The sequence below is a fragment of the Canis lupus genome, chromosome 9 (genome assembly GCF_048164855.1).
Source record: "Canis lupus baileyi chromosome 9, mCanLup2.hap1, whole genome shotgun sequence".
Lineage (NCBI taxonomy): Eukaryota > Metazoa > Chordata > Mammalia > Carnivora > Canidae > Canis > Canis lupus.
The window spans coordinates 8134406-8278584 of record NC_132846.1 but is presented as its reverse complement, the minus strand read 5'-3'; the positions used below and the strand labels follow the sequence as shown (position 1 = coordinate 8278584).

At 35.0% G+C, this 144179-nt stretch overlaps 2 long non-coding RNA genes across 4 annotated transcripts; one reads left to right on the top strand and one right to left on the bottom strand.

Annotated features, from left to right (window-relative positions):
- Positions 1-46090: 46090 nt before the first annotated feature.
- LOC140639352 (uncharacterized) lies at positions 46091-130336 on the bottom strand. Of its 3 annotated transcripts, XR_012036092.1 has the most exons (6): positions 130192-130336; positions 125434-125652; positions 117778-117837; positions 80177-80226; positions 75218-75271; positions 46091-46171 (listed from the first exon to the last, which is right to left on the bottom strand). It is a non-coding gene; the product is annotated as an uncharacterized lncRNA (long non-coding RNA). The 3 variants fall into 3 exon arrangements; XR_012036091.1 differs by lacking the exon at positions 117778-117837; XR_012036090.1 differs by lacking the exons at positions 46091-46171; positions 75218-75271; positions 80177-80226; positions 117778-117837; positions 125434-125652 and adding an exon at positions 126631-126793.
- LOC140639351 (uncharacterized) lies at positions 101624-108736 on the top strand. Its single transcript, XR_012036089.1, has 3 exons — positions 101624-101738; positions 107866-107943; positions 108607-108736. It is a non-coding gene; the product is annotated as an uncharacterized lncRNA (long non-coding RNA).
- Positions 130337-144179: the final 13843 nt, after the last annotated feature.

Below are 144179 nucleotides of genomic sequence, written 5' to 3'. Positions count from 1 at the left end.
ATAATAGAATTGAGAGCAAGAAAACTGCTGTGGTAATAGCATACTAATATGAGTCAATAGGTGTTTATATTTTATTTTGGGAAGAGACAGTAATATAACTATGTTATTTAGAGATATTAATGAAGAGAATTAAAAAGGGAAATGGTTAACCCTGAGAAAGTATCATAGGGTGAGTTTTACACTTGCCTCAGTCATGACTGATTTTTTAAAGTGTGCATGTGTGTGTGTGTCTTTTAATAAAAATGAACTATGTAGTGTTTGCATTTTTGAACATGCTTATAGGAATTGTATTAAGATGACAGATGGTATACATTAAATTGATCTCATTTAATGATGTGAGTTTAGTAATATTTATATAATCCTTCGAATGCCGTCAAAGTTGATTTCTGGATGTGTTAGGCCCCAAATCACAATTATTTATGGGTCTTGTACATAAAGCAAACAGACAATTTGAGCAACATTCTTTATACACCCACATCCTCATCTTACTGTTTTGTCAGTTTATCCTGCATTCTTCTTTGCAGTCTGCAAAGTCATCCATAAGGGCACTTGGGGAACACTAAAGTTCTAATAAAGTAATTAATCCAGTAAAAGATGTGTGTCTCATAGACTTTGTACATGACATAAAATTCTCAATAAAGAGAAAACATGAATTCCAGTATACAGGGCATAGATCTCAAGAGCAGGCTGGTAAGACAAGCTCCTATTTGAAAGTATAGCATACATCTTGGTCCAAATTTTTAAGTATAATTTTTTTCATTAAACTCTCAGGAAACGCTACCAAATATTATTCTGGCACTGATGAATAAGTTCTTATCCTTTCTAAATATAATACTATTTTCTCATGGAAAAGATGATTTCCATTATGAAGTATTACTAAATAACATACCACTGTCATGACAAATGCTTAGAAACCTGCCTAAATTTTCCTTAGTATTTATTTTGCACATTTCAACCTTATTCAAAACCAACTTTCTGTCAATTATTATGTTTGGAAACCAAGGATTACCTATTGATTCTTAAAAGACAGCTCTGACTACTAAAACAGGCAAAAGTACAAAAGAATAAAAGAAAAAAAGAGAACAGGCAAAAAATGATAAGACCTACTAAGCTGAAATTATTAACTTCTTTCATGAAAGTTCCAATTTTATTTTGGAGAAGTTTTCGTTTTGTGTTTTTTGATATGGATTTTCTACATTTAGGACAGTTCCTGTATATACTTTCTGAATTCAATTAATTTCCTGATAAGGAGGAGGATCCCAAGTGTGGCATTAAACAAACAAAACACTTATTGAGAAATAATACACAGTCCCTTTTATCCTATTTCTTATGGTATGAGGCATGCTGATTCATATATCAGTATTCTGAACCTGTCTTTTTATTTGAACAACACTGCAATAATAACCAGAGGTGGAAAGCTGATCGAGGGAGGAGGAGGAATTACATTCTGACAAAGAAATAGATTTCATTTTAAGTACCCAGGGGGAGTTATTTTATAAGAAAGTATAAAATTTTTAAAAAATACGGCTTGGCAGTGGCCTTTATGTCTAGAATATTGCTTTCTCAATATAACCCCCATTGAGGCAAAAGTAATTCTTAGTGTTTTAATAAACATAGTTATAACATGCCAAGTAAATTAAACTCCTTAATCTTTTCCCCCTATTTTACTCTAACACTGCATTGCTGTACTTGGAAAATGATCATTCCACAAAGTCACTAATCATCCAAGACTGATTAAAAAGAAAAAAAAGTTTTCTTGATTCTTTGTGACCTCTAAGCTGAAGTCTTTGAATAGGAGATTAAAGCTTAATTATTTTGATGTACCAGTCCAGTGTTATCAATCTGGCCTCTTCACCACTTCGAAAGTGTAAATTGCTTGAGTAAAATAGGTGAACGTTCTGTCCTTTCCCTTTTTAAAGAACTCACATTTTCAATTTCTAGATGAAAAATAATACCTTAACTAAATGCTAATCATACTTTCTGTTGACAAAGATAGAATAAACCAGGAGATTATCTAGAATACTAAGGGGATAGCAGTATGCATAAATCAATACTGTCCCTACCTATATTACTAATCTTCTTTGGGACATAAAACACAAAGTTTTTTGAAAAAATGTAGACCACTTTGAGATAAGGTTTAACGTGCTCTCTCAATCTTAAGAACACTTTTCTTTTCTTACTTATTTTAAATATGAAAAAGAATCTGAGAACAGTCTGGTGCCCCCTACTCCATCACTATTATCTAGTCAGCACTGCTCCATCCAGGTAACCACATCAATTTCATGTAGGGATTTTGAAAAATATTCTATGCTACATAAATATATTTTTTTAAGATTTTATTTATTTATTCATGAGAGACACACAGAGAGAGGCAGAGACACAGGCAGAGGGAGAAGCAGGCTCCAGGCAGGGAGCCTGACATGGGACTCGATCCCAGGTCTCCAGGATCACACCCTGAGCTGAAGGTGGCGCTAGACTGCTAAGCCACCCGAGCTGTCCTATGCTACATAAATATTGCTTTATAGAAATTTCACCATAAAATTGAAACTTGTTTTTTTTTCTTGAAATCGTAGTTTATGTATTGATCCAAACACATATGTATAAGAGTTGATATGTTATTCTACTATGTGTCAGTGTTCCATAATTTATTTAAATTGTTATTTATGTATCCTGAAACAGTCATGTCCTGATGTTGATCCCAGTCCCTTTCTGTTCTCTCTTATGGAGAATTTCCTTTCAAGACTTTTTTGAGTACATCCCTGCTAGCCATGCACAAGACAAAGAGATCTCATGTAAGTTTGCTTGAACTCAAATTTTGGCTCCATCATTTTTTACCATATGAACTTTAGGTATATTACTGAACTTATCTAAGTGTCAGATTATACCTCTGTAAAAATATATAATAATTTCTTATAAGTTTTTAAAAGCATAAATTCATGATACATACTTAGCACAGTCCCTGGTATATTCTAAGTGCTTTATGAACAGTATAGGTAGGTATTGATACCCAGAAGCCCTCTGGGACAGGAGGTAAAATTATCACCTCAGATGAAGTTTTAAATATATCCTCCAAAAGCTATAGTACTGGTCCTGACATTTGTCAATCTATAGAGTGGCAGAAATTTCCTAATACGTACATAACTATAACGAGTACATGGGTCTTATCACAATTGGGGTACTGCTCTAAAGTGGTTAGAGCCTTCCCTTTTAGAAGCAGTAAGTTGCCAATAACTTTTATTTTTTAAACATTTTTTTTCAAAGATCGTATTTATTTATTAGAGATACACAGAGAGAGAGAGGGGGGTGGGCACAGACACAGGCAGAGGGAGAAGCAGGCTCCATGCAGGAGCCCAACGTGGGACTCGATCCTGGGTCTCCAGGATCACGCCCTGGGCCGAAGGCAGCGCTAAACTGCTGCGCCACCAGGGCTGCCCTGCCAATAACTTTTAAATTGTAAACTCAAACTCTAAGACCCCACATGCCTTCTAATAATCCCTACGCAAAAATTAATTTACATATATCAAGCAGTTCAACTGTCTGGCTTACATTCAGATAAACTGTGTGTGTGATCATTAACCCTCTCGTCTCTTCCTGCACCGTGGATTCAGCTGTGTCCAATAAAGAGATATATCACTCCCTTATCCTCAAAACCAAGCCGCAAATCGTGCTTGCATTTAAGTGCTCTGTAAATAAATGAGGGTGGGAAGTTGAAACTGGGTCTACCATTCTCTTCTGTATACATGTAACTTGGAGCCAAAATAAAACGGAAACTCATTCTCTTATTCTCTAAGTAGTCTTCATTCCTGTGCAGCACTCTTTGAGTACCTCATATTATCTCATTTATTTCCACAATAAGCATGTATCAGGTGGCTATTAGTATCCCCATACTACAGTAAAAAAGATCAGAAGCTTTAAAAGAATAGATAACTTCTTCGGAGTTTCAAAATCATTGCGACAGAACTAGTACTCAAATGTAGGTTTTTCCACCATATTACATTGTCTCTCATGAATAAGTAAAGAGATTTTGCATGAAACTGACTAAATTCTTAACTAACCCAAACTCTTTTCTTCTTTTCTACAAGATAAAAACTCTATGTTCAGGGAATCTAATGTTATACTATGTTGAACACTATGTTAACATGTAAAATACAGTAGCTGTTGACACATTTTCAAAGGTATCAGTCAGGAAGATGACCAAGCAGTAGTGGAATGGCAAACACTTGAGAATGAGCAGATACGATAACTCAAGAAAATGTACATAAAATAATGTAGGTGATCAAATTAACACATTCAAGCCAAGAAGGCTCAATGCTTTCAGATCTCTAATTAAAACACTGCTCAAAATGGTTGTACATTTGGCTGATCAAACAATGCATTTTTAAATGATCCCCACTGCTCTGTAATCTAGAAAGAATATACAAACACTGGCTAGTCTCCAGTAAGGAACATCCTTCTGAGCCACTGAACTAAACTTTTCCATAAAGGAATTAAATGTATAAACTTATCCTCATTAGAATTGTGCTTCAAATCAGTGCTTCCAAGTTATAGTCTAATTTTAACAATAGTGATTTATAATGTTTCACATTTCATTTATTCATTTGGGCTTCACTATAACCCTTTCCTGTTGACAAGGCGAATATACCATTTTTTGAGATAATACACTGAAGCTGAAGTTAATACATCTGCCCTAGGATTCTTCTTTCTATTATTGAGGAAGGACACAATCTCCTTACCCTTAGCCAAATGTTCTTCTAGTGATGATGGCAGTGGTGATGAAATAAGAACATCTACAATAACACAGTAGCAATATTAATAGCTCTGTGTTCCCAAGCATGTATGCAAAAATCCCTACAGCATAGGCTTAATGATGACATATTGCCTCATTTGATCCTTATAACTATGCTATGAAATAAATGTTATCTTAAGAAAATCAGGAAACTGAGGCAGGGAGAGGTTTAAAAAACTTTCCTACATCACTTGGCTCATAAGTACCACAGTAAAAAATTAGATGCGTCTCAAGGTAACACTGCTTATCAGGGTTACAGTTCAAAAATAGCCCATGTACAGGTCTCCTCTAATTTTACTGTTCAAACTAGGATAAAGTCTATGTTGTATTTAGGACACAAATTATTATCTCAACATTTTCTAATTTAAAATTGATATAGTTGTTCTTTAGATATCATATAAAAAGTGTTTACTTTTATTAGGATAAAAGTTTTGGGGTGCTTTGTTAGAGCTGCTTTGGAGTATCTCCTCCTCTGATCATACTAACAAATGAATTAAAAAATATATTTTTTAAGGCAGAAGAAACATTTTCTTCTCTGGCTACACAAGTTTTATCCTCTGTATTTCTTTAAACATCTTGCCTTCTTTCTCTTTTCCCATGACCTCTCAGTCCAGATCACTGATATACTGAATTTCAAAGACTCATTTCCATTTCAGTTAATTCAACAAATGTTAAGAACTTAAAATACTGGAATACTTCATTAAGTGCTGTGATTATAGCAACCAGTGAAAGAAACATGGCATCTCCCACTACAGATAATAGCACTCATATAAAGACTTTGAGCTTAAGCAAATGCATTAATAATTGAATAATGGTCCAAAAGCAGTATAGGAAAAAGTAGGATTCATGATGATATGTGAACTTTAATAAGAGACTTTCATGTAACCAGTAAACTCAAGAAAGATCGCCCCGATGAAGTAATTTTTAGGTGAAATTTGACATGTGAGTAGGAATTATGCATATGAAGAGGGTAGAGAACTTGTCCAAAGGCCCTGAGGCAGGAAGGAACTGAATAAAAATACTAGAGCTAAAGTTTACTGAAGAAGGATTAAAGTCCACTAGGCTACTGAGGTAAAGTAAAAGTCATGTATGCCTTATTTATGATATTCATTTTCTTTTATAATTGAAAGAAGCAATTAAGGATTTTAAGCAGAAAGGGTTTTCTGTTTAAAAATACATACTAGTAAATGGGGAAAGAATTGATTGGAGGCCCCAAGACTATCTTTGAGGAGATCAATTTACAAAGTTACAAAATCCTAGGTAAGAAATACTGGTAGTTAAAATTAGAGCTGCATCAGTGAGTGTGGAGAAATAGCATACATGTTCAGGAGTCTACACATTTGGTCATTTATTGGAGGAGTAAAAAAGCTAGAAAAGACAAGTATAGGGCGCCAGGGAGGCTCAGTCTGTTAAGTGTCTGCCTTCTGCTCAGGTCATAATTGCAGAGTCTTAGGATCTTGTAGGGCTCTCTGCTCAGTGAGGATTCCACTTCTCCCTCTCCCTCTGTCCCCTCCCCACTGCTCATGATCTGTCTCTGCCTCTCAAATAAATAGAGTCTTTAAAAAAAAAAAGTCAAGAAAAAATTCAAATATTTTAGTATAAGAAACTGGATACGAGTTTTTGAAATTTCTGAAATATTAGAAATCAAGTTTAAAATATGTTCACTTTAAGATACCAAGGAGGAATGGGGAAGTTGAGAGGAAAAAAAGCTATATTAAACAGAAAAGAAGCATGGAAAATCAAATTGTTGTGTATTTAAACTACTCAATAGTTAAAAGGAACAAACATTTAGTGCATGTAAAAACATGGATTAGTCTTCAAAATGTACTAAGCAAAAGTAGCAAGACACAAGTCACAATATTATGATTTTGTCGATGTGACTACTACTGACAAAAATTAGATAAATGGTTATCTATTGCAGAAGGGAATGGGGAAAGGATGTCAGAGAGAGAGACTTAAAGTGACAAGTTGAAGTTTTGGGGGATGGTGGAAATTACCTAGATATTGATGTGATTAAATCATATATATGTATATATCATATATCATAAATATATATATCAACATTTATTGAGCTATATAGTTAAAATAGGTACATTTCATTATATACAAAGTATAGCAATAGATTGCTTTTTATTTATACCAATAGATTGCTATTTATTTATCCTCCATAACAGGATCCCAGGAACACTACTTGAGCCGAAGGCAGATGCTCAACCACTGAGCCACCTAGGTGCCCCAATAATTTGCCTTTTAAAAGATAAATACATGATATTGACCAATATTATGCTTTTTACCTATTTCCAGAAATTACAAAAAGAACCAGTTAATTTCATAAGACTAAAAATAGTGTTCAAGGAATTGAGGATTCACTCCTCACAATAATACTCTCAAACAACACATAGAGAAAAGGTAAAAAAAAAATTTATTAAATTGTATTGAACTGTTGCATTTGAACCTTCCTTATGCTTTTACTTAAGATTGAGGTTTATCAATAAAATTAAAATTTTCTAATCTGTGAAAGATGCTGTCAAGAATATCAAAATACAAGCTACACACTAGGGGCAAGTATTTTCAAAGACACATTTAAATAAAGACTATTATCCAAAATATACAAAGAATTCTTAAAACTCAACAAGAAAACAAAATAATTGATTAAAAAATGAGACAAAGACCTTAACAGACACTTCGCCAAAGGGCACATAGAGATGGCAAATAAGCATATGAAAAGATTCTCCACATCATATGCCATTAGGGAAATGCAAATTAAAACAACAATGACGTATCACTACACACTTACTAGAATGGCCAAAATCCAGAACATGGACAATAGCAAATGCTGGTGTGGATGTGGAACAACAGAAACTCTCTTTCATTTCCGACAGGAGCGCAAAGAAGGAACAGCCACTTTGAAACACTGGCTGGTTTTCATGGAACTCAACATAGTCTTTTTGTTTGTTTGTTTGTTTTCTCAACATAGTCTTTCCATGCAGTCCAGCAATTATGCTCCTTGGTATTTACCCAAAGGAACTGAAAATTTGTGTCCATATAAAAACCCGCACAAGGATTTTTATAGCAACTATATTATTTAGCCTTCATCCAAAACCTGGATAAACTAGGTGTCTTTCAATAGGCGAATGGATACTAACGTTATATCCAGACAACGGATATTATTCAGTGCTAAAGAAGGAGTTTTCAGGCCGTGAAAAGACATAGAAGAATATTAAATGCATATTACTGAGTGAAAAAAGCCAACTTGAAAGGCTACATACCGCATGATTCCAAGCATATGACATTCTGGAAGAGGCAAAACTGTGAATACCGTTAAACATCAGCAGTTACCAGGGGAGAAAAAGAAGGGTGAACAAGGCAGAGCACAGAGGATTTTTAGAGCAGATTCCGTATGCTATTACGAGGGAAACATGTCAGTATACATTTGTTGAAACTCATAGAATATGCAACATCAAGAATGAATAAAAAGCCTATTACAAAATAAAGTATATTAGAAAGAAAAAAATTGAGGCTGGTGATCATATTTCAGCTCATTGGATATAATGGAAGAATGTTGCTATTAAGACTACAGTAAATGATGTTTACTAAATATTTTTAAAAGTTGTATTTTATATGTGATTTGTCACTGAAATCATCTGCTTACTACAATGTGTCTTTACATTACATATATTACAAAGATACAATGTATCTTTACAACTATTTCAAATTAAGGTCAGATTATTAATCTCCCCTGTGTATCCAGTGGTATTAGGTATTTCACTGCCCCATTGGAGGCCTGCTCTGATGTTCAATACAGATATCACAGCCCATAATTTTATGAACTTTTAACCAAATTTAAACTTACTTCAGCTGTGATTAATACCTAAAAGGAAAGAACATCAATTATAATATTCAAATGGTAGTATTTAAAGCATTTTGGTGAGTTCAAGCTGGATAATACATTTGGAATAATTCATAGCACTTTGAACAGGTTTATATAGAATCAAATGGTTTGAATCCATTTAAACAGTTGAATTGTGCTTCTACTCTAGGTAGAAATTATAATTTTATAACCCAACACTGGCAATTTTTTAGTGGCTCCTATGAAGAATACATAATTTGCTGAAAACATACATACACAGTTTAGTTATCTGTCAAAACACAGAGTCATCAAAGTTGAAAAGGCAGAGAGAAAATTTGTAACACACCTGACATATAGCAGGCTGCTAGTAGGAGGAAGCAAACTGCCAAAGTTCAATGTTTAATTAGAGCACAAGATCAATAGGATTTGTCTGACTTTAATTTTTAGACTTTAGGTATATTTAGTCCATGTTTACCAGTATGAGTATTCATGAAATAAAACAATGGAATCATGCCCAGAAAAGAAAATTAAAAGTCCAACTTTAATTATTAACACAATTTAACATGGAAAATGAAAAACAATGGCAGCTGGAAAATGAAAGGAACAGAAAGGGAGAATAAAGATGTCTGTTATCATTAAAAACATGTTTTGTGAAAAATGAGAAAAGTGAAAATTGCCAATGTTACTTTAAATGCACTTACTTCTGACTATAAAAACCAAATTCAGAAGAATAAATACATTGAATTGTAACTGCTATGAAAATCAACAATAATAAAAACTTAAATAACACCAGATAATTTTATGATTACAAGATTGTTCGGACTTCAAGACAACTTTAAGAAAATCAAAGGCACATCCTATCAGTTTCTAAATAAAATGATGATTAGCTCATAAAAAAATGATGACAATTTACATCCACAGAAGAAAAATGGTACAGTTGAGGACAGGATAATCAGTGTAATCAGAAATCTGACAAAATAGCAGAAAAAGAAATCCTTCACACAATTTTCCTTCGTTAGTACAAATAACATCTCCCATTTCTATTCACCTTGATGTATAGATACCTAGTACAATTCAATGAGAAAAGAGAGAGTGATTACACTTCTGTTTCAGTGGGTGAAAGTACCTCATCATGAGTGAGTTCTCTGTCTACCAGGCTGTCTAACCCTGCAAAAGTTCAGTGAATCTAACACAGACATAATGAAAACAAAACAAAACAAAACAACAAAACTATTTTATTGTTCTGCAGTGTGGATAGAAACAAAAAGACTGGTTGGAAGGGCATGCTTTCTTGGAGGATGGAATATGAGTAGCTATATATAGATAGATTACGGTTTCCACAACCTGCAGCCTCAAGGACAGTCTGAAAGACATACATATGGGCAGCAGGAGGTACACTTGGAAAAGACCATAGGTTTCCTGGCCTGGAGAAACTTGAAAAAACAGGCCAGGAAGCCAGGAATTACAAATATAGTAGTGGAATCATAAACGACAAAGAGTCTTTACAGAAAGGGGAGTCTTCAAACTTTCTACCCTTGACTGTGACTGATCTCTCAACTATCCACATGCAAAATACACTCAAGAAGAATTAACTTCTGAACCAAGACCAGATTTGTTCCCCAAGAACCAAACTGTAAAGTTAAATACAGCCAAGAAAAATATTTACTAAAAGAAAGGAAACAATAGTCATAGAGGATAATAACATAATCAATAATCCATGTAATATAATATTCTTGTCTAAGATATAAACCAAAAGGTCATAATATACCAAGAAACAAGGAAATGGAACACAGTATTAGAGAGAAGAAAATCAACTAAATCCTAAACTAAGAGAAACCAGATATTAGCAGAGAAGAATTTAGAAGTGGCTAACTACATCCTTAGTGAAATAAAAGAACATGTGTTCAGTGAAAGAAAATTTAGTCAAGAAATAGAAAATCTCAGCAGAGAAATAGAAACAGAAAAAGAACCAAATGAAAATTTCAGAAGTAACAAATAAAATATATGGAGGGAAACATAGAAGAAATTCTTTTTGATATATGGTAGGACAATATTTCGAAGAGTACCTGAAGCACAAATCATAAGAAAAAAAATGATAATTTGGGATTGATTTTTAAAATATGCTTCAAATGCAACATTAAAATAATGAAAATGGGGGCACATGGGTGGCTCAGTTGGTTAAGCTTCTGCACTTGGCTCACGTCATGACCTCTGGGCCTGAATAGAGCCCCACATTGGGCTTCCTGCTCAGCAGGGAGCCTGCTGCTTCTCCCTCTCCCTCTGCTGCTCCCCCTGCTTGTGCTCTCTCTCTGTTGAATAAATAAATAAAATCTTTTTAAAAATAATGAAAATGTAAGACAACCACAAGGAGGAAATATCTATAATACAAATGCCTGATAAAGAACATTTCAACTAAATAATGAGACAAACAACCCAATGTGACAACTGTGACATTTAAACAAATAATTTATAAAATAAAAAATATGGATAGTCAAGAGTAGATGTTAAAATGCTTGATATTCCTAGATATCAAAGAAATCTAAATCAAAATCATAATGAAATACTTTTATACACTCAGTAAAATATCTAGATTGTAACAATTGACATGATTACTAGTGCAGATGTAAAACAATCAAAATTTTCATATATTGCTGGTGGAAATATTGAATGGTGACCATTTTAAAAAACAGCTTGATGGTTTATTATACATTTTCATATCTACTTGATATAAAAACACATACAAAAAAAAAAACAAAACAAAACAAAAAAAAAAAAAACCACATACAACCCAGACAATCTACTCCTAGATATTTCTCTAAGAAAAATAAAAATATATAGTCATGCAAAAATTTGTACAGCAATGTACATCAGTTAAATAATTATTGCCCCCACACAAAAACAACACAAATGTCTATTTATAGCAAAACGATAAATTATGGTGTATCCATACAATAAAATGATACTCAGCAAGAAAGAGAAATGAACTATAGATAACCAAAAAAGCATTTAGTAGTCTCAAAACATTGTGTGAGTGAAAGAAACAAGACACAAAAGAATATAATTGCATGATTCCAACTTACATAAGTTTTTAGGACAGACAAGTGAAATGAATTTGTAGTAACAGCAATGACCTCAAATACTGCACTGGGCCAGGTCTGGCTATGAAGAGATAACTGCAATGAGTTATGAAGGAACTTTTGGGGGATATATTCTAAAATGATTGGCTTGTAATTACAAGGAATATATTGGACTATATTTGAAAAATTCACTGAACTGTTAAAGTGAGTGCATATTATCATATGTAAATAAAGTTCCAATAAAGTTGATTAGAATGCAACTTTGATTTCATATAAAAACTTAATATAATTCATTATATGAATGGAACAAAAGGAAAATCACATCATGACCTCAATAGACACAGAAGAACCATTTAACGAAGTCCAACACATTCTTTCCTGATAAAACAAAATAAAAGTAGAAGTGAATTTCTTCAACATGATAAAAGGCATCCACAAAAAAATCTTGAGCTAAAATCATTCTTAATGGCGAAACACCAATTCTTTTTTCCTCTAAAATTGGGAACAATATAGTGTGTGTGGAGGGATGTGGGGTGGGGACAAAGATAAGAAAGGAAATGAAAAATTTCAGGATAATTACCTTCTGTACACTTGGGGGAGGTGGTGGAAAGGGAGGGAAAGGAAAGAAAGTGGTCAAAAGGTACAAACTTTCATTTGTAAGCTAAATACATTCTGGGTATGTAATGTACTACATGGTTATTAAGGTTAACAATATCATATTGTATATTATGAAGTTCTGAGAGCACATCTTAAAAGATCTTAACACAAGAAAATAAACTCATGTAAGGTGATGAATGTTAGCTAAATTTATTGTAGTAACCATTTTTCATGACATACATGTATCAAATCATCTTGTACACCTTTAATACAAAGTTATCTGCCAATTGTATCTCAATAAAACTGGAAAAAAATATTCCAGGTTAACCAATTGGGAAAAAACAAATTTCTTCAGTCTAGGAAGGCAAGCAGGCAACTTTGAACTAACTAGAAACTAGATGTTCCCTTTTCAAAAATGCACAGCATGATTGCTGAGTAGAGTACAACTGGATTTCAGCAACCATTTGCAAACTTAGCTGGACAATTCCGTGCACTAAAAAATGCACAGTCATATATTATCCTTATTGCATATTTTATTCCCTTCTTGGCGATTTATAATGCACAACAGCATACAAACAAGATTTAAAAGTTTTAATCAACAGAATAATTTTATTGTTTTTAACCAATCATTTCCCAAACCTCAGTTTGTAAATATATTCTCAATATATTTATTAAATAACTAATATGAAATAAACTTTTATTGTTATAAAACCAATTAACATACCATGCAAATGGCATTCTACACAGCTTCCTTTAGCTCTCCATACCTACACTAAATGGTCTTGTCCTCATAGAAAGGCTTTTCACACACATTTCAAGATGGAAGTTATACTTTGAATGAACAAAGTGATCAGCGGCTTAGCTTCCAGAGAAGTAGCACAATTTCTAAAAGCAATGACATTGTATGGTGATTGGTATATTTTTATCTCTTGTCCTTTATTCTTATTAGAGAACTGCAAATACTCAACGCCCATTTATAACAGCAGAAGAACTAAGAATACAAAGAATTTGCACTTTTATATAGGATTATCAAAATTTTCATTGTTTTCTCCTCACCAACTAAAGTCAGGAGATTTTTAAAATAATGTCACAGGACATGGAAATGCATTTTAGTAAAACTTGATTCTAGTTAGTAACATTTTATTATCTTAACAAGAGAAGAAAGCCTCTTTGATCGCTACCCTCTACTTTTTTGTATAGTCTTAAATTTGCAGCATCTTCATGACGGTTTGATATTAAGGCTCCACTGACGTCATAAAATGAGCTGGAAATTATTCTCTTCTTCTCTATTTTCTGAAAAAGTTTGTGTAAAATTTATATTATTTACTCCTTAAATGTTCAGTATACTTCATCAGTGAAAGCATCTAGGCCTAGAGTTCTCTGGAAACTTTTATGATAATTAATTCAATTTTTATTATAGATACAGAAATATTCTGATTTTCTATTTCATCTTGTGTCAGTTTTTCTAACTTGTATTTTAAGAAATATGTGCATTATATGTAACTGTCAAATTTATTGGTATTAAGGCTCCCTTTATTATCATTTAATATCTATATGGTATGTTTTGATAGATCTTTGCAGTCTTGAAAACTGAATTTCAGATCATTCTATGAGATTGAATCAGAAGAAACTTGATTAATTAAATTATTTTTAGTCTCTAAGCCATTTTATTCTAAATGAAAAACAAAGAAATGGAAAAGGGGGATATACATGTCATATATATATGAAAGTTTAATATTTCATATATTATTTCTTTACTGGATGAGAACTTTAGATATATATGAATTATTTTTAATTACTGCATTAAATATAATGATTTCAATTAAAAATGGAAATTTCCAACCTCCTGTCAAAACTAATAACTGGCAAAAATGTAGTTATATAGGCAATATCAATATGATATCAATTTCTACTTAATTTTTATCAACTTAGCAATCAGAAATCACATAAGGTCATACAAAGTGCTACAAACTCAACCCTTAAACAAAACAAAATGAAAAACAAGTAAAAACCCCATTCTATGTGTTTTATGAGACTTTAGCAACATGCAAGAAAACATAATTATTTTTAAAAACAATAACAAAAAAGATATCGTCTCCTTCATTTTCAACCCAATATGGCTCACTAAGCTTTAAAAATAATTGATTTCTTAAAAGGTCAATTAGTATGTTGCATTCTTCAGGTTTAGATCCTAATCTCCTTGTGGTAGAGATAGCCAATTTTATTGTTATTGTTTCTCTCATAGATGATTCTCTAAATTTTTAAGAAGCATGCATTTAAAACGTTATGCCTGATTCACACTTACACCAAAAACAAAAGTCCTTTGAGAAATCTGTCTCTTGATTCTTAAGTTTTCTCTTAATCATCATACAAATTATCTCTTTCTAAGTGCTTCTGGGAATATTAATATTGTGTCTAATATGAAGTACATGAAATACATCCAAGAAATAAGCTGTATTTACCCAGTATAAGGGACAGTGCCAAATTTGACTGGGCTTGGCACTTAACACATATCATTAGTAATTGCAGTATGAAAACACGTTTTAGCCTTTATTCCTTTAACACTTCTGAATAAACAAAGAACTAAATCAAACAAAGCAGAAAAAAAATTTCCTTATGCCTTGTACATCCTCTGTCGCTAAACTGAGCATAGGGCCTTCTAATTTTTTTGTGACAAAGTTTTTTTTTTTTTTGAAGAAAATTTAAAAAAAGGACTTTTTCTAAGTTCCTTCTTGAGTTTTTTCCCCCTGCTTTTCTTAGTATTTCATTTATACAGTAGATCTAATGATAATTTTCAGTACTTAGAGTATTCATCTAATTGCTTTGATGAAAACACTTACTGATCATCCTACAGTAGGCAAGAGCAAAGACAGTTCCCTGTATATAGTCTTATAAAGCTCTTACTCTTTTATTTTTTTAGAGATTTATTTATTTGAGGGAGGAAGAGTGAGAGAGAGACAGAGAGTGCAAACGCAGGGAAGGGCAGAGGAAGAGAGCGAGAGAAACTTTAGTAGACTCCTCACTGGGCTCAGAGACAGATGTGGTGCTCAATCTCAGGACCATGAGATCATGACCTAAACTAAAGCCAAGAGTCTGACACTTAACCAACTGTTCCACCCAAGGGCCCCTTTACTTCTTTATTTTTAATTGTAAAACCTTTTTTTAAATTGAAGTATATAGTTAACACACAATGTTACATTAGTTTCAGGTATACAACATGGTAATTTAACAAGTCTATGTGCTATGCTATGTTCACCACAAGTGTAGCTACCATCTGTCACGGTACAATGCTATTACAATACCATTGACTATATTCCTATGCTCTACCTTTTATCCTCAAGATTCATTCATTCTATAACTGGAAGCCTGTATCTCCCACTCTCCTGTATCCTTTATGTTTTCTATAAGATTTCTTTACATTGACTATGTGCCAGAAATTAATATAAGGCTACCCCAGATAGTTTTTTAAAGTAGCATAATAAATTTTACTTTTTACCACAAAATAAAAGATAGCTAGGGGTAAAAAAGAGAGCTAGACACTGGGTGTTATGCTATATGTTGGCAAATTGAACTCCAATTAAAAAATATGTAAAAAAATAATAAAAATAAAAAATTGAAGTAAAAAAAAGAGCTAGAAATGAGTACTTTTAGTGTGTGTGTGTTTCTGTGTGTGTGTGTGTGTGTAAAACCTCTTGAACACCTCCTGAGAAAGGTGGAAAATCAATCTTCACTATCACCAGAAATGTAATCTAATGCTATGCAAATCCTTAGATAAAATACTAATATGTAATCGTCATTAATATCACTCTAAAAATAGCCTTACCCATACATTATAAACAAGGTACAGATGATTTTTCATGCACCTTTATAGTAGAAAAATATTTAATCCTACAGACATTAAATAGAATAGGCTACCCCCTTCTTTTCCCTATGGATTACTAAGTGCTTTGTGGAACAAAACAACAGGTAAAAAAATTATTTTATATATCTATTGATAAAATAGGATGACTCCTTTGGTTCAATAGTGAAAATACTTCATTTATTGGCTAATTTGAGTACATTTCTTGAGAATCTTTAGATGTTAGGTCCCAGGTTAGACGCTGAAGATAAATATAATGCTAAAACAACTCTTCATCACTTGCTATACCAAGTAGAATTGTAACAGTTGCAAGGTATAGAAATTCTCATTAAAATGGTTTAAATAGGGGTACTTGGGTGGCTCAGATGGTTAAGCATCCAACTCATGGTTTCTGCTTAGGTCATGATCTCATGGGTCCTGGGATGGAGCAGAGTAGGGCTGTGAACTTAGTGGGGAGTCGGTTTGAAGAGTTTCTCCCTCTGCCCACCACCCCCTTCTGTGTGTGCTCTCTAAAAATAAACAGATAAATCTTTAAAAACTTAAAATAAAATGGCTTAAGCCATAAGGGGATATATTATCTCAAGAAATAAGGAATTGGGATGTTAGGAATATTACAATGTTGGTTAATTTTCACTCAGTGTCAGTATCAAAGGTCCATATTTCTTCTTTTTATTTTGATACCCTTATTGTTTACATCTGTTTTCCTCATTATCACATGATGGCTACTGCAATTCCATACAGAACCAACAACATCCAATGAATAAAGAGATATTTTTTCTTGACTACTTTTTACACCAGTGGAAATTTTCAACTTTATCAAATTTCAACTACTTTATCATTGGCCAATATTGATCTCATATTCTTTCTCAAACTAATTACTGGCAAAGAGAACTGAGTTATGAATTGCTTAAAGTAATAATTTTTCTGCTCCTTGGGCTCCAGATAGTATGATGTTTTATTAAAATATGCCCTAGTAAACAGAGTTTTGCATCAAGAGAATAAAGTTGGCAAACAATGGGCCTCAGTACCCTATCCTGCAAGCATAACTTTCTCAGACATATATGTCTTGATACATGGTTTTCTGTTTTCAACTTCTCCCAACTCCTGCACTACCTTTAGAACTTTTCAGCCTTCAAGAGTCGACTATAGTTTAAAAACTAGAAACAAATCCTAACTGTTTTACATTTAAAAACCCACCAAAAATAAATCGTGAGAAAGTTATACCTTATTTTGTTCTGAATGTTCCAAGAATTTATGCTATTTCAGAAAATTTCTTTACCAATGGTAATTTTGCTCAACATTTTTGAGTCACCAGCACAATAAACTTGTTGTCTTAGTTCACCTTTGTAACAGACATATACAGAGCATCTCTACTTTGTTATGACTTTCCATTGTGTCTGAGTATTTACACATTGAAATATCATTTTATTGTAAATTGATTTTTCATTTTTTTGAAATATGAGCTATCCATTATGAACTGCTAACTTTCTGTTCCACCAAGACATAAAGCTGGAAGTGTATAGAAGCAATCTTATTATGAAAACACAGTACAAGTGAGAATAGACTTCTTTTTTTTTTTTTAAAGATTTACTTATTTATTTATTTATTCATGAGAGACGCAGAGAGAGAGAGGCAGAGACACAGGCAGAGGGAGAAGCAGGCTCCATGCAGGGAGCCTGATGTGGGCCTGGATTCCGCGACTCCAGGATCACGCCCTGGGCCGAAAGCAGGCGCTAATTCGCTGAGCCACCCAGGGATCCCCAGGAATAGACTTCAATATCTCCAGAAAACACACCAACTTCACGTGGTTCAGACTCCACTGTATTGCCACTTCGCCTTCATCTTACCCCAAAGGCCTCATAGAAAGTTCCTTATGCACGTCGAAGCAAATGGTGGGTATTTGTCGTTTCTAATGGATGGAACTGGAGGGTATTATGCTGAGTGAAGTAAGTCAATCGGAGAAGGACAAACTTTATATGGTCTCATTCATTTGGGGAATATAAGAAATAGTGAAAGGAAATAAAGGGGAAAGGAGAAAAAATAAGTGGGAAATATCAGAAAAGGAGACAGAACATGAGGGACTCCTAACTGGGAAACGAACTAGGGGTGGTGGAAGGGGAGGTGGGCGGGGGGTGGGGGTGACTGGGTGATGGGCACTGAGGTGGGCACTTGACGTGATGAGCACTGGGTGTTATAATATATGTTGACAAATTGAACACCAATAAAAAATAAATTTACTTAAAAAAAAAGAAAGTTCCTTATGACAAGTATATTGAGTGAAAAAAGACCAGGCCTTATTTATAGCTGATTACATATAATATGTTGTCTCCATATACCTTCTGTATGACCAGGAAAGATAGTGGTGAAAAGATCTTACAAGTGGACAAAATATGAAGTGATATGTGTGATTGTTCTCTTCTAATGTAAGGATAATTAAATAAAAGCATAGGTATCTGATTTGTGGTAGTGTTTAACAAGTTTTAAAAAGTTACTCAGGAAAATGGAGAGAATGTTTCTAACACTGAGACTACAAAGCCTAGAATAGGGGTATGATGGTACACTGCTCAAAATGGGCACACCTGTGAAAATATTTGTCTCTCATATAAATATTCATCAAAGAGCATCCACTGCAGAGGAAGCTTTCCATAAGCAGGCAGATGAGACAAAGTAGACTATACATGACAGACCGTCACCTTACCAGGCACCCTGTTTCTTGCTTAATAGACTCAAGTATAAAATTTCATGAAGAATGAAGGTTATGAACAAACTTGATAACATAGAATTCCCTTCACTGAGTATTTCAGCATAGAATGCTCCTCATTATATTCTGTTTTAAGCAGACATCAAGGCTGAGCTCCACATATGGCATGAACAGCAGGAAATCTTCTACCTACCTGATGGCAGGTTGAAATTATTGAATCCTTTCTATTATGAACAGAATCATAATTTTGTTCCCACTGAAAAAGATCCTTAACTAGCTAGTCGTGTAATGGTAACCAAAAATAGCCAATAAAAAGCATCTTTTACCTCAATGCTTGCCATTTCACACAACATTGACCCCAAAATGTCCTTCTTAGGAAGTTCCTTCCAACATGGCCCCAAGGTAGCTACTTCTATGATTTTATTGAGCCAAGAGTGAAAAGAAATCATATATGCTTTTCTTTCCAATGGTGGAAGTGTAACTCGCTACACATTTAGCCCTTTCTTTTTATTATTCCAGGCTACTTTAATTTGTTATCCTAGACTAAGACAATTATTTCTGTTTAAGGAGTTTATTTGAGGGTAAACCAAGGGGGTAGAAGTAAGGCTAGAGAAACTGAGATAAGGAGAGAAAGTTGATAAAGGAGGGCTTTATCAAAGTTAACTTAATTTTATCAAACTTATTGTGGGTAGCTATGACTTAGTTCTATCTGGAACCTTCCAAATAGCATATATATAATGCCTCTTAAAATTATATACCTGAGGATCAATTTTAAAAAGCATGTATCCATTGGCTCTCCTGTATTTGAGGGCTGCCTCCGGAAATGCTTACTTTTCCAAAATGAGATAAAAGTGAATATTTGGATATTCATGTCATCAGAGAAACCCTAGGATAGAAAATAAATAATGTGCTTAAACAATTCTGATTTCCCTCATCATTGGGCAGAATTTTATGTGGCCTGCTTTTCCTGAGAGGAAGGTTCATACCTTCACTCCTAGGTAGTGTGAATCCTCACTGTCATTGTGTGTTATATAAAATTGCCCATTCACTGTTATCATTAGGGAGAGAGAAACAAAAATCTACCAGCAAATCCTGAGTTCCAGACACATTTTTTTTCAGTTTTATTGAGAAATAATTGGCATACATCACTGTAGAAGGTTAAAGAGAACAGCGTGGTGCACATGCATGATTTGCATATACTGTGAAATAATTATAATACATTCAGCTAATCTCCATTTTCTCAAATAGGTATAATAAAAAAATAAAGAATAAAAAGAAAAAAATTCCTTGTGATAAGAACTCTCAGGGTTTATGCTCTTATCAATTCTCCCTACATATGATATAGTCATCATTTTGTATATTAAATCTCTACTACTTATTTATCTCATAACTGCAAGTTTGTACTTTTTGATCACTTTCTCCAATTCTGCCTCCCTCACCCTCTGCTTCTCATAACCACAAGTCTTATCTCTTTTTTTCTGTGAATTCTTTTTTTTTAAATCCCAAATATAAGTGAAATCATACAATGTTTGTCTTTGTCTTATTTCACTTAGCATAATGCCTGCAAGGTCTGTCCATGTTGTCAAAAATGGTAGGATTTCCTCATTTTTTTTAACAGCTGAGTAATGTTCCATTGTAAATATATATCACAGTTTCTTTTTCCATTCATCCATTGAGGGACACTTAGGATGTTTCCATGTGTTGGCTACTGTAAATAATAGTGTTATAAATATGAAAGTGCAGATATCTTTTTTTAAAGATTTTATTTACTTATTTATTTTAGAAGGAGAATGAGTGAGTGAGCAGGGCCAGGGACAGAGGGGGAGGGAGAAGAAGAGAGAGAGAATCCCAAGCAGACTCCATGCTGCCTAACATAACCTGAGACAAAACCAAGAGTTAGGTGCTCAACCAACAGAGCCACATAGGTGCCCCAGAAGGTTCAGATATCTTTTTGAGTTAATGCTTACATTACTTTCGGAGATATTCCCTAAAGTGGAATTGCTGGATTATAAAATAGTTCTAATTTTAATTTTTTGAGAGTCCTCCATACTGTTTTGTATGGTGGGTGCACCAATTTATAATCCTACCAATAGTGCCGAAGGGTTCACTTTTCTCTACATCCACAGTAGCATTTTTTATCTTTTTTTCTTTTTCATGACAGTCATTCTAGTAGCTCTGAGGTGATATCTCATTGCGGTTTTAATTTGCATTTCGCTGACTGGTGATGTTGAGCACTTTTTATGCAATCTGGCCTCTTGTTTTTTTTGTTTTGTTTTGTTTTTGAGTTGTATGAGTTCTTTATATATTTTGTATATTAACTCCTTATCAGATATATGGTTACATATATATTTTTTCCATTCAATATATTTGCTTTTCACTTTGTTGGTGGTTTCTTTTGCTTTGCAGAAGCTTATTAGTTGAATATAATGCCACTTATTTATTTTATGTTTTGTTGCTTGTGCTTTAGGTATCATATTCAGAAAAATCATTACCAAGACCTATATCAAGGAGCTTTATTCCTGTGTTTTCTTCAAGGAATTTCATGGTTTCAGGCCTTACATTTAAGCCTTAATCCATTGAGTTAATTTTTGTGAATGGTGTAAGATACATGTCCACTTTCACTCTTCTACACATGCATATCTAATTATCCCAGCACTATTTATTGAAATGATTGTCTTTTCTCCATTAAGTATCCTTGCCTCCCTTGTCAAATATTAGTTAACTCTTGGGTTTTTTGTTTTGTTTTGTTTTGTTTTTTTTGAGATCTTGATACTGTTCTTTTGTTCTATTTGTCTGTTTTTATGCCAGCCTCATATTGTTTTGATGACTATAGTTTTGTAACATAGCTTGAAATCAGAAGTACGATGCTGCCTGCTTTGTTTTTCCTTCTCAGGATTTCTTTAGCTATTAGGGATCTTTTGTGGTTCCATATGCATTTTCGGAGTGGCTTTTTTTCCTACTTATATAAAAAATGCCACTGGAATCTTGACAACAATTTCAATGAATCTATAGATGTCTTTTAGCAATACTGACATTTTAACAATATTAATTATTTCAAATCATGAACACAGAATATTTTTCTCTTTATTTTTGTCTTCTTCAAGTTGTTTTGTCAATGTCTTGTAGTTTTCAGAGTACAGATCTTTCACCTCCTTAGTTAAATTTATTCCTAAGTATTTTATTGTGTTTGATATTATTGCAAATGGGGTTTATTTCTTTTTCAGAAAATTAGTTGTTAGTGTATAGAAATGCAACTGATGTTTGTATGTTAATTTTTCATCCTGTAATTTTACTGGATTTATTTATTAGATTTATCACTTTTTTTGGTTGAGTCTTTAGAATTTTCCTATATAAAATTATGTCATATGCAAGTAGAAACAATTTTACTTCTTTTCCAATTCTGATATCTTTTGCTTCTTTTTCTTGTCTGATTGCTTTAGCTAGTACTTCTAATATTATATTGAATAGCAGTGGTGAGCACCTTTGTCCAGACACATTTCTATATGTTCTAATCTTGAAACGACCCTATTCCTCAAGATAATCAAGATAATCTGATGAATATGTGAATTTCTTTATTTGACTTCTTCTACACCAGAATGAAGAACGTGTGCATGTAACTTGATCAGAGTGTTTATCCAGTATCTCTGATCAATCAAAACTTAAAGTGATAAAGATAGAAAACCTAATAACAAAAGTGAGTGATGATGAAGGGGCTTGCTTAATCCTATTGTCATTTTATTTATAGACTCTTTATTCTAGAAACTATGTCCAGAGACATAATACTATGTATTGGCCATTGATTCAATGATCATACTAAAAAATATAATATAGTGCTCTGGGGTGCCTGGGTGGCTCAGTCAGTTAAGCATCTGCCTTTTGGCTCAGGTAATGACCTCAATGTCCTGGGCTTAAGTCTGCATCAGGCTCCCTGCTCTGCAGAGGGCCTGCTTCTCCCTCTCCTTCTGTCTACTGTTCCCCTTGCTCTCTTTCTCGCTCTCATTCTCACTCTCTCCATCAAATAAATAAATAAAATCTTTAAAAAAAATAGACTGTTTCAATAGATGTCCTTGGGTTGGCTCATCCATTGAGCTTTTAATAGACTACTAAATTATTATTACATTAGCTGCTCCTGGATAATTCTTTATAAAGTAGACTTTGTTCATTTTATTACCATGTAACCATTATTTCATGTCCCTTACTGTAAAGTAGTTATTTTATTATAGGCAACATTATATGGGAATCCCAGGTCAGCAAATCTGGCATTCTCTAAGTCCAGAAGGTACTGGTAGCAGTTTTATGGATTGGGAAAAAAACCCATTTTCAGAATTGGTGTATAGTCCATTAAGTCTGAATCATTACCCTCTCTAAGTTTGAAAGAGACTCATGAAATTAATTTTCTACTAAGCAGCCAGCTGGTCATCCCTAAGGAATTGTGTACTATTGAGAGAGGAAAGAGTTAAGTTCTTATCTATTAGCAAGTAGGATTTCTCACCAAGGACAGTATGTGGATTAAATTTAGTAAGGAGGGACTTAAGCCACTGGGTACCTCTATAACTTCCATCTCTGCCACCACTGTCCACTCGGTTCATAAGTTCATTGGGCAAGCACTTTAGTGGCTAAGGAGACAACTTGCCTTATGTCCAAAGGACAAGTCTTTCTTTCTATCTAATATTTGAGTACTTCCTCTCAGGTGGGTACACTCTGATGAGAATTACAAAAGATACAAAAATCTACGACTGTTTGCCTACTTCCATTAGTCTTCCTAAATATCTTATAGTTCTTGCCATGATGTACTTTTCAAGTACCCTCTTGGGAACTGACACTCATTCTCCAGCTGCTGAACATTTCTATGGCCAGAAACTCTCAGCTGAATGACTTTCCATAAACTTCTCTCAGTGTAAGTATGCAACCTTGCCCAAGGTCACAACTCCTTCTAGAAGCAATATCCAGTGACTAGTTAAAGCATAGTTATAAATTTTGCTGCAAGTTGGTAACTCTAAATTAAACCTCTAGAACTAGCTAAAACCTTTGTTGAGATAGAATCAAAATTCATTTTCTCTTCTATTCAATCCTACTTCCTTCACTCCTCCACAAATGGCCCCAGGGGTAGTACTCAATTAATTCACTGAATGAAACCTTAATCTCAATCTCTGAAAAGCAACATAAAACAAATGGTGTCAGAAGTGGCCTGAAAAAGTTGACACAAAAATGAGATTTTGGTGCTGTGTGACCAGCTAGCAAGAAAGATGCCCATCACTGTAGGTAGATGGAACATAGAGAGCCAACAAAAGACAGTAACGTGCAGTGTTTTAAAACTTTCATTAATGATGACTTGATACGGGATATGAAGGAAGGAAAGATATTGATGGGAACAATAAATAGGCATTTAAGAAATTCAGTTAAGTAAATTATAGTATTTATGGATATGAGTGGCTTTCTCTAGGTTCTTCTAAATGCATTGAAGAAAGTTAATGAGAGGCTGAAGATGATTATCAATTAAAATCTGATACCTACATTCTTAGACCATGAGATTCAATCAATTAAAGTATTAGTTGGAAAGCTAAAAGATTTTTTTAGCAACATGTAACTAGATTCTAAAATTTAGCTGCCAGAGGGCATGAAAAGATAAAGATCTGACCCCAGAATTATCTATAAATTTCTTTATAAGAATAGCCAGAAAAGGGTATGAATTCTCAACCTCATTTAGTATGTTATAACAAGTTCAGGTCATTGACTGGGAGAGAGAGGGACATTAAGAAATGAGATGGGAGATATTTCGATTGATGCTCTAAAAAATTCTGCATCTCCAGATTCTTCTGAACCCTGTGGTCCTCAGAAATGGTCTATTTCTCCATGTTAAAGGTGAGTGTGCCTTCTTGCTTGAAGATGGAATAGAAGTCACTGACTTTCAAGAAAGTATGCCCCTTCCTCAGGATTCACCCTCACTACTCCTTTTCCTATGGACCACCAGGTGTATAAATACAGTTAAGCTACAACAGAGCACAACAGGGAAGTGTTGGGCCTCCCAAGAGAGGAAAGGGAATATAGTTGAAAGAATCTTTAAGATGTAGCCATCAAATATTGGCAAGATTCTAGGGAGTCTGGGGAAGCAGGGAAAAAAATTAAAGTTGGATAATGGAAAGCTTATAGATATGAGACTCTCATGATACAAGATTTATCATCTTAGCAAGGCCTCAAGAATATGGTAATGACATCCTGTTCTTGGAAGTGGGAAGGCTCTTGGAAGTTGCAGGAAATGATGGCCAACAGTAAAATGTCAAAAATTTCCATAAAAGATAGTGGAAGAAGAGATTAAAATTCTCAGAGAAGGGACATACTTTAGTAGATGAGCTACCAAGATTAAAAACCTCACCAATTGTCTAGGTTTTAGAGGGAACTCAAAATAAATAATAGTGAAAGGGAATATAAGGGAAGGGACACTTTCTTTTTTAACAAAAGAAACAATGAATGTTCTAGGGAAAGGGGCACCACCATCACTGAAAAGCTCAGAAGTGACTCAGTGGTATAGGACATAATAGGAGATGCTATTTCAGAACAGGGATCCAAAAAAAAAAAAAAAAAAAGAACAGGGATCCAGGGTGATAGAAGCCCTAAGTAACATAGGCCAGATGGCAGTGCTTAAATGAGTGTGAAAGTTGAAGTAGCAGCCAAAGGGACATGACCTTTTGAGAACTAAGGAGATTGTTAACAGATCGGTATGTCCCTAGGCACAAATTAATGGGCTGGCAATAAAGAAACTGCTCAATCTAAATGTTCAAAAAAATTAAGGATAGATAGCCACACTTTGAAGGCAGCTGCCCCTATAAAAATCAGTCTCTTGTGAACAAATTGATGGTTACCAGAGGGGAGTTGGGTGGGATGGGTGAAACAGATAAAGGGGGTTATGAACTACAAATTTCCTCTTAAAGGGATGAAAAAGTATAACAGGGAATACAGTTCATAAGATTGTAATAATGTCATTTGGCGACCAAAGGTGACTACACTTATCATGGTGAACACCAAATAATGTACAAGTTATTGAATCATTATGTTGTATGCCTGAAACTAATATAACACAGCATGTTAATTATACTTCAATAGAAATTACATCAAAATAAAAAAATATATATGTCTAAAATTAGAAGAATGCTTAAATTTGCAGCCACTACAAAAACAACAAGAAGCAAAACAGGAAAAAAGAATCTCTTGCCCAGTTTTTGACTAGAGCCAGTTTTAACCTTGAAACCATGGACACAGGAAAGATTAAGTCTCTAGGAGGAAGGTCAAAACTCATGGACACAGGAAAGATTAAGTCTCTAGGAGGAAGGTCTTTGAAAAATCATGGCAAGTAAATAGAATACTAATTTTCCCATTCTTTCCTTCAAAGGGACCTACAGCTTCTTACTCAGAATCAGAAAAATTGAATACCCAAAATTTTAAAGATAACTAAACACAGGGTCACACTACAGGCTCATATTGATTCACTATATATTGAGGGTACCATATTAATTAAACCAGATGAGCAAGAGAGAAAAAGACAGTATGTGGATCTAATGGCCTTGGTAAGACACATAAACTTCCAAGGGTAGCAGGAAAAAAAATTACACTAAATCTAGGGCCTACTATATCAGTATAGTTTTTAGGTGTTTGGTGGTCTGTGGTATACTGATACAACCTCTCCAAAGTAAAAGATAAATTATTGACATTCATGCATTCTACCACTAAGAAGGAAGCTTCTGCAGATTCTAGGTGAAGCATATTATATGTACCTTAACAGCTAAATATGAAGCCTTTCCGATTTCTTTTAAGCTTTGGCTTTTCCAATATACCCAGATATTTCAATGAAAGCTATTTAGTGACTATTTCTTCTATATCTCAATTGCAACTTTCTGGGCTTATACTTCCCCATCTCTTCCCATATCCATGTGGGTTCTAATTGCTATATTAACCCCTAAATTACTTTAATACTTAAACTGTAATGATATGATATTGCATAAAAGATAATGAACTCTAGGGATCCCTGGGTGGCGCAGCGGTTTAGCGCCTGCCTTTGGCCCAGGGCGTGATCCTGGTAGACCCGGGATCGAATCCCACGTCGGGCTTCCGGTGCTTGGAGCCTGCTTCTCCCTCTGCCTATGTCTCTGCCTCTCTCTCTCTGTGACTATCATAAAAAAAAAAAATAATAAAAAAATTAAAAAAAAAAAAAAAGATAATGAACTCTAAGTCATATCCAAAATTCCAATAAAGCTAAAGCAGAACTTAGATGTGTATATTAGGAAAGAATACTTTATTACAGGAGAAAATCTTCATGACCCTGCAGTATTTGAAGATTTCTTAAAGAGGGCACTGAAAACACTAACCAAAAGGTAAAATATTTAATTAGATTAATTAAAATTATCAAAAGATAACTCCACAAATTAGAAGATACTTTCAATACCTTCCTCCCACAATAGACTAACATCCATCTATATTTTTAAAAATCTCTAAAATTAATTGGAAAAAGTCAGCAAAAAAAGTCATTTAAGGAAAATGACTTAGACAATTCTCAAAAGAGGATATTTCAAATCATAGATAGGCTTACAAAAATGAAAATTATAACCAAAATGCCATACCACTGTAAATATATTACAAAGGCTAATTTTTTTTTTTAAACTAACAAAACCTAGTGTTGTTGAGATGTAGAACAAATGGAACTCTCATGAACTGTTTGTGGGGATATGAGTTGATATAACCATTTTGGAAAATTGTTTGGCATTATCCACTAAAGCTGAACATATCTATATTCTTAGACCATGAGATTCAACTCTGCTTTTTACTTTAGAGATGACACACAGGATAGAATAATTAAATGAGTCTCTAAATATCAGAGATGTTACCCAGTATCAAAAGTTACTAATAAATCAAAGATGAGAGGTAACTGTTAGATGCAAGCAAAACTTGAACTCTAAAACATCTTAAACATAATGAGTCATTTATTGGCGCCTAACTCCAAGGGGTTGGGGATGTGCCAAGAAAAAAAGGGAGAACCAGACACAGATGAGTTTTAGATATATTTATGGGATCTGACAGAAAGCAACGTATCTAGTCCTTTGCAAAAGTGAAGTAAATTGTGTTGCATTAATTTATTTTATAATTAATTTATTATTAAAGAGAAAGAATGATCACACTGAAAGGGGTCAATATAACCTACTTAAATTTTTCTAATTTTAAAAAAATATTTCAAAAGTTTTTTAAATACATTATATAAGCTCAGGATTATGGAATGACTAAAAAAAATTAAAAGAAACTTGAACTTTGGCAGAGCCATTTAACATGTTTCTGTTGCTTTTATTTGGGATTATGTATGGAGATCAGGGTGTATCATAATCTTTTTAATTTATAAAGTCTTTAAGATTTTAAGTCTTAAAATTGCTGAATAACATAAAACCTTTTTTATAAGTGAAGACACAATGAAATAAGTAGGATCTAATGGTTAAGTGAAAATAAGCAGAAAAATGGAAGCCAGGATAGGGAAGTTCAAAAAAAAAAATTATAACAGCACAAAATTCAAATCTAAATGTCTTTATCTAAAGCAAAAGAAAGACATTAGTAATCAATTTTAACTGTCACTGCTGTTTGGTTTTGTTTGTCTCTCTCGCCCTCAGGCAAAAGGCTGTGTTGGCACAACCAAAATATTTAACAAGTTCTTACACATTTTAATGACAGCAGTAGAAATAACCCAAATATGATGTCCTGAATCTATATAAAACAATGTTTTTAAAGAACAAGTTTCATGTTGTAGAGAGCAGCTTTCTGACCCCCTGTATTATCACTCAAAGGCTCAGTGCCAACAGCATGAAGCATGAACAACCAAAGCAGCCATTTCTCATATTTCAAACTCCTAAATGGATGAACCTTGCTAAGATGGGAAAACAGCCTTTGTAAAATGGAGATAAGATGGTTGTTAAGGAGGGAGAATGGGAGTAGATGTTGGATTTGTTTCTTTCTTTGGCATTGTCTGTTGTTGTTCCCTTCCTCTGTACTAGAAAAAAGAAAATAATAAGAAATAAATTTATAAAAATTTTTAAAAAGATATTTTTTTAGAACATTAGGTCCAATCACATAATACATTCACATGATGGTAATCCTTTAATTGAAAGGTGAAGGTACAGAAAAATTGGATTAAAATCTATGTAGGAAGGAATATAATAAATTATCAATGCCTTTATTTACCTAATTCTGATACAGTGGATAAGAGGTAAAATACTGAAATTGAGCAAAGTTATCTTGAATAAATATCAGGAAGCCCTTATTCATAGTGGATAATAAAATTAAAGAACTATTTGTTCCAAGAAGTGGCAGTGGCAGGAAATTAAACTAGATTCAAAATAATTTTCATCAAATTGATGAATGATATAACTATAGAAAGTTCCTGAGAAAAACTGGGGCATGATTCAACTTTCAATTAAAGCGAGGAAAACTAATCCATACCACCTAATGACAGGTAACTTGCAGTAATTGTCCACAACAGGACAGTTGCTTAGAATCAAGGTGTCTAATAGAAAGTCACCAGCCACACATGGTTGTTTAAATTTAAATCAATTAAAATAAAATATTCAGTTCTTCAACATATAAAGTAGATGAATGGGCAATTCCTCTAATTTAATTTGTGATGGATGACTCAGAGCCCACCAATGGTGTGAATATACCCAACTCCACTGTGGACCCCAAAGAGACTATCATTGTGAAAGATTCTACTATAGGCTAACCACTCTGTTCCCTGATGTAAATATAAGATAACAAAACATGATATTTTACTTCAAGAGAGTTTAAATATGGAGAGAAGAAAACTGAGAAACAAAATTTAAGTGCAATTAATGGTACCGTTGGTGTGTGGAGGGAGAACAGAAGTTTACCTTGAGGAGTCAGATATGACTTTACTGATGAATCGGGTTTTTCTTTTTTAAGATTTCATTTATTTGAGAGAGAGAGAGAGAGAGAGAGAGAGAGAGAGTGCAGGAGGAGGGGGAGGGGCAGAGGGAGAGGGAGAAGCATACTCCTTGCTCAGCAAGGCTTGATTCCTGGACCCTAAGATCATGACCTGAGCTCAAGTCAGATGCTTAACTGATTCAGCCACCTAGGCGCTCCCTGATGAGTTTTGACTGAGACTTGAAAAGTATTTGTTGGATTCCTCTTCAGGCAAGTGTTGGAGAGCCTACAGTCATGGAGAAAGGCATCTGCAAAAGTGGCATGAGTTTAGAGCAGAGCAACTATTTTGATAAAACGTGAGTGCAGAGTGCCTAGCTGAGATAGGCTTTTATAGTATGTCATGAATATCTAGTTTGTCATATTGAGCTAAGGGGCCACTTAAGCAATTAAAACACAAAAATGGGGATCCCTGGGTGGCGCAGCGGTTTAGTGCCTGCCTTTGGCCCAGGGTGTGATCCTGGAGACCCGGGATCGAATCCCACGTCAGGCTCCTGGTGCATGGAGCCTGCTTCTCCCTCTGCCTATGTCTCTGCCTCTCTCTCTCTCTCTGTGACTATCATAAATAAATAAAAATTTAAAATAAATAAATAAATAAGTAAATAAATAAATAAATAAAACACAAAAATGGCTCAATTTTGTGTGTCAGAAATACAACTTAGGGGACCCCTGGGTTAGCTCAGTTGGTTGGGTTTCTACCTTTGGTCCAGATCATGACCTCAGGAGGTCCTGGAATCAAGTCTCACATCAGGCTCCCTGCTCAGTGATGAGTAGGCTTCTTCTCCATCTGTGATCTCTCTCTCCCTCAAATAAATAAATACAATCTTTAAAAAATAACTCCATATAGATATTAAAACAATGAGATAGCAAGAAGCATGGCAACCAGTTAAGAGACAATTCTAACAATTCCAGTGAGAAATTTTGGAAAATGGGTGATGACAAGTGTCTAAACTGGGGCAGAGACAATGGCAGTAGAAAATATTTTGAAAAAAAAAAAAAAGATGCTGAATTTTATGAGTGTGGTTGTGGAATATTCTTATGAAGATATCTAGTAGAAAGTTAGATTCAGAAGTCTAGAGTTTGAAAGAAAAGTTAACTATAGATAAACTCTGAAATCAGTAATACTATTTTATAGTGGCTGGTGAGGGGAGGTAACTTTGACCTCATTTCTCTCCCTGAAGACTCCACTATTCTACCTATCATCAACATCATCAGTGGTCTTTGAGGATTCCATTTGATATTACACATGTATTAGTACCAATCTTTTTATTAGAGTCAGGGTTGAATAAATATGAGTATAGCACTCTAAATACTTATTCCTCCCAGACATAATATCATGGCTTTATCATCTTGATAAGTGATGATTATGTAAAGCTATCCAGCTAAGGCTATTTTTCAAATCTTTGCTGTTGCCTATATGTCTAAGCAGGTAATTGGTAATTAACTGGTTACTTAAACATTTTAAAAATTAGTATATTTTCAATGTTGTTGCTAAAGTTACTGAATCACATAAAGAAAACCCTTTAACCAAATATGCCCATATCCTCTAGAAAAAGTTACATACCATTTTATTTCACTTTTCAAATTATGCTCAATTATATTTTTTAACTAAGTTTGGCATAAAAGGCAGCATGTAAACATGTGGAAATGAATTCCTTTGAATAAGAACAATGTCTTCTAAGATTGTGATATATATTATTTTGAACACAGAACAAAAACTCTAAGGATCAAGATATGTTGGGTATCAAATCAAAACTACAGGGAGATATCACTTCACATCTGTTAAGATGACTATTACTAAAAACATAAAAGATGACAAATGTTGGTGAGGATGTGAAGAAATTGGAACCCAGTGCACTGTGGTTGGAAATGTAAAACGGTACAGGTGCTATGAAAAACAGTGTGGATGGTTATCAAAAAATTAAAAATAGAATTACAGTGGGGCACCTCAGTCATTTATGCAGTTTCAGTTATAGAAGTTGAATAAGTTCTGGATATTTAATACATCATGGTGAATATAGTTAATAATGCTTTATTGTGTTTTTGAAATTTGCTGAGAGGGTTAATGTCAAATGTTCTCACCACAAACATGGAAAGGAAAAAAAGGGTAAACTAAGAGAAGTGATGAATAAATTAATTAGCTGGATTTTGATTATCATTTCACTAAATATGCATATATCAAATCATCAAGTTGTACACCTTAAATATATACTATTCCTATTTGTCAATTATACCATTAAAAAGCTGAAAAATGTCATGTGATCCATCAAGATTGTAACATTTAAATTTTGAGGACTTTGAAAAATTACATTTGATGCACATCAATGAAGTGTATCAATGTCTAGTGACGATATTCTTCATCAAAAAGTCATTTGTTCATGTGGCACCTTTTGTGAAACAGTGTTGGAACAATACCCATATATCCTAATATAGATAGTTACATGGCTTCAAATGGTTTTCTGATTTGAAAAATCAAAATATAGTTGCAACTAATAAAGATATTCAAGAGAGCATTTTAGAACAAGTGAAGACAGTGTCAGAAGAGATTTTAAAATGTTTTATACAGTGATAGTATTATTAGAGTCAGCATAGAAACTTTAAGAATTCTTTAATAGAAAACATTTTCCGTCATGTTTCCTGAGTTGTTTTTAAAGTATAACTGATTTAGAACTACTACTGTTGCTGGATAGGCCTCTATTGTCAGACTTGCTTATGAAACAGAAAAGAAATAGTTGAACTTAGCACATAACATATTTGCATGCAAACTGCATTTCTAAAATTCTTAGAAATAGTTTATTTTAGGTAGATTAAGAATACTCTCTTTAAAATTTACAAACTTTCTAAAATTCTTAGAAATAGTTTATTTTAGGTAGATTAAGAATACTCTCTTTAAAATTTACAAAATCAGTTTGCATATCCAGACCTTTAAAACTGAAAATGAAACATAAACTTGATCTATCCTGTAAATGAGTAATGAATTCTACACTTTAGTTCACTGAGATGTAATTTAGATAATTTTTGTTATATTAAACCAAATACATATGTTTTCATAAGGAAAAGTATTCCATACTGCTGTACACTTAGAAAAAGACAATTTCAGTTTCTATATAAATTATCCTTTGAAAGATTTTCCTTTGAAACAAATGAGGCAGTGAAATAGCAGAGAAAAACAACTAAAAGAAAAACAGGTAACCATATGATTTTCCCTTTGCTCTTTGGTTAGCGGCTATGTTTAAAATCCCATGATTTTGGTCAATATCACACTTTACAGCTAAACCATTAGAGCAGTTCCATTAAATTTAGAAACAAAGGAAACGTATATTGGGTATGACTTCAATTTGTAAACATCATTCTGGTTTATGCTACTAATGTAGATGTAAAATATAAATTGTAAAAAAAATACAAATGACAGATAAACATAGATAAACATATGTTAAGTATAACCTCTGAGTTAAAAAGGCAATTAAAAGTAATGATACAGTTTCAATGATCAGCTATCAAATATTTTAATAATGAGAATAATACTAATGTTGTCTAGGGTACAATGAATAGGTCCTCTTAGACACTGTAGATTGGAATTAAATTAGTACATCTAGTCTGAATTTACTTTGGCAGTTAAATTCAAGAGAAGTTAAAAGAAGCTTTTCCTTTGTGACAAAAGAATTTCATCTCTAAAAATCTACAATTATAAAATAGTAAAAACTGAGCTATAGAATTACGCAAAAAATGTTTACAGAAATAATATTAGTAAGAGAAAAATTAGAAATAGTAAATGACTATAAGTAAATGAATACATAGTACATCAATATAAAGAATTCCATGAAGCTATCTAAAATTCTATTTTTAAGAATACTTAGTGAAATAGGGGCATCTGGATGGCTCAGTGGTTGAGCAACTGCCTTCAGCTCAGGTTGTAATCCCGGGGTCCTAGGATCGAGTCCTGCATCAGGCTCCCCATGGGAAGCCTGCTTCTCCCTCTGCCTATGTCTCTGCCTCTCCCTCTGTGTCTCTCATGAATAAATAAATAAAATCTTAAAAAAAAGAATATTTAATGATATGAAAATGCTCACAACATAGTGAAGTAAATAAAGAAGAAAATAAAATTGTATAAATTTCATATCCAGTTTGGTAAAAATAAATACACACACATATACACACACACACACAAGCTTAGAAAGAATATAGATGAGATAAATGATAGATGATAAATAGATAGATAAATAGGAAGAAGAAGCTATACAGAAAGTGACCAAACCTTGGTAAAATTTTGGGTAAATTTTCTTTTCTTCTTTTTACCATCCTAGGATGAATATGTATTAGTTTTATCTTATTGTTTTTAAAGAACATGTTGTAAACCTCTAGGACATTCATTTCATTACATAATTTATCACATTTTAATTACTTAAAAGAGTAATGGCTCTAAATATAAAGTTTAATAAATATTTTGGGAAAATCTGGCCCCATTTCCATTTTGTCCTTTCATTCCTGGATGTACCTTTAGAACATGATCTATATGGAAATTAGCAGACTATACTAAATAATGACACTGCTCTTGCATGCAATGATTCAAAAATAAAATGTAAGTTAATAAATTCTTCATAAAAATGACTGTTTCACAGAAGGACACTACTGGAGATTGCCAGTTGATTAAACCTCCAACAAGATACATTTGTTTTCTAGTTCTATACTTACTGATTCCATAATAATAACTGCAGTGCAGAATTACTGCTTGCATTTACCTCAGCACAAGGAGCCCTGTTGTTTTTTATCAGAACATTATGTTTCCTAATTTACTGTCCAATTTTCCAGACATATCAAGAAAAATAATACGAGTAAAAGAAAAAACAAACCAAAAACAAACTGACACCTGAGACTACAAATGAGATCACCTAAAAATATAATTAAAATATAAAGTTTCTCCATGAAAACAAAAACAATGTTAATATAACATAAATTGACATTTTAAAAGTATATTTTCTGACGTAAAGTTTCATTTTAAATATTTTTATTTCTGTGTTAGATTAATAGCTAATTTAGGGCTACACTTACCTCCTTTTCATGTTACATTTTCTATAATGGAGTTTATAAGGGAAAATATCTAGTTGGAATAAATATGAATGGTAAACTATTTTTTTTTGGTTTGCAAAAAATATACTTTGCTAAAATACATTATGAATCACAGTGACAAAACTCTGCTTCCAGGGATATGAAGATTCAGTAGTGAAAAAAAAAACTTACATTCAAGTGACATGATAATAGACTCCTAACACTTCAGAATCTTAGAATACAGTAGTAAGGTGACAAGTAGTAATGGTGTTTTCTGCTCTTTCGAGATACAGTTACAAATTAACTTGTGAATACCTTTCAGCTTTTCTTTTTCAAAATTAGGACAAAGATAAACTCAAGATGTGCTTTAAGTGTCATCAATAGAGTGTGAGGAAATCTAAACAACATTTCATTTTTAAACGTGTTTTTGCCTAATTTTATCTTTCCTTACTATATAAAATTTGAAACATGTTGGAGGTAGTTTGAGATTTTTTAAAATTAGCACTCTAACCAGTTTAGATAATTTTAGATTAAGATATTTCTTAGACCTTTACAGTTCCAATAGATTTTATCCTTTGTATTCATTATGTAGGCTAGGCTAAAAAATCAATTGGACCCAGATATATAAATGATCAGTACAGTCGGATGTTATTTCTTGCTCCATGGAATATCCAAGTTTACAGGGTACAGGGAATGTCTCCTCCCCAAAATCACTTGAGAATCCAACCTGAGGGCACATTCTCTACCTTCAATATGGAGTGTGTAAGGTTGCCTTGGAGATCACATTCCCAGTCAGTCAGAATCGGAAATGAGCATGGAGGAGTATTTTTAAGAGATTTGGGGTGTGCGAGGGATATTCACAGGAGTGAATACAGTTGCATGTACATATCTGTCTGAAAGAGAAGCTGGAAAATGTAGTTCAGGAGAAAGAAAAACATGTTTTCTTGGAGGCCTGCAAAGAGCCATCAACCAGGTTGGTCCCTCCATCCATGCATACTTATTCCTTCCCAAGTGATACAACCTAATTACCCACTAGTTAGGGAAGTCTGCCCCAAGTCTATTAGGTTTGAATTTGGTTGCTTGTACTCTAATGACCTATGAATTGAAAGAGAAGTTATAAGTCTGTCCACACTCAACATCAGGGCAAGAGTAGGATTGTTGCATGAAAACTCCAGTGTTTAATATAGGAAAAAATGAAAAACACATCGCAGTTCCTAGTTTTATGGTGGGATAAAATCCTGCAATTTAGGTACTGTGGAAAGCCCTCTCCTGGGAGAAAGTTTACGATTATATCCATAGTCTGCTCTCAGAGTGGACATTCCCTTCTTCTTCACTGACTCTGTGGCCCTTGGCTCTGCCTTTGAGAAGTCTATCCTTGTTGTCTTCAATGGCCACATCTGAAGAGGGTGGGGTGAAGTATATACTTGGAAATTTCAGTTTGGACAGCTATTTTCCTGCTGGTGAAATTGCCTAGATGTGATAATCACATTCTACCTTGTACCCCTTACAGGGAGATGAGGGCTTCCCTATAGCTTTTTAGCATAACATCAGGCTTAGAAAAAAGTTGAAAGACTAATGCTAAAATACCCATGGATCCACATCACAAAAATACCCAAAGTATTAATAATTTTATGGGCTTGTGGTTTCTGAGACAGTATAATTCCACTAAAAATGTATATGCTTCTGATAAGTTCCAAGTTCCAGTTATTTCCATATTCCAGGAAATGCTGCCAAAATTTATTCCAGCCATAATTTTAAAGTCAGCTCTATTAAGTTGGCTTTATTTCTTTGTTCTTCCTCTTCCTCCATCTCTCTCTCTCTTTCTCTCTCTGCCGTTTTCTTTCTCCTACCAATATTACTTTAAGATTACTTTAAGGTCATCTGAAACAGTATGAATGCATGAGAAAACAGCTCCTCTCAAGTTGATTATTGCACAAGCTGAAGCCCTTTGACTATACTGTTTTAACATGCCTTTGGTTCTCAGAGCTTTTTTCAGTCTTTTCTCTTATAGTTCAGGATTCAGAGCAGTTGCATTTTCAAACCTTGTGATGCTTTTAATCTAGCTTTGTCTATTCCCTTCAATCTCTGTTTAAAACCAGCTAATTCTTGCCTGAGCTCAGCTCTTTCTCGTAATACATGGCTCAGTGTAGCAAATAACAGTCACACATTTATTAACTTTCTAGCTTTTTCTCATCACTTACCCTAGAGCTACAGGTCCAGCAGGCATTTCTTCTACCTTCCAAATAATTACAATTGAGAGTTTTCAAGATGTTTTGCCACCACATAGCCCCTGATTCCACTTTGTCACTTGCTGTATACATTTTTCTCACCACCTATCACATGACCTCCACTTGGGTTTTTTTTTTTTTTTAGATTTTATCTATTTATTCATGAGAGAGACAGAGAAAGAGAGAGAGAGGCAGAGACACAGGCAGAGGAAGAAGCAGGCTCCATGCAGGGAGCCTGACATGGGACTCGATCCAGGGTCTCCAGGATCACGTCCTGGGCTGAAGGCGGCGCTAAACCGCTGAGCCACCCAGGCTGCCCTCTCCACTTGTTTTTTGTTGGTAGAGCAAAATTTTATGTTATAACACATTTTAATTTTTTACAGCAGCACCCCATCGCGGTATTATTTTTCTGCTAGTTTGAGTGAGCTGGGCCAGACAATAGAGCTAAACATGTAGTAACTTAAAATATTATCATTCTCATACAAACTGTCTAGGGACATGCCTAGTCAATGACCAATCCTGGGGGTAGGGTAGGGGCACTCTTGGAGTTTCTATTTAGGGTAGAAGAAAGGTAGAAAAGTATAAAGCAGTGCTCATGGGTGATTTTTATAAGATGGGCCCAGAAATGTGCATATCACTTTCCTTACATTTTACCAGAGGATACTTGGTTACATTGACAACAACCCACAAGGGAAATCAAGAAGAGGGTCTTAGTTTTGCACCCAGAAAAAAAAAGAGCAGGTGACCAGGTAGTAGTCTTCACCTCCCTTCTGAAGTTCTTAAAAGTGGCATAACTCATGAGGAATCAAGTATGGATACAAATATAAAAGTGTTGAGGGTAAAGAAAAGTAAAAGTAAAATATGTTGAACAGAGGAGTAACAGTAGCCACTGAATTTATGTCATTCATAATCTGAGAGGAAAGACTTCTTCCTTCAGTTTCCTAAATGAATATATATATATTCTCCTAGTTACTGTCTCCTTGCTTATACATGCTTTGATATCAGTGATGATGAAATTGTTATTAGGCTGTGAAGTTTTATATTTTGTTTCATAGAAAAATGTGCATCTGGCCAAAAAAAAAAAAGGCACAAAGTAAACTTTCAAGTTTCAATAAAGCTCTAATTTCTGATCACTCTGTGGCTTAGATACAATTATGTCAGTCACAAGGCAAATATTACTTTCCTTTTTAAGAAAACCAATATCTTTTAACAGTAGGAAGGATTTTCTGTGTCTACATAACTCATTTCTATTAGAGTTGTCATGTTTGTTTTATTGATATAATTCAGGACTTGGTTGTAGAAAGGGAAAGGAATACTGGATTGCAAAATAAATGCTAAATAGTACATATTTAATATTGAATCTGGAGTATATAGATCTGAAACAAAGGAATTTTAATATATCCTGAATGTGGCCAAGGATAATACACTATATTAATGCAGCAATGTGTACATAAAAATTAAAGATAATGATTATATTTATTAAGCAGTAATTAACAGAGCTTATTCAATCTTCATGAACATACAGTAGATCCTGTCGTTGTGTCTGTTTTACAGATGAGAAAATCGAGGCTCAATAGTCCCAGTACTTACTCAAGATCCAAAACCAAAAAATAAAATAATAAAACTATCTATAGTGATAAAATATAAACACCCATCTATCTGATCTTAAATTCAGTAAAAACTGCCAGTATAACATTGCCCTATGTTATAATAGCAAATACTTTTATAGTATTTAATCAGTGCTAACATATTCTAGGAGCTTTACATCTATTAATTCATTTAAGCCATACAATTGGACTGGGTAGGTATTACTTTTATTATGGAAGAATAAAATGAAGCATGGGAAGGTTAAAAAGATTGCTCATTTTTATACAGCCAGTAAAGAGGAGAGAGCTAGGATTTATCCCCCAGCTGTTTGGCTCCAGGGTGTACATATTTAACTACTTCTTTTTGCTGTGTCTCACATAATGCTCAATTTTCACCAAAAATGAATTTTATTAGAGGACTAAGTGGCCCACTGGAATCTCAAGTAAGGTGATTTCTTATAATACATGCTTATTAAACTGATTATATCCTAGTTCCTTTTGGTTAACTGTTGGTTATTGATTAAACACACAACATTGTCCATCTGAAAATATTTTTTTGTTTACCTTATGCTATGCAAACTTCATATATATTCAGGTTCCAAAGTCTATTTTGCTAGAAATAATTAAGATTCATAAATACGGCAATCCTCTCTACACATTTTAGTGTTTATTTCAAATCAGGCAAGACACAAGGAGATTATGTTATATACTCAGCGTGACTTTAGTTATGAATGACAGTCATATCTCAAATCCTCAAACCTATGATACTTTTCTATTTCTCTCACTCAACCAACACTGCAGTGTTATAAATAACTTCAAATTTAATGACAGCATGAGCATGTACCTTTGTTGAAAAGTTGAAATTAAGTTTTTTTTTTTACAATAAAGTATAAAATTTTATTGTTAAAAAGAAGAAACTTATGGAGAGTAATGTATTCTAAAAGTTATCTTTCGGCCCATCTATCCTACCTAGTCAATCATCATGACTTTGAATTCAAAACAAAACAAAATGAATAGAAGATTAAAATTATGACAATGAATGCAAGCACCGTGGCTTGCCTTTAAATTTTTAAACCAAGTTTTCTCTATACCTGGGTAATTTGATCTTCCATTAGTTTCTGCTTTAGAAGGTTATTTTGCCATTTCTCCATACCATATGTGCAAATGCAAGTATGACCATCAAGCTGAATACTGGCCATGAGAGCTGAGTGGATGGCCCTTCTCTAGGGAGAATGTGGAGAATCTGCTCCTTGGGGCTAGTCCTCTAAAGGAGTTGCACTGCTACAACGTGAGACCTGAGTTCTGTTGATTACCAACCTCCCATTTGTCTATCCTTAGATTTAGATATATTTTTTTTTACCAGAATCCTTCTGAGAAGATAACACAGAGATTCCATGTTGAGGCAGTCAATACTGCCTCTGCTCAGCAGCACACTTCATTCACTTTATGAATCAGTTTTTCCTCAGTGCTGTCACAGGCCTGGGATCCAGGAGAAAGTTAAAGATGTGACCTGTAGATAGCACATCTAGAGTTCCACTGAACTGGAAACATTATTCCTGAAAGCAGAAAAAGACTGCTCTCTGACAGAATTAAACTTTAGTATAACTGATAGGGGTAACTAAGCATCAATACACTCAGCTATAAGCTTTATCAAACGTCTTCCTCTAATTTTAAAACTCACAGCACCAGTATGTAAATGTGTTCACTAAAAGCAAGTAGTAAAGTATCCCACCTTCTTTCCTGCTTATTTATACCCAAAATACCTAGAAAACCACCCATGAATGAGTATTATTTCCTCATTCTACAGTTAGAAAACCGAGACATTGATGGATTAATTAAACAGATGACACCACTGATTTAAAATCTTTTGCCCCTAAAGGCAGATATGTTCCATAGAACTATAAAACTTTGTTTTTGGCTTTAGGTTAAATGAAATGAGAAAACTAAACAAATGCATTAATGTTACTCCCTTAAGATGTGAGTTACCAAAAATCAAGTTGGGATAGGTGATTGTAAGTGCATTACTCAGGTCTTCCATTACTTATAACCTTTAATGGATGGCTCTCACTAATGGGTACTATCTAATATTAAAGTAAGATGGTCCCTAATGAGTGGATCTGAAAACATGAGTGGATGGAATTCATCCATACCAAAGCCTCATCTTCAGTGAAGAGCAAAGACATAAAAATGTTTCCTAAACTTAACTTGAGACTGTATTTGGATATATTCTATTCTTTTTACATTTTGTTACCTTATTCACCTAGGATCCAAATCCAAGTAATATTTGTCAACAAACTAGAACTTCACCTGAAGAGAATAAAGCATTTAAATACATATTCTTTTGTTCTCAGAGCATTTTCCCTTAGGAAAAACCTTCCTCTCAAAACTTAATTTGAATAATAGGGTGAGAAATTGTTAATGACCATTTATTTTGCAACTGCTTACCTAACCTAATATCAAAGACTTACTTCAGAAAGTTCACTGTATTCTTTTGATTCATTTTTTACTATATCATTAATTACAAATGAGTTCTGAATGAAGAATGATGTATATCTTTGTGTTACCATATTTTCTTGATCCATATTCCCAAAAATAACATTTTCCAGTTTATTCCAAGTCTTCCATAGTCATCTTTCTTAAGGTCAAGAAAAAGACACAATAATGAGAAAATAGAACAAACAGCAGCTAATGGAAGGAGCAGTTCATAAGAGGCTGTAATGGCAATTCCACCCAGACAGCAAAGGAATGCAGCATTTTCACTGAGCGCTACCTGACAGATTCAATAATCAAGGGAAAGCCTTAATTGATGACACTTCATTAGCATAATGAGTCGAAGCTGGGAAAAGAGAGTCCCTTATTAATTAATCAAGCAAAGCACGAACTGGTTCAGTCACCTACACTCTGCCATTTTCTATTAATCAAGAAAATGTGTATTAAAATCATTTGAAATCCCGGCATGTGGATTATCATTCCAAGAAGAGCAATGGCAAAATGGTTTGCCCAGTTGCACACATCTGCTCTGGACTCATGGATGCCTCCAATTCAGATTTGCAAGGCTGAAACCATGCACAGAGAATACAGTAAAGTGGTCTCCAAAACATGTAAATCAGCATCTCATTAGGAAGGTAAACAAAACCCCATCAGCCTCACTAGGAAAAAAAAAGAAAAGAAAAATAAATTATTTTGCCATGCCTTCACCTACTGTCCAAAACATCTATTGTATGAAATATATATATGTATATAATACATAAAATTTTTAGAATCTGTTCAGCATCCATAACTGATTCCAGATTCACTACTTCTGGCTATTCATATTCTATTAGGTCACAAGAGAAATGATGATTGGTTGTCGGCTCTGTACAAAGAAGTCATACACCCTAGGTCCCCAACTAACCACAGGCACAGGTGTTGAGAATCACTGCTAATGAGGTTAACAAGCCAAGATCAAAACTGTGGAATCCCTATAGCAGAATGGACTTGAAGAGAGACTAAAACCAGGATTCTATTATTGTAAGGTCACTTCCCTGTGTTGTCTTTTATAATCTTCAGGTGAGAGGTGGCTGTCAACATATTAATAAACTAAAGAGAGCATAGAAGTTTGAAAACAGATCTCTGGAAAGGAAGTCTACAGACTTGGATTTTCCATCTAGCTCTGACAACCACTAACTAGCTTTGTGGCTTAGTTCAGTCCCTGGATGGTAAGGGTATTTATTTCTATATAGTAAGAAGTTTAAACTAGAGGAACTCTTAGGTTTTTGTAGCCTAAGATCAAATGTCATTAACAAAAGAAAGCAATTCAGATAAGGCAAGGGTCTGATTTACCCAGGTAACCAACCATGGAAATGTTATGCAATTTTGTAATAATGGTTTAATCAAACTCTTGACTTGCTTTGTATCTATCTGTTTCAATGTCTCCACATATTGTGCCGATTTTGCACTCTCCAGGTACAGGGTGAATCCCCTGCAAAGACTAGAGGTGACCAGGACTCTCTAAAGTTATGCAATGCCCAAGCTGCATGGCCACACATAACAGCTGTGCAAACTCGGCCATGTAAATTGAAAGTCAATTTGTCTGTCCATCTTGTCTTTATATGTTATATTTTTCTATACCTGCTCCAGTTCAAAATGGATGTGAAACCTTATGCAGATCTTAGTGGTTCCAGGATAAGTAAAAAAAGAAAATAAAAACTGATTAAGCAGAAAAAAACTTTATCCACTGCCATCTATCAGTATTATTTTTAAGCACTTGATATTCAAAAAATAAATTTGTTTGACAGAAAAGTGCTTCATCTAAATATTCAAGTGGGTGCATTAAGCCCAATAACAAAATAAATCCACATCTGAAGCACTCCAGACATTCTAGAACCTTAAGTGCAGTGAAACACAGATGACCAGAAAAGAGCCATTACTGCTCCTGGGCTCTTTCATGTCAGCCAAATTGGTCCCAAGTGCTGAACATTAACTATTTGTGCTCTGAGTGGAGATGAGCGTTACCTCCTTGCAGGACAATAACTTGTATCAATTTGGAAAGAGTTCAGCTTTGTGATGAGGAAGATTTAATAGTAATAAATTCTATTTTGTAACTCGAAAATGGCTGAAGCCACCACCTATAACACAGGATGATGACCAGGGACTGAATGTTCTCAGTAGCTATTTTTTCTTATAAATATTTCATTGATTTTTCAGACCCACAAAGATTCCCTATTGTCATAAAGTTGGTTTAATACATATAATAGACTTTGTTCTATGCATATAAAATGAAATCTCCTCTCAGGTATAGTAGAAATAGGAAAAATGCCTGTTATATGCAGGATCTATTTTTGAATTCCAACTATTGACTTTCCAGGAAGATTTTCAGACCTTTTCACCATCTGCCGAGTATTTCTGCAATGTCCTGGTTTTGTGTACAAGCATTATCAGTCAATAAAGAAACATAAACCTGATTTAAAAATGAGAAAACACATCATATGCCAAAAACAAAGTGAGTATAATTAAACGCAAACAAAAACAAAAAAACAGCCAGAGTGATAGCAACTCTTTTTCTCAGATTCTAGGAAACACTAGCAAAAATACATGTTTATTTCCATAAATACCAGAGAACTGCAATTTGATAAAGAGTGGCTCTCCCTTATTGTTATGAAAATAATAAATTCTTATAAAAAAGTAAGAATTGAGATAAATTAAAAGGATGAAACCCATTATCTTGATAACCTGAGAATATAAAGCAAGGCTGAAAGAATTGCTTTACATAAAACAGAGCAAAATAACAGAATTATTTAAAAGAAAGTCCTACAGATGACTAATTTAATAGAGATTTAAATCCTTTCCAATTTTAAAGTAAGTACATCTATTTGAAAATGTAGATCGAATTTTAGAGAGGTGCTAAGAAGTTTAAGGGCTTAACTACCAACCCACCTTTGAAATGATTTTACAACTGAAAAAAAAATCATATTCATCAAGTATGAACTTAGTTCTGTTTTTGGAAGATGCATTATCATTCTCAGCCCATTTACAATACTAGTTTGTGTGTTGTTAAGAGTAATGCCCAAAATAAACAGATAAAATCTGCTCATAAAATACATGCAACATATGAGGCACACATCTGTAGGGAAAGGAAATAAAAGTCATTCAAAAGTTCACAGAATATTATTATTAGAGAAAGGCAACTTTAGAATAACCTTATAGTACTGGAAAAGTTACAATATATTTAACTTCATATCTGCCATTTGGGGTAGTGTAGGAAATACCAGAAGAGGATGAGGAACTGCTTTAAATGGTAAGGACATCAAAGAAAGATCTAGAAGTCCACTGCCTCTGTGTATATTTTCTTCTATGTCCTACTCATAATTAAGCAGAGAATAATGCACAGACTACTGCTAGGAAAAAACAAAAGTCCATCCACAATTTCAGTCTTTTGTTTATGCAATCACAAAGCATACTTTATGGTCGTCAAGAGGTAAGAGGCAGGTTTACCATTGGTCATCTTTTACTATTTCCTGAGGATCTCCTGGATATATTGTACAACACTAGACACTTTGTAGACATAAAAGCTCAGGTATATAGAGAAAAAGTAATGGTCAAGTGACAAAATGAACAAGTGATAAAGGCAGAAACAAAATCTAGATCTTCTAATTGCCAGGTCACTGCTTCATACTAATGCCTGTTTTGGTGCTTTGCTGGACCAATAAGTCTATATTGAAAGTTTTTTTTTGGAAAGTTTTTTTTAAGGAAAACTCATGCTATTTTAACAGGATGACTGAGAGAATGAAAATGAAAAGGATTTCTATTCTTGATGCTTTTTATATGTGAAATGGGGTTCTAAGAAATTACTCTGCTTAACAATCAACACGAAGAGCCACATCAGTAGGCCTCTTTAGCAGCCACAAAAGAAATACAAAAATTCAATCTTGGACCTGTTTAATAAATACATTTTATTTTATTTATTTTTTAAAATAAATACATTTTAAAGTATGTGATGCAACATATTATGAATCTTATGTGGTTAAAACTAATCTAGATATTTTATTACTGAAAAAATTTTGGTTAAGGCATGATTTGAAATTATTAATATAATCCATTGTAAAAAGAAACTTTCAAGAAAACTGTGTTTTAGAGAGGACTTATTCCAGGAAGTTTTTATGTCAAACCAAGAGCCAAAATTTAAGACAAAACATAGTTTTACAACGATTATTTTGCTATTGTGAATCTTTCAAAGAGAAATTAAAATTACTTTTTAAAAACTAGGGAAATTTAGAACTTCAAGAGTTCATATATATATGTGTGTGTGTTTGTGTATATATGTATATTAATTTTCTTCAACATAGAAGTGAGGAATAAATGAAAAGCTTAAATGAAGAGTTAAGACATAGTGCAAGAGCTAGAAAACTTTGCTAGCCATGATGTGATTATCTCCAGACCAACCTAAAGGCTAATGCTGCTTACTTAATATTTTTGGTAATCTCAGATCACCTCACTTTTCTCTATGATTTTTACAAAGAGAATTATTCACATTTTTAAATTCAGGTTTCATTGAGAATAGTATACATGGATATTATAATAAGGAAATGTAAGAAACATAGCATACTTACCATGTCTTGGCATTTCTACTTAAGTATTTACTTCTACTTGATTCAGGTAATCATAAATTACCTTACATAGATTCAGAACACGTTTGATTATAGAAACTTTTAAAATTTGAGTTTGAGTTCATTTGAAATAGCAAATATATTCTAAATCAAACTTTCAACTAATAATTTAAGTGTGCTCATGGGGAAAATGACACACAATTTGAAACCAATAGCATCCCAAGAAATTGATATATGCTCATTCAACCATAGAGATCAGTCAAATAGAGTGGATTCTAAATTTTTAAGATTCTTTTACACTGGTAACTTACTGCAATATTACTGGCTTTCCTCCCTTGTTCAGTTCATTGGTCCTTTTTCTGCTGCTCTCTTCCAAGTCTATGATGAACAGCTGATACAAAAAGAAGTGTGTAAACACAACTCATTATATCTTAAAGAAAAGATCTTGTTGGATTTGCCTTACAAAGCCTGTCATTTTGTGAGTTTTTTTTTTTTAAGAATTATTTATTTGTTTATTCAGAGAGAGAGAGAGAGAGGCAGAGACACAGGCAGAGGGAGAAGCAGGCTCCATGCAAGAAGCCCGACGTGGGACTCGATCCCCAGTCTCCAGGATCACACCCCGGGCTGCAGGTGGCGCTAAACCGCTGCGCCACCAGGGCTGCTCCATTTTGTGACAGTTTGTAAAAATTTATAAAAATTGTATGTGTGTGTCAGTGTTTGTGTAGAAGCAATGCTGTATGTTTAAGATTGTTAAATCAATAGATATTGACAACCGGTAGAAATCCACAGATTTAAATTCTGCTTATATGTTTCAAATTGGAATAGACATCATGGCTATCAATTTCAGAGAAGAACCAAGTAGAATAATACCAGTTATAACACTTTGAATTTCTTAAATAAAAGCTATGTACTGATAAGTGAATTTTATCAAAACAAAAAAGCTTTAGAAAAATGAAAAACAAGTCTAATATTTTGACATAACAACTCAATGGGGAGAGGAATAAATATTATCAAACTATATACTGGAAGAATTAATAATCATTGGAACATGTGAAATTTAGTCACAACCATCATTTTAGATTTCTTTTTTATATTTCTCCCTCCAAGGCCCTTATAGTTATTTTGGTAATACAGCACAAGGAAAAACCTCTATCATCACAAAGAGAAAACACTGAGATTCCATTACTGAGGTGAATATATGAATCACCCTTATGCATAAAGCACATTTTGAAAAAGATTTTACTTATTTGTGAGAGCAGAGCACACAAGAGAGCATGAGTTAAGGGGGGGAGTGGCAGAGAGAGAGGGAGAAGCAGGCTCCCCTATTGAGTATGGAGCCTAAAGTGGGGGGTGGATCCCAGAGCCATGGGGTCATAACATGAGCTAAAGGCAGAGACTTAACCTACTGAACAAGTCAGGTGCTTGGCATAGGGCACAATTTTAACTAGAATGTGAAAAAGATACTGCCATAAATGGGAGGTAAAAAGTAAAAGGGTACTTTTAAAAATAACACTGAAGAATTCATGGATGCATCAGAAAATTTCTAAGTGCAGAGAAAGCTACTACAGTTTTCTCTACCTGGGAAAGATAGGAAGTAATTTTGCATATGTGTGTGTGAATCAAAGATCATAAGATTATATGTCCTTCTCTTATTTCTGGTCCAATCCATGGTATCTCTGCTTGTTTAGAAAATATGCTACAATCTTCACTCCACGACATCTCTCATCTACATACTCTTTCTGATCCCACAAATAACTTTTTAGTTCAGGCTGCTTTTATCTCCCTAAAGGAATAGGAGAGAGGTGGGTAATTACAGAGGTCACATTTTGAGAAGGTGAAGTGCAGGATACACCCAACATGTTTAATTGGAAGAGGGATACTTCATCCAAAGTAACAGTGGGTAAATCAGACAGTGTCGCGGGTTCCAGATGCAGGTAAGTTCAGAGTTTTGTGATGGGAAGGTAAAAAAGTACATGACTTTTATTTCAGATTATTTCTGGCTTCTTAATTAAGTACAAAGTTTGATCATCAATGGAGAGCAAAACAGAGAGGAGAGTAGGAACAAAACATACAGGGGAAATAATATGATATCAATGGTTGTTTTGAAGCCTACTGAATGTTTTACACAAGTACACAGCTATGAATCCTCCATATGTAAAACAAACTTTCTCTTGTACCCATTCTCATTCAAGTTAGATAACAAGTGCTCTGAAAATCCCTTTGACCAGCAAGTGTAGAAGGGCAGAAGGAATAAGTTCTAGTTCTCCTCTAGTCTTTCTAACAAAAAGTTACCAAAAGAAAATTGTATGACAAACTACTCTCAATATATGTGTCTCAGTAAATTTGCTCAATAATTTTATTTCTGGTTCCAAAAGGGAGCATTGGCATTCTAATGCAATCTCTGCCTTTAATGCCTTATGCCTTTGCTTTGGCCAGGGTGGTGTGGATGTTCTCATTCTTTACATGGTACTTGACAATAAATCTGTTTTCCTCATTGAAGAAAGCATAAAACTCTACTCATAGCCATGTCTGTGGAATATATGTCCTACTTTGGATCCTAGGTGAACAAGCCAGCTTTACCAGCAAAAATCATCATGAACATTTTAATGCAGTTATTGTAGTGGAGTACAAGGGGAGAAAAGAGCTACTATATTTCTGGAAATAAAGAACAGACCTTCATAAGAGTAAGGGAGTGATCTGTTTACTAGAGTGATGGGGTTGTTTTCAAGTTAACAATATAGAGACATGGGCATGAGGAATGCTGGAGAAGTTCACTTTAAAAAAAAATGAAGCACAAGTTGGGATCTGAGTCTCATGAAGTTGAATGCAGGCTCAAGACTAGTCTATGAAGAAGCATGATTTGATGCTAAAACCAAAAATGCTGAATACAATCCCTTAAGCCTTTCTGTCCTAGAAAATGTAATAGCATTTGAGATGGAAACTCTAAATCAGCAGTTCTCAACTGGAAGTGCAGCTGTCCTCCAGAAACATTTCTCAATCTCTGCAGATGTTTTGTTGTTGCTGTTGTTGTCATAACTAGGGGACGTGCTATTGGCATCTACTGGGTAGACCCCATAAATGCTATTGAATATCCTACAATGAATAGGGTAGCCCCTCACAACAAAGAATCATTTGGCATCAAAAGTCAGTACCACGGAGATTGAGGAACGCTGTTTCAAATAATGGCCAAATGGCCACACTTGTAGAAGACTGAAGAGTGGGTAGAGGATTTACCATTCCTACATATTCAGGGCTATTCCTTTTTTTTTTTTTTTTTTAGTTTTATTTATTTATTCATGAGTGACACAGAGAGAGAAAGAGGCAGAGACACAAGTAGAGGGAGAAGCAGGCTCCCTTAGGGAGCCTGATGTGGGACTCAATCTAGGGATTCCAGGACCACTCCCTGGGCTGAAAGCAGACACCCAACTGCTGAGCCACCCAGGGATCCCTCAAGGCTATTCTTATGCATGTTGCAGTCCTCAGATAAATCATGGAGAAACAACCTTGTATTCATGTGGGTTTTTAGTCATTTTTTTTAAAGATTTATTTATTTATTTATTCATGAGAGACAGAGAGAGAGAGACAGAGACACAGGCAGAGAGGGAGAAGCAGGCTCCATGCAGGGAGCCCTACACGGGACTCCATCACGGGTCTCCAGGATCAAGCCCTGGGCCGAAGACAGGCACCAAATTGCTGAGCCACCCAGGGATCCCCTTTTTAGTCATTTTTAAAATGTTCTCTCTCTACTCTTATCTGAGGACTGATAAACTTTTTTGGTCATATTGTTGGTTCTTTTCTAGTATTTGCTCTGTTCTTTCCCTACAAAATTTTCCCAACTTTATAGCCTGCCTTCTACTTCCCTCACAGCCCCACAGTCATCTCTTCTTATTTACTTTACTTTGTGAAGTAAATGACTTTGATCTGGACATCCTTGTATTGTGTTCTTGCTGTATCCCAAGATATGGTGTGACAACTGCAAACATGCACCTCATTATACAGCTGGATATTTCACAAAATATTGTTGAGATAACATACCAAAAATTAACAAAGAACTAATGTGAACTAATACACACTGAAACATATCTTTTTTTTCCCCCCTCACACTTCAGAGTTTAAGACCATTTGTTAATTATAGTTTTCATTTGTCAGAGAACAAAAATACCCTGCCACAGATGCCCACCAGCCCTGGAGAACTGCCAAAGGCTGCAAGTTCTATAGCCACTTTCCTGGAAACACAAAGGACAATGTGTTTATTTAATTATGTTGTGCTAGAAGCTCGCAATATTTAGCTGCTTTCAACTTATCTGCATAATAATGATTGCATGGAATCAGTTATAGTGATAAAAGCACTTTCATACAGGAGGTATTGTTCTTTCCTCTTGAATCATATATCTCTTTATCCATATACATGTTTTAAATTCAGCACATGTTTAGATAATCCTCTTTGTGACAGCTTCTGCAGCATCTCTGAACAGAAATAAAAATAAAGAGAGAGCTTGGAACATTTTGTTCCTTTTAGTATATAAAGAATTGAAAATGCAAAGCACTGAAAATTTAAGGATTTAGAACTCCTGATAAGTATAAAATCTTTTCCAACCACACTATTTCAAATTTTAGAGGGAAATAATAATGTAATAATAAATTAGTCTGTAACATGTGGAGTAGCTTTAGAAAACAAGTTTGGTTTTTCTACAATATGCCGCTGAAAGTACCTCTTCCTGATGAACTGTCCTCATTTTTTTTTTTTTTTTACTGCACAATGTTAGGTTACTTATTGCTCTTTCAAAATGGGCCAGCTCTCATCATATATTTTCTGCATATTTTATTATGAATGATAAAATTTGTTTATGTGACTAAAGTAAAAAAGCCCACATTTTTCATGATGAACTCGTTTTTGGGTAGAGGCATGATTCTCCTTTCCTTAAAAAAATACTAAATTTGATTGCTTACTTAAATTATATATATGCTGAGCTCTAAATTTGTATTATTATCTTTTGACATATGGTACTGTATCAGTTAGGATATGTATATGTAAGAAACACTATAGGAGAGGATATTTGATCTGTCCATGGATAAGCTCCCCAAATTCCCACATATTAAATTAACTAGGGCAATCTTCCTAACAGGTTGGGGATGCGTGAGGGATGTCTCTATCTAGAAACATCTTTAAGGTACCAGTCATCTGCAAACAAAACAAAACAAATCATAATTAATTTGTTCTCAAAATCCCTACTTGCATTTTTATAAGACTTTAAGATTGCAAGATAGTCTAGTTTGATTTGGCCTACACTTTCTTTTCTTTATTTACTCCATTTTTCAGTTAAATAACTAGTAACAGTAAAATGGTAGTGCAATGGGAAAATCTGGATCCTAATGTTTGGAATTCAGAATAAGGCAAAATACGCATGCAAAAGTTATAAGATGGCATGAGGTATCGCAGCACTGGTGCTAATGATTGTAAATAAACTACATTTCCACGAAAAAGTATTCAACTTGCTCCAAATGCTTGCAAACACAGAAGTCAGTATCACATGGGAAGACCAGAAAATCTCAGGTAACAGCTATGCAAATGATCTGTACTCTACCATCAGCACACTCTAGACAGGAAGTTCTGAGGAACAGTGTGTAATTGATTTAAAAATGGTCCTTTCTAAAGGGGAAACAATTTCTCTTATCCACAAAAGATCTTCTTAGATATACTCTTCTTCTGACCAAGAAAAGATAGTTCTCAAATTTAGGAGGAATTTACCTCTTAACATCCAAAGATCTATGAAAACAAGCCATCTGTTTAAGCGGTTGGCGTCAGTGATTCTGAAACATGACTATCACACTATCTTTAAATTCCTTCTATAAGAAGGCAAGCTGTGTTTCTATTATTTTGAGCATCAAATCTATATAGCATAGCAACAAGTATGCTTAAAAACTATAGATTAATACTCAAAATGATGTGGGGAATAATGTAAGCTGAAGTTAACATGAACAAAAAAAATGGCAGCAAAGTCAACAGTGCCCTCCTTACAAGGAAGGATTGGGTGTATATCTTAGGTTCAGTGGGATTTAGCCCAATATTTGAGGTACAGATCAGGAAATTTACCAGATGGTGAATACACAAGGAATGCTTCACTCCACAGTGATAGCATTCGTATCTTATCTAGAAGATACCAGAAAGTTGGCAGATAAAATTCTACATAATTTGTAATAAGGTTTTAAATAAAAATAGCATGTGAATCATTTGAGGATGGAAGAAGAATGAGGAATTCCTGTAACTAAAATACTCTTCCTTAAATATTCTGGTTAACCATAATTTATTGGATGTGACATCTTTCTCTCAAAGCATAAAATATTCCTTAACACTATGAAAACAGTAGTGAGAGTACATGGAGTAAGTCTCTCCTCATGTAATTTCAACACTGACAAGTTGTGGTTTGTCAAATAACATGGCAAGGAGGAATATTACTAGCAATTCTTGGTTATAAAGAGATATATGTTTTAATCAGTTTTACAAATATTTTCAAATATTCTTTCCTTCACAGTGTGCAAGCTTCGTAAGCAGCTCACTCTCTAGAGACAGAGGAGAAATAGGTCCCATAAGAAGGCTGATACAAAGAAAAGAGCATCTGACAATGTCTGAAGACAAACAAAGCTTCCTGGAGGATTAAGTAGGTAGGAGAAAGAGCAAGTCGAAGACAGGTGGGCCAGGCACAATGAACACATGGAAAGGTGTTGATGTGAAAGAAAATATATACTTGCAGGAATTCCATAGGCTGAGGTGAATTTACAGACTGTTTTTGTTGTTTATCTCTAGCTCTTAAAAATCTTCAAATATAATTTCTATTATTTGAGGTATCCATGCAGTTTCAATAATTAGCTCTAACTATAAAAATCTTGTTACACATGGTCAGAAATTCTTATTCAGGATTCCAAAGCAACATTTACAAATCCTTATTGTAAATCACTGGCTCCAAAAGGGGCACACTTAAGCTTTACCATATTTCCCCTAATAGGTAAGGGAAGTAGGTTATATTTGTATACTTAATAACATCCATCCAGTTGTAAGGTTATCAATATTCTACATCTAAGTAAACAAGCTGCCCATCAGTTCTGAGATGTATAACTGTCATATTAATCTTACTGCTTCTGTGGGTTGATAGAAAGCAGTTATACTTCTTTTTACATTCCACATTTTACTAGTGGAATTGCAAATTTTTCTGGCAGTGAGATGGTCTAGGAAAAGGAATTTGTGATTCAAAGTATGATATTTTCCATTACCTCATGGTTTGTGTTAGCAGTACAGTATACATGAAGACCATGATTTCCAACTTTATATTATTCCTAACCAAAACACAGGAAGTACTATATACAGCTTTCAACTCCTCTATTTACTATTATTCTTATTAAAATAAGATTTGCATGCAATAATACCTAGAAAATCCTCACATCAATTGTGGTGGCCACCCGTGCGTTACCTAACAATACCAACTCCCTGCTAAAGATTCTTAAATGTCTGACTCTCCATTCATAATAGTCAGAAAGGTACACATAATGATCTATGGTCACCTCCAACTTCACTTCTTGCTTGGCTTCCATCCTATGCTTTAACCATGTTGAATTATTTCATTTTTGCATTACAAGCCAGCCAAGGTTCTCACCGCCCATCTGTATACTTGTTACTTTGTGTGCTTGATGCTCCTACATCACTTCATCTGATTAATGCATTCTTAACTTGCACGCTTATCACAGATGTCACCTCTTCCAAGAATTCTTCCCTAGGCCTTCAATCTGGATTAGGTGACTCTTAAAATTGTTTCCTATGCACCTTATCCTTTATCAAGACCTTTGTCACATCGTATTTGCTAATATGTTTGCGCTTCCAGTAAAACAGAAGCCACAAATTGGAGGTTGCAATGTATTTCAAATGCCTAACACTATTTCTAGTCTGTAATAGGTGCTTAATAAATGTCTATTGAATAAATAAATAAATAAAAAACATGTAGATGGATATTGTTCCTCCTTCACTTTAAAATGAGCATTTTGAGGTTGGCTGAGTAATGCTGGGCTATTTTTCCTCTGTCTTCATATTGAGTTTTTATTCATTTAATTCATGTGTTAGAGAAAATTGATTTTCTTGCCTGACTTCTTAACTCAGCAGTACGGTTTTGACAATGCTGGAGCCTGGTGTTTTGTTTATTTGTTTTCCTGTGCTCTGAATGGATTTCAGTGGTTTGTTCGGTACTATTTACTATTATAATCTGAATTTCAATGAGAATTCTGAAGTGTCACAAGCTCTGTTGTGCATGTGTTGCTTGTTAGGGGAGAAAACCCAAAGTTAGTGGGATAATATCCACCCTTCTTTAGTTTCCTTTACTGGACTGGTTTATGTGCATTATCACAGATATGTCTTTCTTTACAACAATATCTGAAATTATTATAAAATTGTCCAAGGAGTTTTAGTTACACATTTGGTATCTTGAAATGAGAAAGCAAAACATCTGTTAAGTTATTCTGAATCTAAAACTATCTTTAATAACAAAAGTTTTACTTTTATGTAACATTTAAAAGATCCCATAAAACATCTTATTTTTTATAAAACTATTTAACAAATATTGATTATCTCTACCTTCCAATGATATGATTGAGTCAAAGATATATTAAATATTTTTTTAGAGATGAAATTGATATTGATAGGCCACATTTCTCCTGAATCTCAGCCCTGGTCGCTCTTCAACTGAACAAGGTAATAACTGGTATTTACTCTATTAATAATTCCAGTGATAATTTCACAGACTGTCTTTTTAAAGAAAATTTTGATTTTTGAAATGTATTTATATTGATCCAGTTAGTCCTTTTCCTTAGTGATTCAGGTTATCCAGAGAAATAGTGGTATGATAATAGAAAGACACAAGAAGACATAATTAAGGGATTTACATTTTTTAAAATAAAAGTATAAAGAAATTTAGATGATTAAATAGGTAAGATGGTGATGCAGCATATTACCATCTGAAAGGACAAATTGCTCAGTCTTCCCAAAGTTCCCCAAGAAGGCACAGAGCCTTTGAAAAAGGACACTTTTTGCTGGATGTAAAAAAGCCCAGCTTTGCCACTGCCAAAGGGTTTTATGTTCTGCTCCTAAGTCCTCTCCACCATTACTACAACTGTCATGAGCACCGGCTATGTGTTTATCGCTATATGTAACTGGGACAAAACTAATCACTATTATTCTTCCTGAATGAGTAAGTGAAGCAAAAGTCACTTCTTAAGGTGGAACATCTCCTACAGTGTTTCTTAATGAGTTTAGAGGCACCATTATTAGCATTTCGAACAGCATATTTAGCATCCCTGGCTCCTACACAACAAATTCTAGTGCTATCTTTTGGTCACTGTGCAACCAAAAATACCTTCCCACATTTACAAACGCCCTACTTTAGACCCATGGAATGAGGAGACTGAGAATTCTTCCCATATTAAATATTCTTGGGAAAAAAGCGGGAAAAAAATTTTGCTTTAGTGTCTTCCAGTTTTATGAGAAAAATGCTATAGTATTTTCTGTAATCATGTTTGGCCATTTTCCTTTCTGCAAAATTATCTAAGATACAGTTGTCTAAGATAAGATAAGATAAAAGATAAGATAAAATACAATTATTACATATATATTATATATACATTATTATTTTATGATAACAATGAACAGTGTCTGAAAAATGCCAGACAAATGGAATGAAATAGGAATATTTCTTATGATTTAAAAGTAAAAGGATACACACCTAATACCATTTTCACCTATCATTAAATTCAGATACACTTTAGAGAGGGGTCTAGTCTCTGTTAGAACTCTTTTCTTGAGAGGAAGTAACTTTACACTTCTGAACAACCATAACTGTAAAGTTTTTAGAAATGTTTTCTTAAATGAGTCATTATCTGCTTACCTATACACCAATGATTTTAATTTTGACACCCAAGTGACACAGGATATAAATAATACATTGCATATTTTCCAGGAAAATTCTTCAAAATTTTGACAATAAGGTTTTACATACTTCATATTCTTGGTCTTCTCTATCATTCTACATACAGCATAATTTCCAAATATCTCTTTATTCTGATCCCTTTAGTCCAGACACATGGTAGGCAGTTTGTGCATCTCTTAATACACAAACTCTCAAAGTGAATGCAATAGGCCACACTACATGAATAGCACAGAATATCACAGGGATATTAACCCCCATGTTCTGCATAATATCAGGGTTTCTACAGATAATATTTGCAATAGCTTCTGTTGGTATTGGCAACCACAACCGTCAACTGAGTTATCAACTGATTTTAAAATATATACATTTTTTTACACAATAAATATCTCAAAATCCAATTTGTGATAAGATTTTTTACATAAAGATTTTTATTAAACATAATGTCTTATGTAATTACCTACCTAAATTCATATACTACTTTCAGTTCCTAATTCTTTTTTTTTTAATTTTTTATTTATTTATGATAGTCACAGAGAGAGAGAGAGGCAGAGACATAGGCAGAGGGAGAAGCAGGCTCCATTCACCGAGAGCCCGACGTGGGATTCGATCCCGGGTCTCTAGGAGCGCGCCCTGGGCCAAAGGCAGGCACCAAACCGCTGCGCCACCCAGGGATCCCTTAGTTCCTAATTCTGATTACACATTCAACGTTTTGGCTATCCTAAATTTTGTCTTTTATAGATTCAGTAAACTTAACTCTTACGCAAGTTATACAATCAATTTTACCTGTAAAATTGTGAGAATAACATTTGTCTGGCTTTAATAATAAAATTTAAAAATTACACATGTAATAGGTTACATTCCACATTTAAATTTCAGCGGTGCTTACAGACCCTTTATAGTTACCAGTTTGCTTTCCTCTCCCTACCTCATTTTCACCTCTCCAATATTTACTGAATAATTCAAGATGAAACACTATATAATACCATCAATAACTGCCCTCTAAGTTCACTATGATCTATTAATAATATACTTGGGAATGATGATTAACTCTTAATATGCCAACCTATAATTCATTTGGTCTACAGAATCCCATATTGTTTTAAATACATTGTTTAATGCCTTACGGAAATTCAGATTTATTATGTCTAAACTGCTCACCTCTTCTATCACTTTAGTAATAAAAAGCAACAATCATGAAGTATATTAGATGGCAAGATATGTTCTTGTTAAATTAATTCAGATCCCTAAATGATTAACAGACTATCTTTTCAAATTTTAAATTTCAAGCTTAAGAAAAATAGAAATGTATAACATATAACACAACTTAACAACACATAATGTAATAGACATGCATTATAGGAATAACTAATTTTGCCCTAGATTTCATTCTGACCTTTTTAATAATAGCAACTAAGTTCTATTCTCAGAGCTCTAGCAGTACACATATAGTTGCCCAGCTAAACATCATATTTTATGATAGTCTTATATTGCATGTGAACAAGGATTCAGTTTTTGCAAATAGAATATGAATAAAAGTGATATGTACAAGAGCACCTGGGTGGCCCAGTTGGTTAAGCATCTGATTCTTGGTGTCAGCTCAGGCTATGATCCAAATTCAGCATGGAGTCTGCTTGAGATTCTCTCTCCTTCTCCCTCTTCCCCTCACACTTGTGCACTCTCTCTAAAATAAGTAAATTAATCTTTTTTTTCTATGAGAATCTTTTTTTAAAAAGCAATATATACAATCTCTTCTTAATTTTCCTAAAAGAAAATTGCCTGCTTTCTACTGCCTCTCTCTATTTGCCTTCTCCTAGGCTAGAGATGGAAGTGCTGCTGATGTGCCAGCTCCAACAATCCAATTTAGGCAAACACCCATTTGAATAGTAGAGCTTAAAACATAAGAAAGCCAGATTATCTCTTGATCTTGTTTGTGAAACAGATCTGCCTACATCTATACTACCATGTAGTATAACAAAAATAAGCTTTATCCTGTGTTTTAGCTTCTGTGTTTAGGATCCACTTGCCACAAAATTAGCTTATATCCTAATTTTTACCCCTAAAACTCAATGCTAAACTGTTAAACATTAACTTTTACTTCAGGTTTTTTTTTTTTTTTAACAAAATAAATATTATACATGCTACTGAATAATTCTTCTCCCAATCATGACATTTTCCTCTCTCCTTCTCCAAAGGTATATACCATTCTTATGACTAGTTGGAAATACTACTTATTGTTTTCACTCTGATTTGATATTGAACTAGCAAACAAGCTGTGACAAAGGTACACTAGAACAGGCTATAAGTGAGTAAATAAACATAGCTTCTCATTGACTGTCTAGTTGCTTATTGAGGTGCACTAATAGTTTGATGAGAGGTTCAGTCTGCGCAGAATAAGATATTTACCACACTGGAGGATTCCAGAGTGTTTTATAGTGTTAGGCTTTGGAAGGGAAATGTAAGTCCTTGAGGTCTACCTGACATATTTAAATCAACCAATCAAGCAAGCAATCAATCTTTTTTTTTCCTGATACTCTCTTTGTTATTGCATTAACAGATTTTAAGGAAATTGGGCCCTGCTCTGTTCAAGCTTTATGCTTTTCTTATATCCAATGGTATTTTTAAATCAGATGCTCAGTCTTCATAAATCAGATATTGAGCTCAGGGGAATATAAAAAATAGTGAAAGGGAATAAAGGGGAAAGGAGAAAAAATGAGTGGGAAATATCAGAAAGGGAGACAGAACATGAGAGACTCCTAACTCTGGGAAACGAACTAGGGGTGGTGGAAGGGGAGGTGACTGGGTGACGGGCACTGAGGTGGGCACTTGATGGGATGAGCACTGGGTGTTATATGTTATTCTATATGTTGACAAATTGAACACCAATAAAAAATAAATTTATACATAAAAAAAGAATTGTTTAAGTATGGGCATCCAGTTAGACTGCACTGTCATTTGTTAAATTACATCAAATGTAGATTAGATTGTGATCGAGTCAAAACTAGCAAAAATGAGATATAAATTCCAAAAAGAGTAACATTTTATTATGGATTTTTTGCTGTGATTTAGAGCACTCTGCTTTTTAGTGTATATAAAAATTCATAAAGTAATGGAAAATGTGTGCCACATAATAAATGAAATCATATAAAACTTATTTGAAACCACCACAAATTAGATATTTCCAAATGAAACAACTATATTTATGTCAACAGAATTAAATATTAACATCCAATACCAAAATATTCCATCATTTACCTGGTAAACTTACACGCTGAGTTTTATATCTTCACTACCTTTACCTTTACCACAGAGTCAATACCACTACATATAGACATACAGTTTTTATTTTCTTCCAGTCCCAAATGTTGGTAATAAATGTTGATAAAATGTTGGTGATAAAAATTTAAGAAACAAGAAATGCTTCTTGCAGAAAAGTAAAATATTAACTTCTGCAATTCTCAGACACTGTGTATTAGCGAGGAGAGCTTGATCTTAAACTTACAACCAAAACATCTTTTGACCACATTACCAAAAAATTAATCCCAGTAATTTTGTGTTAGTTTGGGATTCCCTTGAAAATAAAGAGCCTGAAGTAAGGATTCAAATACAAAGTGTTTATTTGGGAAGATAATCAAATATAGAGGGGTGGGGAAGACAGAATAGCGATAACAGGCAAAGAGGAAAAGCCAGCTCAAGGGTCTTTACTGAGCTGGTTTTCACTGTTGACAACTGTGGCTCGATTTCACTGGAGAGGTTCTGTATATCTCTGTAGAGTGTGTCCCAGCATGGTCTGCCTAAAATACTGAAAGAATATTTTTTTGCCTTTCCTTTCTCTCTGACTAATCTTTAGTTAAAAGCTAAAGAATTTCTATTTTGTTTTATAAATAATATGTTACTCATTGAGTATTATATATGACACAACAATTTTTCTAGATAATGGCTTAGTGCACATGTCAGATGACCAAGTAAGAGTCAAAAACATTAAATAAACTCCCCAAGTTTATCCAGTAGTAAGTGGCAAGGCCAGGACTTAAATAATTTCCAATCAGGAAAAGACAGTACAATAAAATTAATATATTATACAAGAGTTTAATGGAGGAATTATCTATAAAGATATCATGTAGGAAAACTACTAGGGATAGTGCAATGCCCTAGTGATAGGATGGAGAGAGAGATAGTTCTATTCCTACATCTGAAGGCATACAGGAAAGAAACCAATACCAGAAACTGGAAGGAGGGTGATCGAGCTGTGGCTTTTGGCAGTAAAACATAGCCAGCATATGACTACAAGGACAAGGCAAGGTAAATAAACAATTTACAAGAAGCTGAAGGAATATAAGGAATATGACAGCTCGTGACACTTCAGCCCTTTGTTGTAGGCTAAAACCAGGTGGAAGTCAATAGAGAGTGGATCTGAATTAGACCAGTAAGCAAACAAGGCATTTAATACAAGGAGACCATCATATTCCAAACCCACATATTTAATCACTATGCTATTAAGTCATTTAAAAAAAGACATCATACGATATAAGTATTTGTTCAGAACATTTGATTTGCAAGCTAATGTATAAAAAACATAGGATGGAGTTGATGCTGGAAGTAGGGAAATCAGGTTGATTTACCATGATCAAAGAGTAAGTACTGAAGGCTTTCAACTGTTGTTGCAGAGTGTATGGACTGATCACAATTCTACTGTAGAAGTAGAATCAATACCACTTGACAACTAAACTGCAAATACAAATATAAGACAAAGGAGACTGAAAAGATCATGTTATGCATGAGTGTTTTACACAAAAGGACACAACTAAAAGAAACAGATAAAATAGAAAGAGGAGTAGGTTTAAGAAGGAACATGGTTATTTAATTTGGGGATGGACTTTACTTGAATGTAGATTGCACATTCTAATGGAATGTACTAATGGAATGTACATTTGGGGACAGACTGTGCTTGAATGTACAAACTGTAAATTCTAATGGATGTACCAGTGAAAACATCTAGCAAGTTGTTGGAAGTGCAGCAACATATCTCTAGGAGGAGGTCAGAATTTAGAATACAGATAAGGGAAGCTATAGAGAAGTTATATTTATAGTCCTGAGTTAGGATAAGAAAATAAAATATAGGAAGAAGTGCTTTCTATAGTATGTGAAGTTAAGGTGAAAGGTTAAATTCACATGAAAGACATAACAAATTTAACATTTTATCTAATAACGTAAGTTCAAAATATATAAAGCAAAAAATCAACCAAACTTAAAATATAAAATTAGAAATTTACCTTTAGAGAGAGACATTTTAACCTATTTCAGCAATTAATAGATCAATCAAGTAATATATAAATTTATAAATGATTAGAATGATACAATTTAACAAGTTTAATCTAATGAACATATAGAAAAATACTGCACTCAAAACTCTTCTATGGATTCTTTTCAAAAATAGCTGGAAGGAAAAAAAACAAAACTGAATATGCATGCTTTCTGTATTAGTCAATGAAACTGACTTCAGAGAAACAGAACAAATAGGATACATATAGCTATATATAAGAAAAGATTTATTATAGAAATTTGCTTGTATGGTTGCTGCCTACAAGCTGGAGAACCAGGAAAGCCAGTATATAATTCAGTCCAGGTCCAAAGGCCTGAGAAACATGGGACTGCTGTTTTAAGTCTCAGAGTCCAAAGGCCCTAGAACCAGCGGCTTCAAGGACCAATGATAAGACAGATGAATGCTCTTTCTACAAGAGACTGCAAAGTTGTTCTACCTTTTTGTTCCATCAGGGCCCTTAGTGGATTGGATGATGCCTACCCATATAGGTAAGGATGTGTCTCTTTATTCAGCCTACTGAATCAAATGTTAGTATCTTCTAAAAAAAAAACCCTCACAAACGCATTCAGAAATAAATGTTTTACTAGCTATCTGGGGAACCTTTAGCCCAAAAAGTTAATACATGAAATTATCTACCATACTTATCTAGAATTATATTTTAAAAAATTAATTCCCATCTGATAAATTGGACAATGTAAGGAGTAAGGTTTTAAAACTTTGAGAAGATACAATGTGACAAATCTTCAAGTATTTAGGACAGGGAAATATTTTTTAAAATGTTCCAGAAGCACAGACTATAAAAAAGAGTGATTAAACTGGAATTGGAGTTATTTAATTGTATATACCAAGAACATATCAAGAAAATGAAAAGACAGCTCAATAAGATATTTGTCACACTTACTCTGACAAAAAATTAAAATATAAAATATGTGTTTAAAAATTCCTATCTGCCAATTACAAAAATATCAGTAATATATAAGAAACACATAAAAGACATACATATGCAGATTATAAGAAAAATATATAGAAAGACACTCAAAATCATCATTAAACAGAGAATACAGCTAGAAATGCACCCATTTCTTCTAGATTGCCTAATTTGTTGGCGTATAGCTGCTCATAATATGTTTTTAAATTTCTTTGTATTTCCTTTGTATTGGTTGTGATCTCTCCTCTTTCATTTGTGATTTTATTAATTTGCGTCTTTTCTCTTTTCTTTTTAATAAGGTTGTCTAGGGGTTTATCCATCTTACTAATTCTTTCAAAGAACCAACTCCTGGTTTTGTTGATCCGTTCTACATTTTATTTTTTTTGTTTTTGTTTTGTTTTGTTTTGTTTTGTTTTTGGTGCCAATTTTAAATACAGTTTTATTTAAGACATTGCATTTTCCACTTAACAATACAGTGCTTATAAAGGGCAATGTTTATTTCCTTTCCCTGTGCACATATTCCATATTTAAGTATCAAGAATGCCCAGTATATTTACTATAGCAGCTTGACTTTAAAACTGCCATGGAATTTGCTACAAATTTGGGTCCTTGAAATGTGTGGAACAATGCTAGACCTGTCATCAGGTTGGCTTAATCAACCTCTTCAATGGTAGGCCCAGAGGAGGCACCACCAGAGGGAGGAGCTCCACCACCAGGAAAGCCTCCAGGCATTCCTCCTGGCATGCCTCCTGCACTCTGGTATAGCTTCGTAATGATGGGATTGCAGACTTTCTCCAGCTCTTTCTGCTGATGTTCAAATTCTTCCTTCTCTGCAGTCTGGTTCTTATCGAGCCAGTTGATGATTTCATTGCACTTGTCAAGAATCTTCTGTTTGTCTTCATCATTGATTTTGCCCTGAAGTTTTTCATCTTCAACAGTTGCTTTCATGTTGAAAGCGTAAGACTCAAGTGAATTCTTGGAAGACACCTTGTCTCTCTGCTTCTCATCTTCGGCTTTGTACTCAGCTTCCGGGACCATGCGCTCAGTGTCCTCCTTGCTCAAGCGGCCCTTGTCATTAGTGATGGTAATCTTGTTCTCTTTTCCTGTGCTCTTATCCACAGCAGACACGTTGAGGATACCATTTGCATCAATATCAAAAGTGACTTCAATCTGAGGAACGCCACGAGGAGCAGGAGGTATGCCTGTGAGTTCAAACTTGCCAAGTAGGTTGTTATCCTTGTTCATAGCATGCTCACCTTCATAGACCTGAATAAGCACACCAGGTTGGTTGTCAGAGTAGGTAGTAAAGGTTTGTGTCTGTTTTGTAGGAATGGTAGTATTGTGCTTGATGAGCACGGTCATGACTCCTCCAGCAGTTTCAATACCAAGAGAAAGTGGGGTGACATCCAATAGCAGCAAATCTTGAACATTTTCAGATTTGTCACCAGAAAGAATGGCTGCCTGGACAGCTGCACCATAAGCAACGGCCTCATCAGGGTTGATGCTCTTATTCACTTCCTTTCCATTGAAGAAATCTTGCAGAAGTTTCTGAATCTTGGGGATACGGGTAGAACCACCCACCAGGACAATGTCATGGATCTGAGACTTGTCCAGCTTGGCATCTCGAAGAGCTTTCTCTACAGGGTCCAGGGTGCCACGGAACAGGTCAGCATTTAATTCTTCAAACTGGGCACGAGTAATAGAGGTATAGAAGTCGATTCCTTCATGCAGAGAATCAATCTCAATACTGGCCTGGGTGCTGGAAGAAAGTGTACGCTTAGCCCGTTCACATGCAGTACGGAGACGGCGGACAGCCCTCTTGTTTTCGCTGATGTCCTTCTTGTGTTTGCGCTTGAATTCTGCAATAAAATGGTTGACCATTCTGTTGTCAAAGTCTTCTCCACCTAAGTGGGTGTCTCCAGCTGTGGACTTGACATCAAAGATCCCATCTTCAATAGTAAGGATTGACACATCAAAAGTGCCACCTCCTAAATCGAAGATCAACACATTCCTTTCAGCTCCAACCTTCTTGTCTAAGCCATAAGCAATAGCAGCAGCAGTTGGCTCATTGATAATTCGAAGTACGTTAAGACCGGCAATAGTTCCAGCATCTTTGGTAGCCTGACGCTGAGAGTCATTGAAGTATGCAGGTACCGTGACAACTGCATTGGTAACAGTCTTCCCAAGGTAGGCCTCTGCAATTTCCTTCATCTTCGTCAGGACCATAGAGGACACCTCCTCTGGATAGAAACTTTTGGTCTCCCCCTTGTATTCTACTTGGACTTTAGGCCTGCCAGCATCATTCACCACCATGAAGGGCCAATGCTTCATATCAGATTGGACGACAGCATCATCAAATCTACGTCCAATCAGCCGCTTGGCATAGAAAACCGTGTTGGTGGGGTCCATCGCAACTTGATTCTTCGCAGCATCACCGATCAATCGTTCGGTGTCTGAAGGCGACATAACTTGGGGTGGTTCGGTTTCCCTGATCATTGGCAATTATTTCCACTTTCCCGTGCTGGAAGACACCCACGCAGGAGTAGGTGGTGCCAAGATCGATCCCGACTGCAGGTCCCTTAGACATAATTGCTTCTGTGTGGGCCGGGCTCGGCTCGTGGAGACAACAGCCGCCTGCGGATCTGGCGCCGCGTTCAATGAGCCCGTTCTACATTTTGTACATCCATTCTACATACACTCTATTTCATTTAGTTCTGCTCAAATCTTTATTATCTCTCTTCTTCTGCTTGGTGTAGGTTTTACTTGCTCTTCTATCTCCAATTCCTTTAGGTTCAAGGTTAACTTGTGTACATGAGTTTTTTTCCCAATTTTTTGAGGGAGGCTTGTATTGCAATGTATTTCCCTCTTAGGACTGCTTTTGCTGTAACCCAAAGATTTTGAACGGTTGTATCTTCATTTTCATTAGTTTCTATGAATCTTTTTAATTCTTCTCTAATTTCCTGGTTGACCCATTCATCATTTTTTTTTAAGATTCTAGTTATTTATTCATGAGAGACACACACAGAGAGAGAGAGACAGAGACAGAGACAGAGACAGAGGCAGAACACAGGCAGAGGGAGAAGCAGGCTCCATGAAGGGAGCCCAATGTGGGACTCGATCCCAGGAATCCAGGATCAGGCCCTGAGCCGAAGGCAGGCGCTTAACCGCTGAACCACCCAGGCCTCCCCCATTCGTCTTTTAGTAGGATGCTATTTAACCTTCATGTGTTTGAGTTTCTTCCAAATTTCTTCTTGTGATTGAGTTCTCGTTTCACAGCATTGTGGTCTGAAAATACACAGGGGACAATCCCAGTCTTTTGGTATCAGTTGAGACCTGATTTGTGACCCAGTATGTGGTCTATTCTGGAGAAAGTTCCATGTGCACATGAGAAGAATGTGTATTCAGTTACGTTTGGTTGGAAAGTTCTGTATATATCTGTGAAATCCATCTGATCCAGTGTATCATTTAAGGCCCTTGTTTCCTTGGTGATGTTCTGCTTAGAATATCTGTCATTAGCTGAAAGTGCTGTGTTGAAGTCTCCTACTATTAGTGTATTATTATCTAAGTATCTCTTTACTTTGGTTATTAATTAATATGCTTGGCAGCTCCCACATTAGGGGCATATATATTCATGATTGTTAGGTCTTCTTGTTGGATAGACCCTTTAAGTATGATATAGTGTCCCTCTTCATCTCTTGCTACAGCCTTTGGGTTAAACTTTATCTGATATGGGCTTATTTCTGGACTCTATCATGTTTCATTGATCTATGTATCTGTTTTTATGTCAATACCATACTGTTTTGATTATTATAGTTTTATAATATATTTTGAAATCAGGAAGTGTGAGCCTGACAGCTTTGTTCTTTTTCAAGATTGGTTTGGCTATTTGGGGTCTTTTGTAATTCTATACAAATTTCAGAATTTTTTTCTTGTTTCCTTGAAAAATGCCTTTGGAATTTTGATAGAGATAGCACTGAATCTGTAGATTGCTTTGGGTTGTATGGATATTTCAATAGTATTTATTTCAATTCATGACCATGGGATATCTTTCCATCATTTGTGTCTTCTTCAATTTCTTTCATCAATGCCTTATAGATTTCAGTGTACAGATCTTTTATCTTGGTCTTACTGCTAACATAGTCAATTAACACTTTTTAACACTTTTTTTTTTAACACTTTTTTATGTTATATGTATTATATATGCATACTTTCAATAAAATAAGCTAGAGAAAAGAAAACATTAAGAAAACCATAAGGAAAATACATTTACAGTATTTTACTGTATTTGTTGAAAACAATCCATATATATGTGAATACATGTAGTTCAAACCTATGTTGTTTAAGGGTCAACTATAATGAGAACCAAATAAATTAAAATCCCAGAAAGTGGAAAACCTGTCAGAAGTGGGCTAATACTGAGCAACTGTTTTTTTTTGTCGTTTCTTTTTTTATTTTAATTTCTCCCCATCTTGGTTGGACAATGGGCTGGGGCTCATGGTACTTATTTATGATTTTGAATGAAGACTGAAGATCAAAGTCTGACTATGCAGAGGGTAGCTTCTGGGGAAGAGACATCCAGCAAAGCTTTTAACGGTTTCCAGAACCTTGCTGAACTAGAGACTTAGACTCTAGAGCACAACCCGATTTCCCCTCAAACTGAATTCAGAAGTTTGGCTGAAAGCTTTTATAAGGCAGAATGAAATGTCTCTCAGCTAGGGGGTCCTGAGTAAACAGCTGCCAGAGGAAGACAGCCTAAAACAAAATAGGCAAAAGATGAAAGCCCTACAGGAGAGTTGCACTGACACTGAGTCCGAACAGCTATTTGCACACACACTGTGTTCCAATGCTGGCTGCAGTTTGAGGGTAAGAATCCAAAGTTGGTCCTGTCAGGTGATTGATGGGGCAGGGAAAGCAGCAATCATTTTAGCATTCAGAAGCTGTAGTGATACAACTGACAACTTCAGGAACCTCAAACACATGATTAGGTTTCACTTCAAAACATTGTCAGAATTATGAAGCCCTATGGAATGGGAAGCTAAAAAGCTAATTAAAAAGCTCTGAAGGTCAGTACTTAATATATCGAGCTGAGCAGAGATAGATCTGTCAGGTTCCTAAATCAAAATACACAAGAATACAAGGACAACTCAGATACATAATTAGTCTCATTTAAACTGTTTTCCAGCTATCTCTCTGTCTACTTCTTGAAAGGACCGAGGTGACCAGAACATTACTCTGTTTGTCCAAAACATGAATAAATAACCCTTTCCCTTAGAAGATAATAACATCTGCAGTTCACAGTATTATTTTATAGACATCTTTTATTACAAAATAAAAATTACAGACACAAATAGGCAAGGTTATTTGAGCAATAATCAAATATCATACTTAATGGAGAAATTTTTAGCATTTTTACCTTTGAGATTGAGAATGAGAAAAAGAAGCCTGCTGTCATATTTCTATTCAAAACTGTAATGGGAAGTACTAGCCAGCTCAATAAAGCAAATAAAAAATATAAGAATTATGAAGAAATAAAAGTACCCAAGAAATCAATAGGTAAATTTAAAAAACTACATGTTGTAAGATTGCAAAATACAAGTTCAATATGCAAAATCATTTTAATTACTGTATGCCAGGAATAAACAAATAGAAAATTAAATCTTAAATTATATCCTGAAAAATATTAATTATAAGAAATAAATTTAATACACAATATAACAGACCTTAACACTAGAAAATAAAAAACATTATTAAAATTAAACCTGAATAAATGGACAGATGTGCTATGTTCATGAATTAGAATACTTAATAATGTTAAAATTAAAACATATGCAAAATAATGGAGTAAATGAATATCGACTAAAATTTTCATTACTTATTTTTTGGAAAATAAAAAAAAAAACTGATTTTCAAATCCACAGGAAATACAAGTGGTCAAGTATAAATACAGCATTCCTGAAGAAGGTAGCGGTATGTATCCTCTCTCAATTCTGTTGTGGAATCTGTAAGTCTGAAATAAAGAAGTCAGCAGATCCATGCTCCCAAGCTCCAGAGAAGAACTCCTTGAACTATCACCTTTTTGCAGGTCCTACCATGGCTTAGCTTGTAAACACATCACCTCAATCTCTACTGCTATCTTCACCTCGTCTTTCCCTACATGTCTGTGTCATCATCTCTTCTTTTGAGACACACACACACACACAAAGGCAGAGACACAGGCAGAGGGAGAAGTAGGCTCAGCTCCATGCAGGGAGCCCAATGTGGGACTCGATCCCTGGACTCCAGGATCAAAGGCAGGTGCTAAACTGCTGAGCCACCCAGGAATCCCCCTTTTGTTTTTTTTTAAAGATTTTACTTATTTATTCATGACAGACACAGAGAGAGTGAGAAAGGCAGAGACACAGGCAGAGGGAGAAGGAAGCTCCATGCAGGGAGCCCGAGAACCTCTCTTAAATTTGTAGAGAGTTTCTGGGTTTTTGTTTTGTTTTGTTTTACTTTTTCTTTTCAATTCGTCTACCTATTTTTCTCCCCATGTCTAGCAACCACCAATTTATTCTCTGTATGTAAGACCTTGTTTCTTTTTTTCTTTCTTTTTTTTTAATATTTCACGCGTAAGAAATCATACCATATTTGTCTTTTTCTGTCTGACTTATTTCATTTAGCACAATAATATCCTTAAAGCCCATCCACACTGTCACAAATGGCAAGATTTCATTCTTTTAATATGACTAATATTCCATTACACACTGACATACACACACATACACACACACATGCATTACAATTCCTTTATTCATTTATCATCACTGGACACTTACATTGTTTCTTTATCTTGGTTATTATAAATAATGTTGCAATGAACGTGGGAGTACATATATCTTTTCAAGAGGGTGTTTTCATTTTCTTTGAACAAATAACCAGAAATAGAATTCCTGGATCATATGGTAGGTCTATTTTTAATTTTTTAGGAACCTCCATACTATTTTGTATAGTGGCTGTACCAATTTATATTCCCACCAACAGTGTACAAGGGTTCCCTTTTCTTCACATCCCTGTCCATACTTGTTACTTCTTGTCTTTTAGGTAATAGTCCTAGAGCTTCAGCCTGAGGGACTGGCTTCAGGTTTGGTGTACATCTAATGGCCTATGGAGCAACTTTAAAGAATACAGGCTGTGGGTACCATTTTAGTGCTATCCCTCTACCTTGTTCTAATTCACTTGTATCTCCTAGAAAAGAGCTCATATACTTATCTGGAGCCTTGATTTATACAAATGCTATCCAGAGGACACTGCCAGATTGCGTGACTCTGATGGCCAGCTGGACTTATGCTTGTGGTCCCACTGTGGGACCTACTGGCATACTTTTAAAAGCTGCTGTGTGAGAGTCTGGCTTCCAAACAAACTCAATCTAGATGCTGAGATCCTCCCCTCAGGGACAATGATAGGTCTTGGCACATTCTCAACTACTGGGAGCTATTAAAAATATATTAGGCTATTTGGAAAAACACAAAAATTTGAGAGATGACAAAGATCTGAGCAGGATTGAACGGCAAGTTTCATGAGGCCACTTCTTCAAGAGTGTGAGAGCAGCTGTGTCATCCACTGTATAGAAACTAACAAAGTCAAGCAATATGAAGAAACAGAAGAATGTTTCAAATGAAAGAACAAGATAAAAACCTCAGAAAAAACGTAAACAAAACAAAACAAAACCTCAGAAAAAAATTAATGAAATGGAAGTAAGTAATTTATCTGAAAAAGAGTTTAAAGTAATAGTCATAATGATGCTTACTATACTAGAGAGAAGAGGGATGAATAGTGAGAAGTTCAGCATACAGATGGAAAATACAAGACAGTACCAAACAGAAGTCACAAAGCTAAAGGATAACCAAGCTGAAAAATACACTACAAGGCTTACATCAGATTAGATGAAGCAGAAGAAATGATTTTTCAACTTGAAGACAAGGCAGTGGAACTGACCCAATCAGAGCAGCAGAAAGAAAAGAGAATAAAAAAGTGAAGATAACTTAAGGGATTTAGAGGACAACATCAAATGGACTGACATTCACAGTATAGGGCTCCCAGAAGGAGAAGAATGAAAGATAGGAGCCAAAACCTTATTTAAGAAAATAAGAGCTGAACATTTCCCTAACCTGGGAGGGAAATAGACATCCAGATCCAGGAAGCTCAAAGAGTTCCCAATAAGATGGACCAAAAGAGGGTCATATCAATACACATAATAATTAAAATGTCAAAAGTTAAAAACAAGGAGAGAATTTTAAAAGCAGCAAGAGAAAAACAGTAACACACCTTGCTCTTAATTCCATAAGCATCCAAGAAAACTAAACAAAGGAGTCTGTTACTTAGACAGCATTCCCAGAATTATCTAACCAGGAAAGATAAAATGTACTATAGCTACAAGAGGAATATAGAGTGACCAGCCAGGATATGCAAACTTCGCTGAACTGAGAGGCTACACTGAAAAGGGTTGTCAGATGAACAGAGCAAGAGTACAGCAGAGCAGTCAAGACTGGTTTTGAAGTGCATTTGTAAATGTGGGATAAAATGAGCACAGGCTGTCTACAGTTGTTTTTGGCTAGGTGTGGCTTGGCTTCGATGGAGTTGCAACATGTTCTTACAGAAGGCAAAGCACTGGCACACAAAACCCATCGTTACTCATAAGAAGCTTGAGTTCTCAAAGGAAAATACGTAATCCTTGCAATTCAGTGATCATTTAATACCTTGAAATCCCATGAACCTTTTTTTTTATTTTTTTTATTTTTATTTATGATAGTCACACACAGAGAGAGAGAGAGGCAGAGACATAGGCAGAGGGAGAAGCAGGCTCCATGCACCAGGAGCCCGACGTGGGATTCGATCCCGGGTCTCCAGGATCGTGCCCTGGGCCAAAGGCAGGCGCCAAACCGCTGCGCCACCCAGGGATCCCCCATGAACCTTTTTAAAATAAAGAAATCTCATCCCATCTCCAAATTTCTGAATTAGAATGTCCAGAGGGTGAAGACTAGCCATGTACACCTTTGAAAACTTTCACAGATGACAACTACAGGTTAGAAGAAAAGATTATCAAGAAGAATGCTGTTCATATTAATTCTATTTTTATTAGAGTTTTGCCTTGAGATTCTGTGTCAATTCTACAAATTGAAAATAGTTATGAGAAAGAACTATATATTCTTAGAAAAGTCAATTCAAGTAAACTGGGCACTGTGACTGAGGATACAAAATACAATCCACTACTTCTGCTCCAGGAGACCTCAGTCCAGACTTTACCAAAAGGAAAGGCATAATACTGACCTTCGAGTACTCTCCACTTGAAGTCATATTCTTAGCTTTCCTTCAGATTTTTCTATAGGAAGAATATTTTCTCCACAGTTAAATGTCTCCATTTCCCCATTCTTTGAAACTTCCTACAATTAAGTAAACAAATCCTTTGATTTGGCTATTTTTTTTTTTTTAAGTTTCTGGAGTGTGATCAGCATGATCTCTGGATATTACTATTTTATGGAAAGCCATTGAGTCTCCTTCTCAGAGATGAAGTGTAACTTCATGTGGGCTCCAGACTTTTTTACTTTGATGATGATATCTCCTAATGGTTTCCTAGTATTCAGATTTGATTATATTAATGTAACATATTTCACGTATTAATGATGTTAATCTCATTATCTCATGTGTTATCTGAGTACCACATTTAGATCACATAAGAACTCCCTCAAAAAAACGCTTTTTATAAAAATGCCATCCACGTTTTCACTTATGATGCTCTATTCCTCCTCATCATTTTATTTTATTTTTTTTTTTAATTTTTATTTATTTATGATAGTCACAGAGAGAGAGAGAGAGAGGCAGAGACACAGGCAGAGGGAGAAGCAGGCTCCATGCACCGGGAGCCCGACGTGGGATTCGATCCTGGGTCTCCAGGATCGCGCCCTGGGCCAAAGGCAGGCGCCAAACCGCTGCGCCACCCAGGGATCCCCCTCCTCATCATTTTAAATCCTTAAGGAAACATTTAAAAAACTTCTCATGGGGAAAACTTCTGTCATGGGCAAACAGTCAAATAGTTGCCAACACTTCCAAAGCCAGTGCTTGTTGATGCTTACTCCCTGGCTGGCAAAAGAACCTTTTGCACAAATGCTGAGAGGTTTCTTGGCTCCACTATGCACTATAATTCACCCTGTTATGGAGGAAAACAGCTGTTTTGTGATCATGGTCTGGACATTTGCCATATTGTCATACTGAGTTAAAATCCCAACTCGCCTCTCAGCACTGCAGTTCAGTCTCTAGGCTATTGGATAATGAATGAAGAGAACCCTTGAACTTTCTCTTTTAATTCACTGACTTTGATTGTCCTAACTTTAGCATGTTTTGTTATTTATCAATAGCCAAATTTTTAGCAATACATAGCAATAAAAGCATCCCTTGAAATTTCATGTTTCCAAATCAAGATGTTCAAGGATAACCACAGTCATTATAAGTGAATCCCTCTGAACATAGTTCATGGTGACATGTAATTTCATTGGCTCATGATGACACCTCATTCCCAAACCATGTACACAGCTCTTATTTGGCTGGTGTCAGCACTTGATTTGTGTACAATCTGATGTCAACAAATGGCTCTCAATACCAGTTACCATATATTTGCAATGTACCCAAATACAGATTGCTGCTGGAGAAACATCATTGAGAATTCCCTTACCACCACAAATGTAAAACCTCATAAAATGAAACTGCATTTTAAAATTTTAATCTTAAGGGGTTTTAACACCAAGTACACAAGACAATTAAGAATTCTGTATAATTATTCTCCAGAATAATATAAACATATTCTGAAATAATTCACATGGAGCAGTCCACTTAAAATTCAGGTAATATAGTCATATTTTCTAAATAGTGGTAGGTACATATAAAAACAAAAAAAAGAACATAATGGGAAGAATAAAGATATCACTTCCTTTCACAGAGATGCATCAATTTCCAGATTCCTTTGGATACAGTTACTACACCACTGTGAGATTTCACTAACTATATTGCACCATGGAACAATCCACTAATAACTCACAAAGGATCATTAAACTTCATTTAGGCAGTTAGTGGTTATCAAAGGGACTAAATGTTAATTCCATCTCCAAATGGACTCACAGTGCATGGAGATTCTCAAATATGTCATTCAGAGGAGGAAGACATGTATATGCATACACATTTTGATCAGTGAACATAAGTAATGACCATTTCATTTAAAGGGCACAATTTATATTCTACTTTTATTTCTTTACTACTCAAAGCCTAGGTTTGTTTGTAGATAGATAATATTACCAGGCCTTTATTAGTAGATCCTGTTACACTTAAGGAAACGCTGCACATATTTCTTGCAAATTATGAATCATAATTTTTCCATAGGAAGTTGAAGTCAAAGTCAAAATACAGAATAGTAGTAATGAAAGAGTGGTTTCTAGGAAATAGCAGTCACACAGAAGTGACTGGAACAGATCACAACTAATCCAGAACCGGAGTAGGTTCCACAGATGCCATACAGTTGTAGGGACACAACTATTTCCTAGTGCATGTGCACAACAGCCAATTCCAGGCACACATTCTAAATCCAATTTCCAGCACTTGGGAAAAGAAGATTATCAGTAAAGGGATGGTTAAATCTGGTATAATGCCACTAATTCTTCAAGAAAGCATATGACGAGATACAGTTCACTAGTTATAATTTTTTTTAATTTTCAGAAAATTTAGATTGTTGATATTTATTTTGTGAGAGATGATTTTTCCTTTATTTGAAAGTTTGTTGCATGTAAATGTAATAAATATTAAAGGGACAAGTATTTCATGAGAAATATTTATAAAATAATTCATATTCATTAATAAAACACTTTAGAACACAATAAATATTTTGTGTCATAGCAATGTCAGCAGGAATAGATGCACTAATTATATTACATAAAGTCTTTATGCCCTATCCTGAAAACACGTCATTCTAAAAGAGGACCTGAAAATGCATGTATGCATAACATAAAAAATCTACTGCTAAGGAAAAAAAAAGCACTTGTAGTTCTTCAGCTCCCAACATGAGCCACTGTTTGAGAAAAGAAATGTGTTTGCTTTATACAATACTATTCACAACCAAATTATCCCAAAGTGCTTTACAAAGTAATTAGTTGGAGACTAGTATGAGAGTATGTAGGCAAACATAGGAGCCATTAAGACACTCAGCAATAGCTCACACACTGCTTTGGACATTAGAACCTGTTTTATTGAGAGTGGAGATGTTATTTCAATTATAGAGTAATTTAATAGAATAATTGGAATTCCTCTGGGTCTAGTAAGTTTTACAGATCATCAAAAATGATAAGCTAACTCCATATATTTTTTTTAATTTCTAAAAATATCCAAGTGTGAATTAAAACATATATTTTCCCTCAGGTAATATATTTACAAGAAATTATTGCTATGAGGTTAAATTATAACAGAAAAACATTATGTAATTCTCTCCAAAAGATCCCTAATAGATTTGGTAAGGACGTATTATTTCACAAATTCTTTTCTTTACCGTCTCCATCGACAAACACTTCACTTATTTTCTCCTGAGCTTTGTTTATACGAGGATTCAACCCAGAAACCCTCTTCTCTCTTCTCAACATATTTAATCCTTAGCCTTCCTTTAAGTCACAGGTAAGTTTAAAAAAATTTTTTTTAAGTCACAGTTTAGATGTCACCTCTTTTATGAAAAATCTCTCAGTTGAAACATCCCCCTTCCTGGTTTTATATCGCGTTTCTTTGGTCTCTCATTGGACTTTGGCCGATTATTTTGGATTAGCATTTATAGTTCAAGAATAAGACCCTTGAGGACAGCAATAATGTCTGCCACCTCATTCATTCCCAATACACGGTCAGATATTTGGTTTCCAAAGGTGGAGCAGATAGCAGTCTGGAGGATGTATTGTCAGGAGCTTCTCAAAGAAAGGATTGCACCATGATGCACAAGTTAAGCAGCCAAGCTTCTGGCTTCTATTCTTTTACCAGCCTGATGTTTCTTCCTTATCCGCTAGTGGCCTAAGTTCCTTTGATCAAAAGGCACCCTCTAGACACCATTTCACACATAAACAATCATGTACAAGCAGATATGGTGACAAAACTGCTGTGTTCATCTTTTCACCATTTTAAGTGGCAGAGAGCTGGCTAGGATTAGCTGATAGGCTGCCAAGTTCTTACCTTCCTCTGGTCCTCATGTCACAGTATGGACTGCCCCAAGGTGGCCCTTCTTTCCTTACAGGAGCAACGAAAATATTCAATGGATAAATAATAAAAGGAAGAATAATTATAGAATAAAAAGGAGGTTGTATTTCTACCTAAAATGCATTATAAAATATTATATTCCTTTTGCTGTAAAACCTCTCTCTGTTTCCCACATGGTTGTTGAATGTGCATGGAGGCCCTACTTTGAGTGTTTACTCAGTAAAGGTCATAAAATCAACAGTTTCTGTTAAGCAGCACTACGCTTTGTCAGTTTGGATTTTTGTCACTTTTTTTGTCATGGGCTTCAGTTTGGACGTCTTTTTGGCTGTGAAAAGGTTCTCAGTAACAGGTGCATCCTATTATCAGTGAAACCAGATACATGCCACGGCAGAGTCTGCACAGCAGAGGCTAGTTTACTTTCTGTGCTTACAGCTCACACTTCTTTAGTCTATCTGACTCACTAAGAAACCATGTCCCAGGCCAGAAGACAATCTATCGTATTTCAAGGCGGAAACCAACTGCCTCAGATGAACTGTTACATTGCAGCCACTAGGGAATATAGAAGTTGCTGATATTACCAGTTTGGGCTCTCTCTCTTGTTAATCAGTGACTGAAAAACCCAAACAAATCTATTCAAAAAAGGACTCGATTAGCTCACCTACAGAATAGCCCTTGTTCACGTCTGCCTTGATCCTGGGGCTCACGTTAATGTTACCAGGATCTGATCTCTCTCTCAAATACTTAGCTCTGTGATCTTTGTGTTGGCTTCATTCTTTGATAGGAATTCCCCTTATAGTGCCAAAATGGATGCAATGGCTTCAGCTTCATATCTCGTGAATGCAAGTTCCATAGTCCCAGGAGATCTCTGATTACAACTCATTAGTTCTGACTGTGTCAGGTGACATGCCCCCGCCCCCCAACAATTATTCTGGCCAAGAGAATGTAGTGTCTAATTTCAAAAGTCAGAAAGGAGTCAATTACCAACAAATAAGCAAGGGCTGAAAGTAGAGCAAGAGTGGATTACTGAGGGAAGTCAGGGGTGCTATTTGGAAGGGAAAAGGGGAATAAATAATAAATGGCCAAGTTGTAAAGAACTGCTATGCTATAAATATAAAAAAACTGTTTTTTTTTTTTTTTGTTTTTTTTTTTTGCTTTACTAGGGGTTTAATGCAGTACCAATTACATTCTTAGTGACATAATTTCATTCATTTCACTTTAGGTGGATTTTAATAAAAACTTGCATAAAAATTTACATAGAAAATATTGTCCTCATAGACTTTTCTACAAATTCACATATCTATAAAATAAGTATATATACTTAGGACATTATGAACCATTAATGGCATTTTGCCAGCTCTTCTCAGGTCTGGAAGCCTCTCTGTGTGATCAATACCCTTTAGGATGAGCAGACTAGCCTCTCTCAGTTGAGTTAAAATTTCACAATATTGAGAACTCTTCCATCAAACTATTTCCCCCAACTTTAAAATTTATTTATTTATTGAGATTATTTATTGAGCATCTCCTTTGTATCCAACACAACATTAATTACTACAGATATAATGAACTGTAGTGACAAATTCTCTGCCTACGTGAAGTTTAGTATGATCCATCTGCATTTTGAAAAGATCTCTCTTGGAGCACCTGGGTGGCTCAGTGGTTGAGTGTCTGCCTTCACTCAGGTCATGATCCTGGGGTCCTGGAACCAAGTCCCAAATCAGGATCCTCACAGGGAGGCTGCTTCTCCCTCTGCCTATGTCTTTGCCTCTCTGTGTGTGTTTCTCATGAAGAAATAAATAAAATATTTAAAGAAAGAAAAGATCTCTCTTATTGAAGCATATGTAGGGAAACTAGTTAGGTAGAAACTACAGCAGTGTGGGTGAGAGATGAACCTAAGTTTAATTTGAGCAGAAACACAGGAGATGGAGCAAAGTCATAAGAATAGAAATAATCTTTGAATATAAATTGTCAATAACTTGCCAATGGCTAAGTAGTGAGGTTGCAGTGCAGTGGGACATCCATATTGCCTCCTATATATCTGACTTAACGAACGGAATGAATAGTCCTATACTCTCTAATAAGGAACACTGGAAGAAGACCAGGTTTGAGAAATGCTGAGTATTTTTACCTCTCCTATGACACTAATAGTAGAGCTTGCATTTTACTTAGTTTTGGGCCTACATTATTCCCAATCACATTATTGCCCCTTTCAGTGAGAGATCAAATCTTAAGAGTTTCATCTTACCCTAGAGCCATCATGAGGCCTGGCTCATAGTAGTACCTATTTATTGTGTTCCACTTACTTTTGTGGACTGTCTAAATTAATGAATTAGCAAATAAAAAGCCATGTATTGCAGTACCTAAATTATATTACCACATTATATTCCTTTCTATTCACCATTATGTTTTGCAGGATTCCTCTTTAAAGGACCAAATTCTGGACAGCCTGGGTGGCTCAGCAGTTTAGCACTGCCTTCAGCCCAGGGCATGATCCTGGAGTCCCAGGATTGAGTCCCATGTCGGGCTCCTTGCAGGGAACCTGCTTCTCCCTCTGCCTCTGCCTCTCTCTCTCTCTCTCTCTCTCTCTCTGTGTGTCTCTCATGAATAAATAAATAAAATCTTAAAATAAAAATAAAAAAATAAAGGACCAAATTCTGAAATTTTTTTAAATAACTACCTAAATAATAGTTTGAATTACATTATATTATATATATATATAATTTTATATATTGTGAAGTGATTACCACAATAAGTTAAGTTAGCAACCATAATCTCATATTAATAGAGGAAGTTTTTAATCAAACAAAAGGGGCAACAAAATTTTATTGGTTAAATATAATGAATAGAAAGGCAGCCAGCCATGTGCGTCTTTTCTCTTATATAAAGCTAGGGAAGACCTCACACAGTGAGAATGGGGAAAATTAACAAGGCAGGAAACAACAAATGCTGGAGAGGATGTGGAGAAAGGGGAACCCTCTTGCACTGTTGGTGGGAATGTGAACTGGTGCAGCCACTCTGGAAAACTGTGTGGAGGTTCCTCAAAGACTTAAAAATAGACCTGCCCTACGACCCAGCAATTGCACTGCTGGGGATTTACTCCAAAGATACAGATGCAGTGAAACGCCGGGACCCTGCACCCCGATGTTTCTAGCAGCAATGGCCACGATAGCCAAACTGTGGAAGGAGCCTCGGTGTCCATCGAAAGATGAATGGATCAAGAAGATGTGGTCTATGTATACAATGGAATATTCCTCAGCCATTAGAAACGACAAATACCCACCATTTGCTTCGATGTGGATGGAACTGGAGGGTAGTATGTGGAGTGAAATAAGTCAATCGGAGAAGGACAAACATTATATGTTCTCATTCATTTGGGGAATATAAAAAATAGTGACAGGGAATAAAGGGGAAAGGAGAAAAAATGAGTGGGAAATATCAGAAAAGGAGACAGAACATGAAAGACTCCTAACTCTGGGAAACGAACTAGGGGTGGGGGAAGGGGAGGTGGGTGGGAGGTGAGGGTGACTGGGTGACAGGCACTGAGGTGGGCACTTGATGGGATGAGCACTGGGTGTTATTCTATATGTTGGCAAATTGAACACCAATAAAAAATAAATTTATTAAAAAAAAAAAAAAGCTAGGGAACGCTAGGTGAGAAACGCCAGTTTCAATACTTATTATCCTTTCTCACCCCCCACCTCCCCATAATGTAGCATTAAGAGCTACACTGTGTTGGAAGCACTGAACAAGAAGACTAGAAGAGCAGGCAAGGGAAAGGTAAATAAGGACCTATATTCTCCATGTTAAGGTATTTAGATCTTATCTGGTAATCCGTTATTTGCCTTTGTTTTCTTTACCTCTGAACTCCCAAAAGTATTTATTTTTTTAAAATATTCATTTGACCCTATAAAGACTTTTTAACTAACAACCTATTATAGCATCAGATTGTCAATTATTTCTTCTTTTGCTACGTAACTTTTCAAACATTTGTCATATTTGAGTAATATCTACACTTGAGTTTGAGGACTACCTTGATCTTCTTTGTAGTCTGATCCCATCTCTTACAACTGTCTTAATTATAGTTAGCAGTTGTTTGATTGCTAGGCTTCCCATTAGTTGTATTAATTTATTAGGTGGTTCTTATTCTTTCAATGGTAAATGGTTCAGACTTTACAATGTGAATAAACATATTCTGGCAATGTTCCTTCCACTATTTTGGCTTTACTCTCATGTTCTTCGTGGGTTGGAATTATTTCCAATCAAAAATTATTTCAACTCAATCATAAATCTCCCATATATCTTCGGAGGGAATGGTTCCTAAAGCACACCCTCAGGGTTATTTTTTAATCTTCTGATCTTGTAATCACTAGAGCTCAAATAGTTCCCAAGTTACTCTATAACCTTTAGACAAGCATTGATTTATTTTCTGAGTTTCATCTTGCCAGACCTCTCATTTTAAAGATTGCTTCAAAAATGAGATCTATGTTACCTTAACACTGGCTCTTTCCCTGATACATGCCCTGCTGTTAACTGAATACATGTCAAAAACATTAAAGACATACATAGGGTACTTTCTATGCTAATAATTAAGTAGACCTTCCTGTTTTTCCTCTCAAAATTACCTTGCACAAAATAGCACTGTAGTCCTGGGCTAAAGGAATTGCAACATTTTCTAATGGAATATCCAAATGGCTCAGTATTTCTCAGTCCTGGCTTTGCATGACATCACTTGAGAAGAGTTATATGCATGGTGCAACTTACCCCCAGAGATACTGTCCTGGGGTAGTGCCTGGACATTAGTAATACCAACAATCAGGCAGGGTTGAGAAGTAGGCTGCACTAGTCAATAATATTGTTTTTTGTTTGGCTGCTTGGTTTGGTTTTTAACAAAACAAGAATCTAAAGATACTAGGTTCAAGTGAGTCTGCCAGTAATTACCTTGTGAATTTGGGCAAGTCATTTCATCTTTCCAAATCTCAGATTTTTGCCTGTAACATAAAAAGTTTAGATGAGATGTTTTAATCCTTTACTAGGCAAACAAATTTTATCTGCTAGATGCCAGACACACTAAGTGAGATTGGGTATAGTCAGTACCAATCAGTAACTGACCTGATTTATATCTTCTTAAGAAGTGGCTACCATAACCAGCAGTGCATTTTCATTTACAATTAAATTCTTACCAAAATAAAATTTTAATTGCACAAAAATTTTATTAACTGCTATTCCAAATACTCTTTCTTTCACCTTTCTACTTATAGTTAATTGCTTAATTAAGTTGTTATATTACTCTGAAGGATTTTTGTAGTTAGAGGCCAGTATTGGTTTCTTATATTTTAATCACCCTATAGTCTCACCATATTTGGGCAAAATGAAGAGGATCGCAACAAGCTTTTCGTTGAAAAAATAAATAATAAGGCAGAAAACATGGCCCAGGAGATAGGAGGTTAGGCAAGCGGGTGTATATTTAGGGCAAGATGAGGAACTATATCAGCATGTTTCTTTCTAGTCCAGAAAAAAGCTGCAAGTATGATTATCCAAGTCTTGAAACTCAGGTCATTGGTGCCATAATGGTCCACCCTTGAAGATGATATCCTGTCCAAAACCTGATTATCCAGATCTGGTGGGCCTTCTGCATACACATTACTTTTATATGCATTCATAAAAGGAACAGAATTATTTGCACTCCCATTGCTCTACTTTTCACAAACTTTATTGTCATTTTTGTCTTCTAGCTCATCTGTCTTAATCTTGATAGTATTCTCAGCAACCACTCGACTTTGTCTTAAGTTATAGTGTTATCCAAAATAGATGTTTTACCTTTTTTCAATTTTCCTTTTTCTATTTTTCCCAATAATGTGGACCTTTATGGTTTATTCCATAAAACATTCCAAATGTCCTGATTTATAAATTGTGAAACAAGTTGCGTATATATGCAGATATGTGAACAATGTGAACATTGTTTTGGATAGACTGCCCATTTTGAGGCTCAGTAACGGCCCTCCACTCTATCCTGCTTTATTATTTAACTCTTTGGATTCGGTTTGGGGTCTGAGTGTAATCTGAAGTAAAAGAAAATTAGCAATTTGGGGCGATCTTATATGGCATTCACTCTGCAGAGAAAACTGAGTATATTTTTAGGCACTGCATGTTTATAACCTAATTTTCCCTCATTACTTTACAGAGGTGACCTTGTTCTAATACCGCCGGCACCCGATGTTATAAAAGTGAAATTCTTTTCAAACCTGTGCTGTTAATGTGTTCCTGCTCAGAAACAAATGCAAGATAACATTAACATTCCTGCCACAAAATACCTGCTAATTTGCTTGCAGTGAAGATAGAAAGCTTTTCATTACATATCACAAACTTCATTTATGTAGAATGAGTCACCAGGCTTGCTGAAAAGCCAATGAGCATCTAATCTCTAATGGTGCCTTCAGCTCTAACATCAATCCTCCTAGTTTGACTCATCTTTTATCAGCTAGTCAGTCTTTTTTTTTTTTTTAATTTCTATCCTGTTTCAAAATTGTGTTGTTCATCTGTCAAAACAGCTTTGATTTATGCTTTTTTTATATTACAGCTGCAGAGAAGAAAACACACACACACAGAGGAATATGCTATTTTCTCATTAAGGTCAGAATAAAATCTATGCAACAGAAAATGAACAACTTAGTTTCAAACAAATGATGACATTACTAAGTTCATAAAAGTTGCATTCCTGATCTTAAATTCTGCTTGATAGGTGTCCCTCCATGTTGTTTCTCTTGAAAATGATTTGCAGTGGCCCATGCAGATTTATATGCCATTTCTTGGCATAAGAGAGAAATAAAAAGAAATAAGATTTCAATGCATTGGTTTGTTCTAAACATATTAAGACAATGGCTTTTCAATTATGGTTATTCTATTAAAGTCATATCCTAATGGCATGCTATCATTGATGAAGTCTTAATCTCTCAGAACTTCCCAGAAGATTAACCCTGGAGAGCTACTTTGTGTCAATACTGGATCATTTCCTGAGGAGGGGAAAAATGTGCTTTATGTATCAAACTCTAACTACAGACTTTCATTAAATACATCCAATGGATATTCTTACATATTAGATATAAAATTCCCCAAGAGTTTTAGGGACTTAGAAAACCTAACTGAGGATGAACTCTTTTGCACTGGCAGAATTAGGAAGCAAGTTAAGTTGAAAGTCAGTAAAGTCAGGTCAAGCAAAGAATGTGTGTGTGTTATACAAGATTGAAGATATTCCATCACCTTGTTTTAGTGGCATATTACGCAAACTTAAGAGGGTTTTTTTTTTCCCCTTTTCTTTTCAACACCAAAGACATTTTATCCTTCCCAACAGGTGAACACTGAGCCATTTCCTTGCTGTAAAATGCAGAGCCTCAAGTCATTATGCCAATTTGTTGTCTCCTAGGCCCTAATAGGTCTTCATAGAATCCTGATGAAAAACACAAGGTTCATTGAAGCTCCAGAGACAAATCTCCCTCAAATGAAGCCTAGTCTTATTTGTCTGCAGAAAAAGCATACACTTCTTCAGAGTGTGACTGTTCTGTGGGATTAAAAATGAAATACAGACAAAATAAAAGGTATGGTAACCAGCTGGTTCCAAGCGACCATGAAGTCACTAATACCAAAGTTGTCGTAATTCTAATCTAGATCTTCTCCACAAATTTCACACCTCAAATTATGCCTTCTTTAGCTCAGAATTCATGGATGTGTACACACAAAGACTAAATGGAAATAGTATCCTTAATATGAAGGTTTCCCTCTTCTCAATTGTCAGCTACAGTAAGTGTATTAAAGCCATCCCATCCTCAATTTTTCTAAATCTACATTCTTCCTTAAGACTCCATGCTTCCCTAACATTATTTGTTTCTTCAATATCATCAAATTAGCAGATAGAACAACAACAACAAAAAAACTTTTGAATCCTTAATTTTCTTGATTACTTATTTACTTACATCAGATATTTTTATGCATAAATGAATACTACTTTGGTACATTTGATGCTGACAGAAATAGAAATCTATTCTGAAACAATCCACAAATGTTTTTTGTGTTGAAGATTTTGCTATACCTTTCCTTGTCAAACACCTTCATTTCTTTCTGGGAAATTTTTCAATCCTGGGAAATTTACATTAAAATGATCATAATAATGATCTGCAACATATATCACTATACATTCCCAATGTATTTATAAATATACCTTTTCGAATCCATATAAAAACACCATGAAGAAGATATGTGGTCAACCAATACATTCTTAGCACTGAGTAAATTGGAAGGAATTTTGATTTATATGTAATTCAAAAGATCTGAGTATTAACTGTAGCTTCAATAATTTTAAACCCTGGTTTGGATAAGTCACATAATCCCTTTGAACCTCAGTTTCTTCAGTCACCAATTTAATGAAAACAAACTATAAGCTATAGGTTGTCTGGAAATTAATGAAATAGAATCTATACCTTCAAGTTATAATATAGTGGAGACTCATATATATATATTTACAACTATCTATATGATCCTAGATATAGAAGTTAAAGTTTGTAAGACCAATGTAAGGAAAATTATGTGAGAAATGTGAGAAATAGCCTTGCCAATTATTATGTAGATTAAATAAGAAAAAGGGAATTTGAAAACGGTACACATATTATGAAAGTGCAAAGTATTATTGTCAAACATCATTCTAGTAAACAGTTCCAGGAGCAGTGGGCAAAATAATGGCCCCCAAAGATGTCCACATCCTAATCCCTGGAACCTGTAAATATGTCACCTACATTATAAAAGGGGCTGTGCAGTTATGCTTAAATTAAAGAGTATGGGATGGGGAGACTATCCTGGATTACCTAAGTGAGCCCAATGTAAGGGTCCTTTGTAATAGAAAAAGGAAATAGAAGAGATCAGAATGATGAGATCTGAGAGGGACTCACCTTCTAATTCTGGCTTTCAGGTGGAGAAAGTCAGCTATGAGTCAATGAATCTGTGGATGGCCTCTAAAAGCTACAAAAGGTACAGATATAGACTTTCCCCTAGACCCTCTATGAGGGAATGTAGCCATTACCTTGATTTTAGCCCACTGAGACCCAAGTTGAACTTCTAACCTACAGAACTATAAGATAATAGATTGGGTTATTTAAAGTCCCAAAGTCTGTAGTAATCTGTCACAGCAATCATAGAAAACTAATATACCAGGCATTACACTGTTTAATGTCAGACTGAAGATATTTCTAGGAACCCAGCATCCAAGAATGAAAGGCAGACCGGAGGGGTTACAACTCTGGGAAGGCATTTCAAGGCCAAGAAACACAAGGGAGGGTATGGGTTATGAAAAAGACACAGGGCAACTCTTGGCCTAAGTGAGAACAGAAAACAGATGTGAAGCATGACTGATCTATTGTTCACATATTATTAAGCATCTATTGTATACATAATTATATGCTAGAAGTTTCAAGGAGTATATTAAAGGTAAACTCCATGAATGTTCTCAAATGCAGAGTCCACTTTTTATTTGTTTGTTTGTTTGTTTTTGGCCAAGGACCTCCCTGTCCCCAAACACATTTCCTATTCCACTGAAATGGAACTACTTAGCGAGGAAGACCACTGATGGGAAACACCTGGAGGACCTATCTCCCACAGAGGCCATCTCTTCCCAGCACAGATTCACAAGGGAACTAACCAAAGTGCACTTTCTCTCATTGCACCACATGTGCAGTTCAAGAAAACGCTAGCTCCAGAAAGATAGCCTGCTTGGCTGGGGCTTACCCTGTACACAGAGTCCTAGAATCTGACAAGGCTGAGGGTAGGAAATGTGCAGGAAGGAAAGAGGGCATGCTTGGTGTTCTGGATCAATGGTCTGGCTCCCCAGGGTCCTCTCCCAGTTGGGGACATAGGGGTTTACTGACAGTTTTGGCCATAGGTGGGAGCCTGTGGTACATACACAGGGATAAAAGGGTCCATCTTGCTCCAAAACAGTGTAGTTCATTCCTCTGACTCCTGATCTCATGAGATAACAAAGCCAGATCTCCCGGGATCTTGGACTGGGAATCATGACTGAGATACTGGACCTTAGTCTGATAAAAACAAGAGGTCTATAAATGGCCCAAGGATAACCATCATTCAGATCCCTTCACCAATGGATCAATATGAGAAACACCACCTCAGGAGATGGTTTGGTGAGCAAAGGCAGGCCCTATTCCACAGTGGGTATGAGCCAAACACGGGCCAGGAGACAAAAGTGAAAAGTACATGTGTGAGCCTCTGTGGCTCTACATCTAGGCACCGTGCCATCACCTGTCAGGTCTGGGAATTCTGGGGATGAACAGGGCCTCTGGTGGACATTTCCTGGGGAGGTCCACTCCTCCCACCCCAATGCCCAAGTTGCCAATTCCTCCAAAGCCAGGTCTTGCAGGTACTCCTCTTTAATTTTTATTTATTTATTTATTTATTTATCTTCAAAAATTTATTTATTTATTTATTTATTTATTTATTTATTTATTTATGATAGTCACACACACAGAGAGAGAGAGAGAGAGAGAGAGAGAGGCAGAGACACAGGCAGAGGGAGAAGCAGGCTCCATCCACTGGGAGCCCGACGTGGGATTCGATCCTGCGTCTCCAGGATCGCGCCCTGGGCCAAAGGCAGGCGCTAAACCGCTGCGCCATCCAGGGATCCCCCCTTTTTAATTTTTTAAAAAATATTTTATTTATTTATTCATAAGAGACACACACAGAGAGAGGCAGAGGGAGAAGCAGGCTCCTGGCAGGGAGCTCGATGTGGGACTCGATCCCTGCTCCCTGGAATGAAGACCTGAGCCAAAGGCATACGTTCAACTGCTGAGCCACCCAGGTGCCCTTTGCAGATACTTCTAAGCCTTGCAATCCCAGTATGGCTAGGAAGTTCAGTGATAAGAGATACCTATGGGACCTGAATCCCACAGGTTCCCTTACCTTCCCCAGGCACAGGGCTATGGGGGGGTCTCACCATCTCACTCAAACCTCCTGCTCTTCTCGGCATCATAAATAGAGTGCAGGTAACCCCTATTTACAGGAAGAGGGCTGATGGGGGATGGGTGGTCCGGATGCACACACACCTAGAGGTCCTGGAATCCCCGGGGCTGGACATTGGTGAGGAGGGAAGTGTTCACAAGCTGGCCTCTCTGAATCTGCAGGCAGCAGATTGGTCCTTCCTTTGATTGGTCCAGAGTATCATCCTTGAGTGCTGCTTGGGGCCACAGGCAGCGCAGCACAGAAAAAATGAAAGGCAGCCAGCGTGCATCCAGCTCCAAAACCTAGTAGCTAAGTCCCCTGAGGCCAGATCTCGCAGTATCTCGGGGTCAAAACCTCGCAGGAACCTGGAAACCCTGGAAACCCTCAGCCTTGGCATCCTGGGCAAGTCTCCAGGTGAGAGGCACCTGGGAGACCTGAGTCCCACAGGCGCCCTGGGTAGCGAACCAGCCCAGGGCCATAAGGGGTCTAACTCAAATGGCCTTCCCCCTCCTCATCACTAGTGCAGTGTAGGAACACTGAGCACCATGGAGATGGCCTCCGGATTCCAGTAAAGACTAGCAATACAGAATACCAGCAAATAAATGTCATAAAACTGAAGTAGAATAAGTTATATATACAATGTGAGTTCTGTGAATCCACAAATAAGATTATTTGGCAGCAGGAGTAGCCATGTGGGGATGTGAATAGGTTACAAAGCCGAATGGCCACTAAAAGACTAAGAGGAGGTAAAATAGAGTGAATGGGAAGATTACCACCTCCACTTCCCACTACAACCAGGGGATTTCAGTGTTCATTTTTTTGTATATATTGAATGCCCATGGAAGAGTTTCTTTATATAAAAGACTTAAATGAAACTTTTTTGAATAATTTGACAGCCATTGCTGTAATCAGTTGGAAACCAGTGAACAGATTTAAGCTTGGAAATCTCACAAATACTTTACTACCAGGAGTGTAGAAGTATAAAAGATGGAACAGAGACATCAGGTGTAATAGCCCAAGTTCAAAGTTAATGGGGGAAGGCATGAAAAAGACAAATCTGATAGATTTTTAAAAAGAAAAAAAAAAAAGAAAGGAAGAAAAGAACAAGTACTTCTTGATCATAATTTGATAAGGGAGGGAGGTAGAGAGCCTTAGAGGACAAGGTATATACCACTACCATTATTCCCTAAGTAGCAATACTGGTTTGAATATATAAACTAATTTAATCCTCCTAACAATAGGAGATGGCTTGTATCAATATTCCTGGTTTACTAGTAAGAAAACGGAGGTTGCAAACACCAAGGAATTTGCCAAAGGTCACTTAGTTAGCTCTTGGCAGGGCCAGCATTCAAATTCAGGCTGTACGGCTCTGGGGCTGTGTTCTTAGCCACTATGGATGGAGTAGTTATTTGAGGAAGAAAGCAACTTTTTTTTTCTTAAGATTTATTTATGGGGTGCCTGGGTGGCTCAGTTGGTTAAGCGCCTGTCTTTGGGCTCACGTCATGATCCTGGAGTTCCAGGATCAAGTCCCTCATCAGGAGGGACTGATGCTCAGCAGGAGTCTGCTTCTCCCTCTGCCCCTAACTCCGCTTGTGCTCCCTCTCTCTCTTTCTCTCTCTCTCTTTTTCACTCTCTCTGTGTCTTTCAACTAAATAAATAAGAGAGGGGGAGAGGGAGAGACAGAATTTCAAGCCAACTCCCCATTGAGCACAGAGCCCCAGGCGGGGCTCAATCTCATGACCCTGAGATCGTGACCTGAGCAGAAATAAAAAATGAGACACTAAAAGTACCGAGCCACCCAGGCACCCCCAAAGGAAGCAACTTTTACTTGGAACACGTAAGATCTGAAGCAACTAAAACAGAGTATCTCTGTGGTGCATTTTGCTATCATTACACTAAAATCTCAGAACATTGCTGCTGTGTAGAGCAAGGTTGACCCTGACAAATGATAAATCTAGATACCACTAAATTACTGTTTGAGTCAATAGGACATCTTGACTTTCGCTGAAAGCACTGAGAACCATAATATTATTTCATTATCACTAAACTATAGCAATTCATAAAAGAATTAGAGAGAGCTACTTCCCTAGAGACAGTCATGCCATATGGTTGTTATAAAAATATAGTTTTAAATAACATCAAATCTAAGCACTGTTATTGAAATCTCTTCATATGACACTATATATAATTCCGAAGGGGTCAATAGAACACTAAATAAACCCCTGTAACAAGAAAATAATCTGATTATGCATTACTTGGCAATTATTAAAAACAACAACTTTAACGATTGTATTTCACTTTTTAAAATGTAGGTTAAATCCTCCTTAAGTTTTAGTTACCGAACTATCACTGATAATGAGGAAAATAACAGATATTAGTTTCAAATCAGTACAGAATTTCTGGCATATAATTAGAGATCTGAAAACTCATATGTAGTCAAGAGATGCCTCGTTACCCACAGGTAGTTGACAAAATGCTTTACCACCTGCATATTGCCTGTTAAATTTAGATCAAGACTGACAAAATATTTTTTCCTGTGGTGCTTGTAACTCAAAAGCCAAAACTTCTAAGACTCTCTTGCCCTAGTTTCACTTTTTATTTATTTATTTTTATTTATTTAATTTTTTTTTAGAAATCTTCCTTCATAGAAGCCTTTAGAACTCTGTGAAACTTTTTTTTTTCTTCTATTCCTTTGCTGTTTGGAATTCCACTTCTGAGTTACAACTATGTGAAAGCTCTAAGATAACCACAAAAACAAAAGTGTGGCATCAAATTGAACCTGACCTTCTGGCAGGCAGAATGGAACAAAACCTCTCCTTTAAATCCCTCTAGTATTTGGTGAATCTTCTAATCCTAAAAAGCTGACTCTTATTGATTCTTTTTGTGTTATAAAAGAAATATCATATCTGAAGAACTTTTTTATGAAAAGTCTGGAGATTCTTAGCTACTACATTGAGAAGAATTCTAATGCTGAATAAAGAATCAATCATAAGTACCAAAAAGAAAGGCTCTGACCATTTGGAGAAAAACATGTAGAAGAATCTTTCATTTCCTTTGAATTTCACCTTGAAGCACCTTATGGCTTTCCAACATATACTATATTTGGTTGGAGAATCTGACTATATATCATAAAAATATTGAGAGAATTCTCAAATGCTGAGAATATATTGAGATTAACTCATAGGTAAATGATTTAAACATTGGGATATTTATCTATCTATGCATATATACATATGTATATGATTGCTTTTCTTACTATATGTTAATTTGTTTTAAATTTAAATCTTCAAATACATGTATAAATGCACTCAGTATGCATCCAGTCCTTATGTGACTTGCCAACATTTCAGCATTTTCCGCACATGTAAACTATGATTTTCTGAGTTTGAAGTCCCAGCTGCCATTTACTCTGGAAGTTAAGGAATTGTTTTGGGAACTCTAAGGTCACTCAGCTGCATCTGGGTCACTGAGCTCAGATCCAGGCAGAACAGAATGTTGCTCTTCTCCCAATGGACTTCTTTTTTAGTGCATGCTACTTCTAATATTCACTCTCTCCCTAGGGTCTAACTGGGTTACACTCAAAGTCCAGCTCAGTACAGAGGCCAGATTTCTTATACTCTTGAGGATATTGTGGACTACATTAGTGTTTAAAATATGGGTAAACATTAATGTTTAAAATATGGGTAAAGTAATGAGCCACATATAGATCAAAGGAATAAATCATGAAACTTCACAATTAAAAAAAAAAAAGGCTTTCTATATGTATGTCCTTTAAGTAAACCATTTAAATAACTTGAAGTAAATGTTTTCCAGTCTTGCTTACAAGGTGGGCCTGTGGCAGGGATCTCAAGAACAGTGTAATAAGGAATCTATAATGTAATCACTTAGTGTTTAGTAAAATATTGTTTAATAGAACTCAATTGAAGATACAATGTCTTTATAAATTTTCTTCTCAACACCGGCATTTATACTCAGTCTAGAGATATTTCCAGAGTAATTAGTTACACCAGAAAAAACCCCCACAATTAGTTCAAAATAGCTAAGATCCACAGAGGAAATAGAAAGGTCCCAGCTGTGATTCTAATTCATCAACAACAATACATTTTTAAATCACCTATTTAGGGATCCCTGAGTGGCGCAGCGGTTTAGCGCCTGCCTTTGGCCCAGGGCACGATCCTGGAGACCCAGGATCGAATCCCACATCGGGCTCCCAGTGCATGGAGCCTGCTTTTCTCTCTGCCTATGTCTCTGCCTCTCTCTCTCTCTCACTGTGTGGCTATCATAAATAAATAAAATAAAAAAAAATAAATCACCTATTTAAAACTAAAATAATATAAAAAATAAGGAGGATCAGTGCCAAGGTATTTGTTAAAGAAGTGATAGAATGTAAAATGTCATAAACAACAGTAAAAATATGAGTTGCTTAGATTGCATTTAACAACGAAAAGTGCAACATGTCATGATAATTCTTGGAGAAACATTGAGAAATCTGAAAACCTTAATTTTCTGTTTTTGTATGAGATCATACCTAAATTGATTTCAGAGAAATTCTGCTCTCTTACAAGATAATTATGTGACCACTTTTGAGAACTCTAAGAACAGAAATCCATTTAGTTTTTTCATACAAAGGAACTTTAACATAATTGATTATACAAATGATAAAGTTGAGAGTGAGTGCCATGAAGCATGACAAATACTAGCAATAGTAGGAAGACACCAACTATTCCTAGGACAAAAGAAACAGTGAGAGGAAATGGTATAAGAAGAACAGGAAGGTAGGATTGTCCTGCCTGGCAGCCAGAAACAGGAACATGCAACAAGGGCTTTCTATCAGGAGCAGGAACTAATACAGATACATAGTCACTGCTAGAAAAGCTACTATAGGCGAGAAGGGGTGCAGGAGGGGAAATACCCTGATTTATTTTTTTTACCCTCCAATACCTGCAATTTGCTGAATATAAACAAGAGTCAATAGACAGGAAAATCTGTAATGCAGAGTAAATCAAGAGAATGTGAGAAAGACACCAGCAACCAAACAGTCAAATAAGTAGCACAGGAATTATAAGAAATGAAAATGTTAAGAATCCATAAATATCAGCTCATCCAACCTCTCACTTGTTTCAAAGCATTCATAGCCAGGAATGGTTCTGAAAAATGTCTGCACTTATGCAGAAACAAAATCCTTTATTTGTAGTCTGATCACATTTTCTAATGTTCACTGGTTTGGTCATCATCCTTTTTTACAGTATCTCTCCAATTGTAAAGTCCATTTGGTGATCTTAATTATTATTTTATTTGGTTGGCTATAGAAGCTAAGTAAGTAGTTCTCAAGCTCATTCATGAGCAGTTATCTTCAAAAATGAACAAAAAGACTGATATTGAGATGCCATGGCAGAAACCTAGAGAACTTACAGTTTTAATCTTCTTTACGTATTTTTTGTAGACTTTTATGTTTCTCCTTAGCGTGTAAGAGTAAAGAATATTTAGTTAAGCAAAGCTGTTCTCATACAGTAAGCTTCAAATCATAAAACCCAGTCCATATTCATTCTGCTTAGAACATCACCTTCCATTTTGCAAAAATATTTCCAGGATTCCAACTGTTTATCTCTGACATCATGTGGAAAGGATTTATTATCTCCTCTCCTGAGAGAAATATCAGATCTTACACATATAAAAATATTACTGACTTTTAATCTCTTTTCTGTTCTAAACGTTCTAATTCTCTATGTCTAACTCATTAAGAATACACTGTGATGGGTTTTTTCTGCTTTGAATTATGGTCTTAAGCCAGTTTTTTTAGCACTGATAATGTGGTTGTTTTCATCCCAGCCAAATCCAATTAATTTTTCAAGTAAAATTTCAAGGCATATTATATCAAAGCTTTTACTCCAGTTGAAAACAAAATTCAAGAATGGAAAACAGCTGTGTGCCTTTCTCCACTGTTTCTTTAATTCTCCCTAAGGTTTTGTTGTTTGTTCTTATGCTAGCATGGTTTCTATAGAAGTCAGTTTATTTGTTTGGGGAAGGGAGTGGGTATGGGTGGGTGTTTTCTGAATTCGGGTTCTCCAAATAGAACCAGTAGGATATATGCATGTGTGTATATAAATGTGCATGTGTTTAAGGAATGACTTATGAGATTTTGGGAGCTGGCGAGTTTGAAACTTGTAGGGCAGCCTGGCAGGCGACATTCTGGTAAGAGCTAATGTTTCAGCCCCAAGTCCGAAGTGATCATGAGACAGAATTTCTTCCTCTTCGGTGGACCTCAGCTTTTTCTCTTAAGGCCTTCAACTGACTGTATAAAGCCCACCCACATAATGGATGCTACTCTACTTTATGCAAAAGTCTACTGATTTACATTTTAATCATGACTAAATAATGACTTAGCAACAACATGAAGACTGGCCTTTGACCAAACAACTGGGCACCATAGCCTAGTCAAGTTGACACATAACTTAACGATCACATTTTCGTTTGTTACAATTACTCCTTTGACCAGAAATCTATTTCACTTGAGTTGTATTGCATCATTATCTATTATAAAAAATACAGTGCTAGAAAATATTTAGAGAAATGTGAATTCTGAGTATGACTTCATTTCTAAAATATTAAGAACATTATTATTATTAAACTTTATTTTAAGAAAAAGCATTAAAATGAAAAATGACTTGTAATATTTCCTAAGCTGAAAATTTGATAAAACTCCTGTAGGAGAGGTAAATCCACTTACATATATTATAAAACGCCCTCAAAACCTAATTTAAATTTGTAAAAAAAAAAAAAAATTCCTGATGCTGAACATTTATTCTATAATCTTTGCATTATTCTAATTTTTCATACATTTTCAGTAAATTTCAGTGGCTATATATGAAGTTTGTATTTTGAATGTGTAGTTAAATCTATTTTTTAAATATAAAACCCAGATATTTTAGTAAGGTCAAAGCCAATGCTTGTAGTTTAATTACTATTATTTTAAACCCTGGTAAGACTTACTTTGGTGAATGTTTCCCTAGTACTTTATGCAGGATTATACTTTAGAAATTTTTTTTCTTTTTTATATAACTACTACTTTGTCACTTTTTTATAAATCTACCTATAAAAAAAGCATAGTCTTAATGAAATTATGTTCCTAAGGAAACTAATTTCTAAGTCACTTTGTAGTTTTTGTAATTAAAAAACAAAAAAGGAAAATACAGTTTTTGTTAATTAAATACCATTTCTCGTATATCAATGATCCACCTGAGACTGGAAATGAAATAGTTCTCTCTTGTTTAAAAAATAGTGACCAAAAAATGGATCTTTTTAAGTTCTGTTGTCCAAAGTTATTTTAAACTTTCTTCCTGATATCTTTTATATTCTTCTTTCAAAATTCAACTGCCACACAGTTTAAGAATTTAGTTTCTTAATTTTTTTCAGTCTCCTAATAGCATGATGGATGGTCTACAATTGGAACTCCATTGGAAAATGTTTTTTTCTTTCTTTTTTTTTTATTAAAGAACTTAAGCAATATTTAGACTATTAAATCACACACTACTTTTTAAGATAATGCTTTTCTCTATATAATTTAAAGATTTTTCATAAACATAGCCTCATTAATCTTCTGTGTCTCCAAAGGTAATTGTGTATGCATGATTTCCATTTTACAGATTGTAAACTAACCTGAGGAAACTGACCATCATGGGATTCCTTTTGTTCCTCGTGCCACAGCTTTGACCCACAAAGATTTCAAATTTATTACAGGCATAGACTTTATTTTACTCTTCTATTATATTCCCCAAAGTCCAAAGAGAATGCAGTCTTGTGTGACTAAAGGAAAAAAAGTTTCAAAGTCAGAAAGCCAGGCTGTGAGACATAGCTTTCCCATTTGGGCAAATTATTTAACCTCTCCAAGTTTACATCTGTGAAACACCTGCTCTCTCCACAACAGTGTTGTTTGTGAGGCTCAAATGAAAGAAATATGTAAATGTGCTTTGTAAATTGCAGCTCCTATATAAATGTTAGTTATTATGTTATACTTATAACCCCACTTGACAGTTTCTTTGATGCAAATATTGAATGTTCTCAATGTTGGCATTCTTCAAGCCATAGTATATCAGATATATTTACCAATCATTTACTGAATACACTAAAGAATGAATATTATTGAATATTCACTGTGTATCCGGCCCTGTTCTAGATTCTGGTGTAGAGAGGCTACATTTTTTTTAAATGTTGTTATCAGGCAGGACTGAAGACCCTAAACACTCTAAAGAAGTAAAAGTGGAAGCTTGTGGCTAACTGGGGAAAAAACACCTAGATAAAGGATATAGCAAGTGCCAAGAATGTTCGAGATGCAAATAGAGGACAGATGTGCTGTTGCAGTGTAAACAGAGAGAGGGTAGTAGGACATGAGCTCTGAGATAGTAGGGATAGGGGTAGATCAAGAAAGACATTATGAATACTGGTTTTTACTCTGAATAACTTGGTAAGCATTGGAGAGCTTTATACAGGGTGACATGTGTCACTGTAGCTCCTAGAATGAGAATAGAATGAAGAAGAAGAAAGGCAGAAGGGATATAACCAGCTGAAGGAATGAATGCAGCAGCCCTGGAAAAATATGACGGTGCACTCAATCAAGGTACTAGCAGACTGCATGGTAATAAGAAGGCAGATTATATCTATACATTTTGAATGTAGAGCTGATAAAAAATCTGTGAATGGTTTTATAGTAAAACCATGTACACATTTTGAAAAAACTTACATCTTTATAAAATTGAGTCATCTCCAATTACTTAGATCATCTTTAATTCCCCTTAGTTTTGTAGTTTCCAGTGTAGAATTCCAGAACTGATTTTCCTGCATTTTCCTTAGATACATAATGATTTTTATTGCTATTTTAGGTTCATCTTTATTAATTTTTCTCTACTATATATAATTTATACATAATTTTATCTACATTGCTAAATATACATAATCTTCTCAAGTCTGTAAGAACTTAATGAATGAATAATACCAGACCTGAAACTAATGTAACATTATATTATCAACTATACTGCAAAAAAAAAAAAAAAAGATATTAGATGTAAAACAAAAAGGAAAGAGGAATTTGAAAATAGTTGATTACAACCAAAGAAGGAAGGATCCATAGAAAAATAAAGAATAGAGGCTCTTGGGTGGTTTCGTGGGTTGGGCATCTGACTCGATTTCAGCTAGGGTCATGATCTCAGCCCTGCTTCAGTCTCCGTACTCAACCTGCAGTCTGCTTAAGATTCTCTCCCTTTCCCTCTGTCCCTCCCGGATACCACTACTGCTCTTTCTTTCTCTCAGAAAAATTTTAAAAAAAAGAAAAAGAACAAAAAAAGAATGGGATAAAAGCTTTAAACACAAATATATAAATACAAATATAATAATATGATATATAAGTAGGTGTATGTGTACACACACATATACATTCACACACTAAAATTTTATACACACACATATATATACACATACTCTAAAATTTTACATTTATGTATCTATATGTATAAAATGTCAAAAATAGGTTTTATATAATTCATTCTGTTTCGTGTTTTTTTTTCTATCTTGCATCCTTCACTAGAGTAGTCAAATATTTTCAATTATGCAATGTTTTTCCTTTATCAATTATTTTCAAACTATGTATTTTTAATGATTACCATATATATTTTATGCATCCTTGATGTATTACAGTGCAGTACTACTTTTTTTTAGACAAAAGGAGTGGCAGAGAGAGAGAGAAAAACAGTATCGTAAGCAGGCTCCACACACAGTGCTGAGCCTGAAGCAGGGCTCAATCTCCCAACCCTGAGATAATGACCTGAGCTGAAATTAAGAGTCAGATGCTTAACTGACTGAGCCACCCTTATATTAAGAGTCAGGTTTTATCAGCTTTGTAAATTCGTATATTCTCAAATATTGTTTTGTACCTCTCTCTGATGCCTCTAGCTCTGGGATTCTAATTACTATTGTGTTGGACAGTGGAAATCTCACAAGTGTCTTACAATCATTTCCTTTATTTCCCATTATATTTTCTCTGTTTTCAATTAAGATAGATATTTTCTATTGTTCTCTCTTACAGTTCACTAATTGTGTTTTCTGCTCTAATTTGCTGATAAAATCACTTATTGAAGTCCCCCCCAGCATTATTAAATAAAATTATAAGATATTTAAGATATAGCTTATACTGATTTCATATTTGTATAATTGTGAAATGAGTCCTACCATGTAAGTAACATAAATGCCATAACCTCATATACCTTTTTTTTCTTCTTCTGGTAAGAAACATTTAAGTTCTATTCCCAGAAAATTTCAATTATATAATAATATGTTACCAGCCAGCTATCCTCCATGTTTTGCATTATATCCTCAGACCTTATTCATCTTATACCTAAAAGTTTGCATGCCAATAAGCGTGGGCAAGGATGTAGAGAAAAGGGAACCCTTATACAGTGTTGGTGGAAATGTAAATTGATTCAACTACTATGGAAAACTACATGGTGGCTCCTCAAAAAATTAAAAATAGAACTACCATATGACCCAGCAGTTCCACTTCTAGGTATATACTCAAAATAAATGAAAACAGATTATTGAAGAGATATCTGCATTCCCATATTTATTGCAGTATTATTCACTATAGCCAAGATAGGAAAACAACAACCTAAATGTCTGTCAATGGATGAATAAACAAAAAAGATGTGATATATAAATATATATATACACCTTATTCATATGCATGTATATGTGACATATATACATATATACATGTGTGCATTTATACCTTATTCATATGCGCATATATATATATATACACACACACACACATGCATATATTATTCAGTCATGAGAAAGAACATCCTTCCATTTGCAACAACCTACATTGACCTTGAAGATATTATCATTATGCTGAGTCAGGTAAGTCAAACAAAGACAAATACTGTGTGATAAAACTTATATGTGAAATCTAAAAATGCCAAACTTGGGCAGCCTGCGTGGCTCAGCGGTTTAGCACCACCTTCCGCCCGGGATGTGATCCTGGAGACTCAGGATCCAGTCCCGTGTCAGGCTCCTTGCGGGGAGCCTGCTTCTCCCTCTGCCTGTGTCTCTGCCTCTCTCTCTGTGTCTTCCATGAATAGATAAATAAAGTCTTTAAAAAAAATAAAAAATTCAAACTTATAAAAAGAGAATAAATAGTGGTTACCAGGGGTTGGGAGGTGAGAAGATAGGAGAAATGTTGGAGGGTACAAACTTACAATGAGTAAAAAATAAGTCCTACAATTCTAATGTACACTGTAATGAATAAAGACTACAATATTATAATCATCAAACTTTCTAAGAGACTGGATCTTAATTATTCCAATCACTCATTAAAAAGAAATGATAATTACGTGATGTGATAGAGGTGTTAATTATCACTACAATGGAAATTATAAATATATAAATATATCAAATCAACATGTTGTACACCTTAAATTTACATGTTATATGTCAAATATATTTTAATTAAAGAAATTTTTAAAAATGAATCGAATGCAAATTGAATCCTACAAAATAAATAGGAAATTAAAACCACAAACAGTCCGGTATGTTCTAAGTAGGTAAAACCAGTCGCTGGGCATCCACATTAATAAAATAGAGAACAAAGATGTGCTCAAAACAACAAACAGGAAAAAAAGAATAAATTAAAAATGGTTCATCAATTCAAACTGAGTGAATTAGGAATAGATGGGAACTTCTTTGTTGTTTTCATAAGGGGTATCTACAGACATCCCAGAGCAAACATTTTCATTAATGGTGAAATATTAAAAGTTATACTTCTGAGATTGGGAATGAGACAGGAATGTCTATTCTTATCCCTTTTATTGAACATAGTGCTGAATGTCCTAGTCCCTGCAGAAGTATAAGAATAAAAGGTATAAGAATTTGAATGTAGGACTTAAAACTCTCATGATATCAGACAACAGAGTCATATACTTTAAAATTCAAAATGATCTATAGTCAAATTATAAGAATTAATAAGTAGGATCAGCACAGTTTTTATGAAGATTGACCTGCAATCAAAAAGTCTACAAATAGGGGATCCCTGGGTGGCTCAGCGGTTTGGCGCCTGCCATTGGCCCAGGGCGCGATCCTGCAGTCCCGGGATCAAGTCCCGCGTCGGGCTCCCTGCATGGAGCCTGCTTCTCCCTCTGCCTGTGTCTCTGCCTCTCTCTCTCTCTATCATGAATAAATAAAAAAAAAATCTAAAAAAAATTAAAGCATACAAATAAATACATATAGCAAACTATATATAGATATTACACTGCAAGAACAGTAAGTTCAATGAGAATACATAATATGGTCAGTGTTGTCTCTCATTAGAAATACAGAATTCCGTAATGTGGCTTTAAACTGAAGTGAGAGCTTTAATGCAGCATTGCCATCAAAGTCTCTGTAATTAAATCTTTGATGTGTTGCTCTATATGACTTCTGCTTAATTTTCATTAAAGAAATGTCTGCTTTAAGCATATCCAACTGTATACCCAGTGCCTTATTTCAATGATGGCACCTAGGAGGCACTCAAACTATCTACTTATTGAATGATTGAATAAACGACATACTATTTTTCCTATTTCTAAAATCTCTTAAATCTATTCTATTCAAATCCCTTTTATTGTAAGATGGATAAATTTTGGGGGAGATAAAAGTATTAAATGTCTATTCTCTTTTAACAATATTGTCTATTTAATTTCTTCCGTCAGTCAAGTAAATTGAGCAATACATATTTTTTTGGATCTCTTTGTTAGTGATGTGTAAAATAACTGCCCAGAGCAGAGATAGGCAATATGGTATTGCTGAACAAGATGCACCGATTACTGTAAAACAGACTGGCTTCTAATTCTAGCCATTAGTTAAGACGCAATAATTCTATGACCTAAGGCAAGTTACTTTGTCTTTGTAAACCTGCTTACACAGTTAAAAATGGGAAAATAATACCAATCTCTAAAGTGACCATTAAAAATTAAAACGTGATGATATATGCTAGCTATTTTTTGTAACATTTCACACATAGATAAGTATTATTATCATTATTATTACAAATCAATAACTGCACAATCTCAATACATACCTCCCACTGGAAACTCCAGAACTTTTAAATAAGAGCTTAGACAGAGAAATCTAGTTGTAAGAGGAATTTAAAAAAATGTGTTTTGAAACTACAGTTGCACAGTATGTGCACTCCTTTTATTGAGAGTACACTTTTTATTTGACATGTATTCACCACAGTGGGTAAAAGGGAATATTGGGAATATTGATATTCCTCCACTGACATTGTGCAATTATCCTCTTGGGTGTAATGAATTTCTTATTCGAATAAGAGTTTAAAGTAGAGGAAAAAATATGTACTGTCTTTCAAAAGCAAAGTCATTAACTCTGAAGAGGAGCAAGTTAAAAGGCAGCTGCTAAGATCTATGAAGTTCTACCAAAAGCAATGAAGGTATTTCTTAATTGCTATGGTTTCATTACTGTAAAACATTTGGAACATGTTGGCCTTTAATGCCATCAACCTATAGCACACATGTTCACAAAAAGGAAAGTAATATCAGTGGAAAATTATGCACTACAATGTGGGTAAGTCAAGACGACAACTTTATTTTCAATATAAAATGTAAAATTAGGTTGGTGTAAGATTCAAAATGATCTCAAAGTTATGTTATTTTAAAAAGTGTTAGTGGTTCACAGGCAATACCCAAGATTGGCAGAGAAAGAAGTAACAAATATTGCTAAGATCAATACAAAGCAAGAAGGAATAGGTGGTCGTTCCCTCCCAAGATTCATTCGCTCTGCTTTTGCTTAACAAAATCACAAAGTCAGAACATAATTGCAATCTCAAAGAAATACAGATAAACATATTCATGAAATGAGTGTTTGTGTTGTTCCTGGGACTGCTTAAGCCCTGGAGACAGAGCAGTGTAGACCTAAGAGCCCTGCCCTTGAAGTTTACATTCAGTTATCAAAACATGAAGTGTCAAAAATTTCTTTTGTCTAGTGCTTGTGAAGTTAAGTGGGACAGCCTTTATTCAGTACATCAGCATTGTTCAGATTCAAATTATTTTCAGTCAGAAAAACTAAATGAAAAAAAAAAAAAAAAGAACTCACGTGGACTCTCCCACCACCAGGATTTTTAAGCAGTAATATGGTTCTTTAAGATCTTTGCTTCTTACAAGAAGCAAAACAAAAGTTTGGAGGTTAAGAGTATTATTGTGTCAAAGAAATTACAATTTCCAAAGATTGCAGGTGCTAATGTAATGATAAAAATTTTAAGATAATTCTGTAAAATTGTTTAGCAAGTTTGGCTTGCTAACTTTTTATAGTCAGAATTTGGGTATGAAAGGCTGAAAATATAGTAGTATCTTTTGTTTACTTGTTTGTTTGCTTGCTTGGTAAAAACAGACAGCTACAAGCTGAGGTTGGTAGAGTCTATCCTCCAGATCCCAACTACAACTTGGTCTGAATTCTGACAAGGAGTTTCTGAAACTCCAAGTGACACTCACTCTGTCTCACACTATTTAACTGCAAAAATCAACTGTGGGACTTAGGATAGCAATTGATTGTGTGACTCCATCAAGTGTTCATAAGCACCTATTATAATGTGCTTAACATTATGCTAATTGCTGTGAATACACAAGAGAAGTTTAAGACATAGTCTTAACTCTCAAAGACTATAAGGGTTTATCTGGAAATGCATATGAAATAAACACCTTAAGAGAACAACAAAACACCTTGCATAATTAAAGGTTTACCGGCAGAATTTCAGGGGAGGAGAAAGTTAATAGATAATTTGCTAGTTAGAAAAGCACTGTAGGAGGGAAAGAATTAGATAGAAACTGGCCCATTGGGCTGGGTGGGATTTGTGAAGGCAAAAAAGAAAACATGGTGAGAATATTCCAAGCAAGGATGGCATGAATGAAGACACACAGTGAGAAGGAACTTAACTGTGTAGTTGCTGGGTGTGTTGACATTCCCAAAGCATAAGCTAAGAATCCTCTCGCCATGTCATATCAGAATTCCTGAAATCTAACCCTAGTCAGCATATAGATATCTTCAAGACTGAGATTTTTGAAGTGATTTTCACTTAAGGAAATGTGGGGACACGTGAATAAATACAATCAAATGTATCATCTAAACACATTCTCCAATATTGATTAATCCTTTAAGTGGGTTGTATTTTGTCAAGAGTCTCATAATATAAGCATGTAAATGAATATATGGAAAGCAGGAGTGTATACAGGTTGAGAAACAGTTTTATGACTTAGAGCTCTAATTCAGCTTCTTTAGCCTCCAAAATATATTTTCTTTTTAGGTAGAGTATAAGATTTTGTATAAGTGGTGGTAGACAAATTTTTCTCTATTTCTAAGGATATAAAAAAAGAAAGAAAGGTAGAGACATAAAAGGACTGAAACTACAGGCAAAGGTTTCCAGAAAAAGTATCTTGCCTATCAGAATTTTAACATAGAAGAAAAGATTACTAAGGTAAATCATGAACTCTTTAATTTTTAAGGAAATGTTACTAAGCTTTGTTTCCAAAGCACTGACCACAAACAAGGGATGATTGAAGTGACTACTTGAAGTGAATTCCCTATAAACTCAACTCTTTCCAAAGAAAATCTATAAGGGTGTTAAAAATGGTTTCCTTGTTCAATAGCATTTTTGAATGCTAAAATCAGCTAAAATACCATGCATAGTAAGTTATACTAAATTGACACTGCTTCAATTCAGTGGACTAGGAATTAACATCTCAATTATTTGTAGTATTAACAAAGGCAGGAAAAAATTGTCACTGGTGAGAAGCCTCTAAATCATTCAGCTTATCACTTCCCAGAGTTGTCAGACACTGGGCAAGCACATTTTTGTTTTGTTTATTGCTAAATTAAAATGAAGAAAGCTCTGGGGGAAAATCAGTTCCACCTGTGGCCAAATGTTTAAAAGGGTCATTACTAATAGCCAGATTGGCACATATTTGATAAGCTCAGTCTTAGAATGCATTGCTCCACTATAAGATTTTTTCAGTTGCCTTAATCTAGAATGGCAATAAAAATAAATGTGTTGATCTTAATATTTCTGCTGAAAGCTTCCCTTATAATATCCTGCCACCACCCCACAAGTATTATGTATTATTTAAAGTTAGTATAATTCATTATTTTTCACCCAAAATACCCACTGTTCATCTTCTTTGAAAACTATAATTATTCAATAATATGCTATATTGATTCAAATATTTGAATGCCTTATTGGCCCCTAAGGTGAATGTGAACTTACTGGCAGTAAGCTGATAGATACCATAAAATAATTCCAAACAAGAAATTACTAAAAGGAAATCTGTAATTCCAGTCCACCTTGCTAGAGTCACTCCAGAGCTCACACTACTTAGATCTTTAAGCACATCTGAACCTGCATGCAGACAGCATGCTTTGTCAAGCTTTACTGAAGCCTGCAGAGCACAGTGGGGATCCAAGCCATATCAGAGGCTCCACATTCCCTTTCCTAATGCCACTTTAGTATACTACCAGGATGCCATATTGTGAACATCAGACCCATCGCAGAAAGTGGTCCATGCTCCAGCATCACATAGCCCTGGTCAGTGCACTGGCATTCTGCTCAGTTACACACTAAGTCCTTTATTATCTAGAACTTCAGTTGGTTTGAATTATCTCTTCTCAAAGTTATCACTGGCCCCTTGTTAAATAAAACCAACAATATCAGGGCATATTCCTTCTAAATTATAGAAATGAAAGTGTGAATAATTATGGATTCAATTTTCCATTACCTTCAATTTTAGATATGAATTTAGATTCATATTTAAATCTATGTTTATCTCATGGTAAATTCCACTTTAAAAATGTACACTTTTCTAGAGATACATATAGTTACCTTGAAAATTAAGAGACATAAATCCACACACTGCTGTAATTAAAGATTCACATGGTAGAAGTCCTATTAGACTCCAAGATTATAGTGTCCTCTTCATACTGGTACTTCATAAATCTTGATGCAAATACCCTGACTTTATAACATCTCAACACAAGACACAAGTGTTAAAATTATCCCCAGTGATCATCTCAATCATCTACTGCTTCCCTCCCACACTCAAGCCATCTCTAAAAGAGGGCTATATTCCAATTGTCATGGGATCTCATCACTTCTCATATTTACTTCATTCCTAGAATCTCATTGTCTCCACATCAAATGAGATTTCTTACTTTAAATGATACAATTTCAGCTAGTTCTCTTCAACTCCAAATTCTCTTGGAAAGACAAGATTTAATGAGCAGATGATTTCTATTTCACATGTTCAAAGTTGATATTAGTCTTTCCTCTGTCTTCTTTTCTCTTTATAGATATTGTAAATGTCCAGATTGAGAGCATGGGCCAGCATATCTTTCCTTTGCCTTTTACAGCATGTCCTTGCTGGCTGTCCTCTTTTCAAATTTTGTGTTTCTTTGAATGGGCTATTGCACTGATGGCTTTTGGCAGCTGCCGAGTGCTAAACCTGCATATAAAATCAATCTGTAGGGCCAGAGTCGCAAAACCGGGCCTACTTGAAATGACTTTTTTCAGCTTTCTGGTTACTGTCATATTAGAGTTTTAGTGCAATAGGCAAGGACAATAATTTATTTTACTTTATGAGAAATCTTTATCTTCAAGGGCCAATGCCTGGTTGAATTCTTTTCAGATCATCCTCTTGAATTTATGCAGCATTTATAGCAATTCAAGATCTTCTTCCTACTAAATATTATGGAAGAGAGTCCAAGACAGTCTTCTGTACCAAATTTTGCATTAAAGCACAAAAAGATACTAAGATATTATGGTATATTCATTATTTTCCCATACATGGGAAATATTACCAGAAACCATTTTATGCTTTCTTCCTCTTGTATATTTTTCTACCTTATCTCAAGAACAAAAGCCCTATTTCATTGCAGTTAAGACGTTGGATTTTGGTGTTAACCCAGCCTAAATCACTTCCCAGCTCTCTTCGAATAGAAAGTAAGAATGTCCTTGGGCCAATTACTTATGTAATATATAAAGCTTATTATACTCATACATAAAATATAATGATCATTCTTACGTTAGAGGAATAAGAAGGATATTTTTAAATAAATTAAAAATTCATATAAGGCAGCTAACACAATACCTGACACAAAGGAAACTTTCAAATTATGTCATTAAATTTATGATTAAGTATAATAACTGCCACTTTTGTTGTCTACTAGTATAAGGAAATTGTGCCTGAGTAACTCACCCCATCACAATCACCTGTTCAATGAAAAACAGAAATTAAGAATGTGTATTTCCAGAATAAAGCAACTTAATGTTTAGAACGCAATAAGGATAATTTTTTTTTTAAATAAAGTTTAAAAAAGTCTTGTGTTACCCTTATATTCATTGTTTAACAAGTTACTCCAAACTTAGTGGCATAAAACAACCCCATTTAATTGTACTTGGAAAATCATTAGGTTGGATATCTAGAAAGGTACAATAGAATTGCCTTTTTTTTTTGCTTCAAGAGGTCCGGAGATTCGAATAGAAAGACCCAAATGATGTGGGCTGTAACATTTATCTAGAGATGTCACTTCCAAGATGTCTTCTTAATTTTCAAGTATGGATCAAATGGAACTATTGACCAGAGTATTAAAACATGGCCTCTCCATGTGGCCTAGACTCCTAACAGCATAGTGGCTGGGTTTTGTTAGAGAATCTCCTGAAATGGAACCTCCATGGAACTAGGGTTATAGGAGAACAGTGTGGAAGCTACATGGTCTTTTCTGACATAGCCTCAGAAATAATATAGTGGTCACTTTAGCTATGCTCTCTTGCATCAAAGTAGTCACAAACCTGTCCATGTTCAAAGCAAGAAGACATAAACTCCAGTTTTCTTGGAAGAAAAGTTAAAGAATTTTGAAGCTCTATTTTTAAATACTACATCTTTCCTCCATAAACTACTATTGCTTTGATCACTTCTTTTCATGCTTCCCTGCCCCTTTTTCAGTATTACTTAGTTCTCATTGTACATTGCTTTGTGGTTATTCCTGACTAGATTAAACTTTGTAAATATTATCTATTAATATTATAAACTTAAGAACACAGGAATCATATTTTCCCTTCATTTGTGTCTTCAAATAATTTCCAGCACAAGACTCTTCTTGCACTTTTCTGATTCATTCAATAAGCTTGAATATTTAGCAATATCTTAAAACAAAAGCACATAGGCATTAGCAACAACGGCTAACAACTTTACAAATTAGGGCTAACTTCAGAGATTAGGAAATGCATGATGGGTACCAAGACGTACCCTAAAAATATTAGAAGTAGAGAAATAACTATTTTTATTTAACAAGCCAGGAGACCCTAATTCATAAAGGAACTAAAGTATTCATTAGCTTTGGAATGAGAAAATATCAGTTTGTTCCTAACAGATGCCTAAAATGAATGCAGACTCAAAACAATGGAGGTCTGGAATCTATCATTCATCTTGAGAAGGGAATATTCCCCCAGTATTTGATTTGATCAGAGCATTCCTTTGCCCTAACATGACCACATGGCCAAATTCTATTGTACTTTAAGACTCAACTCAGAGAACCTTGATCCACCAAATTTTACTGATCCTTTCCCCACCACCAAGCTAAAGGGAATTGCTTTTTCCTGTGACTATGAATTGCATTCTATATGCTTTTCTTTTGTGGCTTTCTGTTTACCAGTTCATATTCTCATTATTTAAAAACATGACATCTCCTTTTCTAGGTCCTAAATGGTGCACAGTAAGTATCACAAAGATATAAAGAAGAAAGGGAAGGTCAGAGGGAGAGAAAAGATGAGGTGGAGAAGAGTATGAGGAGAGGAGATTAAGGGAAGAACATAAAGAAGGATGGGGATGGAGAAAGAAGGTCCAGAGGATGAACAGCAAAAAGAAGGGTAGCACATTGTCTTTCAAAGGGGTAGATTAAAAAAAAAAAGCAAGATAATCTACTTAAAAAAAAGAATATCAGAAACAGTGTATGGGAGCTCCATTGGAGTTAAATAATAAAGATCATCACTTTGTACTTTGGCCAAGACAGTAATAAAATGGAAAGCTTTAGAAGTAGACTTTGAAATACGTTCCTATTAATTAATATACTTTTGTCCTTGAAACTGGGATTGTACTCATATAAACCATTTTATTTCCTCTTGAGCTATTTCAAGAACTATTACAGAGCTCTGTGTTGCTCATTAAGGAATTTAGAATAAGGAGCAAAGGACTTAAAGAAAGATTGTTTTATGGATGCTCTCGAGAATTAGCCATAGCCAGCTGAAGACAGCAGACTCACACAAAATGTATCTTCCCTATGAATGCTCCATACACTGGTCATCCAGCTCTTCGATCTCAGTCATATATAAATTAATCCAGGCTCAGCACTCAGAAAGGCAAACAAAACATTTAATTTTAAATACTGCCACAGTTAAAATTTAGAGACAATTTCTTAGGAATCAGGACAATGTCAGTAAGGATGCCAGTGGATCTTTGAAGTCTCTAGTTCCAACTGCAGGCAAAGGAGAAGTCCAACAGTTACCCCACACAAGTACAGAATCCCTGACCTGAGGCTACCCTCACTGTGCCTCCATCAGATTTTTTTAGACCCATAGACAGAAACCCTCCAGGTCAACAGTAGTGAACTCTGGACAGGGATAGCTCTTGGTAAGCACCTCAGGCAGAGTCATTGACAACTCCTTTATACTGTTTATAAAGTTAAAAAAGAATACATCCAGCAAGCGGCCACCAAGATCATTATAACATCAAGGATTATTCCTTTCATCTTAACTGTTCTTTTGTCTACTTTTAATTTCATTTGGTTTTAGCCTGATTTCTTTCAGAATTTAAGTATGATCAACCCCAATAATTGATGATGCTGAAAGAAGTAATCTCATCAAAACCCTGAGCAGCTGTGTCTTTTACATTGGCTGACTCTCTTGTGTCTGCCATTATCCAGGCTATTGGTCAAACATTCCAAAATGGTTGGACTATTTCCATCAAGTAGTCTCAGCAAATTTCTATTTGGAGGCAGCCTGCTTAGTCGTGACCACTCCACCATTCCTACCTGTACCATAGCGAGGTACAAAAAGTGCTGCCCTACTCAGATCTGTAGAGCAGTTGATGCTTCTTCCTCTACACTACAGTCGTAAAGTTCATACCTCTGTGGTGTCCAATAAAGCTCATGTCATTTCTGCTTGCCTAGCAATAGAGTGTAATGGAAATAATATGGGATTGGTAGCCAGAAAACTTAAATTTGAGACTTAGCTCTATCATTGGCTGACCATATCATCTTTTAAAAAGCTGCAACATCTCTGCCTTGATTTCCTAACCTATAAAATGGGAGGACAGAATTGTAAAGTCATTCATCCCTCATCTCTGTTGGGAAAAATAAATAAAAGTCAATGTGAAATGCTTTTTTAAGTATATATCTATTTTTAATATGTCAAACTTTTGCACCAAGTAACTAAACCTAAGTGACTAAATTAGTATGGCTAACTTAGAAGCTGTGTTTCTGAACCAGCATAACCTAACCTCAGTAAATTACCAGGGTCAATTATGAAGGAAAAACTTATACTCTCTATTCTATTTCAGGACATCATTATTGTTTTTTCTTTTTCCTGTGGGAGACTTGCCAAGCCCAAACAGATGGTGTTTGTTAAAAAAGAAAAGGTAATTGAATAAAGGCAGCCTCATGTCGTTAATAACCCATTTTAAAAGCACGAAGCATAAACCGTTTTACTCTCACCCAGTGGCATTAGATCACTGCTTCACCAAAAAGGTCAACTCAGAAGGACTTGTAGTTTCACAGCCTCTTCTCAAAAATACTCTCTGTAGTCCATAAGGCACTTTTGAATAGAGAAAAAGTTAAGCAAGGAAAGATTCCCAATTCTATCCTAATGCTTAACAATGGAATGGTTGACTTCACATCAAGGTTTAAATACATTTCAAATAGAAGCCCAAACTTTAAAGAAATCCTGTGTTACAAAACTTTCCAAAAATCATGACTTCTCAATACTTTCTAGCAAAGCAACGATACTTCATCCACCTCTCTTTGGCATATTGTATCCCATCAAGTGGGAAAAGGGGTGCTGTTGGGCTTCAATGTCTGTGGTCCTCAGTCAATGTCCACACTGTCCCAGAGCTCAATGTTTTGTTGCCAAAGGAAATGATAGCTTCCAGAATCTAGCTAGGAAACTAATGCTCCAAGGTAAGCAGAAAGCTGGGCAAGCCATGCAGATGAACAGAGGAGATCACTGTGGAGATCATTGAAGCCTAGTGATTTATGAGACACCAAACTATCTGCAAACAACTGTTCTAACTTTTCTTCCACAGAGCAAGTAACACACAAACTACAAGGTGCCCTTCTTGAGGAGACCACAAGAGAGAAGAACACTTGGATACAACTACTTTGTTGCTGTTACTGCTTTTAATGTATAAGATATCTCTTCTTCAAATCTTTCTGAGAAAGGTACATTTTATAGATGATCTAGTTGATTTCAACATGTGGGAATTTCACTTGTAATCTTCCTTAAAACTAATCTGCAGGAAAAAAATGACTAAAACTGATTTGCATAAAGACACTTGACATGTGGCAGGCACGAGATTAGGCTCTGAAATCTCTTGTGGGCACATGTATGTGTGCATGAGGGTACATGTTTGTGTGTGTATGTGTGTGTTTTTAATAAGCAAACACACACATACATATATGGAAACTTGTATATAACATATATAAGGATTCTATGCATAATTCACATGTATATATTTTGTGTGTGTGGAATTTTACATCCCAGAAAGTTCCCTGGAAGCAGTAACATCTCACCATTATTAGCTCAATGTCATCATCGCATAAGTAGGATATGCAATAGCCCTATCAATGTCTTCATGAACAGAATGGATTTAAGATAGAAGAGATAAAAGGAAAGGAAAGCTATACTGTAAAATATATATTAATCGCAGAACTTCATTTAATGACTTGTAATTTGGGTGCTGCTTTGATGTCCTAGGGCCTTAATCTTTTTTTTTTTTTTTTAAGAGTCAATCTGAATAAACCCTTTATAATTTGTTTAAATGCAGGATGAGTAATGCTAGCATGAGTTGGGGAAAACAAAACACTAGAAAGATATGTGGAACTGTCAGTAATTCATCAGGGCCAGCCAATTTTAGCACCTAATAATTTTTTTTTCTGTGCTCCTTCTTTAGAAGAGAACAAATCAGAACGCCAATGCAGTAAATTCTCACAGGGGAAACCATAATTCTATTGATGTGCTTCAAGATGGCTTTTTGTTTTCAATTCTGCAAAAGCAGATCGATAAAACTAATGCAGGTTCTCTCCTCAGACTTTTCTTCTACATTCATAGTTAGGAGACTGGATAACACTAGTTTAACTGATTCAGCACTGGTAGGCACAAGTTTTGCACAGGAGTAGAAAATAAGAGGTAAAAGAAAAAACAATAACAAAACAGACAAAATACAGTACTAGAGTGAGACAGTTTCATTTATCAGTTAAGCATGTGAACCCTTATGTTAATATACCTAGGTTTGAATCCTAATTTTCTCACTAGGTGTAACTTCAGCAAGAGATATGATGATTCCAGACCCCATAAAATTCCTTTAACTTACTCTTAAGTATTAAATGAGAGTAAGAAAAGGTAAGAGAATTAAATGAAATTATCCATGTAAAAAAACTCTTAGAAGTTTCAGCAAATTCTAAGTGTTCCATAAATGTTAACATCGCTACGATTGTGTGACTTTTAATACTCTTGCTCTTTGGGCATGGGTGTGCTTCCTAGATCATTCAAAACCTGTAGGAAAAAAATGAGGTCATCCAAAGAGATAAGAATCAATGCATTTGAATATGGATTTAGACAGAGTTTGGGATAGAGGTGAAGAAGGAGCCTATGAGAGCAGAGAGAGAATTTGGAAAGGCTTTTAACAACTCCTGTCTGTCTTCCTTTTTATTTGCTACAGTCCTAAGAGCTGATGGAAGAAGAAAATATAATATGCATGCTAACCAGTCTGAAGAGAACTCAGGGGAATGCTGGAGCAATCCTAACTTTCAGACACTAACATTGTCTCCTAATACTCATTTAACTTAGACTTGCTGTCCTTCAAAACAATTCTTATCTCCACTTTGAAATGGGAATGTACTCATCCTTTTTTATCCACTTTATTGAAATTGTAAGCTCACTTTATTGTAAGCTCATTCCTGTATGTTCTTCCCATGCACTCTCTGTAATGACCCAACGCCGCCTCTCTGACAACATAGCAGTTAAGACCCTCTTGGATATCAGCGCTGAGGCCATCGCTTAGCTGCAGGTCCTGGAGCAAATAATCTTTTATCTATGCCTGAAACTTCCGTATCTTCCCTATGTCCCTATGTACAGTGGACTATACAGCTTCATCCTAAAGTAAGAAATGTTTTATTCGGTGTGTTGGTGGAAGGAAAGTGTCGGAGGAAATTAGGCTTATTTGCAACCTCAAGATCATAATTAGACGGAGGTACAAATGGTTTCATCAACATGCTGAAACATAAAAGTACCAATAGTGTGGGATTTCTAGATATACAACGAAGACCTCTTCACCTTTACACAAGATAAACATGACTCAAAAGCTGTTGATACAAAAACTACATTTGCATTGTTACATTATTTTCTGTAGAACTGATGATTTTGAGAGACATGTAAAAGGGAGAAATGAAATTCCTTTAACTTTTGTTAATTTAAAAAAATATTTCTTCATAACTCAAAAAATATTTCTTCATAACTTAGAATATAGTCCTCAGCAATTCATTCCTAAGGCTTATATTTAATATATTCAGCCAAAGCCACTTAAGACTTGATAAAAGTTCCCAGATGAGTGGTTCATTATGCAATTGTGAAGTCAATAGTGTTTGAAGAGGAAATTGATAGTGGAAACAAATTATTAATAACAAAAATCACTTTTTAAAAAATTGATAGTGTTTTTTGGAGAAATTTTAGGATTATAGAAAAACTTATCAGTAAATACACAGAGTTCCCATATATCCTCTCCTCCTAAAAACATAGACAATTTCCCATCTAATGGACATGTTGCATTAGTGTGATAAATGTGTTGTAACTGACGAGATAATACTGATGCATTATCATTAAAGTCGATAGTTTACATCAGGATTCACTCTTTGTATATATTCTATGAGTTTTGACTGATGACATGTATCTACCCTTATAGTATCATACAGAGTAGTTACTCTGCCATAATAATCCCGTGTTTCACCTTTTCATTTCTCCCTCCCTCTCTCAAACTTCTGGCAACCATTGATATTTTTGCTGTCTCCACAGCTTTGTTTTTTCTGAAATATTACTTAGAATGATATTATTATTAGTTAGAATGATATGCTATGTAGCCTTTTCAAAAAACAAAAAACATCTTACCTTCTTTCACTTAGCAATATGTATTTAAGAGCCTTCCATATCTTTCTATGGCTGGATAACTCATTTCTTTTCATTGCTGAAGAATATTTCATTGGATGAGTGGGTCATATTTTGTGCATTCACTTTCTGAATTATTGAATGCTTCCAAATGTTGGAAATTATGAATAAAGCTGCTATAAGCACTTGCAAGTTTTTATGTGGAGGTAAGATGTCCACTCATTTGGGTAAATACCAAGGAGCTATACCATTTCAAATTTTCACTGATAATGAATGAGAGTTCTTATTGCTCCACATCCTTGTTAGCATTTGTATTGTCAGATATTTAGATTTAGCCATTCTAATAGGTACACGGTGGCATCTTATTATTGTTTTAATTTTCAATTCCCTGATGAGAAATTACAATGAGTATCTTTTCATATGCTTTGTCTTCTGTGTATCTTTGCTTATGAAGTATCTGTTCAGATATTTAATATTTTTTAATTGGGTTGTTTACTTCTGTTGAGTTTTAATTCTTCTATGTATATTTTAGATACCAGTCCTTTTACGTGTCTTAACATCACTTTTTATACTTGACTTTATTTTTAAAGATAGTTTTAGATTTAAATCTAGTTTCCTTTTTAAACATCGTACATTAGTAATAAACATAACTTTTAATAATTAGTCTCCAGATAATGTGAAAGTTGAAACAAGGTCCAAATTTATCAGTTTCCTGAGGGTGATAAGGAACCCAGACTCTCCATCATCTAGTGACCTTGGATGCTGTAGTTTGGAAGCACTCAGACATTTTGCACTCATTGCCCATCTAACATCAATAGCAATAATCATGTCTTTAGTTCTTAGCACTTTCAGCTGAATTTAGTATGTCTTTAGTATGTTTGATTGAGTCAAGAATGAATAGGATGGTCACATTCTGTCAATCCTGTAATTTCTCTTCTGTCCAGCCTCTGTGTTTTAAGTAGAAGAAAACATCCTTATGATCTGTTACCTTTATTTATCAAATAACCGAAGAAAGATCCCAAGAACTATAACTAGGTCTTCACATTTCTTTCCACTTCGTTCATCCGTAGAGTTCACACAAAGATTCACTCTCCTCAAACTAACCAGAAACAATGAGGTCTATCTTTCCATATTGTTTATATTTCTTTTTTCACTGCTTGCTTTTAGCCCACAAGTTTTTCTCTCATGGCTCTAAACAAGGTCAGATTTACCCAAAATACCCATCACCCTTTTTGTAAATGCATGAAGTTATGCTATATGCTTACAATTGCTTCCCATATGAAATAAAATGCTACATTTTACTTCGTGTTAAAATCTCAACCCAAGTACCACATCTATTTCCAAAACCAATACACAAGCAAGGTAATTTTTGTTGTCAGTAACATAGATATTAAAATTACAATGTCAAATCTCAGATCAGAACTGCAACTAAGAAGTTTCGCCTATCTTATATATATTTTTCTTAATAAGATCAGCCTTCAAATCCTGAGGCCGTTTCTTTTCTTTCCTTTTTTTCTTCCAATACATGGTATCAAACTATCTTATTACCGAGCAAAATCTTCTTGATACCCTGAATTTTCACATTGGTTTCACATTTGTCACAAAAGGTATTTTTTTGTTAAGTAAGGTACTTTGGCTTAAATTTCTTATATATGATAGATAATATCTCAGCAAGATGTGAATGCATTTTAAATCATCCTTGGCGGTATAGAATGGCTGTGTCGATTACAACATTCAAGGCATTTATTCAGAATGTTTTATCTCATGTCTCAGGATTAGGAACTCAACATTGTCCTTTCAATTTCTATTTGTAACTCAACTTGAGAATTTTCTATCTAACATTAATTTCCTTGGCATTTACTTCTTGATTTGTCTATGATGTATAGTTATGATCTCTCTCAAGAACAATTCTAAATCTTTCTGATATTGTATATAATACTTGTATTATTTTTATTTCAAACATAATAAACTGAATAACTCTTTAAAGTTTTCTTAAATCATAATACTCATACATAAAATGCACATATGAGAGTGAATTTCAATGGATTTTTCACTAATTGAAAGCACCAGTAAAACCATCATACCAGAAGCACTCCTCATATTTCCATTTAGGTCCCATGAAGCAAACACCATCTATGGTTTTGACAAGGTGTATTCTGTAAACCTAAAATATAATGTTGATCTGAAAATCTATTTAAAAACCCAGAAAAATGTTGGCATCTTCCTCCATACTACAAGACCTCATCCAATTACATCTGCAACCTTCTGACAAAGACTATTATGACAGAAGGACACAGGCTATTATGAGAGAAAGACAATAATGCTTAGGAGGTGACAACTTGAGTCTGAGTCTAGACTCTGCAATTCAGTATGACTTGAAACAAATCAATTAAATGGCTGAACTTCTGGTTCTATATTAATATAATAAGTACAATGCATTACCTTAGATTTTCCTCAAGTTTGGTGGCAAAAACACAATGAAAGTGCCTTACATATTTTAAAGGACACTATAAACAGACCATTCTTTTGTTTATAAAATACAGGATTTCCACCAGTTCTATCAGTGCTGTAACTCTTAGATGGTCAACTATGCCTTCAAAACATTTCTGTGTTACAGAACACATTTTGTCAACACTTATATAGACTTGGTCTGAAATGAAATTTCATAATATTGACATCACTAGTAACAGATTTCTTAACTATGCCTTAACCATAATATTTCACAATTATTTAAGAAACAAAAGCCCTACTATTTTTTTAAATTACTTCATTACTGCTTATTTTCTACATGTGTTTTCAATAATACATCATACATTTTATCAGTATAAGCAAAACAGAGAGATTAATATATTATTACTTACAATTGCTGCAGAGTCATTGTCCCCTCCCTACCTAAAGGTTTTTATTAATAAATTTAAATAAGTGACACATATACTTCTGAAGGTCTTTTAATCTACATTTATTTTAGCATGAATAATCCTTACATGTAAAAGGTAAATTCACCTATCACCTATAAGATTTTATTCTATTGCATTCAGTACATGGGCTTTCATGGATGAAAAATGTGCTGAAATTATTATCTGCACTATTTGCTAAACATAGAAAATGAAAAAATTCTGTTTTGTGAAGAAATACATAAAATAATGATGCTATTTTCTATGTTTAAGATGAAAACACAAATATCCTATTAAAAGATAAACATAATAGAAAAGATAAACATAATAGAAAAGATAAAAATTAAAAATAGTATTGGCTGGTTTAACTTAAGACTAAAAATGCATTTGCATGCCATCTATCATCCAGTGCTTACCACATGCTCATAAACACTGTAGCATGCAGAAAATGCATAAGGAAGCCATTTTTTCCTGGTGATTTAAATTTGTTATCTCACTGTAAACTCAGCATTGAAGTTCCTGAGTCTGATTACTGAATTCTCCTTTGTCTCTAGATCCACAGCCCCTTTCTAACATCATCATTACTGCCTCCCTTTCCTAGTCCAGTGTATAAGATTTCTGCCTTCATTACTGGTTGGGTTTTAAGCTCTTTTTCAGGAGCCAAAACCTTGCTAGTTTTTTTTTTTTTTTTTTTTTTTTTAAGATTTATTTATTTATTTTAGAGAGAGAGAGAGAGAGAGTGAGAGCATAGTGGGAAGGGCAAAGAGAGAGGGAGAAAGAACCTTAAGCTGACTCCATGCTGAGCATGGAGCCCAGCCCAAACTGGGGCTCAATCTCACACTCTGAGATCACAGCCCTGAGATCATGACCTGAGCCACAGTCAAGAGTCAGTCACTTAACTAACCATACCATCCAGACGCCTCTAAAACCTTGCTATTTTTTAGAGACCTAGACAATTGCCTCACCCTTGCCAGCTTCTAATTCTTAAGGTCTCAACCATCTCTTCCAGACTTTTTAGGTACTTATCATTCCCATCTTCTCTCTTTCTGATTTCAGAGCACCAACATCACTTAGAAATCCCCATTCTGAGACAAACAGAAAGCCTCCTAACTCTGGGAAATGAACTAGGGGTGGTGGAAGGGGAGGAGGGCGAGGGGTGGGGGTGAATGGGAGATGGGCACTGAGGGGGGCACTTGACAGGATGAGCACTGTATTCTGTATGTTGGCAAATTGAACACCAATAAAAAATAAATTTATTTATTTATTTTTTATTTATTTATTTATTTTTTTAAATAAATTTATTATAAAAAAAAAAGAAAAAGAAATCCCCATTCTTAGGACCCAGTCATCAAATCTGGCTTTCTTGGTTGTTAGCATTGTGTTAAAAATTATCCCCCTTTGACATCATGATTTGGAGACCTAAATTATCTCTAAAATTGGGCATAAGGTATGCAAAATGTTAATAAAACTGTAATATCCCTATAGACTTAGGGATTCCATAGCATAGCCCATATTCCAGAAAGAAGTAAATACTGGAATTTAAGGCAACAGAACAGTGCTGAAACAGATATTTGTAAGTCATGTCTCATTATCTTCATGATTTGGGCCAATCAGAAATCCTTTGAAAAGCTACATTATTCAAAATGGAAGCACCGCCAGGCCTTGAGCACTACGTAAATTAAATTCAGGCAATTTGAAAGGGTTTTGTTAGGCAGACAAATTGTTAAAGAAAGATAGAAAAAATTAAGGATTTTTCTCATGTTGATTACACATGGCTATCAAAAGAATAGTTTGGAAGCCAAAGGAGCTCTACATAAAATAATAGAAGTAATACAAAGTGAAATACAATTTAGTGCTTAATTCATTAGAATTTAAATAAATAAGGACAGAAGATTTCAGTCAAGGACTGATACTTGATCCTGAAAAAGAATTAGGAAGAGAATGCAGATGACTTCATGAAACAATGCACTCATCTGAATAGATGTATTGTGGCAAGAATCGGGGCTGAGTTCTTAAGGAGAATCAGCCTAACTATTTCAGCATTGTGCTGAGGGGTAGTAGGAAATTGAACTAACCTTGGAAAAGTAAGGCTAAATTAAGGACTACCTCAAAGGCCAAAAATAGAAGTTGTCAAAGTATGAAAACATTGATAGATTTAGAGCAAGAGAAAGATGTCTATCTTCACATATTACATCTACTTTATTTACTTTTTTTCTCTATTAAACTAATATTGATGAGTGTAGTCTAGGTCAGTCAAGCTCATATTAAATTATAATTGACTATAGCATAGAGTTCTTTGGTGGTAGTGTAGTAGAAATTTTGGAAGGGATTGTCAAGCAGATGGAGAATAAGTTCTCCACATCTGAATCATTGCTCTGATCTGAGTATATATTGTGATTCTGTGTCAGATTTGTTTAAAACACAGCTTTAGCAGGTTCAAATATTGCAAAGCACAGTTTTAAGTCATAAAAGCATAAAATCTAGATATGGAAAGGGAATTTTAAAGCTAAAAAACATTTCAGGTTGATGGCCACTGGCCTTAAAAATGCTTGGAATAAATTTGGGGTTCAATAAATCTTTTTGAATTGTTTAGAGAGAGATCTGAAACCCCCCTAACCAAAGATGATTTGCCTTACAGTACTTGGAAATAGAAGAGAAACTACCCTCTAGGTCTCTTATCTTTGGAAATTCTTATTGTTTAATTCTGACCCTGCATTCCACTTTTGATATCATGTTGCAGTATCATAGACTGGGAAAAATATATTTTATGATTTTAATTGTCTAATCCTAGAATAATGAGGATAAATCTCCCCATTATTTTGAAATCAAACAACTAATTATATTAATCATCATCTCTCAGAATTCATTTTTTCAAAAACATATATTTAATTTATGTCATACTAAATTTTTATGGTTATTCTTCTTTGTTCAAAGCTGATTTATTGATCAACTCTATTACCTTACCCAATTGCATTTTAGAAGATATGTCATCAACATTTGCATGTTTCATTAGTAGAACTGTCTTAATCCATCATAAAGGTGAATTATTTCTCCCAATTTATTCTAAACTCAATGGCATCACTTTTTAAAAGCACATTGTCTATTACAGGCTTTGGTTATCGTCAAACTAACTCTTCTACATCTACATTCCTACTTACTGTGTTTTTAAAGACCTTTTAGAACTATATAAAAAAATTACTTACACCATCCAGCCATAACAATGTACTGGGTACAGTCTTATGTGCAAGACAGCAGATCAAATGCTGGAGGAGAAAAACAAAAGAAGGTACATTTGGAAAGAGTTGTGCCTTTGGAAAGAGTATTTTTAGGACTTGAGGTAAAGACATTCCAATGAAGAAAAGGCTTTGGAGCCCTTACAATACAACCTATAAACGAGAGCAAATCAAATTCAGAATTAAAATAGTGTAGGGTATAGAAAGAATGTAGTGCATATGAGAGTTCATACACTACTGCACTCTTATCTGGCCTAATCCTACCGAACCAAGCTCTTCTATTATCATGAGACTTGTCTGTGTTTTATTAGATACTGTGTGTGTCACATGTTTACCCTGCTATAAGCCTTCTGGACTGTCTGATGATACTGTTTCTATATTCTCTGACAATTCTGACTTTAGCCTGAAGATTAATTCCCTGAATTGTCCCTCTCAATCTAACAAGCTTTCATTCCATTGTCATTGTATTGTTGCAAGTCCCAAATAGTTTATGGGTATCACAAACAAATCCAATACACTCACTAATTCCAACTTTAGTCATGAGAAAAATCTTACAACTCAGATGGGTATCGGTTGAGCCACCATGGACTGAAAATGCAGACCATGCCCTCTTAAATATTTGGATTGAAATTCACTGACATTTAGTGTCAATGGTAGGTTAGATTAGAAAGGTAAAGATACTCTTTCCAGAAAGTTATTGTTAAAGTATTCCTGTTTTTGTTGATCTAAGAAATTCCTTTTATACAAATATATTGTAATATTACCATGATTCTTTAATATTTGTTCCATCTAGCATCAATTTATTAATCAGAGGGACTGAAGCCTTAAAAGAATGTAAATACAGGCAAACATCATTTCAAAGGTGACACAGGGCAGTTCCTACAGGAATCTGTAGGGGTAGGAACTGCATATGTAGGGCAACTTCAACATGTAGGAAAGATAGGAAAACTTAGTAAGAGCATGAAGGTCCCAGGCCAGAGTCCAGCCACAAACACGGAGACATCAAAGAAAGGAAAGGAGAAAAGAAAGTTATCACCATGATGTAGAAGCAGAAAATCAGGAGGGCATGCCCCTAAGATAAAATTTACCTTTCTTATCAATTCTGCCCTTGGGTGATAGAAGACAATTTTAGTTACTTTTGGATTGGAATACAAGAGAAAAAAAAGAAAGCAAGTAAAAAACAAAAACAACAACAAAACAACAATATTCTTAATTTTTTTCTAGTGTAGGTAATACTGATCGCTTAGATGAGTCTGCTATTAATCTGCTCACTGCGGGCCCTTGGGAAGCTATCTGTTAATCATCAGACTCACAATTTTGGTTCAAGTCTTGATCTCAGGGTGGTGAGACTGAGCCCTGCCTTGGGCTCCCTGTTAGCAGGGAGTGCTTGAGATTCTCTTTCCCTCTCTCTCTGCCCCCCACCCCCCTCTCCTGCAAGAATATGCTCTCTCTCAAATAAATCTAAAAGAAAAAAAATCTGCTCACTGACTAAACCCTCACAAAACTTTGTGGTCATTCCCTCTTGGAGTATCAACTTCCCCCTGTAACTTCATGTGACTCTGAGCTAAACTTCCGGAATGGTCTCTGATTCTGAACTTTTTTTCTGAGTGCTCAAACACAGGCCTTTTAAAGGTATCATACCAAAAGTCGACCTTCTTATCTTCACTAAACTGGCTTCTCTTACTATCCTAAACTAAATCAGTGAATGGCACCTATAATCCTAAAAGTCTGATTAGCAGATAACTGTATTTGATTAGCCATTAATGATCATTTTTTAAAATTTTTTTTGAGATACTACTTTCCATTTATAATTTGCAGAAAGAGGTACTAATTTGCTATTTATAGGATTAATATAAGATTTTAAAAGTATGTTCATGCAATTAAAAAATGCTTTGAACTAAAGCAAATATCAAAGCAAACAGCCCATGCATTATGCACATAAGTCATAATTGTAAAATTGATACACAAATGACTGATTTAAAAACCCTGTCACAAGCTTTAGAATACCCTTTATATAGAGGTCTCTGCTATTTTCTTATCTTCAGTATTTACCTGTCTCTACCTCTGTAGTAGTATGCAATAGTCATTATTATAATCATTCCTTGCACATAAGTATACTGCATCACCCCCTTGCTTTTCCCAATGTCACTTGAAATTAACCCCTCTAATCATAGGTGTATAGATCATCACCATCCCCACTTATCTGCCTGACAAATGTCCCCTCAAGTTTTAAAATTCACCAAAATACATCTTATTGCAATGGTGTTTTATTCTTTTATTTTTTTAAAGATTTTTATTTATTTGAGAGAGAGAGCACATGTGTACACAGTCGAGGGGAGGTGGGGAGAGTCTCAAGCAGATTCCTTGCTGAGGCACAGTGCCCAAGTAGGGGCTCAATTTCATGACCCTGAGATCACAACTTGAGCCAAAATGAAGAGTTGGATGCTTAACGGATGGCCCAAACTACAACGGTGTTTTCGATTTCCAAGCTTATCCTCCCAAGTTCTAACCTTCAAAGACACATTTCAGTGTTTTACTGTATCTCTAGGCAATTGCCATAAAGCCTGAATTAGATTAGAAATGTAAAACATGTTTTTTAAGTGACTGATTATTTCTTTGATATTAGAAGTTAATATTTAATATGTTAGAGCTATAAATAAACCTTGTCTTTCAGCTCTGGATAATAGCTTCACCAAAGATTTCTGTTGGCTGTGTTTGCTTCTCAAACTTTATGATTACTATTTTTATTTTTTATTTATTTATTTTTTAAACTATTGACAATTTTTTAAAAAGATTTTATTTATTTATTCATGACAGAGAGAGAGAGAGAGAGAGAGAGGCGGTGACATAGGCAGAGGGAGAAGCAGGCTCCATGCAGGGAGCCTGATGTGGGACTCGATCCCAGATCTCGAGGATCACACCTTGGGCTGAAGGCAGCGCTAAACTACTGGGCCACCAGGGCTGCCCACTTCTCAAACTTTAAACAGAGGCTTATGCAAATCCTAAGCACCAACCATCTCCAGATGTTGCTTCCAGAAGCCAACAGCTCATCTTTATGGCCTAATCTCAACTCTAACTGCTTTCCATTACATATTCCCTCCTTTTAAAGAAGCCCTTTAATTTAAAAGTCAAGCATATCAAGCCTTCTGTCCTGCATCACAGGATAGAGGGAACATTATTCCAAGGCCTACAGCTTAATAGGTAGATGAGCAAATGTCCCTTCTCTCTCATGTACTGTATCAATGATTTCTAAGGATAATTTAGTCTAACACTCCACAAGAGGCTGGAGTATTTGCCAATGGTTCTGTTTTCTAGAAGAGATGTCTAAGTTTCAGAGCACTGCATTGCATCAATTATTTATAATTTGTCTTTGGTGTTAAAAAACAAACTATTTTAGCTTGAATATGACTTTGAGTAACCTCCTGATATCTGTAATATTTCCTCAAAAATCATTTACGTGTATATATGTATACATATATTTTTAAATATGTTATAATGTTAAATATATAAGTCAAAAAGAAAAGACAGAGTGACCCTTAACAGAGGATCAATCAGACTACACTGGGCTTTTTGTTTGTTTTTGCTGTTTTAGGAATTACTGAGCTCATTTCATTCAACCCATTCACGGTATGGGGGTGAGGGATGATGATTTCCCCAAGATAGTATCAGAATGTCAATGTCCTACCCTTATTTATTCCTTCACAAGTTGTGGACACCCAAATCACTGGGTTTCAAAAGACAGAGCCATTCCAGGTTTCAAGAAAGAGTAACAGATTATTCTAATAATTGAAGCACTATTTGGCATGATTTGTAATCTATAAGATTTTCAAAAAAAAGCAAAGAGTTCTTCTGGAGTAATACAGAGGAGCTAGAAGTTCTGCAAGTAGTGGAGTGGGAGACTAGGATTTCAAGTTAGAAAAGTGGATTGAGAAGAGGTATATCTATTCTGAAGTTCTAGATAAGTAATGCAAAAGAGCCCTGCAATCATTGCCATTTAATACTGAGTCAGAGTTTGGGATAGCTGATCAGTCCGTCTTCATTGCACCTGTGTGAAAAAAACCTCACTTAAGGAACACTGCATGGTTAGAACCCAAGGTCTCAGGCAATCTACTATTATGTAGAATAACCCATAAGAGAATAACCCCCAAAAAGAAAGATGTTCATATACTGATCTCCAGAACCTATGAATAAATTATGTTATATAGAAAAGGAGAATTAAGGTTGCTTAAATAATTAAGATTATTCATCCGCTATCCTTAATATATAGAAAGATTATCTTGAATTATGCAGGTGGGCCTAACGTCACCACAAGATTCCTTAAAAGCAGGTAAGAAAATTAGAAGAAAACCTGAGAGAGAGAGTGGTGTTAGAAGGACCTAGGTAGTACTGCTGGGTTTTGAAGATACAAAAAAGGAAACATGAACTACAGAGAACAGAAGACCTCTAGAAACTAGAGAAGGCATAGAAAAAGATTCTTCCCTAGAGGCTCCGGGAAGGAATGCAACCCACCAACACCCTGATCTCAGCCTAGTGAGATCTGTGTTAATCTTCTAATCTACAGAACAGTGAAATAACAAATTTGTCTTGTTTGAGCCACTACATTTGTAGTAAGTTGTTACAGTGGTAAGAGAAAGCTAATATAATACAAATGCCAGAAATTTTTCCTTTGCCACCACCATGAGTACTTCATGGGGAATGTTTTGTTTTTTGTTTTTGTATCTCCACACAAGATGACTCTAAGAGCAAAGGAAGCCCTTCATCACTTAGCAGAATAGTACACAGAAGATGCCCTACGTATCCTTGGGACTGAAACCAAGGATGAACTACACAATCATAAGATAGTGATAGTAACACAAGGACACACTGGATGGAAATTTGCTCCTTGGCTTCACCCTACCAACACACAAATCATCTATCATCTGTACCCATTTTATTCTTCCCTGCATGGCAATCTCCACCAACTATCTAGAGATGACGGTTTGAAGCCCATTCCTTTCTGTCTCCATAGGCACTTGACTGAATTGATTACTTTTCCTTTCCATTGTGGATTTAATTCCTTCCTTCCTTCATCTGGAATGAATATTTCCTGCTGTGCTTTTTCAACATTATCAAGTGTCTTTCATCAGCAAGCAATCGACAACAACAAAAAAATCCTCCTCTGTTCTCTATCCTATCTCTATTTAGAAACTTGGGAGGGGGGGATGCTTTCTATAATAGAAGTACTGCTACTCCATGGCTCCCTTTGTCATCTCTCTTTCTATTTTTATTTAAGTGACACCTAGGGTCATATTCCCTAAGGTGACCAATGACCTCTATGCCACTAAATCCAGTGGCCATTCTTAGAACTACTGACGTCTCCCAATGTCTTCAAACACTTCTTTATCAAACCATTTGCAAGAAACCATTCTCTATCTAGGAATGCTTTCTCTCCATTTCACCTGATCCTTAATGTTCACATCTCAGACTGGCACTTACACAGGGAAGCATTGCCCATCTGTTACATACCTACCACAATTGTGTTTTTAGATGTAGGCTTCTGATTATTTAATTAATGTCTGTCTTTCCTATGGGAATGTAAGCTCCTCAATGTCAAGGGCCAGGCTGATTTTGGTTACAATTATAGTCATAATTCCAAAAACACTGCTAAGAGCAATCTTAACATTGATAGGCACTCAAAAAAGTATTTGTTCAATGAAGGATAAGTTTAAAAATACATACCCAGGGAAAAAAAAAAGTGAGAAATCAATAACATTTACTGAGTAACAATATATGGTAAGAACACACTAATCATTTTGAGGGCTCATCTTACTTCATCTTTTAAATAACCCAATAAAAATACTAATTCCATTCTATGGGAGAAAAAAATTGAGATTTGTAGCGGAAATTCCTCCAAGGGCTCCCAAGTAAAAGCAGCAAAATCAAGACTTGGAATTTAGATATGCTTAGCCCCAAATCCACATGTGTGGTCTCATACTCATTCTGTCTTTAAAATTTTGATATTTTGCTCACCATGAATTTTTGCATTCATTTTAATTTCTTAAAAACATTAAACTATTGTTTCTCTCGATAATTGTGTTTTTGTTGCCCCCTGAAATTTTACACCTGAGGCAAGTACTTCCCTTGCCTTACTTATTACCCCATCCTAGTCTGACCCTGCACAAATTACAGAGTTTGATCAAAATGTTTATTCTAAAAGTAAGCTACATACGGAATTAAGCAATAGAGACCAGTCTCTCCGAGGGAAGATAGGAGAATCCAGTATTCTTAACCTGGATCAGAATGATGAGAGTGGGTTTCCTCAGTAAGGTAATGACTAGTGATCTGCAGAGAAAGTGAAAGGCGATTCTCTACCATGCCAAGGACAAAAGAGAAAGAAAATCTTGCAGGACTTTCTATGCAGACATAAGAATATATTTATGTTTGGCACAAACTACTTCTACCACATTCTGCTGCTCAAAGCAGGTTACAAAGCCATCCCAAACTCAAGAGGAGGGCAAACAGACTCCACCTCTTGACAAGACGAATTGTAAAGATACCAGGGGTGCATATTCAGACAGGAGAAAAGGTCCTGTCATATTTTGCTAATAATCTACCACAAGAAGCAACAGTAGTATTATAACACCATTGCTGGCATTGGAAAAATTAGCTCTTCATTTGTAAATATTTGGCAATTTGGTTCGGAAATAATAGTGTGGTGTTGTTTTATTTTGCTTGTTGATGCTTAGTAATGAACTTCACTTTGATAACTGTGGAAATCACATACTACAACATTCTAAACGTCTTCAGAAGAGAAGGAATGATTCTCAAATAAGAGACACTCCAGTTTTTATTCAGTTTGGGTTTTGTTTTTCCTGATAGGAGGAAAATCCACAACCATCTCTAGAGGCCTCTCTTGCCCATTTAACAGATTAGGTCAATTCATTCTTGGAGACATTGTAACCATTGCTTTGGGCATATTGTCTATGGTGGGAAAGGCCCTCAGCAGGACAGAAGTGATGAGATACCCAGCAGAGTCTGCCGAAGCCCTCTCTATTAAACACGTATTCTCTGAGCAACAGTAAATGTTTCCAAGGGTACGGAAAAATATTTTAGAACCACCTGGGAATGGATTAAATGCATGATCTTCTGGTTTTGGCTTCCTAGGCACATTCTTCCTGTCCACATCCAAACTAGGGAACAAGTTCTCTGGGTTTACTGCCTCAAACAAGGTTTCGTTATGAATGGAAATTGTTTTAGAAAAACTTGGGTTCTTCCCCTCCCCATGTATTGTTTATATGCCTGTTTAAATTCAAATTTGAGCCAGCAGCTTGGGAAATAAGAATATTTGAAGTGTATGGCAAAAGTTTCATATGCTGAAGGCTGATTTATCCAGAAGCATAAATGCTGAATTATACACCTCCCACTTACTCTAAATTGAACTGCCCACATCTTTGTGGGGCTGCCCACAAGGTGTCTAATGAGTTATATGCCAGGGCTTATTTAACAAGAAAAGAAACCAAATAGAGCGTAACTGAAACCTGGGTACATTTTGTTTTTGTTTTGTTTCAGAGAGCTGTCAGATATTCCAGTCCAATCTTAAAGTTGTTGCTTCCCTTTATTGCAAGTCGACTTCAGAATTTTAGTTACCTCTTGCTACAAAAGGTTTCAGTTTCCAGGGTGGCAGGAAGAATGAAGATCGATGGTTCCTGGGCCTGGTTGGTCATACCAATTTGTACTGCAATCTTGGTGCTGCAGTCTCTGAGATTTGAGTTTAAATGTGCGCCTTGCAGCTTTGGAAGAAAGATGTGGTCTGCATACAGCTGTAGATCAACACTGCCAGTTTATTCACAGGATAAGGCATCCAACCTGCTTGTGCACATGGGCATTTCATGGGATATAGAAAGGAAAAGAAAAGGAGACAAATAGAATGAGACAAGGAATGAAGGAAGAAACGGAAGGAAAGAGGAAGAAAGAAAGAGAAGGAGAAAGGGAAGAAGTGGGAAGAGAGGGATACAGGGAGGTGACTTATTTGTTTTCTTAAAATGGCACAGTTACAGCTAAATCTTTCCAATAACCAATCATGGTTTGTTCACAGAAAAGAGCGTCAGTCGAACATAGAAATAATACTATCATTTAATAGTAATGCTTAATGAAAATTGAATAAGAATTCATCTTCTTTAATACATACTGAATAATAAACATGTAACCATTATTCCTACTGGCATATATTTGTAATTGGTCCAAATGACTTGCTCTTTAAAAATCTTGCCTCTGTGGAGCGCCTGGGTGGCTCAGCCATTGAGTGTCTGCCTTTGGCTCAGGGTGTGATACTGGAGTCCCCTGATCAAGTCCCCTGCAGGGAGCCTGCTTCTCCCTCTGCCTGTGTCCCTGCCTCTCTCTCTCTCTCTTTGTCTCTTATGAATAAATAAATAACAATCTTCAAAAAAAAAAAAACAAAAAACAAAAACCTTTCTTAAAAAAAAAAATCTCGCCTTTGAGATATTGTCTTTCTGATTTGGTTCATAAATGCCCCATCCCATATTGCAGTTGAAAGGTTCATATAATTCAAACTTTAAATTTTTATTTCTCAAATGATTACACTGAATTTCTAATGAAGGCCAGGCACCTTTCTTATTTTATAAATTTAAAAATGAGCAATACAATGGGTTAGGAAGTTCTAATTTTATAATGCAACTTTTGTAATAAATTTTATAATCCAACTTTCAATGATTTAGAATCTTGTTTAAACTGAGACCACTCCTACTTTACACACGTGATTGTTTTTAACTGCTCATTTCCTCGTCCCATGAAACCCTGAGGAAATGCAGTAAGAAATAACATCTATTTTTTGTATTGAAAGAAAAATATCTGCAGTTTATTGTTACAAATACAAAGCTTGACTTTTTGGTATTATGTGCATATTCAGACTGGGGATGCCTAGAGTTTGCAGGCCAGAATTTTCCTTGCTCAATGTTTGTTTGTTTATTTATTTCTTCAAGACAAATACCTGCAAAGAAAAATATTTTCTTTTAGGTTTGGATAGATTTAGTTTCAGTTAGCAAAATGCTAAAATAATGAATTAGTATGATCTAGAATAGATATATCATGTTTATTTTGTTTAAACAAGTGGAGCAGATTTTACACACTATCCACAGACTAACCATCTTTCAGATGAGAAAAAAATTAGTTTTTGAATACTTAAGGTTAGACTTAATGTATTTATTTAATAACGAGGAGTGTTCTGTGTTTAAAGTAGTAATTAGGAGAGTCATTCTTTTCTGTAAAACAAGCTGACAACCCCCTTTGGCTCTGTCTTACAGGTTAGATTATCCCATGATAGTAAAGAAGAAAGGTCATAGGAGAACTTAAAATGCTAAGTAGTCACATTTACCAGATAACAAATGTCTGCCCGCTGCACTCAGTTCTGAAGGAGAGAACCTTTATATATAGAGAGAGATAGATAAAGATGGATAGAGTGATGGATAGATAAAGATGGATAGATAGATAATCTCATACTTTCAGGTATTCTCACAGTCATTTTCCCATTCCAGAGATGAGGATAGTAAGGTACATAGGGAAAGGGTGTTTATCTTTGGTAAACAGTTGTATGCCATGATTAATTCCCAGTGATTTATGCTTAAGTAAACATTTCAGCCATTAACTTAGAAATATTTGCACAACCCATATTTTGCTAATTCACTCATTATTCTGTGTTTCTATATTCTCAGTCTCCAAAGAACCAGTTTTATTATTTGGTGTAATGATTTTTTTTTTAAGATTTATTTATTTGAAAGAGAGAGAGAGAGAATGCAAGTGGTGGAAGGGGCAGAGGGAGAGAGAATCCTCCAGCAGACTTTCCCCTGATTGCATAGCTTAATGTGGGGCTCGATTCCAGGATCCTGAAATCATGACTTGGGCTGAAATTGAATTGGCCACTTAACTGACTAAGCCACCCCGATGCCCCTGGTGCGATGATTCTAAGAGCTAGTTTAAGACCTTTAGAGACCCTAAATAACTTACGAAGAATGCACTCTATACACATTCAAACCATGAATAGTACTAAACCATAAAATAAGTATTTGGAATTGCAATGTTTCTGATTCTTCTCAGAGACTTTGATTTTTTTAAATCACATATAAAATCATTTTCAAAAAAGATCTGGTGTTTTTGTTTGCTGAGCCCTAAGCACAATCTTGACCTCTTCTTGGGTGTTCCAGAGTGACAAATTATCGATTATCAACCCTGTAGTAGCAGCAGGCTTTTAACATTTAAAAGTTTCCTTTCTCCCCATATTCTTGGATATTTTAATTAGGAATCATTTTAATAAAAACATCTGAATTACCTAATACAGTCTTTAAACAACAGCCAAAAAAAAAAGTTCCCCTTAAAATGGAATTGTCAGCTTTTCTGAGTATTCAGAGTAGCTGCGTATATGGTGCTACTCTGAATTAGCTCTTTAGTTTTCATTAAAGCATTATATTGAATAAGTTAAATATCTCTGCTCCTAATTTAAAATGGTAATGAGAAGCTGAAAATCAGAGGCAGTGCAATGAGAAATACCAGGGACATACACGTCAAATTTAATAAAAGGATTCTTTATCCTTGGTTTAGCTTTGGCTTTATTCTTTTGACCAAAAAAGAACATTGGAATCTTGATATAAAAGAGAAGGCTATAAAGTGAAGTGTAATGACTTTAGAGATGAACGTATTGGTTCATGTATTACTTGGTATTGAAATATAAAATCTCTTAGAAAACCAATTTTTCAAAACCTATTAAAGAGACATAATTAATAATTCTACCTAAAACAATTTCTTTTTTGCCATTATTATTAGCAATATTATATGAAGATAAGCTTTAATCAAAACACTTTAATCAAGAATTTACCTGATGGCTTTCTTAGAGTGTTTTTACAACTTTATATATTTTACTGTGTGGTAAGTGATGTTTATTTCTATATTTAAACATTATTTGCTAATATAAAATGGCTTATCTAAGATTCTGCTTGAGAAAGTGAAAGGCATTACTTCCAAATTCTCCAGAAGACATAATCCACAATGTATTAAGGTATGTTGTCTTCAAACTGATCACTAGCATTATATAATATCTACATGTTTTAGAGACAGACTGAATCAAAATACAATGGTGTAATAAAGCATAGTAAGAAGGAGGTTAATTATAGTTTGAGATGTCAGTTTCTGTCTGACTGATGAAACCATTTCAACTGACACAAAGCATTAAGAGCTTGGAGTTGGGGCATAGGGAGGTGGATTATATGGCCACAAGAGGGCAGTAGATGGTCTAAACTAATGAACTGAACTGATGCATATGGAAAGATTACAGTAGTGAAGGTTTTTACTATAAAACCAGCCTTTTATAAGTTTTGGTCTCCCAAGTAGGAAGCATGAAAACACACAAGGTGCTTCTGTAATGCCTTATTTTCTCCCTTTCAATTAACAGAATAGGAAGTTTAGCAAAAGTAACTGGAGGTCACAAAAATGAGTAAATGGAAGCATTTGCTTGTACCACAGAAAAGAGGGTTGCATGTCTCACAATGCAGATTGAAAAATTTAGTTCTCAAGCAGCTAACATAATTTCTCTACCCTAACCTAGACCTTTCGTATAATTTCATATGATTTTCTTTACAATTTTGCCTCTGTGTTTCTAGCCAAAATCCTTAGAGCAATGGAAAGAAAATTGCAGTGAGAGTCAGGATACATGGTTCTAGAGCAAGTTATTTCAACCTATAGACCAACTAATCAAACTCTGTCATTTGACATAAAATATATAGGTGTTTATTTGTATTGCTTCCCATTACATAAGATATGAGGTTGGTCCATGGCGTCTTCTTCAGCTCTAATTTAAAAAATAATTATAATCCAGCACATTTGAATACATCTTAGGTTCTTTCTTCCTCATTCCATTTGTTATGTGCTATGCCCTAGGAGAGAGAGACGGGCTTCCACCCTCTGAGTGTGTGACCTGTCATCTTATATATCACCATCACACAGTTGGCCCTTCTGGATCATGGCTCCACAGGAATTGTTTCTGTGTCCCAATCTTTAGGCTATGTAGCTGACCCAGCTCTTTGAAAGATGCTTCCTTACAGTGGAAATAAAGCGTTTCAGAGTGATTCTGTGCCTGCATGTGTCTCTGCATGGGCACATGTGTACACATGCATGTGAGTCTTGTTAGATCAACAGCCTATTTCTGGTAATAATGCTGCCTTACTCCAGATCACCATGACTCTACATTTCCAAGTCATTGTACACTGGTTCTTCACCCTGGTATCCCACACTCAGTCAGACAATACATCCAGGCACTTCTACCTTAAGTGCTTTAGCCCAGGCTGCTATAACAAATTACCATTAACTGTGTGGCTTAAATAATGCACATTCATTTCTTACAATCACGGAGACTGGGAAGTCCAATATCAAGATGCCTGCAAATTCTATGTTGTGAGGCCCCTCTTCTTTGTTTGCAGACAGAAGTAATCCTGCTGCATCCTCATATCTCTCTCATGTGTCTTCTCATAAGGTCACTAAGCCTTATTCATGAGTGTTCTCACCTTTGTGATCTAATTATGCCTCAAAGGTTCCACTTCAAGTACCATCACATTAGAGATTAGGGTTCCAACATATGAATTTTGGTGGAAGACAAACATTCATTTGATAACACTAAGCAAAGTCTGTGTGTGTGTTTGTGTGTGTGTGTGTATTATAGATGCACATATATCTCTATCTCTCTATCTCCACCTCCTCTTTCTTACTAATATTGTCATCATTCTAGTGTAGACCCTTATTACTCTTCTGGGCTCCTAAAACAACTCATAATTTATTTCCCATCATCAGGCTCTTTCCATCCTAATCCATCCTCCAGATAGCTGTCAGAGGAATCCTCTTCAACACGACTCTGATCATATTACTTGTCTCCTCAAAAACCTTAAGTGATGACCATTTTTTACCAAATCAAATGTGAACACATAGCAAAGTGATCAGGGCTTCCTGAAGTATGACCCCTAGATAGAACACTCTGAAGAGGCAAAATGGAATTAAAAAAAAAAATCTGAGCTACACACTGGACAGCAAACAATTGTGTCCTTCATTTTCTTCATCTATAAAATTAGGTTAGATTACATAATCTTGCAATCACCTTCTGAAATCACTATTTTGTTATAGAGCTTTACCCTCTACTTCTCTGCTGGGCACCTATTACCACTAAAAGGAACAAAATCACTGGCCATTGCTAGATTATGAGCTTTCTTTCTTCCAACATGTTTGTATTCATAATTCCATAACTCATAAACTGTCCTTCCAACCAAGGTGTGCATCAAAATCCTGCCTGTCATTAGCATTCCGCTCAAACTACCATCCAAAAGCTTTCTCTCTTGCCTCTAAAATCTCTTCCAAAAGCCATTGCATTCTCCATGTTTATGTCTTAACTCCTGCCTTAGGTTTGGGCTTCTATAGTAATGCCATTGGCTAGTGTAACTTAAACATTTACTTCTTGCCATTCTAAAGGCTGAAAAATCCAAGATCAAGGTACTGACAGATGTCCTGTCTATCGAGAGCCTATGTCCTGGCTTGTGGATGGCCATTTTCTCATTGTATTCTCACATGGTTGAAAGAGAAAGAGAGAGAGAACGCTCATGTATCTCATGCTGTCATGCTGTCATGTGTCCCTTCGTATAAGGGTACTATCCCATTATGAGGGCTCCATCCTCATGACCTAATTGCATCCCAGAGTTCCTTCCAATCTCCCAATAACTCCATATTGGGGATTAGGAGTTCAAAAAAGAATGTGTGTGGGGGGACAAAAACATTGTCTATAGCAGCTCCCCTATTCAAATTAAGTGTCAAGTGGGCAGAAACCATGTTTCTTTCATTCTTTTACTCCCTTGGACCTTGTTCATTATAGATCGTCAATAAATTGAGTGATTTAGTGAATCATAGGGGATGAGAGTTAAATAATATAAGAGATTTAAATTTCCGATAAATGTTTCAAATGAGATGAATATGCCTTGATGAAATTCCGGAAGAAAGCTTACCTACCTCTGATGTGGTAGAGTTCTAAGGGTTACTGGCAGTTTACAGTCACAGAGAGGAAACAAAATTTCTATGTGACTTGAACTATTTCAGCAAAAGAATTTCTCCAGAGTACAAGAAATCTCTAAAGACACGGCATTTAATACAGTCATCAATGATACCTTGAAAAGTAGATATTTCTAGAGTCAAATTTATTTTTTAAAATGTTGAGAGAAGAATTTATCTTTATGAGAATTCCGTTTTAAAACTTTAAAAATGTCATTTATAAAGCACATATATTTAACTAGAAAATGATAAGGATCAGTTTCAGAATCTTTAAAGAATTTAGGGGGAGAATAGATGTTTTGACTTCTATAGCAGAGAAGAAATGAATATAAAAAGAAGTGATTTAGGGGCACCTGGGTGTCTCAGTCAGTTAAGTGTCTAACTCTTGGTTTCCTCTCAGGTCATGATCTTAGTGTCATGAGATCAAGCCCCATGTCAGGCCCTGTGCTTAGCACAGAGTCAGCTTGAGATTCCTCCTCTCTCTCTTTTTCTCTCTCTGCAACTCCCCTCTCTTTCTCTCTAAAACAAAATAAATATATAAAATATTTTTAAAAAGAAGTTATTTAGATACATCACATAATTAATACATATCACTTTTCCTCTTCTGACAGTAGAAATAGCTAATGATCATAACTCTTGGAAATAATGTCTTAATTCATAACTTGTGAAAGTTAACCAAAATAAGTCTTGGAAATAATTTTTACCTATTGCCTTCCAAAAAAGTTAAGTTTAACATTAAATTTAACAACAACCAAAAACAGAACAAGGTAGTAGGCTTTAGCAAAATTATATCTAAATAGCATCTAATTTAAAAAGTAACGTTCTTTAAAAAGTAATATAGACACACAATACAAGACAATTTTCCTCCGAATATTCTAATTCATCGTTTTGCCTTTGGGATTTCTCCTACCTTCAAACCTTGCGCTAACACTGCATCCTTCTTCATTAGTCATGGCTTTCTGGGGGCCATAGGAAAAAGCACAGATAGAGACCATTCTGATTTAATTATGTCTTTCCCAAATTTTTCACAGGATCACAGGAGAATTCATAATCTAAGTTCAGAGGAGTCCATTTGATAGATTTACATGAAAAGATTTTAAAGACCTTTACCCAACAAGTTTAACTTCCCTCCTCATAAAAATATTTTCAGATATATGAAACTATTTAAATGAAACTATACTAAATCTGATGATTGACTAAAAGGATGTAGCAAAGGCACTATGGACAACTTAATAATGTACTAGAGCTCTTGGCTATTTGTCCAAATTATGCTAGCCATCCTGTGGGTCATATATTCATCTTCTGACTACATATATTTTTAGAACTCCAGATGAAACTGATCTGACACTGTGCTGTGCTCTGTGGATAAACTGATACATAAAACACAACTTTCAAGTACCTACCCTATTGTCTGTCTTAGGTTTCATGAAAAGATTTTCATTACATCCTTGCCACCTTATCCCAGTACCCTTGTGACCAAAAGCATGTATATTTAGGATAGCAATAATATGTTTCCCATGAAAAATAGGCCAGCACCAATAGGTTGAAATATGGATTCTGAAGCACATTAATTTTCCTTATGTGAAGGTTAATTCAATTGCCTAAATTAGAAAACTGTTATTATATATAAACTGGTATAATATCATTTGAAAGTAGAGTGTTATAAGTGAAAGATGCATATTGCAAAATGTGGAGCAACTCCTAAAAGATGTGGTTAATAAACCAGTGATTTAGAATAAGGAAAATAAAAATTTCCTCAATTAATGCAAAATAAAGCAGCAAAAAAGGGGAAAATAACAGATGGGGAAAAAACTTTTTTAAATATATAAAAAAATAACAAAGAACAGATGGGAATTTTTTTTTCAAGTAGTAGCATAATGTAGATATGAACCTAACAAATTTGATACTTACATTAAATGTAAATGATCTAAGTAACCCCAATGAAAGGGGAGAGTTTGACACACTGGATAAAAAAGCAAGACCTATTATTTGTTCTCCATGAGAAACCCACTTTTAATACAAAGAGCTAAGTTAAAAATAAATTCTGGAAAATAGATATATCTTGCAAACAATAATAAGAAAGTTGGAGTCCTGTAAATATTAGGCAAGGCAGACCTCAAAACAAGGGATATTATGAATGATAACAAAGGATAACTCATAATGACTGAAGAATCAATTCACTAATAGAAACTAAAAGCTCTATGTATATATATACCCAGTAACAAATCTTCAAAATACTCGAAGCAAAATATGACAGAACTCTAAGGAGAAATAAATTTCCACTTGCAGTTGAAGCCTTTAATACTCTTGGCAGAAGATAAGAAATCGTATAGAAAATTTGAACAACACTGCCTACTAACTTGATCTAATTGACATTATAGAATACTCCAGTTTACATCATCAGAATACACATTAGTTCCAAGAACATATGAAACATTCATAAAGAAAGACCATAAAGTAAGACTCAATAAATTTAAAGAGACTGAAATCATAAGAGCATATTTTCTGACCAAACTGAAGCTAAAATAGAAATCAATAATAGAAAAATATATAGAGATCCCTAGTATCTGAAAAACTTAAAACACAAGCTTAAATAACCCTTGATTCAAAGAAGAAACTGCAAAAGAAATTAGAAATTATTTTGTACTGAATGAAAATGAAAATACAATATGTCAAAAAATGTGAGATGATGCTAAAGCAGTGTATGTAGGAAAAATGTGATTTTAATTTTAAATGCTTAGATTAGCAAAAATGGGGTCTCAGATCACTGATCTAAGTTTTTGCATGAATAAACTAAAAAAGAAGAGCAAATAGAATACAATAATCCAAAAGTAGAAAATATTAAATATATTAAAGAAAGCAAATGTAATAGAAAAGAGTGGAGAAAATTAATAAAACCTTGCAAAAGACCCACAACATCTGTAAGTCACTTGCTAGATTTACCAAAAACAACAGCAAAAAATGAGAAAGCAGACAAAAATAACAATGTTTAGAATTTAAAAATAGGACATCATATATCTTACAGATATTAAAAGGATAATAAAAGAATTATATGAAAACTGTTGCTAAATTTGAAAACTCAGATGATACAGACTAATTCACTAAAATACATATTACAAAACTGATTCAGAAAGAAATTGAAAATCTAAGTATTTTATATCTACTAAAGAAGTTGGATTTTAGTTAAGAACCTTCCCACAAAGAAAAAAATGGCCTGACAGTCCATACTAAACGGTTTCATCAAACATTTAAGGAAGAATTAATGATAGTCTTTCACTAACTCTATCAAATAATTGAGAAGAAAGGAAAAGTTGTCAGTGATTTTTATGAAGAAAGCATTACCTAGATACCAAAATCAGGCAGACACTACAAGAAAATAATACCTTCATGGACATAGATGCAAAAAGCCTTCACAAAACATTAGCAAATGAAAACCAGCATGTATAAAAAGGATATTACATCATGATGCTTATTTCAAGAAGTAAAGTTTGGTTTAAGAGTAAGAATACCGTTCAAGAATAAATGATGTTACAAATTTCTTTATTTTTAAATATTTTTAGAAATTTTTAAAGATTTATTTATTTATTTTAGAGAGAGAGAGAAAGAGCAGGGTGGGGGGCACAAGGAGAGGGAGAGAATCTCAAGCAGACTCTCCACTGAGTGTGGAGCCCAATGTAGGGCTTAATCCCATGACTCCCAGACCACAACCTGAGCTGGAATCAATGGTTGGACATTTACCTAACTAAGCCACTCAGGCACCCCAAGAATTACCTTATTTTTAAATTTTTAAATATCAAGTAATATTCCACTGTATGTGTATGCCACATTTTCTATATCCATTTATCTATTGATGAATGCTTGGGTTGTTTCTCTATTTTGGTATTGTGAACAGTGTTTCTTCAATGAGCACGAGAGAGCTTTGAGATCTTGATTTAAATTATTTTCTATATATATCCAGAGTGGAATTGCTAGATCATATGGTAGATCTACTTTTAATATTTTGAGAGACCTCCATATTGTTTTGCATGATTGCTGCACCACTTTACATTCCTACCAACAGGGTTCCAACTTCTCCACAATCTCTCTAACATTTCTTATGTTCAGTGAAATAAGCCAGTCACAGAAGGATAAATACTGCATGATTCCACTTAAATGAAGTATTTAAAATAGTCAAACTGATGGAAGCAGAGAATACAGTACTGATTGTCAGGGGCTGGGGGATGGGAGAAATGGGGAAATGTTATTCAAAGAGTATAAAGTTTCACTTATGTCAGATACATAAGTTTTAGAGATCTGCTGTACCACATGGTAGTACCTAGAGTTAACAATACAGTATTATGCACTTCAAGACTTGTTTAAAATGGAGCTGTCATATTGTGGTTTACTTACCCCTCCTCCCCCAAAAAATGGGATATAGGAAACGCTGGGAAGTGTTGGATAGATCTGTTATCTTGATTATGGGGATGGTATTATTAGTGTTTGCATGTGTACAAACTCATCAATATTGTACACATTAAACATGTGCAGTTCTTGGGACTCCTGGGTGGCTCAGCAGTTGAGCATCTGCCTTCCGCCCAGGGCATGATCCTGGAGACCCGGAGTCGAGTCCCCCCCCACATTGGGCTCCCTACACGGAGCCTGTTTCTCTCTCTGCCTGTGTCTCTGCCTCTGTGTGTGTGTGTGTCTCTCATGAATAAATAAGTAAAATCTTAATAAAATAAAATAAAATAAACATGTGCAGTTCTTTGTACATTAATTACACCTCAATAAAGCTGTTAAAAATAGTAATAGAATCTATCTCAAGAATTGTTTAATTATTGAATGAGGCAATGTTTGTTCTTTGCTTAGCACAGTAACTGGCACAGATGATCATTCAAAAATCACACAATAGAATAAAATAAATAAAATACTTCCAATAAAAAATAACTAATAAATGACCTTAGCCGGTTATCAGGATATTAGGTGAACATGCAAAAGTTATTTATATTTCCATATTCTAGAAAAAAATGGAGACCAAAATTAAAACAATAACATTTAGAACAGCATCCAAAACCACAAAATATTTATAGATAGGGGAGCCTGGGTGTCTCAGTGGCAGAGTACCTGCCTTCATCTCAGGTCGTGATCCCGGGGTTCTGGGATTGAGTCCCCCAACAGGCTTCTCCCTCTGCCTTTGTCTCTGCCTCTCTCTGTGTCACTTATGAACGGGCAAATGAAATGTTAAAAAAAAATTATGGGTAAATTAGTGTTTTTAAGATCTGCCACTGAAAACTACAAAAGATTTCTGAGACATATCTAAGATCTAAGTAAATGGAGAGATATACTATGTTGATGAATTATAATATTCAGTATCTTAAAATTTAATTCTTCCCAAACTGAGCTCCAGATTCTACTCAAGTACATTAAAAGTTTGAGCAGGTTTTCATTTGGTAGAAATTAACAAGCTGACCCTAATGTTTATGTGAAAATTCAAAGGATCAAGAATAATTGAAACTGAACATGAAAAACAGAAGTGAAAGAATTACACTACTTGATTTCAAGACTTACTCTAAAGCTACAATAATTTAAACAATGTGGCACTGGCTTAAAGATAGAGATGCAGATTAATGAAACAGAAGAGTCCAGAAATAACCCCACAAAGATATATTTACTTGATTTTTAATAAGTTGCTAAGGCAATTCAATGCTAAAAAGATAAACATTTTTCAAAAAACAGTGATAAAATAACACTGTAAGAAAAAAAAAAACCCTCAAATCTTATCTTACACCGCACACAAAAATTAACTTGAAATGGAGCTAGAATTAAACATAAAAGGGGCGCCTGAGTGGCTCAGTTAGTTAAGCATCTGCCTTCAGCTCCAGTCATGATCCCAGGATCCTGGGATCAGGCTCCCTGCTCAGTGAGGAGCCTGTTTCTCCCTCTCCCTCTACCTGCTGCTTTCCCTGCTTACTCTCTCTCTGTCAAATAAATAAAATAAAATAAAATTTTTAAAGGACTAAACAAAAAGTTGAAGCTATAATTTCTAGGAAACAACTTTTTGTGACCTTACAGAAGATAAATATTTTTTAGAGAGTTCAAAAAAAGCAGTAGCATAAAAGAAACAATAGATTGAGCTTCATGATTAAAAAAAAAAATTCTCTTTGAAAGACATGATCAGGAAAATGAAAAAGGATGATGCTAATTGGGAGAAAATATTTGCAATCCATATTTCTGAAAATGAGCTTGCCAGATCTGAATAATTAAGGAACTCACGTGTACCAATAAGGGGAATGCAAAAGTATCAAAAACAGGAACAAAATCTCACAGAAAGAGACATATACAAGGCCAATGCATATAGGAAAAAATATTCAATGTTATTAACCCCCAGGGAAATGAAAATTTAAACTGAGGTGAAGTACCGTTTAATAGTCATCTGGAAGGCCTAAAATTTAAAAGATGGTCAATATTGAATGTCAGCTAGAATATGGAACAACTGGAATTCCTACACATTGCTCGTGGGAATGCAAAATGGTAGAGTCACATTAGCATAGTTTGGAAGTTTCTAATAAAGTTTAGCATAATCTTACCATATGAACCAACAATCACAAGTATTTACTCAGGAGAAATAAAAACTTAAATCCAAATAAAGATCTGTACACAAATGTTTACAGCAAGTTTATTCATGACAGCTCCAAACTGGAAATAGTCCAGAAGAACATCAGCAGATAAATGGATAAACAAATCGTGGTATATCCCAAAGAAGATTACTCAGCGGTAAGAAGAAATAAGCTATAAATACATACAATGATATGAATGAATATTTAAAACATTATGCTGAGAACAAAAGTCAGATGCAAAAGAATGCACATGATACTATTTATTTAAAGCTGCAGGGAAGAAATCTAATACATTGATCGAAAGCAGATCAATGTCATCAAAGTCCGGGGGTAGGGTAGGGAAAGTTGATTAGGAAAGGGCACAAGGAAATCTTTTGGGGTCAGAAAATGTTCTATATCTTGATTATGGTATACAGGCTCAGCAAAATTCTTCACTGCACTTAAAAACCTATGCTTTTTATGCTTTGTGAATCAAGCCTCACTAAAGTTACTAAAACTGGTCTCCTAAAAACTGTGAGCAGAAATAACCTGGCAACTATTTTTATTATATATCATATGTCTTATTACTTCAGAGCCCACCAAGTTAGCACTACCCCAAAACCAGGCACCAATGAACTCCATCTAAAATAAATGTACTACCACTGAAAGCAAACCAGTTTAATTTATAAAGCAACTTATGATTGATGAAAATTCCCTAGAAATTCCAAACTACTGATGCTTCAGAATTTCATTAACCAAGTATTGAAGACATCTTGCATCCTTTTCTCTCACAAAAGAGACTGATCTCCTTAACAATAAGCCCTGAATCATAAAGTAAAAACCCAGGGAGCAGTAGAGGTCTCGTTCAGCCTAGGTAGGATAAGCAGACAGTCGGATTCTTTGTATATTCGGTGACACCGTTGTTGAACACAAGGACCATTCTCTTGTCAGCACTGAGTAAATGGCAAACCACAAAACCTCTAAGCTCGGTAACTGCCACGGTAAATTTGAGGAAGTTTAATTTTACTCAGAAATATAAAAGGATAGGTTTCCAATCTTCAGTCCGTAAGAGTAAGAAAAAGAGACCAAATGCGTTAACAGTACACTGCCCTCACCCCTTTGTGTCCTCGAGCTATCCCTTTTCTTCAACAGCTTGGCAGAGAGGAGGAATATATCACTTATTTTCTGAACAGGAAACAGACACAGCAAGAAAGCAGCCCATGAAGCGGAGACTCTGTGACTGCCTTGTACAGTTCATCGGTGCACACAGATCTGGCTCTAATGAAGCCATTTACATGCAGATGCAGGCCTGGGTGTGTGGACACCAGTCTCAACTCTGGGAATTGTTGTTCCATCTAATCAAAAGAAATTTGCACATGAAAGCCACATCCGTGTTCATTAACCCCATAGCTCTCAATATTGCTTCTCTATTATTCCTAACAAAATTGCAAACCTTCATATGATTAGGTACCCCACTTCAGGGCTTTATTTCCCTCCCATCCCCAATCCAGGCCTGCATCTGAATGTAAAACTGAGCGTGGGTCTGTAAGGTTGAATGATTTGTAAATACACTTACTGAAATCCAACACCAGGCACCTTTTTCACATTGATTGGCCTACACAGACACACTTTTCCCTCTCTTCCTCAACCAACGAGAATGAATCTTTTATGCTACCATCTTATCATCCCTGAAAATATAAAAGTACTTTTCAGGATGAGAATCCCAAGACAGTAAGTTTAATTGCCAACTTTATTCTCATTTGCGAACAAGACAAAAGTCACAAATGAGTCCAGCGGCAAATATGAGTCACACATTACAACTGAAATACAAAGGCAATAACAAAGGCATTTTCAGCAAGACTTACAAGCAAAGCTCATGGTTATCAGCTGATCCAGGTCCATCACACACTTAATAAGAATTACCTCTCCTGTCAATCGTGTGGATTTTAACTGCAGATCTCATGCCAGTGATCTGTCTACACTGCCTTCTCATAAGGGACCATGCATAATACGTGTGCCCCTTCTTATTACCAAAGATAATCCTGAGCAGCCTGGACTTTCCAATATATGTAATACATGTATAGTAATAAATGTACTGGAATTGTTTATTTTGCTAGTAATAGCAAATTGAGTTTCTCTTTCTACAGAATAAGAAGAGCAAGAATAACTTAGCTTTGTTAATGCAATTCAGCAGTGACCTGCCAGGAAGTCTGGGGCTGAGAGGCCAGGCAGGTCTTCCTGCCCACTCAGTGTCTGGCCTTCTTGCTGAAGCTGCCAACAATAGTCTTAATTAGTGCCAATTATGATTTTTTTAAAATGTGGACACCTGCATAATGTGAATGAGATGGAGAGTCCTACCACATTTTCTATCAACCATCAAACAGCTGTCAGAGGTTGACAATTTTTAGTTGTTATTGTTCTGAAAAATTCAGATTATTAGCCTAGAGGTAAATTTCTTTATGTCTCATTTGTATTAATGCTCCAAATAATTTAGATCCCTATTATTTCCTCTTGTCTATTTATTTATTAATTTTCAGACAAAAACACAGCTTATAGGTCCTCCATAAAACAAACAAACAAGCCAAAGCATGATACTGTTTTTGGTTCATTGAATGACTTCACATATTCTATCACTTGATTATTAATATTAAAGAATTGGCCATAACTTTGAAGTCTAGCGAGTCCTGCTACAGAAAGGCAGACTTTATTTAGATTAAAATATCAACTATGGAGTCCTGCATTCTTTAGAATAAAGCTAAACTTTTAGCTCACTGGTTTTGAATTTATGTTCCATGGATACATCACAGAGGCCACCACAGATGCTTAAAACAAGGTGGGAGTTCACCTAACACTATAGTTCCCCAATTGTCATACAGAGCAGTTCTACTTTTCCATAACTAGAAATGTACATAAGATATCTTTAAAGAAAGTTTCTGCAGCTAAAAGAATTTGAAATCACTGGCATATGCAGAAGATGACAAGAAAGGAGAGAGGGAGAAACAAGAAGAAATCATCTATTACCACTTATGAAAGTACAAGGAAATGGAATACGACACTATCACACTTCTAGTGACAGAAATGCTCCCATGGAATCATTTTATTGCTCCAGTTGATGGGAAAACAGTAAAACAACTGTTGGATTTCATTTTCAATTGTTGCTTAGTCTGTAAGAATGTTTAGCAAGTAGATTTGCAAAAACTTTGGAGCAGCCCATCTGTTCATTTTAAAGGATGAAGGAAAAGAAGGTAATTAGAAAAAAGGAGGAAGACGGGAGATGAAGCATTGGGAGAAATTTCTCGTTTCATATTTGTAAAATATAGCTTTAAATAAAAATCCCTGAATTCTGGAATACTCACTAGCGTGGGAGAAATCCAAAGGAAGTGATTCAAAAAGTAAAAAAAAAAAAAAAAAAAATACATGCTGCATTTCTAAATAATCTCCTATAACCAAACACTATGTATAGTTTCAGAATTCATAAATGCACAAAAGACCCATTAATTAACTCTTAATCATTTATTGAACCTTTATTAAGCAATGATTAGACCCTAGATACTATAATTTTAGTGGTTCCAAACCCGTTCAGTACAAAGACAGGCTAGACAACAGGCAACTACAATACAAAGTGGTAAATTATTTGATAGCAGTAGGCACAGAGTTCTATGGGGGTTTTGGCCTAGGAGTCACAGACATCCCTTTGATGAGATTATGTTTAGGGAACCAAAGGCAGGAAGTAGAGAAAGTGGAGAATGTTGATCCAGTTCAGGCGTATGAATGAAAAATAGTCCATATTTGTGGGATAATAGAAAAGGAAATACTGAATGTGAGGCTAATCATTTAGCCTTGAAATTTATTTTCCTCAAATTATTGTTCAACTATTTACTACATCCAAATGATAGCTCTTCTTAAAGAGAAGCACTGGAATGCTAAATATCATCAAAGATCAAAAATCAGATTTTTAAAAAGATTGTTATTTATTTATTCATGAGAGACAGATTTTATTTTTTAAAGAAGAACAGCATCTATGTGGTCTTATGTTGGCTGCAGTCACCTTATGAAGAATATTTTACTAAATAATTCTAAATAAAAACTGGGAATGACAAGGAGAATTTCTATAAATGTATGGTATTTAGCATCTCTGTTGTTCTGAGCTTAAAGAAATCAAAACTGAAGTTGTAGAACAGGTGTCCCTTGGGGTGGGGAGAGGCCAAACTTCTCACTACAGTAAGTCTGTCATTTCCCACTATCAAGTCCACAGAAAACTAGTTTAGGAGATGCTCCATGGAAAAAGAATTCTATGCTCTATTAATTTTGGAAATGATTTTGTTCCAAAGCCCCGTATGGAAATCCACAGTACATATAAAAATAGTAAGTTACATGAAGTCTTTCTTTAAAGAAACCTTCTTACTTAATTTTGTATAATTCAGTATTTCCCCAAATCTCTTTACTCCAGAACACTTTATTTATGTAATTCTCACACTAGAGTGAAATCCTATGGAACCGAAGTTTTAGGAAAACACTTTGTGAAATTCTTGGTTCTGTCTAAGGTATTGGCCTCTAATACAAATAGTATAGTAGAGAAAGTATTACGCACTTCATTCATGAACATCATTGTGCACGTGGACTCCAGGTAGGAAGGAAAAGACAATTCCTAAATATTCACAACTTCTCCATGCTGTCCCAAATTTTCAAACAACAGTTTCTAATTCAACTTCAAGTCTGCAGTTACTAAGGATGCACACAGGCCTCTCCTCTGCCCATTCCCTCATTAATGTTTTATATTGGTGACATTCTTTTGCAACACATTTTCTTCAGAACACTACCGTATTTGACAACACTAACAACTGTCACATTGAAACATTCCCTTCCTTTTTTTTTTTTTTTGTTTTCCAGTGACATTGTAGATTCCTCTGTTCTCCAACTTCCTGCTCCTTGACCACCTTTCTCTAGGTTATTTGCTGTTTTATCCTCCTCCATTTATGGATTTTATTCTCCAAGGCTGAAGTTGGGCTTCCATTCTTTCTGCTGTCTTTTCATTTTCTAGCTGATCATCTCTAACAGCTTAAAATACTACATGATGATCCTTAAATGCATATTTTTAACTTCCTCTTTTTCAAATAAGCTCTATCCTCATATTCTGGGTAACTATTATGATCCTAAAATAATTCAATATTAAAATAATCACTGATTTTATTGCTGAAAGTACTGATTTTCATTTCAATTAATTTTAAGGATTGAAATTTTGACAATATTTTTCCTTCATACCTGCTTTCCAAGCAGATATCAAATCCTGATTATGTTTCTTTCCTTCACCTATTCTTTATGTTCTAATCATCCTTTCAAGTATATACAGTTATATATGCCTCCTACTTCCCCATATCTCATCAGTATATTCTCACACATTGTTCTTCTTAAAATATAGAAGTCCTTATGTCAATATCTTGCCACAAATTACTTCATGATTATTTAGTTTTTGGAAAATATTATGTACTACAAAATTATGAAAACTCCATGGCACAAAGTTTATAAATCCATAAAAGGATGAAAAATCACCCAGAATATTCCTCAGCCATTGATAACCAGAGTTAATAATTTTGTGTACTTTTCAATACTACCAGTATCTGTTTTTATCCTGATTTATCCTAATTTACCAAATAGATTACATTTTTTTTGTGTCATAGATTTTCTTTTAAAAGTTGGCATTTAATAAGTTTGTCATGTTCCAAGAGGTAT